Consider the following 144,179-nt stretch of genomic DNA (forward strand, 5'->3'; position numbering starts at 1 on the left):
TATACACACACATAAATTATTCTTAATAATAATAATAATTTAATTGAATATAATAATTTAATATGATATAATATATCCACCTGTCTATAAAATGTACTTTCATATATATTAGTATATTATTAAATATCTTCTTTGGAAATGATATGTATATTATATATATTCCTAACTTTTATTCCTAACTTTTAACAGCCCTCTTAGGGTCAGCAGCAAAAATTTTTAAAACAGGAGTAATATATATGTGGTCATTAAGGCCTTTCCCTCCACATGCATTCAAACGCAATTGCCACATCATTTCCCTGTATTCTAACTTTGTTTCCCAGTCCCCACCTCTTTCCAGGTGTCCAACTTCTTCTAATACCCAGAATTTGAAATTGGCCTCCTTGCAATTCATCAAATGCCTATATAATGCATTATTCACATTTTGCTTGTTGATATCCCTTATATGTTCATATATTCTGGCTCTAAAATGTATCTCAGTTTTACCCACATAGTATTTTGAACACACCTTATAAAAGGCCAAGTAAACCACACCCTGAGTATAGCAACTACTATAGTTCCTAGCTTTCAAAGTAATTCCTGCACTAGGTATTGTCAAGTCCTTTGTGTTCTGCAATGAAAGAGCACTGGGCACACCGTCCACATTTGAAAGTTCCCCGTTTTTTATTTGTACCTATAGTTGTATTGGTTTTATTAGTCTTGTAATATTCCAGTATGTTCTTTATATTCCTATTCCTCTTATAACTATATTTTATATTCTTATGAAATATATTAGTTTTGCCACACATTTCACCGAACATCCCCCATGTCTCATCTAAACATTTTCTTAACCACCCCATACCTTTGTGGTAAGTTAATGTAAGGAAGAGTAGACCATCATTTATATTACTATTCTTTCTATTTCCTTGTCTATTTTCTTGCATTTCATTAACTATAGGAGGACCATTTTCTTCCAATACATGCAATAGGCCCCTCTTTTTAATAGTAAGAAGTGGTACATATCTGTTTTCATTTCTACCTTTAAGAACATACTCTGCTATATTGTCAATAATTCTTGATGGATAATCTCTCTCCTGAAACATCTGTTCTACATTTTTAATTTCCATAATGAAATCACTGTCACTTGAAATCATTTTTGCCATTCTAATCATTTGCCCTTTGACAATATTCTTTTTTAAGAACTGGGGGTGATCACTACTATAATGTAGGTAGGCATTAGAAAAATGCTTTTTTCGATAAATATTAGATTTGTAACAACCATTATAATAATTTTTTTCTAGTTGAACATCTAAAAAATGGATAACATTCTTCCCAATTTCGAAAGTAAATTCTAAAAAGTTAGTAGTATGACTTATATATTTTATAAATTCATCAATTGTATTCTCTGATCCCTCCCATACAATAAAAGTGTCATCCAAAAACCTGAAATATTTTATAATATGGTTTTTGTGTATGGAAGAAAAAATGAAATTTAACTCCCAATACAACATCACAATATTGACATATATTGGTGCGCAAGCTGACCCCATGGCAACACCTTCCTTTTGGTGGTAGTACTCCCCCTGAAAATAAAGATAATTATATTTTAAAATAAGTTCCATATTTTCAAGAATCACTCTGTATTCATCGTTTGTAAGACCATCCGTTCCTGTTATAATCTCATCAAACCATTTTAACCCCTCATCTTAGGGAATAACTGAAAACAGGTCTTTAACATCAACTGTTAAGAATATATACTCATTATTATATGGACAATTCACAATTTTCTTTAAAAAATCCCATGAGTCAATAAGAATGTGCTCAAAATTATTAAGAATATGCTTGAGTTTATAATCAACATATATAGCTAAAGGTTGAGTTTTTGAACCATGGGAAGACACAATTGGCAGCATAGGGGATCTACAATTGATTTATGTACCTTTGGAATTCCAAAAATAATAGGTATTACTGGTTTAGGAACACTGAAAAAAATGTACACGTCTTTATCAATCAAAATTTGAAGGAGATTATCCTCCATTATAAGATCAATTTTCTTATACGAAATATTAATCTTATTCTTTGATACAATCACGTATTGGTTCTCCTTGTCTAAAATATCCAGCATTTTCCTATTATATTCCCATTTATCCATTAGTACCACCCCCCCCACCTTTGTCTGGCTTCATCACTCTAACCTTGTAATTTCTACCAAACTCATTTAATATATTAAATTCAGTGGATGTTAAATTACTTGTCATTCCCATATTAATATCCTTTCGATTTTTATTATATAAATACCTAATATTCTTCATAACACATTTTTCAAAATTGAATAATTCTTTCTGTAGCGGTGGATTATAGGTACTAGATATTTTTAATTTCATTATACTGCCACTGTTGTCTTTGTTGTTTTTATCCTTAAAATTATGAATAAAATTTAATTTCCTTGTATATCGCTTGATGTCTAATACAATATTATCCAAAAGTGGCATGTTACTAGGTACAAAACTAAAACCTTTTATAAATAAGTTAAAATAGTCTTCATTAATCTGAATGTCTGTATAATTAAATATATTAAAATTGTTAAAAGAATTGATAATATTATTACCATTAGTCTCTTGATTAGTACTCTCCTCTCCTATTTTATTTATCTTTTGTTTACTGGGTTTGTCTAACTGGGTTTAGTCAAACAACTTTTTTTGCAGAGACCCAGGGAGAGAAGCTCCAGCATATTACAAGCATTTTAAACAGAAATTCAGTAATACACATGCTTAAACATTAAATAAAGTACATTAACAATTGCAGATACATTTGCTAATTAGATTATGTTTATATGAAAGTAAAGGAAACTATCACAATAGTAAATGTTGAACACTGAACATTTGAAGAGATGTATTAGAGGGTTTGTCCAATAGATAGATAGTAGATCATGTGATCTGTGTTTAGAAATTCAAATCAATGGAGGAGAGGCAAGGCACATTCTAAGGATATCAACTATATAATTTTCAACTCCTTACTGCTTATATGATACTAGAGGGTTGCCTTCACAATTTGTACAATATGGATGAATTTAGGTGTGAATCTTTTCCAGTTGTTGAATACATATACTATGGATAACTATATGCCTTGATCTATGGGTGATTCTTGATCTTACTGCCTGCACCCTCCTACATATTTAATGTTGTATTAGGGATTCAAAATCATTGACATATGTATGCATTGTTTTCTCCCAATTTGCATTACATACTTTTGAATGAAGTTAGAATAGTGGGAGAAGATACCCGGTCAAGGGCAGAGAATCAAGGAATGCTGCATCCAGTTCTGCAGTATTTAGGCCAATAAGGTCCTGAATCTCATTCAACACCCTGAAAACTAGGACATAATCCTCAATCCAGTAGGCATGCATTAATACTCCTTTTTCTCAAAAAAGTTGGAAACAGCTTCATCACAGATGATTAAGTCATTTTATTTCTCCTTCAATTGGAAATATACATCTTTGTAAAGGTCTTAGTATACTGAGTTGAACATTTACCTCCTAAAGTTAATTCATTCCATGCAAAGGGATTTGCTCAAGTACTAATAAGGAGAAAGGATTCTGATCTAATAAGATTGTAGATAATTGCCTCACTGCAGCAATTATGTCCTCAGTAGTAGCCACATAGTTAGATTTTAACAAGGTCTTTAACTTAAATAAGTAGGGTAGGAGATGATTTGGAGAGTTGTTGAAAAATACAACTATGGAACCAGATTCATAAACAGGTGTTAGTTACTGTACAATGACAGAGTTATCCCAGCAACAGGTATGCACCAGTGCCCTAATTTCTCCCCTTGCACCCTGTTTTGAAACATCAGTATGAGTGCCCTCTATCCATAGTTTTATTTATCAGAAACTTATAGTCCTTACCTGCATATTTATGCTCCTGTTCTAAACATGAGTAATCTAGATAGCAAAGAATCATGCTTTTACTTTTATCTGGTTTGAAGATAATGACATACCGTGTACCTCTAACCTTCTCCAACATCTATCTATCCTGAATGGGACATGGAGAGATGAAAAGTCAGCAAACAAAGGAGAGAAGTAGTGCTTAAATTGAATTCATCCTTGAGTCTTGGTGAGTACCTTCATGAGGTGGACCCTGTTTTTCACAAAAATCTCACCAAGGAGACACTGATATATAGACTGTATTTATATAGCATATATCATGAACAGAAGTAGGTCAAAACTAAAAAAGATAGCTGGGTGCACAAGACCCAGGATAAAAAAGTGCCCTATCCTGGTAGGCACACTGATACCAGGACTGGAAAAAAATGACAGTGTAGAATCCTCAAAATATGGAAACATTCCTACAATTGGGCCAGGCCCAGGGGGAGTATGACCCCCTATTGTTGAAGGAAGTAGCTGTCTACAAAAAATCACAAAAACTGATAGGCAAAAGAAGAGACCTGAAGACAACAGAGTGGACTATTGAGGATAAGAAAGAAAGTATGTATTGTTACCATTATGCAAAAATCCTAGAATTTCTAGACACAGAATATACAAAAAGATTAAAAGTTAAATTAGAGGAATTAAAAATACTCCCACAGGAAAAACTGTCAGAAGCTTCAAATAAAAATTTGCATTCATTAATACAACAGATTTTTGAAAAACAGTATATAGATCAAGAAACTTTGATCTGTTTGGAAAAAGAAGTATCTGAGGAAGTGCAAAAATGTAAACAACAAAACCTAGATATTTTTGAAAAGTATAAAAAAGAAATATGCACATGGAAAAGAAAGAGAGATTTGAAATGGTGCAATATTTATGCAAAGGAGAAAGCCAAATTAATCAACATAAAGAAGGCAGCCCTAAAGATATTCGAAAAGAAGTACAGGCAAAGGGATCCAGATATGAAAAATTTCACAATAAGAAAAATAATATCACAAAGATGGAATGTAAAAAAGAAAATTAGTAAAGTAGAAGTTAAAAAATAGAATTTGAAGTTATGGAGTGCTTGCGAAGTGAAGGATTTAATGTAGAAGGTCTAACACAGATTACATCACAGCATGATGGAGTGGGAGCCCAAAGTAAGGAGAAGCAGGAAGACCAGGAGACATCTGAAGAAGAAATATGGACATGGGAAAGAAAAAAGGATTCAATATGGTGTAATATTTATGCAAAGGAGAAAGCAAGACTAACCAATACAAAAAGAACAGCATCAAAGATATTTGAAGAGAAATACAGGCAAAGGAATCCGGATATGGAAAACTTTACAATACAAAAAAGAAGAAGACAAAGAGGAAAAGTAGAAAAGGAGATTAGTAATGCAGAAGTCAAAGAAATAGAAATTGAGGTTATGGAGCACCTGCAAAGTGAAGGTTCAGTGTAGAAAATCTAATGCAGAAAGCGCCACAACAGGATAAAGCAATGGATATACAAATTAAGGGGAAACCAGTGGAACAGAAAGCAACTGGTCAGGTGCCATATCAAGATATTTTGGAGTCTTCCACAGGAAACCAGGATAAGCATTCACTTGAAGCTAGACAGCAAGGGAAGGAACACGAAACTGGAAACTCTGATGCAGTCCATGTTGAGGAGTGATAGGCTAGTGAGTTCCCATATGACAGAGCAATGGATGGCACAGGATGAAATTGAAGAGACAGTACCACAGGAGGGTGCTATAAAACTGTCTATAGAATGTCCACAGGAAATGGAAAATAAGGCATGTGCCCTCAGTTTGGAAGAAAATAAGGGAAGAGTTGCTTGATTTAATGGACATAGATATATTAAGATCAATGAGAAAAATAGACTGCAGAAGGTCAATAAAACCCCAAAAATCAGAAGTCTGCTAAAACAAATGAACACAGTAATTAGGACTGTCCATAGAGATCCAAGCAATATAACAGAAGTAAATAGAATATATTACTGTGCAGCTAAACTAATAACAGATAAAGTTCCACCAAAAGAACACAGGGTAGTGAAAGAACAGAAAGAGAAAAATTGAATACAATCATGGAAGCATCAAATAGAGAAAAATATAAAGCAATTAAGACAAGAAGTGTCACTGTTAAAAGACTATAGAAGAGGGAATAGATCAACAAAAATACTAAGAAAGATAGATGTGATAAAAACAATGCACACTATTAGAACAGACCAGGATCTATCATGCACTATTGCAAATAACAAACTAAAAATTTCAGTACAGGTGGAAAAACTTAGAAGATATGCAGATAAATATAAAGGAAAAGTACAAAATAGGCAATTTATTGATGACCCAAAAACTTTTTATAGAGAATTGTGAAACAAGGTAAAAGGATTGAAAGACCACCAAAAGAGAAGAAATAGATGCATTTTGGAGAAGCATTTATGAAGATCTTGTGGAACACAACAAAGATGTTAAATGGATAAAATAAGTAAAAGAAAGAATAAGAAGTCTAGAGGTACAGGATATGAAATGGGGTGAAGTAGCAGTCAGAGAGATTGAAACAAAGTTAAGAAAAGCCTCTAATTGGAAAACCCCAGGCCCAGATGCAGTACCTAACTTTTGGTTAAAAGTATTAACATCTTTGCATGAAGATTTAGCCATGAGTAAGAACTATTTATATGAGCACCCCAAACAGACACCAACCTGGCTAACAACAGGCAAAACAATGCTCTTACTTAAGAGTGAACCTGCAAGTTACCCCAAAAATTATAAACCAATAACTTGCCTTCCGATGACTTATAAACTATACACGGGAATTGATGCCGACAGAGTTTGTAGCCATTTAGAAGAAAACTCAATTATGGCAGAAGAACAAAAGGGCAGTAAAAGAAGGTCATATGGAACAAAAGATCATTTGTTGTTAAATAAAGTCATAGTGGAGAGCTGTAAAAAGGGGAAGAATCTAAGTATGTCATGGACTGATTACAAAAAAGCATTTGATAGTATTCCACGTTCGTGGATAAAAGAGTGCTTAAAAATATATAAGATACACCCTACACTGATCAACTACATTACACTGACCATGAAATAGTAGCAGACCACTATGCAATTAAGCCATGATAAAGGACAAATTATTATCCCAGGGATAACAATTCAAAGGGAGATATTACAGGGTGACTCTCTGTCATCTTTGCTATTCTACCTTCCCCTTAACCCATTAACCTGCCTACTTAACAGCTTAGGCCATGGCTATAATTTGGTTCCTAGAAAACAACAAAGTCTAAAGACTTTTCATATTCTCTTTGTTGATGATTTAAAACTATATAGCTCATCAGATGAAGAACTGAAAGCATTACTGCAGGTTGTTAAACCTTTTCAGATGATATTAGAATGTCATTTGGTCTTGATAAATGTGCAAAAGCAACCTTTTAAGCAGGAAAATTGCAGCACCAAGAAAACATCAGTTTGGGACAAGAATGTGATATAAAAGGACTTGAGCAAGAGGGACTGTATAAATACTTGGGAATTGATGAATGATCAGCAATAAAATGTGAACAAATGTGAATAAAACTTAGTAAGGAATACTTTAGAAGACTTAAATTAATTCTGAAAACAGCATTGATATCTAGGAACAAAACCAAGCTATAAACCAATTTGTTCTTCCTGTCCTAATTTATGGTTTTGGAGTGAATGATTGGCCACAAAATGTGTTGGATAGATTAGATATTAAAACAAGAAGGATGCTTCATCCTCACCAAATGATCTATAAAAATCAGTGCATGCCAAGATTATATATTCCCCCTTCCAAAGGAGGGGTGAGCCTCCTTGAAATTGATTACATGTATAGAGCTGCAATTGTGGGACTCCACACATATCTACTGACCTCACAAGATCCAAATGTAGTGAGTTTTGAAACATGAGGAGAATAAATCTAAGATGACTTCTCTGCTTAACCTAGCAGAAGCATATTGGTGCCAAGCAGGAATGGAAATCAAACCAGAAGTAGATAAAAGTCAGGTAGCAACTGAATGTGCCAAGAAACAAAAGAAAGAATATAAGGTGAAGGACCAGATGAAAAGGCAAGAAATGTGAAAAATGCATAAATATATTTGCAAGTATAGAAAACTTCTGGAAGAAACTCATGTTGATCAGGAACGAATGCAGGAATGGTTAAGCAGAAGTGAATTTAAACCAAGAGATGAAAGGTTAATATTGGCGGCCCAAGATAGTGGGCTATGTACACGCTGATTTACAAAGTCCATTGAACATGTGGGAGAAACAGACAAATGTAGGTTTTGTAAAACCAAATTGTGAACTGTCGCACACCTCATTGCTGGTTGTGACATACTAATGACAGAAGGACTGTATACTGAAAGGCATAATAATGTGGCAAAACTGTTGCAGTGGGGAAAGTGCAAACATTATGGTATGAAGTGGCTGAAAAACAATGTGCCACAAAGCATCATAGAAAATGATGGTCTACATCCCATGGGATTATCCATTACCAACAGTTCAAAAGAAAAGAAGACAAAAATAGAATTGATCATTCAAATCACCACACCCAATGACGGCAGTGTTTTACATAAAGAGAGACACAAAGTTTTAAAATATCAGAATTTGCAAGCAGAAATGAGAGCAATGTGGAAGAAAAAATACCCAGATAGCCCTAATAGTAGTAGGAGCAATGGGTCTTATAAAAAAGAGTCTAAAATCATATTTAGACATGCTACCAATACATGTAACTTCATATGAATTGCAGAAGAAGTCATTACTGGGCACACTGCGGGTGCTGCAAAGAGCACTTTTGGCTGATATCAAAGAATGAAACAATACTAATTTCATGAACTTTAATTGTACTTTGACTTAGGAATGGGGTCCATTCCTGTCATGGTATTAGAAACCCAGAAGACTTGGAGAAATTAAAAAAGGACATTACAGCATTTTGTTGATCTAGTCTTCTGACAGACCTGGATACAAATAAGTTACTACTATCTCAGCTCTTGCTTGTAGATATTAAAGGCTCATTTCACAAAATTTCCTCTCCAGAGCTCTAAAGCTGCACAATGTGTAAGCAGTCAGCTGTTTTTTGCTCTGCAACAGACACTTCAGGGAACTTAGACTTTGACTCTACTCTAGGAAATTCAGCAATGTCAAAGTCAGTGGTAGAAACACTTCTGTCCAAACTGTTGTTCTTTTTAATGTATCTTATAGAAATCGGACTAAATTACTGGGCAACCAAAATGTAAAACCTCTTGAGGGTTTTTTTTTTGTAACTTAGACTAGGTTATGCTAAACAACTGTTGCCAGAAGTATAAGATGGTAGGGGGCCTCCACAGCTTTAGAAAGTAAAAATAAAACTTAATTTATTTTACCCAGCTAAATGGAGTTATCTAAATGAATCCCCAGTAAGGATAATATCTGAAAAATCCATATACAGTCATCATTAGGGAGAATTTAACTCACTACAATTATACATTTAAGAATCCTACAGTAACCAAAAAGTTATATGGAGGATGGCTGCTTCTAGGAAGCAGAAAATACATTTGGAGTGAAAATGTTTGATAAAGTACTGGATTCATCTGAAAGTTGAAGTTCTGGTAGGTAACTCAAATGACAGTTTGAGCGGGTCTAATTTCTGATAAAACTCAAACTGCATATCTTTACATACCTTGAGGGCCTTCTACAAGTACACACATGCTAGAAGGTCTCAACGCACTTGCTTGCTGCCACTTGCTCTAAATATGAAGTGCCCTAACTTCTGCTATCCTGGTTGTTGTTAATTAACTAATTTTCTCACCATCCAACCTTAGCAAACTGCATAGCTCTACCAGAACCCTAACTCTAACCCTAGAACCTTCATCCAGTCTTCCCCTTAACCACAGTGCTGCCTTCCCTAACCCTAGCATCTCAGATTGCTTCCTAACCCTAAAAGTCCATTCCTGCTTCCTACACCCAAAACTCCCTTCCCACATCCTAAACCTAAAATTCCTGATCATTCCCTATTTTAAAACTCTCCTCCAACTAACTAAATTAAAAATTCCATTCACACTCTTTCAACCTAAAACTCCTTTTCTACTTTCTAAACCTAAAGTCACTGATCACTACATAACCCTAAACTCCCTCACCACTCCTTAAACCTAAAGTCTCTGATCACCACCTGACCCTAAACTCCCCTGTCACTCCTTAAACCTAAAGTTCATCCCTCCCTCTACCTAAATCCCACTCCTGATTGCTACCTTAAGGCATAGACTAAGCTCCCAGCCTCTCTCCCTCCCTCCCTGGGTGTTGCACTGACCTTGCCTGAATTCGGCTACTGTGTTGGGGTGTAGTACAGCAGCTCCACTCACTTCACATGGCTACCACTCCTCACCTCAACATACAGTGAAGTTTGAGCACAAGAGGGCAGCCATGAAATCTACAAGATGCCTAAGTCCCTGGTTGTGAGAAAGTGGTATCTAGGTGCCTGGGATAGGGGTGTTTGAAGGAGACCCACTTTCACATGATGTAGACCTACTGCAGAAGGGAAAAAGTTGTAAAGAAGCAGCAACTTCAACAAGTAGGAAAGTCAGTTCACCTTTGGTAGACACTGGATTTTAAATTATGCATTGGATTATTGCATGCTTTTTATATATTTTTTTTATTCTTATTGTTTATGCCATAATATTCAGACAGTGGAAATGTTATTTAAAGATATTTCTAAGTACTTGTATGGTTAGGAATACAAAATTTCTGTACTGGGATGGATATGGAGAACAACGGCCCTTGGATGACTGATTTGTTGTACTTACCTTAATTTGATTAAATAATGCTTTTAGATATGAGAATATGATACTGCAGTGACTTTTCTATCAGAAATCATTGTGCATTGTTGCTACTTTGTTTCTCAAATAAACTTAACTTTAACTTTAAAAACTTTTAAAACTAAAAATTTGTTTACAGAATTACATGAAAAATCAATTGTTTGGTCACAGCTAATACTATACTATAAGGGCAACCCTTTAAAAAATACAGAACTAAATTTTTTATGCTGGCTTATTACTGCCATGCAGTTACAGATATATGTACTGCTTGCAGTTTTGCATTTTACTTTATTGTGCATCGCTGCAAAAAAAATCATTATGCAGAAGGAAAAGTAATCTCCAGTTCCTGTTTTCTATACATGGATTAAACTGTGAACAAAAAACTCTTTTTCTTCTTCAAAATTGGATTAGCTGCTGCAGAGAACGTGACTGAAAATTTAAGTCATTGCCAAAGTCAGATTAGAAGAAACCCCCAAATGTGCCATGAGCTGTTGAGAAAACATTGCAGTACTGAAAGAATACACTGTAACAAACAAAATTTTTGTGATTTCAGAAGGAACAGCTGAGATTCTGAAAGTAATTCCACATGATTGCTGGTCGTTGTATTGGCTCACAGTATATCAACCAGGAGACCTGCAATTTTCTATGATTCTCCAAAGTTAGTGTCCACCAATAAAGTAATTGATAGTGTTGCTATTAAAGTCAAAAGTCAAGTCAATGTCAAAGTAAACTTTATTGTCATTCAGACTCCACAACAAGTGCAACTGAATGAAATGACATCACTCTATGTCCAAACATCTAACATATACAACAATTCACATTACTACATTTAGACATTCCTACTACATAATATTTTTTATTTTACATATCAACAGATATTTACCAAGCTAAAGAGACACAGTATTTATTGCACAGAATTCCACAGCTACTTTTTATTGCACAGGATTCTGTTGGCACTAGTCAAAAGAAACACGATATTTATTGCACAAAATGTCACAGCTGTTACTTATTGTACAGGATGCTGTTTTTGCAACAGTGGGTATTGCACAGAAATAAGATTATACTCTGTTAGAGTACTTGTGCAGTGAATTTAAAACCTTTTAAGGTTATTGCATGCAAATATGCTTCTCACTTGCCATATTACCTACTGTCCCTGATGTCAAGCGAGATTTAAGTTGCTATTAGAGTTCAGTAGCCTTATGGTGTGGGGATAGAAGCTTCTGCTAAATCTGTCCATTTTGCAACATATGCTACTATAACGCCTTCCAGATGTTAGGTGCAGGAACAGTCCATGTGTAGGGTGAGTGCAGTCCATGACATTTTTTCTGGCTTTCTTGAGACAACAAGACTGGTACAAGTCTTGAATAGATGGTAGTGTGGTCCTGGTAACCTTTTCCTGTTGCATTTACCACCCTTTGGAGGGACTTTCAGTCTGTGGTGGAGCAATTGCCATACCAAGCTGTAACACTGTTTGTCAGGATGCTCTCAATAGTGCCCCTGTAGAAGGTCATGAGAACAGGGGCTGGTAGCTTTGATGTTCTCAATCTTCGCAGAAAGTATAGGTGTTCCTGTACTTTCTTGATAATGGCATTTGTGTTCAAAGATCAAAACAGGGCTTCCAAGATGTGCACCCCAAGAAGCTTGATGCTTTTTACTGTCGCCACTGTTTCCCCATTGATTGTGAGAGGGGGATGTTTCTTATGGTTTCTTCTGAAATCCACATTTACCTCCCTGGTCTTATTCACACTGAGTGCCAGATTGTTGTTATCACACCAAGTTATAAGTTGTCTCACCTCCTCTCTATAGGCTGTTTCCTTCTCACTGCTGATGAGATTCTCAACTGTGGTATCATCTGCAAACTTGATTATTTGATTAGAGCTGTACTTAGCAGTGTAGTTGTACGTTAGCAGAGTGAATAGCAGAGGGCTCAGAACACAGCCATGAGGTACCCCAGTGCTCAAGGTGATACTATTTCAGATGTTCTTTCCTGCACATACTGCTTGTGACCTTTCAGTAAGAAAATACAGAATCCAATTGCACTTGTTTCTGTTCTGACACCTAGTTGAGTTACCTTCTCTGTTAATTGCTGAGGTATGACTGTGTTGAATTTTGAACTGAAATCAGTGAATAACATTCACACATAGTTGTTGTTGTTTTCCAGGGGGTCCAATGAAATACCCTCTACCATGGATCGATTTGGCTTGTATGCAAATTGGAGTGGGTCCAAGAATAACGGAAGTCTTGATATTAAGTGGTCTTTGCCCAGCCTTTCTAGGAACTTCATTACTATGGAGGTGAGAGGTACTGGGTGGTAGTCATTGAGGTCCTTTGGTGGAGACTTCTAAGGCAGAGGTATTATGGTGGTGTTCTTGAAAAACCTGGGAACAATGGCTTGTTTCAATGAGGTATTGAATATGTCTGTGAGTATATTTGTCAATTGCCCAGCACAGTCTCTTAGGACCCTTCCCAGAATGTTATCAGGATCAGCTGCTCCTCTAGGATTTTTCCTCCTTAAGGATTCTATGCTTTCTACTGTGTGATGCCTTGAAAGATATGCAAAAGACCCCATAAGGACATCAGGTGTTTCAACTATATGCCAATTCTGAATGTCCATGAGTTTTTCTTTTTAAGTCTGTTATGGACAATTTCAGGCCAATAAAGCCAAACCCCACTAGCTGTGGAAATGCATTGTCAGTACAGCATAAGTTATATTTGCATATATCCCATGTTACCTCTAATGCAAGAGCTTTCAAGGTATCACACAGTGAAATTGTCTAGCTGGGCAAGATTTTTCTTTTAGTTTTTTTTACTGATTAGTTGTTCTGTGTGACCTTGGTACTCATTGTTTTGGATCCTCAGCATTCTATGCATATCAGTTGGATTTAGGCTGAGCACTTCTTTGTTCTGGCTTGTTGGAACTTTCATTGGTTTTGTGCTGTTTGCTTCTTCAAACCTGCTGAAATATATGTTGAGCTTGTTCAGAAATTCAGTGTTGTCCTCACACTGAAATGAAGTGGGTGTGTAATCCATTATGGCCTGAATTCCTTGCCACAGTCACCTCACTTCCTTTTCATCAGAGAAGTGATTTTGGAGTTTCTGACCATATGCCCTTTATGCCTCTCTCACACCCTTTTTTAGGTTTGCCCTAGTGTGCCTGAGCTCATCCTTGTTTCTGTTCTTGAATGCAGCATCCTTACTTTCAGGAGCTCAGATACTCTACTTGTGAGCCAGGGTTTCTGCTTGGCCCATGTGATGATGCACTTGTTGACTGCTGCATCATCTACACATCTGGATATGTAACCCAACACAAACTCTTTGTACTCCTCCAGGTTGGTTTGCTGATTTACAGTGGCTGGCTCTCTGAGCATATTCCAGTCTGTGAATTCAAAGCAATTATGGAGCTGGAGTTCAGATACTGCTCCCTCTGGCCATACCCTTATTTGCTTTTTGGAGGGCTTTCCTCTGGTTAGTAATGATCTGTACACTGGAACTAACATGATGCAGATATGGTCTGAGTTGCGCAGGTGTGGATGAGGCAATGCCTTGAATGCTAGTTTTACATTGGTGTAGACTTTATCCAGTGTGTCCCCAACTCTGGTTGCGAAATCCACGTTAGTAATAGTAAGGAAGGAATGACTTCAGGATGCCATAGTTGAAGTCTCCTGCTACTATGTGTACATTTTCTGAATTCTGATTTTGCAAATCAGTGATCTGCTTGTATAGCCAGTGCCTCATCTGTATTAGAACTGGGAGGGATGTATACAGCTGTAATGCTTACACCATTAAATTCCCTTGGCAAGTAGAAGGGTCTGCAGTTTAATGACATAAATTCTGTACTTTCAGAGAAGTGGGTGGAGATTATCTGGCAGCTAGTTCACCATCTGTTGTTTACATAGATACACACCCCTCCCCCATATGATTTTCCACTGAGAGACTGTATCCTGTCTACTAGGAATAATGCCAGTCCTTCCAGATATACTGCATTGTCATTTATATTCAAGTTTAGCCAAGTTTCAATGATGATAATAACACAGCAGTCTCTCACCTTATTTTTAGTAGTTAGCTCCAATATTAAGTAACCCATTTGCTTATCTAATGAATAAATATTTGCTAGTAGCATGGATGGAAGTGCAGACCTGTATGGGTCTGCCTTCAGGCTGGCAGGCTGACAGTGATTCCAGCTCAAGACCTTGTCTTTCTTGATCTTTCACATCTCTTTCATCTCCTTCTTCCTCTGTTACTGATGGGTGTCATTATTGCTTGTGGGAGGCACTTTGAACCATGATTTAGTAGAATTCCCAGTTTTTGTAGTTCAAAGAGTGTTGTAGGCCCCACAGGCCCTGCAGACATCAGATCAACAAACCATGCGAGCTTCACTGTCAAATTTCCAGACATTTCTCACTACTGTGAGTTAGATTACATTCCATTTTCTGTCCCTGATTTAGTTTTTTCCTTAAAAGTTGACACAGAAGTAACAAATAATGCACATTTTCCTGCCAAGCCAGATCAGCCACTGCCTCACAGAGTACCAACATTTTTTTTACTGCTTATACAGGTTTACTTACTAAATGATTGCCACATTTAAAAACTTAATATGCTAGAGATTGTTTTTAGAAATCTATCACTGTGTATTTCATATATTTCTATCTATGATTTACATCACTCATGAACTGGCACACAGCTGGATTTTTAATTTAAGTTTAGAAAGAAAGGTAAGGAAAAGAAAAAAAATACTTTATTATATATTTTCTAATGTAAGAAATCTAAATTTGTGGTAAGATACATAGGTGCATAGGTTCATAGGTAGGTACTAGGCTATTGGCCCTAGGGCCTATATAAGCCTAGCCAAAAAGGTACCCTGGCTTTTGCCACCCAAGAAAATTATTTTCCTGTGCTCATGTCAAGCAGAGCCACAGAGATGATCCCCAGGGAGAATTTCCTATTTCCTATCCAATCATCAAGATTTTTCTTGAAGAGTGCTAATGAGGAGCTTTGTTTGATATAGATAGGTAGTTTATTCCAGAGTATGGGAAGTCTCTGGGACAAGAATCTATCCCTCCAGCATGTTCTGTTTATCGTAGTAACAAGGTTTATGTCCCTAGAGCGTGGAGCTCGAAGGGATTGGAATTTCTTTAAGTAGAGCATGTCCAACAACTCTGGGTTTGACATAGCTTTGTATGTTAGGCAGAGATCACCTCTGAGTAGGCGATGTACGATGGAGTAAAGCTGGAGTTTTTTGAGACGGTCTGTGTAGGGCATCTGTTTGAGGCCAGTAATCCTCTTTGTGAGGTATTTCTGCAGCCTTTCCAGTTGTAGATGTATTGTGAGGTACATGCCAAAAGAGGCGTTGTACTCTATAATGGGTCTAATGAGTGACGAGTAGAGGGGAGCAATGACCTCTTTTTTCCTGGATGAGAAACCTTTTGTGATGAGATGTGCCACGTAGAAGTATTTCCTGACTACCATGGCAATATGATTATCAAAGGAGATTTTTCAAGGATGTCTTAAAAATAATAATCAGAATTATATTAAGAAGACCAAAATAAACTACAGTAAATACTCTGCACAAAACATTTGTTTTTGACAAAACATTACTCTAATTATAAAGTGCAGGAGGTATGTTTTCTTTTCAATATTAGTGCCTCCACTGTTTTCACAAAGAAATACAAATGAAAATATTAGCTTTGTGCAAGGTGATTATCAAGTTATTTTCATCCTAGCAAAGCCTTTGCAGATCTGGTTACATCTTTCTTCTGATCTGAATCCAAAGAGTTATTAAAGATTCCAATTTTCAGAAGAAGTCTGTAAATAGTTACACACCACATGAGCTACATATGGAAACATTTCACAGCATTGTTATAATTATGCTCATCAGGGGAAGATTTCAATGTAAAAGTAAAAATAAATAAATACATAAAGCTATATGATATGTAGATGGATCTGTTTACTTTATTCTTCTTAAAAAGTAGAATAGTTGTAAAATGCAACACTGCTAATGACCAGACACCATGCAGAATTTTAAAGCGAAAATATTTTTAATGAAGCATGCCTGATCAGAACGCGTGCGCGCATGCACACACACACACACACGCACACGCACACACGCACGCACACACGCACGCACGCACGCGCACGCACACACGTTGTTGGGATTTTTATGTACTTGATTAGTGAAGTCTTAGGAAAAGGAATGAGTTACACAAATAAATGCTGGAATTAACTACTGCATCGATGAAATATCAAAACCACAGTTCTTACTTTATGAAACTCTGACTAAGCACTTATATATATATATATATATATATATATATATATATATATGGTTCTGAGATCATAAGCTCATTTGATATAGTCATTCTCTGATTACCCACTTTGTCCACTATAAGCTAACTTATTTGGAGGCTTAGTGCTTCAGGGAGAGCACAGATAAATCTAGTTTGTTAAGTTATATGTTCTGTTTTCTGATTAGGTAGTATAATGTTGCGGTTGTGACATAGCATGATTAATAAATAGACTATTATGAATGTACTAATGTGACAAGAGGGATGATGAAATGGAGAGAAGGATGTTAGATGAACGTTGTTAAGGTAGGTGTTGTAGTGCTACAGGCCAGTTTCACCGATTAAAATTTATACCTTATGGTTCAAGGGTTCAGTCCTGACCTACTGTTTGTCACTGTCTGTATGGAATTTCATGTGTTCTTAGTAATGTTTGAGAAGGGTTTCTTCAGGATTTCTAGGTTTCACCTATCTCATAAAAATATGTTGGTTGATGACCAACTTCAACTTATCTGTTTATATTTAATTTACTCTTGTCCTCCTGGTGGAGTCATTAATGAAAGGAATCTGAAAAGGAATAATTTACTTACCTGCTTAAAAGATATGTATGTTAAGATTGAACTGCAGCTTTGAAGAAAGTGAAGGCGGTTAGGTTTTTGTTTAATGGCACACTTCAAATGTGTAGATAAAAGGGAGCATGCTTAACAATTAATATGTACATTTGTACCTTTTTATTTATATTTTGTCTCTCAGACGTGTGTGTGTGTGTGTGTGTGTGTGTGTGTGTGTGTGTGTGTGTGTGTGTGTGTGTATTTATAGTGTGATTCATCTATGTATCGCAAAATCAAAAGCAAAAGATCCAGCATGATCTAGAGAAGAATCAGACTATTGAACACTAAAACTATAACATTCTAAAGATAGCAAAAGGAAAGTAATTTCCTTTTATTACCATTGCATTAGAAACCTTCACAACACTAGCTTCTAATTTGTCTAGGATTTGTAAGGAGGCAGTATTATGGAATTTTTTTTTCTTAAGGTAAGGTGTATGTTTAGGGTTAAGGGCATTGGCAGGTTAAGAGTTAGGGATAATACATACTACTAATTTGTAATGTGTACTAACCCTAGACCTAGTCCTAGCCCTTCAGCTGCTCCTAACCTTAACCATACAATTTACCTTAAAAAAACTTTTTGTAATAGTGCCACTTAAAAAGACAGGCTCACCCGCCACACTCCCCACACACATACCAATGCATACATACAACATTAAATCTATTCCCTTACCTTACACACACACACACACACACACACACACATGCACACACACACACACACACACACACACACACACACACACACACACACACACACACACACACACACACACACACGTACACATATGCACACACAATCGCATGGGCACTAAAAAAAAGAACATTCAAACAAATGATCCTGCAGTTCATTCTGTCAGACAAATGAATGTTCAACAGAATGAATGGAACTTATACACATATATACATATACATACCTATAAATATATATGTGTGTGTGTGTGTGTGTGTGTGTGTGTGTGTGTGTGTGTGTGTGTGTGTGCGTGTGTGTGTGCGCGTGCGTGTATGTTTTATTTTTCATCACTGTATGCATTTTGCCCCTCCAGAGATATCACCTTAATGTGGTGGGTACTTGTATGCACTCTTTCAGTTACAGGGTTATGCTGCCTAGACCCTAGTGGTCCTCAAAGGATTTCTTTTAGAGAACATATCTGTATTAAGGTTGGAAGTTAAAGAAAAGTCCAGGAAAAATACATGTGTTGGAGACAAAAGTTTAGAACAAGTTACCCTGACCTGATGTTATAGCCAGGCCTGGGAAGGCGTCTACTAGAAAGTCATTGATAGCTCAGTAAAGGTTTTATTTATTTATTTGTTTAATTATTAATTAATTAATGTATCCTTTTGTTGACAAGATTTGTCCCTATAGGCTAGTAGCCAGTTTTCAGTGGATACCAAGGTGGTATTTATGCTACTAGAGGAAATTTGCCAATGGCATCAGAGAACTTCCCCTACTTGTCATACAAGTGATCGTACAGGGACACAGTTCATTGTGGTGATTCTAGTCTTCTGTTCTAAGTGTGAAGGAGGTGGATCAGAGAAGCAGGAAGAATGGAGGAGAAGGAAAATGTGGTAGTTGCTCTGGAGAAGGAAAATGGTGTTAATCGAACAGCTGTTGAAGCTAACATGATAGAGAAGGAGTCAGAAGGGACCAGGAAGAAGGAGAACAACAGTGATAATGTAAACAAGGTAAAAGGAGAGGAAAAACAGACAGAGGATGGCACAGTGCTGGATTCCAATGACATCTTTTACCAAAATCTGTTTGCAATGGTTATGTCTGCAACAGAATGTGCTATCACAACCCTCCAATTGGGATGGTTGCAGGATGTCTACTTGAAAGAATTAATAGATCAAAGTGAGCTGGAAAGCAAAAAGGCAGCATCATGGGGGAGAGATAATGGAAAGAATTCAAGAGGATGGAAATGCAAAGAGAAGAAAGGAGAAAATACATCGTATGCACAAACAGTGAGAGAGAGAGTGAAAGGAAAGAAGGAAAAAAGGTAGAAATTAGAGGAAAATTTCATGTAAAGATAAGCAAAAAAAATGGAGAAGGAACTAGACCAGTATGAGGTATGGGACAGCATCATAGCACCACTGAGGATAGAACCCAGACAGGTAAGAGCCTTTATTTGTATTAATAAGTGTATATTCTGTGACATTTTCTTTGAAGAGTATCAACATATGGAAACTTTTATATAGCAATATAATAAAAGACATTAATCCATGGAACTCATATGTAATATAGGTTTTTACTAGAGAAGTCAAAAAAAGTGTTTGCGCAATTTAGAACTGAAATGGAAAGAAATGATTTGAAAGAGTATTTAATGACTATATGTAGAGACATTTTGCATATCACAAAAATATATAATAATAGAGGCTTATGGAATGGGGGTGGGAATGTGGTGTAATATTGAAAATGCAAGATAAAAAAATTGCGCACTTACCTAATGCAATTAACACTGAAGGTTAAAAGGTATGGTGAGATATTGGGGACAGCCTAAAACATGTTTTTATGTGGTAAGGATGATCATTTAATTAACAACTGTGATAAAAGAAAATTTTTTTTCATTCTATTTATTTTACATTACAGTACCAGGAAAGTCCAACTGGACACAAGTCCTTTTTCAGCAGTGGCCCTGGGAGAAAATCCCCAAATATAACACAGATTAATAAAGTATAATTACACACGTACAACTATTGCTTGTATTTCTGTGGAGCTTTTCTCCCTGGGCATCTATTAAAAATGGGCTTCTGGCTCAGTCGAACTTTCCCAGTCAACAAATGTAAATAAATAAATAAATACATTTTATATCAAATAAAGCTATGATAATTCTTTAAATTGTACATCAGTAAAAACATTCAGTATGATATAGTATCATAATGATATAAAGTATACACCAAGTGTCTATACTTAGAAGAAGGAGTAACTGATGAGAGGAACAGAGAGGTATGAGGAATGAGACTAGCAAGATTAAGAGAAGTCTACAGCCTGAAAATAAGGGAGGAGTGTTTGTCCTAGGGTGATCAAGAAGAAGAAGAAGATGGAGTTAGACTAGTCTGGGGATGTCAAAGTTACAGATCCAATTTGGTTGTAGGTGCATTTTTAGAGATTTTTTAGACTGAGCTACAGATGATGTGGCTGTTGTATTAGTGGGCAAAGTGTTCAATTTTTAGCTATAAAATTTGAATAGAGGGAGGCTCCTGCAGAGTTGTTGGTTTTAGCGACTTGAAGTAGAGGTTTGTTATTGGAGTATAAGAACCTAACGTAAGAATGTATTTGGTTTTGAAATGAAAGGGTTTTATCAGGGTAGTATAGAATCTTATGGGTTAGTATAAGCTGGTTGTAAAGGAGAAGATGGGGAGGTTCAAGCCAGTTGAGTTGTTTAAGGGCTGAGCAGTGGTTTGTTTGGTGTGAGCTATTGGTGGCAAACTTTGCAATTCTGTTATAGCAGGCATCAAATTTAGTTAAATCTGATTTTCTCAGATTGGCGAGGATGGGGGGGGGCACATAGAAATGTAGAGATGAGATGTGTATGTGCAATTTTACCCCAGGTGCTGTTTGTGAAAAATTGCTTATTTCTACATAGTCCCCCCAAATGTTTTATATGTGCAAAAATGGGACACAAAGCAAAGAAATGTGAACAGAAGTGCATAAAATGTGAAAAAATGTGCTGGTATAGTCATCCAGTATAAAGAATGAATAGATATTTTAGATTACACAATAGTACTCATTGGAAGAACAGTAATACTAGACATAAGGTATAAAAATCATGTTTACAGCGTAATTACACTTTATGGATATGCCTTACAGAAACAAAGAAAAATCATGTTTATAAAAATAATGGACCATGTACATTTAAACATGCAAGTAATCATAATGGTGGACTTTAACTGTGAGACATAAAGAAAGAACAGATTCTAAAGTAATTCTAGATATGATTAAATATAATAATATGCATTTATGAGAAAATAAGAATTGGACATACAAAATAAGCTATTTAAGAATCTAAATTGACTATTTTATAGTTTCAGACAGCTTGATTATATTATATCAAGGGTGTAAAATCACAGGAATTTCAAACCATTTAGCCATGTGGATAGAAACACAAGAAAGGAGACATTTTATAAAAAACAGACAAATGAATAATAAATGTATCAAACAGGCAGGCTAATATCCAGAAAATATTTAATGGCACAAAGAACACTGATAAAAATGATAAAATAACAAATGGTGAGCACTTTGATCCACTTAATAATCATTAATAAATAATTAATTATTAAGTGGATGAAAGTGCTCACCATTTGTTATTGTATCATTTTTATCAGTGTTCTTTGTGCCATTAATTTTTTTCTGGACATTAGCCTGCCTGTTTGCTTCATTTTAATTCCTTTGCCTGTCTTTTTATATCTAACTTTTAGTCAGTTGTGGTTTCTTGTGATAGGCAAATTAATAGAAAGAATTAATGAGTCAGAATTGAATGAACAGGCAAAGGACATGATACTATAATTATGGCAAGATCACATAAGTATTTTTTATAAAGACTGGATGAGCTGGTAGATCAATTGGAAAGAAAAATATAAAAAAGAAGTATTAAAATGGCAAATGTTAAAAAGACTACAGGATTTTGAAGTATATAAGGAAATTAGTAGCCAAATATTCAAAAACATAGCAAGTAATAGTGAAGATGTTATACAAAAAATAAAGAAAACTGAATGAATTGAATCAAGAAAAAAATAAAAGAAGATTATTTAAGCAAATATACTTTTTGCAAGGAAAGAAATAATAAGCAGTGCCATACTTAAGTAAAATGGTTAAAGAAAATACAAATATAATGAGAGAATTAAAAGATAGAAAAGGCAACATAAAAATGCGCAAGAAGAAATTATGAAAACTATCAAAGAATACATAGTAGAGGCATTCTCAATAAGTGACATTACATTAAAAGATAAATATGAATTAAACAGGTTAATTGAAGAAAACAATAAAAGGGTGGAGGAAAAGATTACAATAATGGAATTAGAAAATGTACTTAAGACAGTAAATATAGAATCAGCCACATGGATAGATAGAATTGAATACTTAATGTACAAAACATGCAAGAATGGCAAAAAGAATATTTCATTGAAGTAATGAATGAATGGTTTGCAAAAGGTATAAATGATAAAAATATATACTTAGGGATAATGAAAATCATGTGAAAAAATGAGAAAAAAACAGATATAAATAACAGGCGACCATTTGTACTAAATAATCTAGATTATAAGATTTTCATGAAAATAATAGAAAAAAGAATAGCAGACAAAGTTAAATTATTATCTGAAGCAATCTTTGGAACTAGAAGTAAAGGAAGTCAAGAACTGTTAATATTAATAAGAGAATTGGTAGAGGACATAAACAGAAAAACAGAATTAAAAATATTAATAGGATGCAAACAGAGCTTTTAAAAAAATTAAACACAAAGCATTCTAGAAAAGTGTAGTGGAATATAACATAAGTAATAAAATAATAAATGTTCTGAAGTCAGTTTAGATGGAAAATAAAGTAAGATTAGTAATCAATGGATGGATAAGGGAACTTGTAAAACTAAGAAGTGGTATCAAACAAGGATGTCCAACCAGTAGCATTTTATTTGCATTAATTATGAATGCAGTGGTCAATGAGATTAATTTGATATAGGAAAAAACTAAATATCAGACACCAGAAGGAATTATTATTCCAGTTATGTTTACATATGCACATGATTTAGTGTTAGCAGCTGAGAATACAGAATGGATGAAAACAGCCATATGAATGCTCAATAAAGAACTGAAGATGCTAGCTCTTAATAAAGAAAAAAGTAAAGGACTAGGCTTTTTTTTGTAGAAATACAAGATATTACATTTAATGAAGAAGAAAAAGAAATATTAGGAATAAAGTTTGGAAATGAACAATTAAGAGAACAATAATGGAGAGATATGATAGATGGTCTTGCATATTTTGAAGAACATTTAGGCTGTTGTACAGCAAAGGGGCATATTTAAGTAACTCTATAATATTAGGTAAAATTACACATTTAGCTAATGTTATGTACAATTCCATTAGCATCACAAAATGATTTAATGAATGTAATTTTTACATTCATTTGGGGGTCAAGACTAAACCTCATATAAAGAGGCATTCTTTATGTAAGTAACAAAGAAGGAAGGTTAAGCTTGTTATACCCCATTATATATGTTATTTCGTAGAACTTGTATAAGGGTAAATAGGAAGAAAAGTTACTAACAAAAGTCATAGAAGGGAAACAAAACAATTTGGGAAAAGCTGGAATATTTAAAAAGAAGTACAGAAGTTCATTGTATGGACATGAAATTATATCAAGAGAAAATACTGCTATGGAAAATTGATATAGGAAAGATAGAAACAAATAGAATTATATGGTACGAAAATATAATGGAAAAATTGTATTATGTTTATTCTTGAAAACATATAACTGGAGAGAAAATCAAAGCAGTAAAAATGAGAATTAATAAGTAGAAAAGAACATGTAGAATGTACAGATTTTTTGGAGGTTATCAATAAGTAAGTTACTGGTCAAGACAAACATGCCATATAAAACAAAGAAAGATAGAATTTGTTTACATTGTAATGAATTACAGACAACTGTGGAAGGAAATATATGACAAAGGATACTTAAAAGAATTGGAGAACATTGAATGTGTTAGTATGGACATGGTTGAATATGGACATTTTAGAAATGTAAAACAAAAGAACTTTAACACACTAGATGAAAACTTATTTTGTATAATATGGATAATATGGAATAAAATAATTAATGAAGTAAAATACAATGGAAAGTGGTTATTACCAGAAACTTTGAAGGAAGTAAGACTTTGGTTGTGGAGGAAAGAGTGAGGGGATTAAAAAAATGAAAGTTTAATTTAAATGTAAGAATCATGTTGTGAATATTGCAAATAATGTAAATATGTGTTGAAAAGTTGTACATAAGATGTCTATATTTGTAAATACAATAAAGAACCTCTACTTGTCATTGTTGTGAGTGGGAACCATTTAAGGGGAGCACTTCCTTTTTCTTATCCAGGCATAGAAGCAGCCTATAGAAACAAGGAGGAAGATGGAGGGACAAGGAGATGATGAAGTAGTGAAAGAAATGGAGAAAGCAAATATTGAGACTAGATAATGTGTGCAGGATTCTGAGGAAATGTTTCAAAGAAACCTGTTTAATGGAGATCAGTCAGCAAATGATGGTGCATAATTACAACCTTTCAGTCGGGGGTGGTTGCAGGATGATTTACTTAAAGAAATGGTGGTGCAGAGTGAGCAAGAAAATGAAGGAGATGTTTCCTGTGGGGGCACTATGGAGAAAATACAAATGGGAAATGCAGATAAAATCCTGAAGAATAGTGGTGAGATGGAAAAGAAAACATATGCAGAGAAAGTAAAAGAAGGCAAAAGAGGAGTAATAAAAAAGAAAGCAGTAGAAAACAAAAAACAGAAGCATGTGGTAAGAATAAAAAGTAAAGAAGACAAAGAAATGGACAGGTATGAAGAGTGGAATAATTTAATAACTCCTTTGGGGGTAAAACCAAACGAGATAAGAGCATTTATTTTTACTAACAATAAAATATTTTGTGACATAATATTTGAGACTATTTTTTTTCAATGGAAATTTTTCATGGAGAATATGAAAAAATACAGACTGTAACCCATGGAATTTTTATGTGATAAAAAGCATTTAACAGGGAAACAAAAAAAGAAAATTCATGTACAATTTTGAACAGAGTTAGAAAGAAAGACTTTGAAAGGACATTTGAAAGCTTTATATAAAGAAGTACTGGGCACTGCAAAAGTTTATGACTGGTAGAGGTAGTATTGTGTTAAAACTAGAAATGGGATATGATGCAAGAAATGTGAATTGAAATGTTATACATGTAACAAAATTTGACATCTGTGGATGGATTGCAAAAATGATAGTAATAGTGAGGAAAAAGTAAAAGAAAGAAGAAAATGAACAAAGAGAAGAAACCTTAGAAGCAGTAGAAACAAAAGAAAAATTAGATGAGTAAAAATAGTAAAGAAAAAAACAATAGAAGAAATAAAATAAGTATGTATTTTCTGGACAGCATATAAATTATCATTCAGAAAAAAGGTGTATTTGATAAATTTAGTACAGATGGGAAAAAGACCATACTTAGGAAGTATATCTGTTTTGCCAACAGTATTTGAAAATTAATTATTACATATATTTTTTCACTTATATGGGGTTCAAGATTAAACCCAGTAAAAATAGAGTTTTGTATGTAAATAAAGAAGAAGGAGGTTTATGGTTAGTAAATCCAGTGGTATACATTGCTTTGTTAAATGTGTGCAATATGTTAAAGTAGATAAATGAAAACGATGAGAGATTATTAGTAAAACTGTATAATTATAAGCATGATAAATTTTGGTGTATGGTAGACAAAGAGTAAAAGAGAAAAAAGAGTGTATAAATAAAGAAATAAAATGTTACTAAGAAAAAAATATTTTTCTGAAAAATAAAAACTGACAGTATAGAAAAAGATAGAAAAGTAAGATGAAAAATGTAATGATAAAATAGTACTATGCAAAACCATGGGGAAAATCTAACAGATAAAAAAAAATTAAAGCTACAAAAATAAGCATGAAATGGTGTAATCAGAAAGTAGAATATCAAGATTTGTTTTGTGGAGACTGATAATAGATAAATTGCCAGTAAAATGAAATATGCCATATAAAAAGAAATGTGATAGAATTTGTTTACATTGTCAAAAAGAAGAAACAAGAAGAAACTACGGAACATGCATTTTTGAAATGAAAAATAGCAAAAAGTTATAGGGAAAACTTTGTAAAGAATATGTTTTGAGGATATAAAAGAGGTGGATAAAATAAACATGGACATGATTAAATATAGATATAAAAATAGAAGTAAAGAATATATTAACGAAATAGATAAAAAGTTATTTATGTTATATGGGTTATATGGAATGAAAGAATCAAATTATGTTTAATGGTAAATAGATTTTAACAGCAATATTAAGTAAAACCAGATGGTGGTTATAGAAAAAGGATTGGGTGTCTAATAGAGATGAAAATTTAAAAGACTGTAAAGTAAATCATGAATATGTGTAAACAGTTTTGTATATGTATACGTTTGTCTTCTTCTTTCATCTTAGACTGCCAATTTTCATTCATTCCTCAATGGATGGGTTCAGATCTAACACTTGGATCTGACTCGGCCATTAATCTAGTTCATGGTGACCAACAAGCTCTCAAGTTTCTTTCCTACCCATAATGCACCATGCCCAACATCCCTCAGTTCTCATTTGCCACTTTTTGAATCTAGAAGTGGCCACCTTCACTCTTGAGGTTTTTGATAAAGTTAGGTGAAATTTTACAAGTTTTTTTGTTTCTACCAGTTATTTAGTGATAGCTACTGCTATCACAAGAAGGTTCACTGTGTTTTGTCCATTAGTCTCTCAACTTTATACACCTTTCTACTCCTTTTACATTTATTAGTGTAGTTTTTGCTACCACTGTTGGTAGGCCTTCCTATCCTGTTTCTTACCTTGATAATTAATCTTTATTAAAAAAAAAATATCTTCTAGCCTTTTTTCACAGTTTTTTTTCCGTTCAGGAGTAGTAGTATTTAGTCATTCACTGTCAAGATACTTTAGGTTAGAATTTTTGAGTATCCTTTTGATATCTGATATATTACGTGAAACAATTTCTGCTAAAGGATTCAAGAAATGTGAGAGATATGGGCACACAATGCCCATTTCAGATGCCCACTCTTTATGTATACACTGTTTAGCATCTCAACCAGGAATAGGTTCATAGGTTCATAGATTAGTACTAGGCTAACTGCCCTTCCGAGCCATTTTAAGCCTAGCCAATTATCCCTTGTGAGATTCAAAATCTGCACCTTGTGTTTGTAAGGCAAACACCTTAACCATTAGGCCACCCTCCCAACCCTGCGACATTTGTAGTGGGTTCACCCCAGGGCTTTAACAGAAAGACAAAATAAATTAATCTTAAAGGGGCAATTACCAACTCCTTTTTCTCAAGCCATTTCTGGAGTTCAATCTCCAAAGTCTAAGAATAAGGGCTCTTCAAAAAGGTCCAGATCTTCAGACTCAACTGCATCCTCTTCATCAGAGCCAAGAAAAAATAAGTCAAAATTGGATCAATGACCCTTGCGATCTAATGATCTTTAGATCCAATAAAATATGTGACTAGTCCTACCTCTGATCCAACAAAACTTGTTCCAGATCTGAAGACCCTGGATCCTAAACCATTGCCATGTACTGTATACTCACCCAGCATGGATCCGGTACCATCCAGGGTGCCCTCCCATTTTTTGCAGTGGCACTCTAAGTCTCCATTGGTGGTGTCCTCTAATTCCTCCAGAAATCTTACAGAGGCAGATGTGGAAAGGATGATGAGGAGATTCTTCATTAAGCAATTTCAGAAGAGAGTCCTCACAGTTCCTACCTCGTTGGATCAGGAACACAGTTATTTTCTACTCCACCAGTAAAAACTCCTTCTCTGACTCAGCCTGTGGTGATACAGTCCTCAAAACAGAGTGCTCCAGACCTTCTGGGTCAGATCTGGAAATATCATTGTCATAGGATTTGACTGATACTCTGAATGCACCAGTCCAGATATCTTTGGATCCAGATAACTCTCAGAGCTGAGGCTTCCAGGTTAGACCTGAGGGGATAGGATCAACTCCAAGGTTTCTGGACCCCTCTCTTCCTCTTAGAGCTTTGGCATTGGACAACTTGGCTCTGGCTTCCTCCTTGAGCAAATATCTCTCAGAGTTGAGGAAATTTGACGGGCCAGATTCTCACTTTCTCAGCTCTGCTTACTTCCTTCTCTCCTGAGCAGTCTGCTTTCGAGGTTGTGTAGAGGGTTTTCTCTGCTCTGGCAGGTCAGACAGGTATTTCCCCTCAGATCCACATTCAACATCTCAGCTAGCTTTGCATTGTGATCCACAGCATTCTACTCCATGGGGACAGCCAGCCCAAAGCATCCAGACCACCCAGCCAGGTGTTGTCATCTCTTTTGATACTTCTCCAGATCATCCCACTGAAGATGTCCCTGGGAAGAAGACATGCAAGAGGAAGGACTTGGACTCTCCCCACTAGACTGTCACTGAAGATTCTGACTTTGGTTAGTGAGAAGGGTCTCCTAAATCACCACCTGATGATGTATCATTTGGAAACATTGTTAAGATCTTTAAACAGAAGGCTCATTGGTCTGCCCAAAACCCAACTCCTGAGGAGTCAGTATTTCTGGAAGCTTTTGGGACTAGCCCATCTACCTTCTGGGTTACTCCACACACTGATGAACTTATTGATTTATTTTCTAAGTGGACATGGAAGGAACCTGATATGACTGAGCTAATACCCAGGAGAAACCAGACAGGATTCTGGCTCCACCAGTAGGAAGAGAACAATGGAGTAAAGGAGTACTAGTTGATGCAATGTTCGTGGTGGCAGCTACAAGGAAAGAACTCATAGAACAGAGTTGCACTGTCCATCCACCAGTAGAGAATCTAGGGCACTATACAGATTTGGGAAGTGAGTTATGCTTCAGTGACATTTGTTCTTTGATTGCTGAACTACTTGTCATACTTCATGAGACTGTAAAGGGACTTGATTTAGGAATCTTCAAACTTCCTTTCAGGGGCCACTATTGCAGAAGCTCAAACTTCTGTGGCCTCACAGATTGCTACCCTTCAATCTATTGAAAATTCATCCATGAGGTTCATTTTGCATGTTGCAGAAGGTGCCTCAAGGTCCGTGGTTCAGGTATTTCCATCAGGAGGCATGCCTGGATGTGGCTGCGTGATTTTGTGGAGCCCTTCAGTGATCTTTTGTCAATGCTCCCTTTGATGGTTCTTCTTTGTTTAGCCCCACAGTAAAAAATACACTCTCCAGGTGTGAGAAAGAAGGAAAGACCCTATTTGCAGTGGGTATATATTTTTGACCCCTCAACAGACCTTTCCCAGGAATCAACGGGGAGGTTGAAAGATGTGGTTTAGGAAGTCTGACGGTCCTTTCCAGGACACATGTGAAGGTAGTTCCCCCAGAGGCAGAGGGGGGAATGATAATGGCAGAAAACACCCCTGAGGCAGAGAAGGCCTGCAAAACTGAGAGTCTATAGACGCGTTTTATGACAGACCTTTTCAGTGCTCCTGAAAGGAAGCCCAATTACCTTCCTCTGGAGGCAGTCAGGGTCACTTATCTCTGCACCAGGAAGCCTGGCTAAATATAAAAAGGACACTTTGGTACAGAGAATCATTTCCAGAGGTTATATTATTTCCTATTCCCTACCAACTCCATTACCCAGGAAAATCGCCGATGTTCCACTCAGTCAGAGGGAAGTAGCAGCACTAGAAAATCAAAAGCTGCTAGAAAAAAAGAGTCATCCAAGAGGTCCCTCTAGACCATATAGAATTAGGAGCTTATTCAAGATTCTTTTTAGTGCCAAACGAAAACGGGGACTGGAGACCTATTTTATATCTCAATGCATTGAACAAATCAGTTAGACACACCATGTTCTGTATGGTCATCATTCAGTCCATTCTGTCCTTTCTGAGCAAAGATGACTGGATGTGTTCAACAGACCTTCAGGATGCATACTATCACATAAAAATGAACAGACAATCCAGAAGGTATTTATGCTTCCAGCTGGGAGCTAGTCAGTACTAGTTCAGAGCATTGCCCTTTGGCCTCACCACAGCACCCAGGGTATTCACCAAGTGCATGGCAGTAGTAGCAGCTCACTTGAGACTGCAGGGATTCTGGGTGTTTCCATACTTAGATGACTGTCTCATTACCGCTCCAACCAGGCATCAGCTGATACAAGCATGAGACCAACTGTTGCAAGCTTGTTCATATCTGAGAATAACCGTCAATTACAACAAGTTACAATTACAACTGACTTAGACATTCTGGAATTCATAGGAACAATGTTCATCACAGTATCTATGGTAGCATCTCTTCCCCTTTCAAGAGTATAAACAATAAAGAATCAGGTTATGAAAATAATTTGCAGTACCTGAATTTAAGCCCAGTTCATTCTGCAAGCCCTGGGATCCATGTCATCAGCAACAGTCTTAGTTCCTTTAGCAAGATATCACATGAGAATTCTGCAATGGATGCTACAAACACCATGGTCAGTTCTCTCTCAACCCACGTTGACAAAGATAGGAATAACTCAGGTATGTAAACGTATCTTTCCAGGTGGATGCAGTTACAACAACTGATTGGATAGGGGGACATTTTCTGGGGAAGACAGTCCAAGGTACTTGGTCCCCTAAAGAGGCCAACTTGCATATCAATGTTATGGAAATAAGAGCAGTGCTTTTGGCATTGCAAGCATTCCACAACTCTCTCCCTCTTGGAACAATTGTGATCTAAAATGGCAACATATCAGTAGTTTGGTACATCAACAAACAAGGGGGGGAACCATATCTTATCCCATGTGTCAAGAAGCTCTGAGGATGTGGCAATAGCAGATTTCTTCCAACCGCTTTCTAATTGCAATGCATATTCTGGGGAAGTCCAATGTGATAATAGACAAACTGAGCAGGTCCACCTTACTACCTCATGAGTGGTGTCTCAACAACAAAGTGTCGGATATAATTTTCCATCAGTGGGGCCAGCCTTGCTGCAGTCTTTTTGCATCTCCCTTAAACAAGTGCAGCAGCTATTTCTTCAACTGGAAACTTGTTTCCAGAGCAAACAAGTCTACAACAGGAGATTTCAATTTCTGCCTCTGGTTTTGAAAAAAGCTTTGAGATTCAGCTTTCATTGTTTATTAGACATAGATCTGTAAGGCTGTCCACCAGTACATTCAGGTCTAAGCGGATGTAAGAGGTCTGGAGGTGAAGGCCCAGCTAGGAAGCTATCTTCAAAGCTATCACTTTCTCACCGCTAGTCTGCATAGCTGGTATGACTAAATGACCCTACTCCCATGTTTGTATATATACCACATTAATGTGGTATTATGTTGTAATTACCTTCAATGTTCCTTCTCATCATATTCTCTTGAAAGGTCACATGTCTAGAAAAAAGGCCATACTCCTACAAATTTATATGCCACTTTACCATGGATGTGTTTCACACTTTCTGTGCATTCAGGTGAGTGGCAAGGGTCTCCAAACCTCCATTTGATCCACCTGTGTTTACAGTCTGTGTAGTGTCTGGGGTTTCAAAGAACATCCTCTAGTCCCTTAACACCTCTTGAGACCACCAGCTGAATTCCTTCCTGAGGAGGATATGAAGAGTAGTAACGTGCAGTGGAAGATTATGCTGTTCCCTCAAGTTTCTGAGTACCACTATATAGTTTTCATTTGCAGCCTAGCCAGGTGCACCTTCATAATGGAGACAGACATACAGCTTAGAGCTCTGAGGAATGTCTGATGTGGTATAAATGTGTCTTTTTGATCAGGCCAGAAAGGATCTGTCCTAAATGAATGGTCTTGTCCTCTGGTAGGAACAGACTGTGTAATTATATATTCAGCAATGCCATCAGGAAAATCTTTCTTCTCTGGTGTTAAGCTTGGCTTTCGCTAGAATCAGGGAGAATGTCAGGCTGTTTATTCAGTGTATAGTACACTTCAAAAAATCCTGCATTTCTTCCAGTGAAGTGACTTTGGTAAAAATGCATCCCTGGTGTTTTGGATAGAAAAAAAAAATTGGTTAAAAAGTTATTATGCATTCTGGGTGTTGTAGAAAGATCAAAAGATAATGAGGTAAGCTAAAAAATTTATTTATTTAACATTTGTTAACCGGGAAAGTACGACTTGGAACAAAGTCAATTTTCAGCAGAGGCTCGGGAGATATAATCCAGATGCATGTCTGTGTAACGTGAGAGGAAACTGGAGGTCCCTGAGGAAACCCACACAAATGCAGGGAGGACATGCAGACTCCACACAGAAGGCACTCCAGCCAAGAATTGAATGGGAGAACCTTTTGCCGTAAGGTGACAATGCTACCGATGCACCACTGCGCTGTCCATTGTGTCCACTTGCATAAAAAAATTATTATGCTCTACTAGAGGCATAACTAGGGTGAGGCAGATGGATCAGCCACCCTGATCATAAAGTGCTACGGGGAGAGATCAGAAGATCCCAATTGGTCTTCATTGTATCACCAACATTCAGATATTAATGCTACTATAGTGTTTTCATCAGGACATATATGCTGTAGCACTCCATATGTGGTATAAACTATAGCAACTACTTGCTAAATTGCTAAAGTTTAAAAAGAGACTTAAAGTTAAGAAGGGGTAACAAACTGGAGAGACAACACCTGGCGCAAGAATATATATCTGCATCTTTGTTCCCTATCACAAATTTCAGGCATTGTCTGTGGTCTTTGTGGAGAGGGATGCATAGATGCCCATCATGTAGATTCAGGGTGACTAAAAGTGCTTTTGACAGAAGGATTAGGACCAACATCTGTATTTGATTAACCTCATAAACTTGTTGGGCTAGATAAATCTAGTGTGAATGTCCAAGAGCTATCATTTTTGCTTCTAGGAGAAACCTGAAATAAACACTTCTACACCGTTTCTATAAATCCACACCATGAATGTAAGATCAAAACCATTTGCACCACTTCCTTTTTAGCTGAGATGGGAAAGAATGGACTCATTATTGATAATGAAAGAAAGGCTTTGATTTCATTTTAAAATCATCTCTCTTACCAACTTGTTCATGGGTAAGCTAAACAAATGTTCTTTGTCTCATGGACTCCAGGCCCAGTGAAGAAGCATTTTTCTTGTTAATGTAGTACAGAACTCAAAGAAAGAGACACCTCAAGGCAATAATTATACTGGTAGTTGTATACTTAGATGAAATATGTCTTTTCAAGCTGACTTGCTAATAATTTTTTTCTGAGGACACTCTGGACCTTGGGGAAAAAAAAAACAAATCTACACAAAATTTATTTAACAAATCAATATAAAAACTTAAAGTTAACAACTTTATTATAAATCTAAGTACAAGATCAGGGTACTTACTTTCCTCTAGAATTCTCTTGGAAAAAAACAGTGGAAAAAATAAAATATAAAAAATTGTGTGTTGTGGGAAAAAGAAAAGAAAACAATGTACTTCCCCTCTAAAGATGTGTCAAATCAAAGTTATTTTCTATGGCAAGAGTCTAACTGTACTCTGGGGACATTTGAAAAGCAATGGAAGGGTGGATGTCTCAGTTATCCACACAACAGACACCAATCAGTCCTGTTTAAACAAAAGTCCTCAGAAAGATCGCTCTCTCATCCTTCTGCAGTTGTCATTCCCATAACTAATTAGTCAGTCAACAACTGATGACAATACGTCAGTAGGCAGAACATTAACTGGTATTATTTGTAGGTGACGGTTTACAAAAGTATAATTTTTGCATGATTTAAGGTCATCTGAACAGATTTTTGCAGTTTTTTTTCAGAGAGCAAAATAACATAACTTTACTATTTCCGCTCAGAAGAGATTAGCATTTAGTATCTAGTTAAAAAGGATTTAAACAGTATTAAGCATTAAAAATACTTTGTTCACAATCTCCCAAATTATTAGAATCTGGTAGATAATGCATGTTACGTAAATGATTATACTTTTGAAAATTCTCTATCCAGTTCTAATTAATCTTTTACAGCTGTACTTTGCCTTATGTGACTTTCATGCTTGGTGCAAATAAAAAGTTGCATGTTTTGTCTGTTAGAAATAATGCTGATGTGTCCTGATGTATCAAAATAATTGATTTTTATAGCAATAAGTTACCAACACTCAAATATGTCATTGTTGTGATAGTATACTGTGGTTTAGTTATAATTAATTACATTTGCAGGCATGAATATAAAGGCAGAAAAGGAACTTCTGAATTCCCTCAGATGTTTCTTATGAGGATCAGGAACTTACAGCTGTTTATTGATGTTGTCAGTCCCAGTTTTCTGGATGCAGGCAATTAACATGACTATATTCAGCAGAGAAAATTTAAAAAAAGAAAGGCCTTATCAAACTAACAACTAACCTTTTTTGTTGCAGAGGGTCTTGCAGATTGCATACTTCATTTTATTTGACATTCAGTGATTTTGGAGTTGACAGTACTTATGATGCGAGGGGTAAGGGCACACTCGAGGGGTATGTGCTGCTGTTATCCCCCAATGAAATTTGTTTATATATGTTTGATTTATATTTGTTTATTGCATATTACTTTTTTGTTTTTTTTTTACAGTTTTGCTGACAAAAGTAATGTTGTGTTTTGTGTTAAAGGTGAGATATAGATTTATTAATATTGAACTGAGCTTTCTTAGTCATATTTCCAAGGTATCAATAACATGGCTGGGAACTTTTACTGCCTGTCCAGCTCCAAGACTCCAGTGCAATTAAAGCATTCTTGATGTCTGTATTGCTAAATAAATTCTCTTTGTCTAAACTTGGACTTAGTCAGATATGATCACTACACTATAATTCTGGCCTCAGACTTATTTTTTTATAATTTATTGTGTGTCCCATTTTTCCCTGCTCTTGACCATCAAGCCCCTTCTCCTAATAACCTATCACAGGATCCTGGGAGAGATTAGAGCCAGGGACTGAAGCCATCATCCAAAAGAAGCTTGGCCATTTTCTGAGAGCTCATCATTCCCCACATGGCTAGAAATCACTGTGCAATGTTTGCTTTACAAGGACTTAATGAATTAGTATTTTTGTACATCATGTCCCCAGTTAAAATGAATGCACTCTTTGGCAAACTTAGGGGAAGTTCCTAGTATGTGAGCTGCAGTCTCAGACTTTCCCATAAATAGAGTTGCTACAACCAGCCTCAGCCAGCACCATCCTGCTGTGATGAATGAAACAGCACTGTCAGCTTATATCCACTCCTCCATGCCTGGCTCCACCAGTGCTGGCCCCATTAATCAAACCTGAGTCATCCATGGACAGTCAGTGCCAAAACCTCTGCAACGCAGAGATGGATTCTGACCTCAGCAATTTTCAAAAAGCCCCCCCCCCCACACACACACACACATCAGAAATGGTGGCTGTGTCCTCACAACCCCCTGTGACCAAAGTGAACTTAGCATGAATTATGCTATATTCACCAATCCTTTAGCTGTTTATAGCTTAATTCGATGAATTTAACCACTGACTATTTGTACAGCATCTGCACTTGAGTAGAATGCTCATCAACCAATTAAAATATAGCTGTGTGCCTGTGTGTGTAAGTATCTATATATCCATAACTATATATGTATATATATATATATATATATATATATATATATATATATATATAAATACACACACACACACACACACACACATATATATATATATATATATATATATATATATATATATATATATATACACACACACACACACACACACACACACACACACACACACACACACACACACACATATACACACACAGATCTATTATTTCTGATGTCATGCTACAAGAGTTACCCTGGAACAGGCTAAACCAACAGTAAGTGCTTTTGCATGGGGACAAACCCTCCAGTGCCCCCAGATCTCCTGTTAATTATGAAAAAAAAAAGTCTTGGAAAGGAACAAAATAGCACAATTGTAATGACTTTGCAAAGCACTTTATTAACTGTGTCTGTGTATTATTTTTAAAGCACGTCTTTTAGAATACTAACACAAGGTTTTCAACTGTCCAATTGTGTTTTTAATGTAAATAAGTCAGTTTTTTATATATATATTAAATTTTAGAAGTTTTCATAACACTTTTTGTATGCGAAGTGTTGTAACAGTTGGTAAACGTTTAACTACATTCATTTACTTTAGTCATGTGTTACCTGGTTCTTTGTGTCCAATCAGAGTGATCCTTAAAGTATTTAAGCAGTGGATGTGCATTTTAACTTTTGTCTGATGAAGTTAACATTGTTTTAACAAAAGCACTCACCAATTTTATTGGATTTAATCAGCATTAAAGTTCTGCTTTTACTCAACATTTTGTGTCTGGTGCTCTTTGGGACCCTTCCTGCCAGTATTTTTCTTTGTTTATTTATTTTTTTTTATTTATTTTATATTTGTTGACCGGGTTTGTCCAACTGGGCTACACATGCCCATTTTCAGCAGAGGACCGAGGAGAAAAGCACCAACAGAAAATAGAAATTTTACATATTAAATACATACAGAAATACATTCATCAGTACCACAGATTACTGCATTACAGTGTCACACATTACATTCATCAGTACCACACATTATTGCATTACAGTATCATACATTAAACTGTGGCAAGTGAAATACATTCATCAGAGGGATACATTCATTACATATTATATACATAATAGTGCAATAGTTACATAGCTGAAATATTTTACTAGTTATGTTTGTACAGTGATGTACCAAGTGGAGAAGATAAAGTAGTAAGTTTGATTATTGAAGGGAAGGAGGAGAGAAGAGAAGTATAAGGTTATAGGGGAGTATTTATGGGGGATAATTACATTGGCAAGTCCATTTTTCATGAAGGTATTTTTTGTAGTGGTTTTGAATTGATTGGGATGTTCAAAGGATCTTATATCTAGTGGTAGGCTATTCCAGGCCTTGGAAGGGTTAAAGCTATAGACTAGGTGACCCATTTTGGTCCTTGGTTTTCAGATTTTTAGTAAGTCTTGTTCAGATATTGGGTAGGTAATGAGAGATTAGAGATGAGATAGTTGGACAGAAAGAGGGTTTGTAGAGAATGGAATGAATAATCTGAAACTGATTATACCGAAGCAGGTTAGGTAATTCTAGCCAATTTAGTTCTTCTAGTGAGGGACAGTGATGGGATTTGTAAGAATTGTGGGCAGAAAATCTGGCAATCCTGTTATAAGTTGTTTCTAACTTGTTTAGTAGTCCAGTGTTGAGGCTGGTGAGAATTTGGGAGCTATAAAGTAAAGTGGGTAAGAGGTAGGCATTTGAAAGGGTTAGTTTTGCTGTTTTGATAAGATATTTGGTTTGTTTGTTGCCTTCTTTTATTTTCTCCTGTTAATTATATTTACTGATGCTAAGATGGCACAGTCCCCTGGGAAGGGGTAATATTGCCCTATATGAGAATTGTCAAACTCTTGCACATGTCAGCCATCTGTTTCTGTCGATTAAATGGTATTGACTAAACAACTATCAATGCTGTGATCATTTGATTGGATTGGAAATAACACAACTATACCTATCTATTTATCTACCCATCTACCTTTCTGTCTACTGCATAAAATAGCTATGTCATCCAATATAAATTAATGATATTCATCAGCCTCAAGTTCTGGCTCACGACACATAAACAGTTTGAGCTTTTGAGATGGGACTTAACATCACACACATTATAACTCACAGCAACATAATATATAATAGTCAACCTATTGATAGGAAGCTACATAAGTAATGCAGACTAAGACTCCCTTCCTGATATAGATTTGTTACTCCATTTATCTTTACACTAAGTTGGACATGAAGACAATCTATGGTACTGTGGTACTCCTGTCAGTCCAGGGAAAGAATAAGTGGTGGCAGGTACCATGTGACATTATTTGATGTTAGTTCTTAACTTCATGACGTACTTAAATAAAGATCTGTAGTTATTCTTGATATTAGTGATTATTTTAAGTTCATGCTCAGCTTTGAGTTTATTAATGTTTTCCTAGTTTGCTTAAGTGTGCTCTTAAGGTAGGTATAATGATATCTGCTATAAGGGTTATACAATTTATTTATAATGTTATTTCACTGTAGGGATTTGTTTTTAAATTTATAATGATATCTGTTATAAGGGTTATATAATTTATTTATAATGTTATTTCACTGTAGGAATTTGTTTTTAAATTTATAATGATATCCGTTATAAGGGTTATATAATGTATTTATAATGTTATTTCATTGTAAGAATTTGTTGTTAAATTTATAATGATATCTGTTATAAGGGTTATATCCGCGGTGGTGGTGCTGCGGTAGCATTGTCGCTTCACAGCAAGACATTATCCCGTTCGATTCTCAGCCAGAGCGTCTTCTGTGGAGACATGCGTAAATGGGCGTACCTTCGTTGAAGGTTGTGCATTAGGGCCGGCAACTCAGCATGTAAAAATCAACTGCCAATTATTAGTGGACCGGAGTTCCGCTGTGGCGACCCCTAACCGGGAAAAGCCAAAAGACACAACAACAACAATCTGTTATAAGGGTTATACAATTTATTTATAATGTTATTTCACTGTAGGAATTTGTTTTTAAATTTATAATGACATCCATTATAAGGGTTATATAATTTATTTATAATGTTATTTCACTGTAGGTATTTGTTTTTAAATTTATAATGATATCCGTTAAGGGTTATACAATCTGCAGGATTCACGAAACCTCTGTGTAAGAGTTAACAAGTCTTACACGGAGGCTGCAGTTAAACTGTGTGACGTCAGCATGCCATGCATATTCATGAGGGCGTGCTGAATCACACCCTAGGCTAACACGGTCCATGTAGTAAAGTAGGGGGCATGTTCGCACGGCGAGTTCTGCAAAGGGACACGCCCCAGAAGAATCACAGTCCTGAAAGTCAACTCTCACGAGCGAGTCCGTGGAAATGTCAAGAAACACAACACCACACATGCCCCCACAGACTATAAACTCAACTGTAATGTAAAACGTAAAAATTAACAGTTTAATTTTTTTTTATAATTTCAAAAATGTTTGCCCATAGTTGCGCTCATTTGTGCGGGTGTGCCCTTCGCTCAGCCACAGTTAGCAGTCAGTAAAAAAGCATATAAGATCTAAATATGCAATAACGTAGCGGTAGAGATGTTGGCCAAAGAGGAGATAGTCACGGTTCGAGCCCGAACAACATCATTTATTATTTTTAGTGAAATAAGCACGAAACAATCCCTGACATATATGTGTATATATATATATATATATATATATATATATATATATATATATATATATATATATATATATACATATATATATAGATATAGATATATATATATATATATATATAAAACTATAATTTAAGTAAAATGTAATGAAATGGGCCATGTATTTTTGAAGAAATCTGACACAATAAAAAAAAAAAAAACATTTTATAAGTGCCCATAGCTGAACAGCGCTCTAACAAGCTGAGTATGACTGCCCGCAGGTGAGCAGTATTTTAACAGGTGTAATATGAGTGCCCAGAGTTGAGCAGCACTTTAACACGCTGAAACTGTGTTTCCGTAGCTGAGCAATGCTTCACACAGCGTAATATGCGTGCTCATAGCCAAATAACGCGTTAACCAGCGTAAGCCGTTTGCGCGGAGCTGCACACCGTGCCAACCAGCTTACTGGCTGGCAACGTAGGGCAAGCTGTATCAAAGCTGCCTTTACACAGACACACCTCCTAGCCTGTGTAGACAGTCATAAAATAAAAAAGCAATGCCCAGGCTCGAACCCAAGATACTGTGCACCATAGTCAAAGTACTGAACCACTAAGCCATGACAGTTGTACTGAGAAATGCAGTATTAGCATATATATAGGAATGAATGGAAATAGAAGCATGACAAGGCAGGTTTTTTTAAGCTGATACATTTCCAAAATGGCCAATCACAGATAAGTGTGGGAAAAACGGCATATATAAGCTCCATAGGCTGGAATACACAGCATAACTGATTGTGGAACCTATTTGCAGTCAGGATGGCAGGTGTAGGTGAGGGCAGTCGCTTCCGAGCACAGAGGTAAGGTGTTGAGGAGTCCAAATATATGGTTTGGCTCCTAGTCCATGATCATGAGGCTCAACTCATGCAGGGCCAGGTTCTGTGGGGTACGTACAAGGCAGAGGCGTGGAACCGGTTGGCACATGATCTCACCAGTACCACAGGCATACCAAGGACTGGTGAACAGGTCCATCACCACCATGCAGACCTGAAGAGATGAAAGCAGGGCCAAATGAACCGTTGGATCCAGGAGGCCCGGCAAATGCCCAACACCCCACTACTGAGTAAGTATCCATGTAATTACGTATGTAAGAAATTATCCTAGCTGATATTATGGAGATGTATGTTCCAATATTACTTCATTTATATTACAGCTGCAGGTGTGCGTTCCACGAATCGGCGAGCCTGTGGTGATAGGCTGGTGTGGTTGCGCCACCAGGCAGGTTAGTAATTATTTTTCTGTAATTGTTATACAATATAAGTGAGACAGCTTGTAAAAGAGTTCAGTGTTGTTACATATTAATAAAGTTCAAATAACAGTAGAAGAAAGATTATGCTAGCACTGTATGATTAGATAAGTGATGTAGCCTGTAATCCAGAAATAAAAATTAAACAAGTCTGAAATAGAGATTTTCCACCTGTATTGTAATATCAGATAACTTGCTGCAGCCTGAAAATTACTGGTAAAGAAGCTAAAGACGATAGACGTGTCAAATACATCCCCTTTTAAAATCTGCCATATGAAACAAGTGAGTCTGTTGGAAAGGATTGTTGTAACCAAGTAAGAAATGTTAATAATGCCTAGACTTAAGTACCATCTTGAATTGTAAAAATAAAACAAGTGAGAGTGTGAGAAAGAGGTATGAATCCACCAAGAAAGCTGTAATAAATCTTGATTAAAGTTATACTGCAGTCAGTACATAATGAAATGAATGAGACAGCCACAACCAAACAGTGAAATGTTTGTAATAAAGTACTGAAGCTGGAATGTGTCTGTCCCACAATTTGGATATGTCGCTGTACCCTTGCAATATGGAGATAGTATGCTTGTATGAAATACTAAACATCCACAGTTGTCTAGAGCCATATAAATCAAATGTAGCAGGATGCTGAACCTGAACACAGCCAGATATGAACGTGTATGAATAAAAATGCAATGTATATTAATGTAGCAGTAACATTCCCATCACCAACATTCCTAAGGTTACATATAGGAAATTGTACTAAGACCTGTAGGGTATATATATCTGCAGCTACTAGAAATGTACAGTATATGTATAGGTAGTTGAAGTTGTTAATGACATATTTCTTCACCCTACCCTATTTTTACAAATAATGCCATTCCACACCAAACTGGGTATGTGCATTCACAATTAATTCCTATGGACATTTGTCCTGTTGGTTCATACATATTTGCATGTACGTTGACACATGTGCCCTGTTCACATATCCAAACCTGATGGCCTGTTGCCATCAATCAACCCTGCATGCTGTTGGATTGTGTACTGTTGTTCAAAATATTCATGTGTTATGCTTGCTGTTCAATGTTTGGAATTCATGGGTGTTTGGTTAATGGGAATACTGATGCATACTGTTACAACTAATTTTGAATGGTATTGTTTGTTACTAACCCAAAATGTCATAAAATATTGCTAAACATAGGACAACAGGGAAGGCGGGTTCCAGCGGACCCACCTCTCCCACCTCAGCTGGCGAGTGCACCTGGCACTAGTGCCCAGGCTGGAACCTCCTCCGGTGGCCCTGTGCCACCTTCGGGTGGAAGCACTGCAGGGGATGGGGCTCATTCCCCCTCTGCAAGCATGGCCGGAAGAGAATGTCCACTCACCCTCCAAAGTGTCCAGACTGTGGTGCGTAGTGAGATCAGGCATTCTGTGCTTGAACCCCTACGCCAGCTTGAGGCATGGGTGGTGCAACTCATGGGTATGCCTGCCCGTCCTACACAGCCCCCAGCACAGCCCCATCCTGGGCAGTGAAGGCACAGTGGCAACTGTCCATGGGTGGGGATCTCAGTTCCACTGTTGCCATCTGTGGGCTCATGGGCTCGCGATATCCAAACACCCGTCCCCGTCAATTGTGTTCCCCCCCACATGTGTCATACTCCGCCCCTGTATGTGTCTTGTTTGTCTTGTCTGTTAACCTCTCCTACCTGCCTCCCCAAATATACCTACTTCCTGTACCTCACATTCCACTCTCACCTGAAAAAAAATAAAAAAGGGCACTCTGTTCCCACAAAAAAATTATGCCCCATACATAGCTGCCCATTTTGCAGACATGTCTGCTGGACATGTGAACTGGTAATTACAATTGGCTGTACAACATATTTTGTTGTCTTCACCCCTCTCTCGGAGGTGGAAGGTTTCAAATTTCACACCAAATTACACACATATGCACAGCTGTTGCTGATAAAGAAATGGGCAGCTATGGGCCTTTCCTACATCTTTCCTGCAAATCCCAAGCTTGTTTTCCTACTGTCCTACTCTCTTTGTGCCCCCTTTTTCACCACTTTCCTATCTCCCCATTTTCTTTTCTTTCAAAGAAATTAGCGCGGGTGTGCGCAAGAGTAAGCACCTTTAAGCAGTTGTAAGCGGGTGTGTGCTTCTGTGCGCTTAGCTAAGCGTGTGTGCGCAAAGCTAAGCGGCACTGCGTATGCTTATGCACACCGCAAACCAGCGCTAACCCGCTTACAACTGCTTAAAAGTGCCTTAGTCAATCTGAATGACAAGGCCTGTAGTCTGCTCAGCAGCAAAATAAAAATCCTCTGTCAGTCTTGAACCCAGGAAACACTAGTCTGCATGACTTACCACTAAGCCATGACTGATATACAAAAACTTTGTGCTGAAAGCAATATATCATGAAATAGTAGGACTGAATGTAAAGGGAATATAGGAAGGCTATTACACAAAGCTTTTCTTGTATCTTTACTGGCAATTCTTGTTGAATTGCATTACATTAGTGTGATAAGAGAAACAGCCATGCTAGTAGGTATTAATGTGACAGTAGCATCTTGCAAACCACACACACTATCAGAGCAGGATAAACACCGCCATATTTGAATAGGTAAGAGGCCAGACCTTGCAACTGTGACTGATTTTCAGGGATGTTCCTGATTTGCAAACAAATGTTAACTGTGCCCCACTGACTCCCTGTGAAATGTACTAACAGTAGGCAGAAAGGTGTGGAATCCCACGTAATGGTAACTGTCAATTAGTTAAAGTACGCACTACTTGCATATCAGAAATGGTGTAGTAATACATATGCTCAAAATACCCCACTGTCACAACTGCAGAATATCTAAAATATATCATGGCTGTATCCCACTGATATGTACCATTCCCTGAGGCTGCTAAAATATACACCTGAGAGGATCTGAGGCCTGCAAGTGTCAGAAACTCACAGGCATATCATTCTGTCTGCTGTCACACACTCTGTGAATAGCTGTAGAATTGCTTCCACAAGCACACCCTCATGTAGGAGTACAACCCAGAAATATCAAAGGATGTAGCCATCTAATAAAATGAGGACAGTATAGCAGTTTACAAGTGCTGCATGTGCCTGATATTCATAACTGTTAGTACAAAGTACAAGGCCCCACTACTGCTCAGCAGCAAAATAAGATACTCTTGTAGGTGTCAAACCCCACACCTTGGCCTTACCAGACTGCATGCAGTACCATGAAACCACACCAAACATATAATGAATTGCTGCTGAAAGAAATATATCATGCATTACAAGGAGTGAATGTAAATGGAAAATAGGAAAGCCATAGCAGCACATTCCAGTAAAGACACTTAGCAGTCCTTCAAGGAGTGATTGTAAAGGCTAAATAGTGAAGCCATAGAAACAAATTGCAAGAGCTACTGCTGTATACCAGTTAATCCACAAGTCCCACAGGAAAGCACATACTCCCATTTAAACAGTATTAGTATTATTAGGTGTCAGTTAACATACACACTGTGAAGAATGAACTGGAAGAAGCAACAGTCAGGTTTCAGTACAACATGCATTTCAGTGCCTACAACACAGCCTTAGATATGAGAGACATACCAACCTTTACACTCACAGAACAGTGTCCACAGCATACCAGCATGGTCACCACCTTGAAAAACTGAAAGGGCTATGCCTACCTAACCTAACATTTTATAGCACTGTCCTGAAATCACAGTGAGAACTGCAATTACCACACAGCAGGCTGCATGCAATTAGTAAATGCTGGCTAACAATTGGTGCAGAGGCCATCACATGCACATGTGCAGATACCTACAAAAGCAGCCTGTACTCCCAGTCCACACATGCAATAATTTCATTGCAGCAACTGGAGGGAGAGACAGAGAGAGAAAGAGAGAGAGAGAGAGAGAGAGAAAGAGAGAGACAGACAGACCAAAAAAAAAAATAAAATAATAAAAAGAATAAAACATCAAGACAGCAGCAGCAAGCCGACCATCAGCAAGCCAACCATCAGTAAGCCACCCATCAGCAAGCCAGCCAGCAGCAAGCCATCCAAAACAGCAGTCAGAAACAAAGGTAATGTAAACTACATAATCTAATAATCTACATACTGTGAACCCTCCATATGTGTTAGCAGTCTGTATATATATATATATATATATATATATATATATTATATATATATATATATATATATATATATATATATATATGAAGATGTGCATAGGGCAGGGGACATACTGCAACTGTTAGTGAAGGCTGGACATACATATGTAGTTGAAGGTTGCTATGTGCACATATCAATGTAGGTTGTAGTACAACGTACAATGTAGGTTGTACAGTAATGGATGTTTAGCAGTATGTTAGTGTGTGTATTCGTATGTGTTAATAAATATATATATATATATATATATATATATGTATATTTATATATATATATATGTATATGTATATTTATATATGTATATATATATATATATATATATATATATGTATATATATATATATATATATATATATATATTTATATATGTATATATGTGTACATAGATAGAGGTATGTATAAATAGATAGATATATATAGATAGAAAATGTATATACATATATATGTATAGATATATATATACATGCATACACATATACAGATAGATATGAATGTCTAGAGATATGTATGTATATGAATAGATATATATGTATATATATATATATATATATATATATATATATATATATATATATATATATATATATATATATATATATATATATATATATATATATATATATATATTCACCAACATCCCATTTCACTGAAACGTTGTAATATATATATATATATATATATATATATATATATATATATATATATATATATATATATATATATATATATATACATATATATATATATATATATATATATATATATATATATATATATATATACTGAAAGAGGCACATGTGTGCAGATGTATTGCAACAGGTGCCTGGTGACAAAGGCATGGACTGAACACCAGTGTGGATACTGGAGTACCATACCCCATTCCAAAACACTTTCACCACTAACCACCACATAGGTGGTTGCCTGCCTACTACTGGATGTGTCAGAAGGGAACATAGGAAACAAGTGTACAATAGCCTCCCCTTTGATATTCACAGTGGCACACTAGTCTTGTAATCCCTGTACATGGTACGTGTCAGCACAAATTGTGTGCCAGCTAGGGAAATGTAGGTCACTGTACCCCTCTACACCTCACAATGTCCTACACGGTATGTACCTCCCATGACAACTACAGCAAGGGAAAAGGACACAGACATACCTAACAAACAGTGCTAATGCCCTCAAACACATTACCTATGCAGAGTGACTGACAAAACCACAGATAGAGTGCTTTTCATACTACCTACACAGAGGTTACCACTGCTGGATATACATAGTTAAGTCACACCCATAACAGTTGTCCAACAACCATGGTAACACCTCACAATCTGTCCAGTCTAAATGACCTATGTCTGTCATCCTCAGCACATGCTGGAGGTACAGGTTCCTACCCACAAATAAGCCATGCCCTGGAGTAAACCACCCAGCATTAAGAAGCAAGGTTCCTTATTAGTAGATGTCAGACATACCCCTGTTGAATGTTATGCAGATAGGTAATATGCCATATGAGTCACCCTGTGTAACTGTTTGACAGGAGCAAGTACAATCATATTACATGTGTCCCAAGGGGCAGGGTAGCATAACAGTATGCTGCTGTAGGCCCAGGGCCAATAGCATACTACCTACCTATGACACAATGCACACACACATGTACTCATTGCAATACCAACTATGTGAGGTGGAATGAGTGTGCCACTGACTGTGTGAAAGGTCTGTAATGGTGTGATTGCTCAGCATGACTTTGTGTCTGTCATGGTAGTGTGTGTCCTTGGTGTGAGGCCAGAGAAAGATGTGTCAGGTATTGGGATACAAACATACTACATTGCCATATGTTGTGCTGTGGTTCCCTGCATATGACTGTGGTGTAGGTAGGGGTATGGCCGCAAAGACTAGGGTGCATTACCATTGAAATTGTAACTGTGTATTGCATGCATTGTATGGGATGACAATATTCCCCATCCATTACATTGGTACATACCCCCAGTGTGAGGTTGTGCATTGGAGCTCAAACAGTGTGCCGACTGCTGGTGTATACTAGTTTGTTGTATGGAGTGTGCCAGGCACTGTCACACATTTGTTGGCTGAACACTGATATGTGGTCATTTACATGTGTATCCCCTGATAGACAGACAAATGCTATATATGGCAGTTCAGTGATATCACTACAGTAGAGTATTATGTGTGCCATATTACTTGCTCACATATTTTTCTTTTCCTTCCAGGGCGATGGTGCATCAGCGCAACCCCTGTTATTCGGCTGCAGAGGATGAGGAGATACACCAGAGCCTGGTGTGGGTTTTTTCAACACTCTTTTCCCGGACGAGCCAGAACCAGCAGGAGATGGCTGCACTGTGGCAAGACCTTGTCCGCCGGGTAAATGACATAGGCATGCATAACCGGACATATGAGCAGGTACGCCATCACTGCAGTGATTTAATTAGAAATGTCCGTCAGCGTGCGTCTGATATCCACGGGAAACAGCTTGCCACAGGTGGTGGGGCACCTATACACCCCCCCCCTCACCAGACTGGAGGAGCTCCTCCTAAGTGTTGTGGCTCCAGCCCAACAACAACAACATCCACAGACGTGTGTAATGATGGAGGCTGGAGCCACCCAGCATGTGGACATGGAGTGTGCAGGTAACATGCCATATCTGTAGTTGACTGTTCTCTGCACTGGTAGTTTATGCATGTGTGAGATGTGTACTGTGTTTGTAGCTGTTATCCTGGAAATTATTGTGCAAGATTGATATTCTCAATATCAGCAGTACACCTGTGAAAGCCAACTGTTGTACTACTGTACTGTATCATACTCACAGTATCAATGGCACAGTTGTGCCCACTGACAATAAATGTCTTATTTGTGCAGGTCCCTTTGGAGTAACAGCAAGGCAGCCAATCCATGCTGGTGAGTGTGTAATAACAATACTTTTAATACTAATGATAATAATAGTAATAATACCCTCAAACAGTATTGCTATGTGTTGGATTGCAGGTGTGTTCGTGTCTGTGTGTTTGTATCTCATGTAATAGGTTCATAGGTTCATAGGTTCATAGGTTCATACTAGGCTATCTGCCCAAGGGCATTTATAAGCCTAGCCCATAGTTATGTGGCTTTCACCACCCCTTTAGTTTGAATAAAAACTATGCCTAGCATTTTGCTGTGCCTCTGTCAAGCAGTGACACTGAAGTAATCCCTGGGGTATATCTGCAATCTCCCATCCATTGGTCAAGATTCCTCTTGAACAAGGCCAGAGAGGTGCTCTGCCTCACATGTACCGGGATTTTGTTCCACAGCATAGGGAGTCTCTGGGTGATGAATCTGTCCCTCCAGCACGTTCTATTTATAACCGTGTCAAGGTTTAAGTCTCCGCCCTTGTGGTTCTGAGGGATCTAGATTTTTGAGGTGAAGCATATTCATCAAATCTGGGTTTGACATGGCCTTATATGTCAGGCACAGGTCACCTCTGAGCAAGCGATGCACGAGACTGAATAGAGCTGGAGTTCTTTCAGTCGGGCAGCATAAGACATATTTTGAGACCCTTTATCCTTTTGGTGAGGAACTTTTGGGGCCTTTCAAGCTGCAGCAGGTGTCTGGTCAGATACATTCGAACGGGCATTGTACTCAATCATAGGTCTAATGAGTGATGAGTACAGGGGACGATGACCTCCCTTGATCTAGATGTGAATCCCTTCATGATCAGGTGGGCGATATAGAAGGTTTTCCTAACTACTTTAGCAACATGAGTGTCAAGCGAAGGCTACTGTCAACCTGGGTCCCCAGATCCCTGATGACTTTTTCTGTGCTCAGTGGATTGCCATCTATATGGTAGCTAGGGGTAACCTTGTTTTTCCGAAGGGTATGACTATGCATATTTTGGCGTTTAACTTCAGGCCATGGCTCTGGCACCAGTTATCCGTTTCTGTGAGGCCCTTCTGAAGGATATCTGTGTCAGATGTGTTTTCGACTATGCTGCCCAGTTTGCAGTCATCTGCAAACTTTGTCAGCCATAACCCTCCTGTGTTTGCTTGTACTTCAGAAAAGTAGATGCCGAACAAGAGTGGACCCAGGACTGAGCCCTGTGGGACACCACTTGTGACAGGCTTTGAGTCTGACATGGCTCCAGCAACTCTGACCCTGTGGGTTCTGTCGCTTAGCCAGTTTGCAACCCATCTTGTGATGTATGGGTTTACATTCAAGCTGATGAGTTTTTCGATGATACCTGAGTGGGGTATTGTGTCAAGGCCTTTGCCAGGTCGAGGTAGGCTGTATGGACTGCCTTTCCTCATCAATGGCCTTGGTGACAGTCTCAAAAAGTCAACCAAGTTTAAGAGGCAGGATCTGCCTTTGACAAAGCCAAACTGGGTTGGATCCAAAGTCTGCAAGTTCCCTATGTCTTTATTTATGAGTTCCATTATGATCCTCTCCATGGCTTTGCAGATAAGGCTTGTCAAGCTAATGGGGTGGTAATTTCCAGGGTCTGTGGAGGCACCGCCCTTATGAAGTGGGACCACAGTCGCGTGCGCCACTCCTTGGGTAATATCCTGAGGTGAGGCTAAGATTAAACAGCTGTCCTAACTGTGGGTTTAACTCCTCATTGAGTTCGTGAAGCACACAGCCGGGACACCATCCGTCCCATGGATGCTGTGTTTTTGCCTTAGTGAGGGCAGTTCTCACCTGGGCGTTGGAGATGTTTGGGGGCTACAATCCTCTGGAATAGATATCTCTCCTTTGGGAGGGGAGAAGTTTGCACTGAACCTGTCAGCCAGTATGTTGGCAATGTGTGTAGGTTCAGTAATTTTCACATCATTTTGAACTAATTCTGAGCATATCTGGGAGTTTCCTCCTAGGTTTCTAACATAGCTAAAGAAGGCCTTATGATTCTCTTTAGAGTCCTTGGCGATTTTTCTCTCAAAATTTGCCTTGGATGATTTTATGAGAGCTCTTAGTTTTTACTTATAATGATCAAAGGTGTCTTACCTTTCAAGGATTTTGCTCTATCTTGTAGTAGCTTCCTCCTTTTGTTGTAGAGCTTGTTTATGGCTGGGGTCCACCACACTGGACGCTTGCCTTTGGTACAGAGAGTCTTAGTTTTGTTTGGGATTGCCTGATCCATGCAGTCCTGTAGGTGCTGGTAGAAGGCATTTGTAAGTGATTCAGCGGTTTGAGTAATGTTTACCACTGGCTCAGGGGCCTTAAAGGAGACCACACTAGTTTTTAGAAGTGTGAAATCGGCTTTTGAGAAGTTTTTCACTGTGGTCTTTTTTGTTTCAGGTGGGGGCGGGATGAGGACCTCCAGCGAGATTAGTTTATGATCTGATCTCACTAGTGAGGGGTATACTTCTGGTGTTGAACATTTTGATCCCATGTTCGTGATGATGAGATCAAGTATGTTTTCTCCTCTTGTGGGGATGGTGACTAGTTGTTCCATGGCATTTGAGTTTATGAACTCCAGGAATCTTTGGGTTAGAGAGTTTGGGCTTGAGTAGTGTTCCCAGTCTATATTAGGGTAGTTGAAGTCACCTAGTATGATGGTGTTTGGAGATACATTTATCCCCTCCAATGTTTTCAGGAAGGCCATGTGAGGTTCCTGAGTTTGAGAGGGTGGCCTGTAACATGCTACAAATTGCAGAGCAGTCTTGCCTATGGTTAATTGCACCTGGATGGTCTCCGATGCATCGTGCGTTGCCACCAACCTTGAGGTGTGGGTGTCCTTTATGAATATGGACACCCCTCCTTTCTTGGTGTTGTCCGGATTTTGGGGCCGAACGCATGATATGAGGTGAAACCTGTTAGTGCTGGGGTGCTCTCAGGAGCCTTGAACCAGGTTTCTGTCACAGCACAGACATCGATGTTCTCCATATTGAGAAGGGCCTCGAGTGCGTGCATCTTGAGATTGAGACTTCTGGCATTGAGCAGCATTACTCTTAGTTTTTTCCTTTTTGGTGTTCTAGGGTGGTAGGTTTAGAATTTGAGCCTTGCCTAAAAAAGGCACTATGGGGGTGGCAAGAGCCTTTGCCAATATCCGGAAGCCCAGGGGTGACAGGTGCGAGCCGTCCCTTGCGAAGCAGCGTGGCTTGTCCAGCATGTCATCCCAGGCAGACAGACATTGGATCCCCTTTGAATGACACCAGAATTTAAGCCAATTATTAAAGCTGATCATCTTATCACTGTATTGTGGCATCATTCTAGGTGAAGGTAGGATACTGCTCAAGGTCAGGGTCATACCTGCCTGGGCTACATAATCAGAGAGCTCCTCGATGTCCCTTTTCACATGTATCATGAGGAGTGTGCATGTGCCCATGTGTGCATGTGTGCATGTGCGCATGTGCCCATGTGTGCATGTGTGCATGTATGCACGTGCCCATGTGTGCATGTGCCCATGTGCACATGTGCGCATGTGTGCATGTGTGCATGTGCCCATGTGTGCATGTGCCCATGTGTGCAATGTGCACATGTGCCCATGTGTACATGTGTGCATGTGTGCATGTGCCCAAGTGTGCATGTGCCCATGTGTGCATGTGCGCATGTGCCCATGTGTGCATGTGTGCATGTGCCCATGTGTGCATGTGTCCATGTGTGCATGTGTGCATGTGCCCATGTGTGCATGTGCCCATGTGTGCATGTGTGCATGTGCGCATGTGTGCATGTGCCCGTGTGCATCTGTGGTAACATTGTGTACACATTGTAAACTGTGTTTCCTGTCTTCCTCTCTCAGGTTCTGTTGTTGCTCTGGTGGTGTGCAGCAGGGAACCTGAAGCCACTGCTGGGGATAATGATAATGATGATACATGTGTAATGGCACAGGGAGGTGTGACACGGTCTGTTGTTGGTCAGCCAGTCGACAGTACACAGCAGTCAACCCCATCAATGCGCACAGTCATCCTGCCAATACATCGATTGTCACCAACGTCCTTAGGTGAGGGACAGCATACAGTGGGCATTGACCAGGGTAATGTGGTATCAGTGGCACATGCATCCCCTCACAACAGCCATGGCCAGAGTCCTGACATGGTACCACGCAGGCAGATGTCCAGGGGTTCTCGTGGGAGCATCCATGGTCGTACTGCCCCTGTCAGACAAGCCCATAGAAGTCTTGTAACTTCAGCTATGTTCTGGGCTGTAATGCAGGCACAGGCATGTATGGAACGGTACACCAGACAGGGTCTGAGGGAGCTTAGAGCACATCGCACTGCTATGAATGACACTATGCGTGACGTTGCAGCTGCCATCCGTACTGTTGGCGAGGTCATTGACAGACGTTGGGGGGACACATTAGATCTGTTCCACAACTACATGTCCATGAGCCAGGGCAATGCAGGCAGTTGAGGCATCGACGTGGACGTATGCCAGCAACATCAGCAGCTGGCAGTCATCGCGGACGACAACAAACCCGCAGCCACTCCCATAGTGCCAGTACCAGCCCCAGCAATGCTGGGTCTGTGCTGTCATCAGACCGCCCTAGGAGACCACGTGCACATGGCTCTGGACAGTCCCAGCATGGACATGTGTCCAGTCATCAACCAACTGCTTCTGATGACAGTACCCAGTCTGGCTTAGTACCTGATACTGTCCGTAGCACCCCTGCCAGGCACAGGTACCATGTCCATGGCCAGAGACAGTGATCTGTATGACCTGGCAGGTACAGTCTGTGGCTGTCCACAAACACCCGTATATGGCAGCCACGAGGTGGAACTGTGTGCATGCATACACACATGCATAATGCTAACACCTAGGGCTAACACATACATGCACACACCGCATCAACATTGCCCCATCTTGTACTGTTGTCCCTCACTAACACACACACACATACATGTCGAGTGGATGTATCAGTGGCAGACTCAGGCATACCAAGTACACACCATGTGCATATGATGACACTGTGCCACCTCCTGCAATCTGTAACACTGATGCAGGAACAGGTTAACATGGTGCTGATGCACAGGGTGACTACATAGAACTGTAGTAATATTATCATGTTGTTAACAGTACAGTGTAATGATATCATTGTGGGTATATCCCAGCATGCCTGATGCATTAACAGTATGATTGTCATTGTATTGTTTTATACACCACTATTAATTACAAAAGTGTAATGTCTGCACATATTTTCATTCTGGTGGTAAGGCTGAAAACAGAAGGCCACCTACATAGGTAGCACAGGGGATAAGAAAAGGGAAGTAATGATACTCAATGACAGACATGTAAACCACAAGATGCATGCAGTCCAAACTCTACTCAGCATGGAGAATGTTGATATCTGTGCAGTAATAGAAAACAGGTTCAAGACTCCCAAGAGCACCCTAGCACTACCAGGTTACACCTCATACCATGCTTGACAGCCCCAAAACCAGGAACTAACTATGACAGGAGGGTGAGTCTTATTAAATGTCAAGGATACCCACACCCCCAGGTTGTTGCTACAGCATGAAGCATCACAGACTATCCACGTGCAACTAACAGTGGGTTAAACTGACTTCCAGTTCATAGCCTGCTACAGACCACCCTCCTAAACCCAGGTAACCCACTTGGCCTACTTAAGAACATATGAATATATGAACGTGTCTCCAAATAACATTATATTGGGTAGCTTCATCTACCCACACATATACTGGGAGCATTACTGTATCTCCAACACCCTAGGCGAAAGGTTCCTAGAATCCATACATTCAAATGCTATGGAACAACTTGTTACCACTCCCACAAGAGGGGAAAACATACTGCACCTGATCATCACCAACATGTGGACTCTATGCTCCAGACCAGAAGTGTATCCCTCACTGGTAAGATGACACCATAGAGTAATCTCACTATATATTCACATACCAACCGCAGCCCATGCACAGAAAACCACAGTGAAAAAGTTGTGTAATGCAAATTCCATGTATTCACATGAGGCAGGCTTCACACATAGGAACTATTTAAGGTCACAGGTACATATGTCTATGTGGCACACACATACCTCATGTGTGCATTGAAATTACTGCTATAATATATGTGATACAATAATAAAAGCAACACCCACCACACATTGACAAAAACACACATGGCATTTGTAGGATTCAAACCCCTACCTAACTATGTTATGATACTTGAAAGAAACATATTAGCAGATCATGCTATTTACATTACAGGGAGGTTTCCCTTCTCCTGCTATACTTATAGGGTGCTGACATCATCAGTCTTTAGAAAGAGGAATGTACATCATGTAGTGTGTTCTTCCAGTTGCCAAAAGGGACATTTCTTTCCAAGAAAATTGCACACACTAACCACCCCCCCAAACACACAAACTGAGCATTTACCGGATTCAAACCCCTACCTAACTATGTTATGACACTTGAGAGAAACACATTAGCAGAGTGCACTATTCGCATTACTGGAAGGTTTCTCTTCTCCTGCTATACTTATAGGGTGCTGACGTCATCAGTGTTTACAAAGAGGAATGTATATCATGTAGTGTGTTCTTCCAGTTGCCAAAAGGGACATTTCTTTCCAACAGAATTGCACACACACTAACCCCCCCAAACACACACACACTGCACATTTGCAGGATTCAAACCCCCTATCGAACTATGTTATGACACTTGAGAGAGAGATGCATTAGTGGAGGACGCTATTCAAATTACTGGGTGTCTTTTCTTCTCCTGCAGTATTTATAGAGTGCTGACATCATTATTTAGAAAGAGGTATGTACATCTATTACTATCCGTCAGTATGGGGGATAGCATATATATGCATTAACAGACACCTACTTCAGAGTCACATATGCACATCAGCACTGCCAGGTTATGTTTTATACCATGCTTTGTGACCACAGGACTTGTAACACACAACACAACCAGTTCAGACCACCCCTCCCATATCTAGGAACCACACTTTGCTTGGGAACAGTGTAGGATATGAAGGTGTTCACATACACCATTACAGTGGTTAACTTCAGGTACAGGAATATTGAGTGGGGGAACTACTCATGCCTCAACAACATCACCCTACAGCCACTACAATTTGTGAATCCATGTGCTATGGCAGGACCAATCACCACAGCCACAAGGGGGAATACATATTGGACCTGACCATCAGCAATATGGGGACTCTATGTTCCACGCCAGAGGTAGACCACCATTGTTAATATTTGACCATAACCAACATTCCCTGGACATCCATATCCCATCCCCACCCCCAGGCAAGGAAGTCACTGCAAACAAAGTATTTATCAAAAGCAGACTTTGCACTTGTGAAGACTGGGGCGGAATAATTCAAAGGACCCATGCGGGAGGATTATACAGGCCAATCTGCAGAATCCTTGACAAATGCATTCTATGAGCATCTGGAAGGTTTGCATTGATCATGCTATCCCAAATAAACCCAAGACTCCTCCACAACAGGAGACCTGTCTGGTTTACACCAGCCATATATAAGCTGTACAACAGAAGGAGGGAGCTAATACATTACAGAACAATATCCCACAGAGGGAGGACATCTCTGAACAGTATTGGCAAGACACTTCAATCCCTCAAAATCATCACTTCAAAGTGTTGACAGTGAAATTGTCCAGACACTGCAGATAAGGCTCCCCTCAGTCTGTCATTGAAGCCCAATTACTGTTATAACTCCTCGCCAACCCTCTTCCAGCAAACTCCAGCCACATGGATGTGACATTGCAAATTCAACCCCTGGGATCTCCACTGTGTCCCTGCTTGACGGAGGCACAGCACATTAGCCTTAAGTGGTGCCTTCTTTGACCTACTTTACAGAGGCACAGTAGCCTACTGTACTGGGGAGGCAGACGCCAAATGCACTCTGGCTAAGCTTATGTATTCCCTAGGGCAAACAGCCTAGTATTGACCTCTACACCCATATGTTTAATTTTCAGATGCACAATATTTGTTGCTGATAAACTGTTTGCAGGTCTTTATTGCCATAGCTTTCCCTGTTTCTATGAACAACTTGTGTATCTGTGGAAGATGTTTGAATATGAGAGGGATCCACAATTTTACTTATGTCTCTGTTGTCATTTAACTGTGCACTGGGCAGATTGCTGTATTGTGGGAGGTTCCTGGCTTAACACATACAAATGCCAGATATGTGTGGCCAACTTCTTAAATGAGACATGGCCTAAGTGTGTGAGCATGCCCAGTTGAGGCTTTCCATGGCTTGTTGCCTGACATATGTCTCATTTATCAAAGTGTGCGAGCATGCCCAGTGTGAGCTTTCCATATGTTGAGATCTGAGGTCCACCACATTTGTGGTTGTGTGTGAACTTCAACAATATTTCACATTTATAGTTGTGTGTTGGAAGTCATGTTGTGTTCTTACTGCCCAACTGCTTTGTGTCTGAACCCAACAGGGATTATGCTGTGCCTGCAGGGTTTCCATGGGATAGTTTGCATACAGTTGTCAACATTCTTTCATACTGACCAAACACTGTAATATCGTATAGTGTACTGGTTCAGTACTTTCACTGTAGTGGACAGTATCCTGGGTTTCAGTCCTATCACTGCTTTAAATATTCATAGTGAGCACACCAGACTGGTTAAGGGCCAGTTGTGCAAATATGACCATGTTGCATTTTGTTCAGCTATGGACTACTTAAACCAGGCTTGTCCAACATTAGTAGTGTATTCCGCAACTTGGGTGGACATTGACAAACACTAGCTAGGCCATTTCTAATGCTAGTCAGAGAGTGTGTTTGTCCTTCAACACACATTGCAACTGGAGTTTGCCATGACATTTTTCAAGGTTAGTATACTGTGCCTCTGTCTACCCGTGACATAAAAGTGATACCCAGGGTAAACCTGCCATCTCCCATCCACTCATCAAGATTCCACTTAAAGAGAGTCAATGAGGGACTCTCTGGCTAACGTGGACTGGGAGTTTACTCAAGAGTGGAGGGAGCTTCTGGATTATGGATCAATCACTACAGCATGTCCTATTTATGTCAGTGCTGAGGTTCAGGTCTCTCATGTGCATAGCTCACTGGCATTCAGATTTTACAAGGTGCAGCATGTTCATTGATTCCAGCTTGGACATGGCTTTATACATAGGCACAGATCGCCTCTGGGCAGGCAGTCTGGCACTGTGTGGAGCTGCAGTTTGTTTAATTAGGCAACAGATGGCATCTGTTAGAGCCCTTTGATCCTCCTGGTGAGGTACTTTTGGGTTCTTTCCAGTTGCTGGAGGTGTCTGCTAAGGTACATCCCACAAGGGCCATTGTACTCAATTGTGAGGCTGATGAAGGATGACTGAAGAGGCACGATGACCTCCCCTGATCTAGATGTGAATACCTTCATGATTAGGTGGGTATATGATATGTTTCTGTAACCACTATGGCCACATGGTTGTCAAATGCAAGATTTCTATCAACTTGTGCCCACAGGTCTCTTATTACTTCTAAAGTACTTAATGGGTTAACACCTATGTGGTAATTGGTGGGCACTTACTGTTTTTCCAAAGGGGATGACTATACACTTTTCTGCATTTAGCTTGATGACATGGCTCTGGCACCAGTTGTCTGGTTCTATGTGGCCCTTTTGTAGGATACTTGTGTCAGCTGGAGGGTCAGATATGGTGCCCAGTTTGTAGTCATCTGCAAACATGTTCAGACACAGTCCTTCCATGTTGGCCTGTACCTCTGGGAAATATATACTAAACAAGGGAGGTCCCAGGACCGAGCCTTGTGGGATGCCAGTTGTAGCTGGTTTGTAGTCTGACATGGCTGCAGCATTTCTGACCATGTCAATTCTGTCCTTGAGCTGGTTTGCAACCCATCTACTTGAATAGGGGGTTATATTTAAGCTGGTGAGCTTATCTATAATGAACTAGTGGGGTATTGTATGGAAGGCTTTCGCAAGGTCCAGATAGGCTGTGTGAACCACATTCCCCTCATCAATGGCCTTGTTGACTGTTTCAAATGAGTCAAACATGTTTAAGGGGCAGGATCTGCCCTTAAGAAAGCCACACTGGGTAGGGTCCAGTGTCTGTAGGTCCCCAATATCTTTATTTCTGAGGTCCATGATGATCCTTTCCATAGCTTTGCAGACCAAGCTAGTCAGGATTCTGGGATGATAGTTTGCAGTATCCATTCAGGCACCACCTTTGTGGAGAAGGACCACTGTTGCTGTACACTGCTCTTTGGGTACATATCCTGTGGTAAGGCTGAGATTGAGCAGTAGTTTTATTTGGTGTTCCATTCTTCTTGGAGTTCATGTTGGAAGCAGCCCAGGACACCATCTGGTACCATTGATGCTGTGTGTTTTGCTTTGAAGATGCTGGCTGTTACCTCAGCATCTGCAATGTCAGGGGGGCAGCACTCTGCTGGGATAGATATTTGGCATTTTAGTGGGGGGGGGTTGTACTGAACCTGTCAGTTTGGATGTTGGCAATGTGTGTGGGTTTGGTGTATTGTTTGTAATTTTTGAGTAATTCAGAGCATATCTGTGAATTCCCACCAAGGTTCCTACCATCAGTTAAGATGATTGTGATTATCCTTAGTGTCCTGTACAATTTGTATCTTCATAGGTTCATAGGTTCATTCTAGGCTATCTGCCCTAGGGCATTTATAAGCCTAGCCAGAGTGTGTGTGGCTTTCGCCACCCCTTGGAATGTGAATATTATGCCCATTTAGGGTTTAGTTTACTGTGCCTCTGTCTAGTAGTGACACAGAGATGACCCCCAGTGTAAACCTACGATCTCCCATCCACTCGTCAAGATTTCTTTTGAAGAGAGTCAGTGAGGGGCTCTGCCTAACATGGACTGGGATTCTGTTCCAGAGTGTAGGGAGCCTCTGGGTTATGAATCTGTCCCTCCAGCACATCCTATTTATTTCTGTGTTGAGGTTCAAATCTCTCGCTCTCTTGGCTCTGATGGATTTGGATTTTCTGAGGTGGAGCATGTCCATTAATTCCAGATTGGACATGGCCTTGTACGTCAGGCATACATCACCTCTGAGTAGGCAGTATGCGACTGAATAGAGCTGGGGTTTCTTCAGCCGGGCAGCATATGACAAATGTTTGAGACCCTTTATCCTCTTGGTGAGGTACTTTTGGGGTCTTTCTAACTGCTGCAGGTGTCGGGTAAGGTACATCCAAAATGGGGCATTGTACTCAATTATGGGCCTGATAAGAGAAGAGTATAGGGGCACAATGGCCTCTCTTGATCTAGATGTGAATCCTTTCATGATAAGGTGGCCAATATAGAAGGTCTTCCTAGCCACCTTGGCAATGTGAGTGTCAAATGAGAGGTTACTGTCCACTTGTCTCCCTAGGTCCCTGATTACTTCTTCCCTACTTAATGGATTACCACCTATGTGGTAATTTTTGGGTACCTTGTTTGGTATTTGGAGAGACATTCATACTCTCCAGTGTCTTCAAGAAGGCTGAGTGGGGTTCCTGAGTTTGAGAGGGTGTTCTGTAGCATGCTACAAACTGTACGGCAGTTTTGCCTACAGTTAGTTGCACATGGATGGTCTCCGATGCTTCGTGCATTGTCAGTAACCTGGAGGTGTGGGTATCTTTGATGAATATGGATACTCCCCCTCTTTTTGTGGTTTGGTCCAGGTTTTGGGGCCGAAAAGCATGATATGAGATATAACCTGGTAGTGCTGGGGTGCTCCCAGGAGCCTTGAACCAGGTTTCTGTCACTGCACAGACATCAATGTTCTCCATACTAAGGAGGGGCTCGAGAGTGTGCATCTTGAGGTTTAGACTTCTGGCGTTGAGCAGCATTACCCTTAGTTTTTTTCCACTTATGTTTTCTAGGGAGGTGGGTTTGTCTTTTGAGCCTTGCCTAAAAAAGGCACTATGGAGGTGGCAAGAGCCTTGGCCAATATCCGGATGCCCAGGGGTGACAGGTGCAAGCCATCCCTTGCAAAGCAGCGTGGCTTGTCAAGCATGTCATCCCGAGCAGACAGACATTGGATCCCCTTGGAATGACACCAGTAATTGAGCCGATTGTTAAAGCTGATCATTCTGTGTTTGTACTGTGGCATCATTTTTGGTGAGGCTAAGATGCTGCTCAGGGTCAGGGTCATACCAGCCTGGGCTACATAATCAGAGAGCTCCTCTATGTCTCTTTTCATGTAGTCCAGGGAGGTACATCTCAGGTCATTCACACCAGCATGGACAATGACTGAGTCATATTTGTACTTGCTTTGGAGTGACCTGAGTGCTTGTGTTATGTGGTGGATTCTAGCGCCCAACAGGCAGCTTACTGTAACCTTTTCCTTGTTCAGTCTGGTGAATGGGACATCAGTGTGTCTGACTATAGAGTCACCTATTACAAGTGTATCAGGCATGTTGTTTGGCCTTAAGGGTTGTGACTGTTTGGCACACTGACTTTGTGAACTATGTGTTGCATGTGCTATGTTTTGAGGTAGTGGTTGCTTGGGTGTCTGCTTTGGAGGCCTCTGTTGATTTGGTAGATTTTTAATTAGAGCCTCTGGGAATGTTTTTGTGTGTTTATGTGTTTGGTTTGCAGTTGTGATAGGTCTACGTGAGACTGGGTTTGTGGTGTGTGTGGTTACCTTCTCCTCCTGACTGGTTTTGCCAGTACTGAGTTGAGAGAGCTCAGCCTCCAGTTTGGATAAATAGTTGCATCTCTCACATATATTTGTATTTGTTGGGGGGAGGAGGGGGTTGTCTGTGTACATGAGGCAGGTGTAACATTGCCTCAAGATTCCCAGATTCAACATGTTGTAGCTGGCCTTAGAGGAATTTATGTGTGGCCATAGTGTTTTGCCATAATACTGATCAGAGATTACTTCCCTTTTTGGGTTTTGCTCTATCATGTAGTAGCTTCCTCCTTTTCTTGCATGGTTTGGTAATGGCTGGGGTCCACCAGGCCAGATGCCTGCGTGTATGGAATTGGGTCTTGGTTTTATTTGGGATTGCATAATCCATGCATTCCTGAATGTGTTCATAGAATGCATTTATAAAGGGTTCTGAGGTCTGGCCCATATTTTCCACAGACACAAGGCCTTTAATGGATTCCACATCAGTTTGGAGGAGTGCAACATTTGCTTTACACATGTTTTTCACTGTGGTTTTCTACCCAGGGACTGGGGTCAGGATGTGAATATCTAGTGAGATTACTCTATGGTCTGATCTTACCAGTGAGGGAAACACTTCTCATCTGGGCATAGAGTACCCATGTTGCTGATTATCACATCCAGTATGCTTACCCCTCTTGTGGGAGTGGTAAGTTGTTCCATAGCATTTTGGTTTATGAATTCTAGGAACCTTTGGCCTAGGGTGTTGGAGCTAGAATAATGCTCCCAGTCTATGTTTGAGTATTTTCAGTCGCCCAATATAATGTTGTTTGGAGAGACCTTGATATTTTCATGTGTTCTGAAGTAGGCCAAGTGCGGTTCCTGGCATTAGGAGGGTAGTCTGTAGCAGGCTACAAACTGGGAGGCAGTTCTAGCCGCTGTTATTTGCCCGTGGATAGTCCATGCTGCTTCTTGCTGTGGTACCAACCTGGGGGTGTGGTTATCCTTGACAATTATTGATAGTCACCCTCCTTTTGTAGTTTGTTCCATGTTTTGGGGCTGTAAAGCATGGTATGAGGTGTAACCTGGTAATGTTAGGGTGTTCTTGTGAGCCTTAACTCAGGTTTCTGTTACAGAACAGATATCAACATTCTCCATGCTGAGGAGAGTTTGGACAGCATGCATCTTGCAGTTTAGACTTCTGACATTGGGTAGCATTACTTCTAGGTTCTTATCCCTTGTGATACCAATGGAGGTGGGTTTGTGTTTTGAGCCTTACCTATTCAAGGCACGGTGGGGGTGACAACAGCCTTTGCCAGGATCCAAAAGGCCAGGAGTGATAGGTGCAAGCCATCCCTAGCAGGTGGAGCATCGTGTCTTGCTCAGCATGTCATCCCAGGCTGACAGGCATTGGATCCCCTTTGACTAACAGCAATACTTAAGCCAATTATTGTAATTCATCATCTTGTCTTCATATTGTGGCATCATGCTTGGTGAGGGTAGGATGTTTGTCAGGGTCATCAAGTTTGCATATACTACATGGTGTTACATTGCTTCACACATGGCAATCATGCCTCAGGTGGTGCTGCAGGGCTGCCTATGTCGGATGCACATACTACACTCCCTGTACATGTTTGAAAGCAGGTTGTGTCAACTTAGGCATCCCCTTTACTATATGTGTGAGTCAGAGAGAGGTATGATTTCCAGGGTTCCTACTGAGCCAGTGTGTGTGCTATGCGTTGCCTCTTTGCCAAGGCCAAGGCATACTGGGCACGCCTCCTTCTGCCTACTGGGGCAGGCTCAGGTTGTTCCTCCTCTGAGTCACACTCTGCCTGTGATGGCCTTGGCAATGGTGGGGGGCTGTTTGGGCTGGGCCTATGCTGGTCCTGCTGCAGCTGTTTTCGCAGAATCATATTATGTAGCATAGCACATACCATGACAATTTGGGTACATGTAGTTGGTGAATACAGCAAGGCTCCACCAGATGTGTCCAGGCACTGGAACCGTGACTTGAGCAACCCAAACACATGCTCGATTACATTTCGTGTTTGTGTGTGTGCCTCATTATGGTGTTCTTGTTCAGGTGTGTGTGCATTTCTGATGGGTGTCACCAGTCACGGCTCCAATTCGTAGCCAGCATCCCACACTAAGTGACCATGTGGGATGTCCCCACTGGCAAGTGTCTGGTACAGCTGCATCAAATGCCAGATATGGGAATCATGGTAGCTTCCAGGGCAGCCAGCACACACATTCATTATTATCCCCTGGGCATCACACATGACCTGGCAGTTGATGGAGGGGAAGCCCTTGTGGTTAATGTAGGCCCTACCCCACTCACCAGCTGGTGCTTTGATGCATGTATGCGTGCAGTTTATTACACCCACTACCTCAGGGTATTCCGCTATTTGCTGGAAGAGATGCATATTGCTGGCCAATACCTCACGGGAATTGGGGATATACATGATCACTGACATGTGCTGACATGGCATCCAGGAACTGGTGCAGTACCCTGGATGCTGATGCCTGTGATATCCCCATCATATCACCAGTTGGTCTCTGGAAGGTACCTGTTGCTAGTATTCTTAGGCCAACGCATACCTTGGTTTCCACTGGGATGGGTTCCCCTCTGTTGGTTCTGTGTGTGAGGTGTGGCCTGCACAGCTCAACAATTTGCTGTAGGTAGTCTCTGTCCACTCTATAGTGCTCCACTATCTCCAGCTCATGTAACCCCTGGTAGGTGACCCTGGGCCTGTACACTCTTTTCCGTCTCCTCACTGTGGATTGTCCGGCAGCATTTGCATTGTCACCACCCTCAGCATGTTGCATATGTCGCCTTATAACAGCTATGGCAGCCCCTAGCATTTTTGGTCTGAGTGAAGCTTTTTCAGTTTCACTTCTAATAGCTTACTCCTGTGTCTCTTGAGAGAAACGTACTGCACTGTTGTTTGCAGAGTTTTAAGTGCTGGGCTGGGCTACTGTTCTGCCTGTGTAATTGCCTGCTTCTGATTGTTTTCACGTGCTAGCTCTGCTAGTATTCCCCTGCTAGCTTCCTACAATTTCTTCTGCTTTCTTTTTCCTTTCTGTTTCCTGAGGGGGGGGCGACGTGCATACAAGCGCAAACATGCTCACAGTAGCTAACACGTGTGCACACATGCTTAGATGGACTAGAATCTGCTTATTCGGGTTAAAACGCGTGCACACCAGCGCAAACAAGTTTACAGGTCTTTAAACAGGCTCCTACATGCTTACTCTGGCTTAAACGTGCACACTCACGCTTACACGCGCGCAGTCCATCTTACTCGTGCCTCCCAGCATGCACATGCACGCATGCACGTCCAGCAAGAAACTTTGGTGTTATCCATAGTGTACACCTTCCATTTCTTGGCTTTCCCATGCCTACTTGTTGACACTCCTCTTTCCATGATGTGTGACTGACATCTTTCACATGCCACTGTGCTCCAATGAGCTTCATTTCTTTCATACATTCCCCCCTGTGATGTGACCTATTTCCTACTCTGTTACTCCCCCTTATCCTACTCCTACACTGCACGGAATGTGCTCATTTACTATGTGACAGTGCGATTCACTATCCTACCACTCATTTACATAGGATTGCCTACTAATGCTTAGTTACATGTCTTACACTCAGTTTCCCCCTTAGCAACCCCTACTCGGTGGCCATGTTGTTTTCAGCCTGCTATTCCCTTACATTGTAAATTCATGCTTTCTGTTTTTTATAGCGCAGCCCATTTGCGTGGCGCTGCGCTACATTTAAACAGCGGCGATCGCCGAAAAAAAAAACATTTTTATTTTATTTTTGCATCGGGGTACGTTGCCAGTGGCCACATATTTGGCCATTGGCATGCTGCCTGAAACATATGCAACCTTTATTTGAAGCTGACAAGGCTCCATTGTGTTATTTGCAGAACGGATAACACGACTCTTACACGGGCAGGTTTCTGCTTCCTGGATCGCAAAATTACCTCATTTGAATGCCTTTCGGCTGCAAGTGAGGTAATTAGCATATCCACACCCTGTGCGTGTAAGAGACATTTTAGGTGTTCTCTTACACGCAAATATGGGCTGTTCCTGGATCACTATGGCTGCATGGAGTCTTACACTACTTTTAGACTCCGTGCAAGCCATCGTGAATCCTGCCCAATATATTTATAATGTTATTTCATTGTAAGAATTTGTTGTTAAATTTATAATGATATCTGTTATAAGGGTTATACAATTTATTTATAATGTTATTTCACTGTAGGAAATTGTTTTTAAATTTATAATGACATCCATTATAAGGGTTATATAATTTATTTATAATGTTATTTCATTGTAGGAATTTGTTGTTAAATTTATAATGATATCTGCTATAAGGGTTATACAATTTATTTATAATGTTATTTCGCTGTAGGAATTTGTTGTTAAATTTATAATGATATCCATTATAAGCATTATACAATTTATTTATAATGTTATTTCACTGTAGGAATTTGTTGTTAAATTTATAATGATATCCACTATAAGAGTTATACAATTTATTTATAATGTTATTTCACTGTAGGAATTTGTTGTTAAATTTATAATGATATCAGTTATAAGGGTTATACAATTTATTTATAATGTTATTTCACTGTAGGAATTTGTTGTTAAATTTATAATGATATCCATTATAAGGGTTATATAATTTATTTATAATGTTATTTCACTGAAGGAATTTGTTTTAAAATGTATAATGATATCCGTTATGAGGGTTATACAATTTATTTATAATGTTATTTCACTGTAGGAATTTGTTTTTAAATGTATAATGATATCCGTTATAAGGCTTACACAATTTATTTATAATGTTATTTCACTGTTGGAATTTGTTTTTAAATTTCTCATTATAGTTAGTGCAGATACTGACTGCATTACCAGTAGAACTATTTAAGTGAAAGTAGAAGTTAGGGACATTATCAATACAACCTTTTGTTAAATGGGAGTAGTCGTTAGAGACATACATATCAGCTTTAGCAATGGGATCCATCAGTGGAGGATTACAGAATTTATTTAAGTCACCAAGTATCTAAAGAATGTGTCAAAATAGCTATTATGCTTAGGTGATGTAGAGAGAGTGCTATAACTAGCAATGAGGTGTGATTTAGTCTTATTATGGTGATTTGGACATCTAGAAGTTAACCTGTGGTATCGCAGGAAATCTGTCATGAGATGATGATATCACTGACAAATACTGATACTCCCCTACAATTATCAGTAAGTCTAAAGGCATGATAGGTAACAGACCCAGAAATGGAGGGCTTTCATTGCTGTAAAACCATGTCTCTGTAACTACACATGTATGATACATGTATGGCACATGTATGAATGTTTTTTACCTCAAGTTCTGGCATTTTTTGTTCAGACTCCTGACAAGGAACATAACCATATTAATTTGTTTCAAATTAGAATTTACTTGATTGAAATGTCCATTAGGAGCAGAAAAACACTTTAGCAAGAATGTGAAAGCTTTGGTGAGAGAGATGCAGGTCATCACTGGCAAAATAGTCAGCCATCTCATCCCAAGGCCGTGGTGCTGCAGCAATTTGTATTGTTGCCTCAGAGGAAGAGGTTCTCCTGTTTGATTCTCAGCTGGAGCTCTTTCTGTGTGGAGTCTGCACGTCCTCCCTGCAGTCAACATGAGTTCTAAAGACATGCAGTAGGTGTGTGTGTGTGTGTGTGTGTGTGTGTGTGTGTGTGTGTGTGTGTGTGTGTGTGTGTGCTTTCTGTGGAGGTTGGGAACCGGGCTGGCAACTCAACACCGTAAAAACTCCAGTGCCTATCAGTCTGCTGACCGGTGATCCACTATGGTGACCTCTAATGGGAGAGGCCGAAATACATTTTATCAGCCATGTCATCCCAATCTGACATATTGGATCTCCCTAGAATGACACTAATTACAAAGCCACTTATTAAAGCCAATTATCTTGTCTTTGAATCTCTGCATCATTCTCTGTGTGATAGCAAAACACCACTTAAGACCTGTGTAGTTTCAGGTCAGACACATGCATAGCAATCTCAGTCCTATCCTTCTGCATGCCCACTGGATAGAGCACCTAAGGTCATTCACCTACACATGGACTACTATCAAGTCATAATCGTATTTGTCAGGATGGGGGGGGGGATCTAATAGCCTTTTTTATTTCCTCTTTCATACTACATAAAGTACATGACAAACAGGAAAGACAGTAGAAGTTCTCCAGTGTAGAATTTACTGAAAAGCAAATACAATGGCCTGTACAGCCTATTACTTAAGATGCTATACTATAATCTTAGAAATCAAGTAATAGCTATCTCACTATCAAACACTAAAAATATACCCTATTGCTCTTATTCAAATTGTACATATAATAAAAGAAAGTTAAATATTTTTACAAACAGAAATATAATTTTAATGTAATTACAAAGACATCAAACAATGCTAAAGATTGCTTGTTAACACTTGGACCTATACAATTCCCATCTACAATTTTGTTGTCTCCCTCACTATAAAACACAGCCATAACATAAAAGGCATTCTAAATGCTACCCAAAGAGCACACTTTCTCTAACAACTACATCACACATTGCAAACAAATTATCCTCAGACAAAACTACCCCAAAGTAGTCTAAAGCCAATAATCTAAATCAAAGGTGCCACACACTCAATTATAACATCCAAACTAGCTACTCAGTCACTTCCAGCATAAGCAGAGTCTGCACTTAAAACATACTCTGAAGCAAATTACACTTTCCTCAGCAAGCCTCTGTAGCCTTACTGAAACACCCTACACATCCTCAAAACTGCCCACTTTGTTCATAATATCTGTAACAGGGTGCCACAAATACAGCCTTGGGCAAAGCACTACAACTGAGATATTCTTATTCCCTCTGAATTTTGGCTAAACTACGTTTAATGAACTCAGAATTTGATGTACCATAATACAGTATCTACGGTTGTAACCATTCTTAGAAAGGAAGAGTTGTAGCAGTTTTCAACAATCAGCACTTTCCTGTACATTACAGTACAAATAAATCACAACTACTTCACTAAGCTCAATGCTTATCTCACTCAAATTAAAAAAGGCAAAAAAATAATCACTGGGTGCTTTTACATTCCTCTAAAATTAGCCAAAGAAATTTCTGAAAATGCAGCAGCTACATTAAGTACTAACATTTCTGCTCAAATCTTCATTGTTTGTGATTTTTATTTTTCTCTTCTGCTTCATTATTTCCAGCTTACAGCAGCACTTCTATCCATTGCAGGGTCTGCCAGCCTCCCCTAATGCCCCTTGGACTGTCTCTGTTCTAAGGCTGGGGTCAGCATGGAACGTAAAAGCATCCTGGGGTTTGTGCCATTGACTGTTTCCACCGGAGGACATTTTTCATTTATAACCTATCCATTGATTTTTCTCTTTCCCCTGATTTTGCCTGTTATGCCCAAAGGCTACTCCCCTCTCTGTACCATAACTCCCTCCAGAGAATGTCAAGACCAAAGGCCTCTCTCTGAATGGGCAAGCTCATCCCTACTTGCCAGTACCTCAGAAGCCTGAGGTACTAATCAATTCCTGGTCACCTGGGTGATAGTTATCTCTCTATGCCACACCACCGGCTGCCATTCTTTGATATTTTAATGTAGACTTGCAAAATGCACATGATAAAACCTCTGATTCTCAAATGTAGCTTTTCAATCTGTGACAGTTAATAAACATACTTGTCGGAATTGAAAATGCCACAGGGAAATGCAGCATCCTTAATTAAATACACCCAAAATAACTTTAAAAAATGCTGGAATTTTGTCAGACTCATTCAGTGACTCATGACTCACATATCATTAGCTGTTGTAACAAAGTCCACACATCTACAAGTGTGTACAATGAAACAACGTACAACATGTAATGAACAGGTGTTCCTAGTGATGCTCAGAGCCATGATCTATTAGCGTCCTGGCATTGCTCAGATCCATGATCTGGTAGTGCTTTTGCATCTCCCCTAGATCGGGCAGCACAATTCTTCAGTAACACTTTCCTTAATCTTTTCAGTGAAATGACCCCCATCCTCACAAAAAGAATGAAAAATAAATCAGCATCATGGATAAAGTAATGCATATGCAATGTAATGAATAAATGTGATGGCATCATGGATAATTTAATGCATATGCAATGTAATGAATAAATGTGATTCATGGATGATGTAATGCATATGTAATGTAATGAAGAAATGTGATAGCATCATGGATAATGTAATGCATATGCAATGCAATTAATAAATGTGATAGCATCATGGATAATGTAATGCATATGCAATGTAATGAATAAATGTGAATACATCATGGATAATGTAATGCATATGCAATGTAATGAATAAATATGATAGCATCATGAATGATGTAATACATATGTAATGCAATAAATAAATGTGATAGTATCATGGATAATGTAATGCATATGCAATGTAATGAATAAATGTGATAGCATCATGGATAATGTAATCCATATGCAATGTAATGAATAAATGTAATAGCATTATGGATAATGTAATACATATGCAATGTAATGAATAAATGTGATAGCATTATTACTGATGTAATGAATATGCAATGTAATGAATAAATGTGATTCATGGATAATGTAATGCATATGCAATGTAATGAATAATTGTGATAACATCATGGATGAAGGAAGAAACTATCTTTTTAGGTGATTTCAATATTGACTGGCAATCCTGTTCTGGCAAACATCCAACCCATCATGTAAACCTTTATGGCTTCACCCAGCTAGTCCAGTCGCCAACCAGGATAAATAAAAACTCCAGCAAGCACACTACCCTGGATTGGATACTAGTCAGTAAGAGCCCCCAGTGATATATAACAGGCTGCTTATCAGATAGCCTCAGTGATCATTCCCCAACATTCCTACTCATAAAATACCTATACCAAGCTAAACCTGTCATCTACCATCAAATACATAAAAAACTAAACTTTAACCTACTCACATTCATCTCATCCCTCAAATAATGTAACTGGCATCCTCTAAAGTACCTCAGTCTTGATGACGCAGTTGAATTTTTTAATACTACCTTTCTGAGCATCCTTAATTACCATGCCCCCATAAGACTTTCCAGAATCAAAGCACAACCCTCTCCATGACTACAGAAAACCACTAAGTCAGAAATGAAAAACAGGGATAAAGCCTGGGAGCACTGGCACAAAACCAAAACCCCCTCAACTAGACAGAAATTCTGAGAACTACGCAATAGAGTCAAAAAGCTAATAAAACAGGACAAATTCCAATACTACCAGTCTACCCTTGACTCCTCCCAACACAGCCCCAAACAATTCTGGTCCTCTATAAACTCCATCCCCCCAAGGTAAAGTCAGTACACCTCCTCCTAACATCCCTCACTCCTTAGAAAATATTGCTACCTCATTCAACACACACTTCATACAAACCATACTATCACTAGCTAAACAACACAACCCCCTTCGCCTCCAACCCATACCTTCAACTAGTAATCTCCCCACTGCCTTCTCTTTTTCTCCTGTACCTACCTCCAACATAAAAAATCTCTTAGCTAAACTTAAGCCCACCAAATTAGGTTCATAGGTTCATACTAGACTATCTGCCCTAGGGCATTTATAAGCCTAGCCAGAATGTGTTTGGCTTTTGCCACCCATTTTAAATTTATTTTGCTATGCCCTTTTTCGAGGTTAGTATACTGTGCCTCTGTCTAACAGTGACACAGAAGTGATACCTGGGGTAAACCTACAATCTCCCATCCACTCATCAAGATTCCTCTTGAAGAGAGTCAATGAGGGACTCTACCTAACGTGGACTGGGATTTTATTCCAGAGTGAAGGGAGCCTCTGGGTTATGAATCTGTCCCTCCAGCATGTCCTATTTTTTGCAGTGCTGAGGTTCAAGTCTCTCGAGCGCGTAGCTCAATGGGATTTGGATTTTCTGAGGTGCAGCATGTCCATTAATTCCGGGTTGGACATGGCTTTATACGTCAGGCACAGATCACCTCTGAACAGGCGGTATGCCACTGAGTAGAGCTGGAGTTTCTTTAACCAGGCAGCATATGGCATCTGTTTGAGCCCTTTGATCCTCTTGGTGAGGTACTTTTGGAGTCTTTCCAGTTGCTGCAGGTGTCTGGTAAGGTACATCCCAAAAGGGGAATTGTACTCAATTATGGGCCTGATGAGGGATGAGTAAAGAGGCACGATGACGTCCTCTGATCTAGATGTGAATCCCTTCATGATTAGGTGGGCTATATAAAATGTTTTTCTAACCACTTTGGCCACGTGGTTGTCAAATGAGAGATTGCTATCAACTTGGGTCCCCAGGTCCCTAATTACTTCTTCTGTACTTAATGGATTACCACCTATGTGGTAATTTGTGGCACTTTGTTTTTGCCAAAGGGGATGACTATACACTTTTTGGCATTTAGCTTGAGGCCATGGCTCTGGCACCAGCTGTCTGTTTCTATGAGGCCCTTTTGGAGGATGCCTGTGTCGGCTGGAGAGTCGATTATGGCGCCCAGTTTGCAGTCATCTGCGAACTTGGTCAGCCACAGTCCTTCCGTGTTGGCCTGTACCTCCGAGAAATATATACCGAACAAGAGAGGTCCCAGGACTGAGCCTTGTGGGACACCACTTGTAACTGGTTTGGAGTCTGACATGGCTCCAGCAATTCTAACCATGTGGGTTCTGTCCTTGAGCCAGTTTGCAATCCATCTAGTGACATAGGGGTTTATATTTAAGCTGGTGAGCTTATCTATAATGCCCAAGTGGGGTATTGTATCGAAGGCTTTTGCGAGGTCCAGGTAGGCTGTGTGGACCACCTTCCCCTCGTCAATGGCCTTGGTGACTGTTTCAAAGAAATCAACCAGGTTTAAGAGACAGGATCAGCCCTTAACAAAGCCAAACTGGGTAGGATCCAGTGCTTCTAGGTCCCCAATATCTTTATTTATGAGGTCCATGATGATCCTTTCCATAGCTTTGCAGACCAAGCTAGTCAGGCTTATGGGGTGATAGTTTCCAGGATCCGTTGAGGCACCACTTTCATGGAGAGGGACCACTGCTGCTGTATGCCACTCTTTGGGCACATATCCTGTAGTAGGGATGAGATTGAACAGTAGTTTTATGTTTGGGTTTAACTCTTCTTGGAGTTCATGTAGGATGCAGCCTGGGACACCGTCTGGTCCCATTGATGCTGTGTTTTTTGCTTTGGAGAGGGCAGGTCTTACCTGAGCATCTGAGATGTCAGGGGGGCAGCACTCTGCTGGGATAGATATTTGCCCTTTTGGTGGGGGGGGGAGTTTGCGCTGAACCTGTCAGCTAGGATGTTGGCATTGTCTGTGGGTTCGGTATTTTTTGTCATTTTGGACTAATTCTGAGCATATCTGGGAATTACCACCCAGGTTCCTAACATAACTAAAGAAAGCCTTGTGATTATCCTTAGTGTCCTGTGCAAGTTTTCTCTCGAAGCTGGCCTTAGACAATTTTATGTGTGCCCGTAGTTTATTGCTAATACTGATCAGTGATGCCTTCCCTTTTTGGGATTTTGCTCTATCATTTAGTAGCTTCCTCCTTCTATTGTATAGTTTGTTTATGGCTGGGGTCCACCAGACAGGACGTCTGCCTTTGGAGGATTGGGTCTTGGTTTTATTTGGGATCGCATGATCCATGCATTCCTGAAGGTGTTCATAGAATGCGTTTATAAAGGATTCTGCGGTCTGGGCCATATTTTCCACAGGCCCGGGGGCTTTGAAGGGATCCACCTCAGTTTTGAGGAGTGTGAAATTTGCTTTAAAGAAGTTTTTCACTGTGGTTTTCTGGGCAGGGGGTGGGGTCGGGATGTGAATATCCAGTGAGATTAGTTTATGGTCTGATCTTACCAGTGAGGGATACACTTCTGGTCTGGAGCATAGAGTCCCCATGTTGGTGATGATCAGGTCCAGTATGTTTTCCCCTCTTGTGGGAGTGGTAACAAGTTGTTCCATAGCATTTGAGTTTATAAATTCTAGGAACCTCTGGGCTAGGGTGTTGGAGCTAGAGTAATGCTCCCAGTCTATGTTTGGGTAGTTGAAGTCGCCCAATATAATGGTGTTTGGAGAGATCTTCATATTTTCCAGTGTTCTCAGGAAGGCCGAGTGGGGTTCCTGGGTTTGGGAGGATGGTCTGTAGCAGGCTATAAACTGGAAGGCAGTTTTACCCACTGTTAGTTGCACATGAATAGTCTCTGATGCTTCGTGCTTTGCCACCAACCTGGAGGTGTGGGTATCTTTGATGAATATCGATACTCCCCCTCCTTTTGTGGTTCGGTCCAAATTTTGGGGCCGAAAAGCATGGTATGAGGTATAACCTGGTAGTGCTGGGGTGCTCTTGGGAGCCCTGAACCAGGTTTCTGTTACTGCACAGATATCGATGTTCTCCATGCTAAGGAGAGTTTCGAGTGTGTGCATCTTGAGGTTTAGACTTCTGGCGTTGAGTAGCATTACTCTTAGTTTCTTATCCCTTGTGATACCTATGGAGGTGGGTTTGTCTTTTGAGCCTTTCCTAAAAAAGGCACTATGGGGGTAGCAAGAGCCTTTGCCAATATCCGAAAGCCTAGGGGTGACAGGTGCAAGCCATCCCTAGTGAAGCATTGTGGCTTGTCGAGCATATCATCCCAAGCTGACAGGCATTGGATCCCCTTTGAATGACACCAGTAGTTAAGCCAGTTGTTGAAATTGATCATCTTGTCTTCATATTGTGGCATCATTCTTGTTGAGGGTAAGATGCTACTCAAGGTCAGGGTCATACCAGCCTGGGCTACATGCTCAGAGAGCTCCTTTATGTCTCTTTTCATGTAGTCCAGGGAGGTACGTTTCAGATCATTCACACCAGCATGGACAATGACTGAGTCATATTTGTACTTGCCTTGGAGTGACCTGAATGCTTGTGTTATGTGGCGGATCCTAGCGCCCAACAGGCTGCTCACCATGACCCTCTCCTTGTTCAGCCTAGTGAGCGGGACGTCAGTGTGCCTGACAATAGAGTCACCTATTACAAGTGTATCAGGTGTGTTTAGTCTTAAGGGCTGTGACTGTTCGGCACACTGGCTTTGTGAGATATGTGTTGCACGTGTTTTGTTTTGGGGTAGCGGCTGCTTGGGTGTCTGCTTTGGAGGTCTTTGCTGCTTCAGCAGATCTTTATTTAGAGCCTCCGAGTATGTTTTTGTGTGATTATGTGTTTGGTTTGCTGTCGTGGTAGGTCTTTGTGAGACTGGAATTGTAGTGAGTGTGGTTTCCTTCTCCTCCTGACTGGTTATGCCAGTACTTAGTTGAGAGAGCTTAGCCTCCAGTTTGGCTGTATGGTTGCATCTCTCACATGTGTTGGAATTTGTTAGGAGGAGGAGAGGGTTGTCTGTGTACATGAGGCAGTTGTAACATTGCCTCAAGATTCCCAGATTCACCAGCTGGACCGGAGAGGAGATTGACAACTGACCTTTGGACATGCTAGAATAATATTGGGGATTCCGTAATAATTAAAAACCAGGGTCAGTGGGGAGTGAGGGTGTAGTGCTTTTAATTTTTAGTGCTGACTTATATAATTGCTTTAGTGAGCAAGTGCCAGGTAACTTAAGTGCAATGTGTTACAGGTAACTTAAATGCAAAAACGACAAACAGTAACTTTCTTTCAAGTGAAACAAGGAAATAAGTACAGTAAGCAATGCAGATATCACTAGTGATCCACAGAAGTGCTGAGAAGCTGCGTATTAGGTGGAATTAGCGTTCCAGGGAAATAACAAGCAAACAAACAACAAGCATATAAACAAAGCTATATTCAGCAGGCCTGGATCTAGTCTATGCTACAGCAAACAAGGTGTACCAATTTCAGTAAGATACAGTTCAAATATTCAGGCACTATAAACCTTTAACCAGAAATTCCCAGCTCAGAAGGGCAGAGTCCAGCCTCTTCTCCCATAAGAGTGCAGACCACAAACCTTCTTAATGTAAAATAACTGGCCTGAAGCCCAAGTGCTTAAACCAGAACTAATACACTTTAAGAATAACAGACACTGGGCTCTCAATCAGCAGTTCCCAACTTAGAAGGATGAAAGCTACCTATCCTGCCACCACAGTGCATGCCACAAACCTTCCTAATGTAAAACAACTAGTCTGAAGCCCAAGTGCTTAATCCAAAAGACTTAGAATGATAGCTACACTTTAATCAAGTTACTACCAAGCAGTAATAAATACAATTGAATACTTTAGAGAATGCCTGGATTAGTGCTCAAGTTACACAAACAAAGCTAGATCCAGCAGGCCCGAATCCAGTCTATGCCACAGCAAACAAGGTGCACCAACTTCAGTAAGAATCAGTTCAGATATGCATGCACTATAAGCCTTTAACCAGAAATTACCAGCTCAGAAGGGCAGAGTCCAGCCTCTCCTCTCACAAGAGTGCAGACCACGAACCCTCTTAATGTAAAATAACTAGCCTGAAAGCCCAAGTGCTTAAACTAGAATTAATACACTTTTAGAATAACAGACACTGAGCCCTCAATCAGCAGTTCCCAACCTAGAAGGATGTAAGCTACCTGTTTTGCCACTAGAGTGCAGACCACAAACCCTCTCAGTGCAAAACAACTGGTCCAAAGCCCAAGTGTTTAAACCAAAAGGCTTAGAATGAGTTACACCAAGCAGTAATAAATACAATTGAGTACTTTTAAGATGATGCAAAAGTAAAAAAGTAGGTAGAAACACAAGTACAGTAAAAGCAGATGAATTTTTTTTTTTTTTTTCTGAACAAGTGCTGAGATCAAAGAAACAGATTTGAGTGCTGAAACTAGAAAACTGGCTAGTTATAAGAAAAAAACTAAGCTAGAAGGCTTCCCTCCAACACAGAAGGGCTTGGGGGCTCAGAAGCCTACAAATAGTCTATACCACTTAACAGGAAAGGCAGGAAACAAGCTTAAATTTTTTTTTCTGTTTCCCGGATGCTCTCTGTGTACACAGTAGGAGTGCCTGAAATCAGAATATGATCTCACTGCACTCAGTTGAGTGAGCAAATGAGATGGGCCCAGAAGGAGTATCCAAACACAAATTTACAAGAGGGGCGGGCAGTTGCAAGGCCACTAAGATTAACACCAAAACAATAACACCAAAACAAAAACAGGGAGGGTGGGTGGGACTAACGGAAGAGCAGAGTCAAAACTTCCAGTTCAGTTAATATTCCTTCCACACAGTTAAAATCAATTTAAATACTGTATTTTTTTGAAAAAAAAAGAGCAGATAAAGGTACTTAAATTCTCTTATACATCCAGTTGAATACAACAAGTTCTTAGCCTGCCAAAGCTGAGGATTTTAAGCAGAAAATATTTCACACTGTACCACTTAAATAGGCAAGGACAGGAAATCAAAGAATGTGACTACCCCCACACCTATAATTACTAGCAAATAACAAAATTCAGCAAACACTGACTAACTCCCAGTTCAGTTAATATTCCTTCCACACAGTTAAAATCAATTAAAATACTGTATTTTTTTGAAAAAAAAAGAGCAGATAAAGGTACTTAAATTCTCTTATACGTCCAGTTGAATACAGCAAGTTCTTAGCCAGCCAAAGCTGAGGTTTTTAAGCAGAAAATATTTCACACTGTACCACTTAAATAGGCAAGGACAGGAAATCAAAGAATGTGACTACCCCAACACCTGTAATTACTAGCAAATAACAAAATTCAGCAAACACTGACTAACTTCCAGTTCAGTTAATATTACTTCCACACAGTTAAAATCAATTTAAATACTGTATTTTTTTTTTAAAAAAAAGAGCAGATAAAGGTACTTAAATTCTCTTATATGTCCAGTTGAATACAGCAAGTTCTTAGCCGGCCAAAGCTGAGGTTTTTGAGCAGAAAATATTTCACACTGTACCACTTAAATAGGCAAGGACAGGAAATCAAAGAATGTGACTACCCCCATATCTGTAATTACTAGCAAATAATAAAATTCAGCAAACACTGACTAACTTCCAGTTCAGTTAATATTCCTTCCACACAGTTAAAATCAATTTAAATACTGTATTTTTTGAAAAAAAAAAAAAGAGAGAGCAGATAAAGGTACTTAAATTCTCTTATACGTCCAGTTGAATACAGCAAGTTTTTAGCCGGCCAAAGCTGAGGTTTTTAATTAAGTAAATTAGCAGCAGACAACTTCCCAAGTGAATACCTACAAATCACAGCTGATGCTCTGGCCTACCCAGTATCCATCTTGATTAACTGTTCTTTGTCAGAAAGTTACATTCCCACACTGTGGAAAGTATCGCATATAATTCCCCTCCAGAAAGGCGGACCCTCCACAGAACTAACCAATTACCGCCCCATAGCTATTCTCTCTCCACTCTCCAAAATACTAGAGAGATGCATACACTCTCAGGTCTCAGACTACCTCCTTACTAACAACCTCCTTTCCAATACTCAGCATGGTTTTAGACCAAATCATAGCACCACCACTGCCTTACTCTCCTTTACTAACACTATCCTTCAGCATAAAAACAATGGCTATCTCTCCTCTGTTACTTTCCTAGACCTATCTAAAGCATTTGACATGGTCCCACACAAACAACTTATCTCTGTCCTCAATAACCTATCCTTCTCACAATCAGTCACCAACTGGTTTCAGAGTTACCTGTCTGACCTCCAACAATCCGTTGTATGGCAGAATGACATATCTCCCCAACTACCTGTCTCCATAGGGGTTCCCAAAGGATCCATCCTTGGACCCCTAATCGTCTCTGTTTTCACCAATAATCTAGCTTCTGCCACTAAACATGGCATACTCATACAATACGCAGATGACTCAACCATCATCTGCACAGCCCAGTCCCTACCCAAACTGCAAAAAGTCACACAGGAAGCCTTTTCCTCTGTTGAAACTTGGTTATCCGATGCCCAATTAATACTCATCCCAAACAAAACTAAACTAGTCATCTTCCAACCCACCAAACATACTCAAAACAACTCTCACTTTAACATCACAGCAAAAGACAACACCACTATATACCCAACTGAACACAGCAAATTGCTAGGAGTGGAAATAGACAATAAACTAAAATTTGACATTCACATATCCATGTCCATAAAAAAAGTCCACAAAAAACTAGGAGCGTTATACAGAAATAAGCAACTTCTCACCAAAGCAGCAAAGATTTCAATAGCAAATTCCCACCTTATCTCCACCGTACTTTATGCCTCTCCAATATATACCAACCTAAGACAATGCGATCTAAACAAGCTACAGACCTGCTACAACAAAATTGCCAAATTCGCCACAGGGGCATCCTACCATAGTCACCACTGTCTCTCACTTGCTGAACTGGGCTGGCTTGAACTCCCTCACCTCCTTCAATGGTATCAACTCTCACTCGCTCACAAACTAGTAAACCATCCACTAAATGTCCCATTCTTCCAGAATCTACTCCAACCCTATCACACCACCAGACCACTAAGATCCAGCAACAAAAATCACTTGCAGATCACTAAAGCCAATAACTCTACTGGTGAAGCACTATTCTCTTGCACCATAGCCAAATTAAGGAACTCCCTCCAACCCCACAATTACCTCCATCCCATCATGCACCCACTTCAAAACTTTACTAAAAGCGCACCTAAAAACATGCTGGCTATGCCCTTGCAACTCCCACGCTAATATTGCCCACCCCATCCAACCACTACCTTTCTTTCCACTCCACTAACTACCTTGATTATAGCAAGCTCAGATGCTCATAAGCCTAGTACTTATTATACAGCAGGAACTTCTTATTGTAACATTTGTTAATGTCTGTTATGTACTTCACAGATACAGATTCTAGTTGTCTACTGATGTACTATGTTCTTCATCTGTAAATATGTTGTAAATAATTGCTATGTAAATTGTTAATCGCTATGTAATCCAATGTAACTACTGTCTGTTTATTTTAACTGTGGAGCTTTTCTCCCTGGACCTCTGCTGAAAATGGACCTACTTCCAGTCGGACACTCCCGGTCAACAAATATAAATAAATAAATAAATAAATAAATACATGTAATGCATATGCAATGTAATGAATAAATGTGATAGCATCATGGATGATGTAATGCATATGCAATGTAATGAATAAATATGATAGCATCATGGATGATGTAATACATATGGAATGTAATGAATAAATGTGATAGCATCACGGATGATGTAATGCATATGCAATGCAATGAATAAATATGATAGCATCATGGATGATGTAATACATATGTAATGTAATAAATAAATGAGATAGCATCATGGATAATGTAATGCATATGCAATGTAATGAATAAATGTGATAGCATCATGGATGATGTAATACATATGCAGTGTAATAAATAAATGCAATAGCATCATGGATACTGTAATGCATATGTAGGTTCATAGGTAGGTACTAGGCTATTGTCCCTAGGGCCTACATAAGCCTAGCTGACAAGGTATCCTGGATTTTGCCACCCAAGAAAATTATTTTCCTGTGACCCTGTCGAGCAGAGCCACAGAAGTGATCCCAGGGGTGAATGACCTATTTCCCATCCGATCATCAAGATTTTTCTTGAAGAGTGCTAATGAGGAGCTTTGTTTGATATAGATAGGTAGTTTGTTCCAGAGTATGGGAAGTCTCTGGGACAGGAATCTATCACTCCAGCATGTTCTATTTATTGTGGTGACAAGGTTTAGGTCCCTAGAGCATGTAGCTCAGAGGGATTGGGATTTCTTTAAGTGGAGCATGTCCAACAGCTCTGGGTTTGACATAGCTTTGTATGTTAGGCAGAGATCACCTCTGAGTAGGCGATATGCAATGGAGTAAAGCTGGAGTTTTTGGAGATGGTCTGTGTAGGGTATCGGTTTGAGGCCGGTAATCCTTTTTGTGATGTATTTCTGCGGCCTTTCCAGTTGTTGTAAATGTCTTGTGAGGTACATATCAAAAAGGGAGTTCTACTCTATAATGGGTCTAATGAGTGATGAGTAGAGGGAACAATGACCTCTTTTTTCCTGGATGAGAAAACTTTTGTGATGAGGTGTGTTATGCAGAAGGATTTCCTGACTACTGTGGTGATGTGATTATCAAAGGAGAGACTACTGTCCACCTGTGTCCCAAGGTCTCTTATCACACTTTCGGTGTTAAGTAGACTACAGTCTATATGGTAGTTCTTGGGTACAGAGCTTTACCAAAGGGGATGACAATACACTTTTTGACATTGAGCTTGAGGCCATGACTTTGACACCAGGCATCTGTCTCAGTGAGGCCCTTTTGTAGGATGTCCACATTGTTAGGAGTTTCGATTATGGCTCCTAGTTTGCAGTCATCTGTGAACTTCATTAGCCAAAGACCTTCTGTGTTAGTCTGTACTTCAGAGAAGTAGATACCAAACAGGAGAGGACCCAGGACTGAACCCTGTGATACTCCATTTGTCACTGGTCTGAAGTCAGATTTGGAGTCTGGTACTTTCACAGTATGGGTTCTGTCAGTAAGCCAGTTGGAAACCCATCTTGTGACATAGGGATTTATTCCTAGTTTAGTGAGTTTATCTATAATTCAAGAGTGAGGGATGGTGTTGAAAACCTTGGCAAGATCTAGATAAGCTGTGTGAACCACCTTACCCTCGTCTACGGCTTTGGTGACTGCTTCAAAGAAGTCTATCAGACATGATCTGCCTTTTACAAACCCAATCTGGGTGGGGTCCAGAGTTTGGAGATTACCAATGTCTTTATTTATAAGTTCCATGATGATATGTTCCATTGCTTTGCAGACCAGGCTCATCAGACTAATGGGGCAGAAGTTCCTGGGGTCTGTGGTGGCTCCCCCTTTGTGGAGTGGGATAACCATCACTGTCCACCATTCAGTGGGCACAAAGCCTGAGGTGAGGCTGTGATTGAACATGGTACTTAGGTGGGGTGCCAATTCATTCTGTAGTTCATGTAGAACGCAGCCTGGGATGTTGTCAGGTCTCATGGATGCTGTGTTCTTGGCTTTAGCAAGTGTGTTTTTTACCTGTGCAGCCATGATTACAGGAACTTTGTATTCTTCTGATATAGAGATGGGCCCTTTAGGGAGTGGCAGGGGGCTAAGGTTAGCACTGAACCTATCTGCCAGGATGTTGGCAATATCAGTTGGTTCTGTATATTTAGTGCCATTGTGCTGTAACTCAGAGCAGATCTGAGTATTGCCATTGAGATTCTTGACATAGGTATAGAATGTTTTGTGGCTGTGTTTAGAATCAGTGGTGATTTTTTTTTTTCGTAACTAGCTTTGGATGATTTTGTGATGGATCTCAGCTTCTTAATGAGGCTGACCAGGGAATTCCTCCAATCATGGAATTTTACTCTTTTTTGCAACAGTTTCTTTCTTCTGTTGTAGAGATTGTACATGGCAGGAGACCACCAGATTGGCTTCCTTTTTTTGGAGGATACCATCTTGGTTCTGTTAGGGCTAGCACGATCCATGCACTCGTGTAAGTGCTTATAAAGTACATTTGTGTAAGATTCAGCAGTCGTACCTCTATTGTCCATCTACATGGGTGTCATGTAATGTAATGAGTAAATGTGATAGCATCATGGATAATGTAATGCATATGTAATGTAATGAATAAATGTGATAGCATCTTGGATAATGTAATGCATATGCAATGTAATAAATAAATTTGATGATGCATGGAGGAAATAGAAACTTTCCGACTGTCTTAATGATGAAATTATATAGATACTATGTAATTCTAAGATACCAAATGATTCATTCAGGAAATAGATACTTCTTTACCAAACAAGTTCAACTTATAAATAATCCTAAACTATTCTAAATCTCACCAAGTATCCTACTAAGACCAGTAAAACCCTAAGAACCATTTGCATTTTACAATGAAACCCATTTCATAAACAGTTGGAAAAACTCAACAAACTATGCCATGACATCATCCAAAATTCCAACAGCCCCCCCCCTGTTGCAACAAATTTCACTTAACAGCCCATGCACACTTACCCTGACAACATTTTTACACATGAAATCATTAAATACCTAAAACAACACAAAATAACCCCCATCAGACCGAATTCCCACTATTTCAAAACTCCACATCCATGATCTGCCTACCAAGGAAAGCTGCTAACATCATCCCTATCCATAGATTCAGCCATTCTACTCATCTTAGTCCATATAGTCTAATTGCATTCTGCCCAGAAATATAAATATACTTAATCACAGAACAAAACCAATGCAGTAACACATTGGCTGAAGTAGAAACTTGTTTATTGCCTAACAAATAAAACTTGGTAAGCACTTTCATTACTGCTTCATCAGACCACAGACACAGAGAGAATGAGCCACTGCAATATATACATAGTACAAGTACCATTAAGGCAATCACATTAACAGCTAAAGAGCTTATAAAAAATAAAGAGATACAGTGTATAATTATATAAAATAGACATAAAACTGCAGTAAATACATATAAGAACTACATATGGAATAATAAGTACCTATCAAAATGAAAATAAAAATAAAACCATATATAGAATATATAAAAATGCAAAATTAAATAAGGTAAACTCCTAAGGCGATATCCCTTTAGTATAGGTCTAAGTAGAACTTTTTTCATTAAGTCCACTACCTTGGTCAGCTCTTAGTTTCATCATCCATTTCACCTCTCTGGTTTCAGTTAGGTTCCTGATGTCACCACCTCTGGCAGTGGGAAGGATTATATCAATAAACTTGTACCTATGCCCCTTATCAGGATAGTCAAAGATACCACTGCTGTCTAGGAAACTACAAAAATTACATTTGCAACAGGGTATCATGCTCCCTCTTAACCGATTGTCATCAAATCTATTGTTATCTGGATAGCACAGCATCCTCTTCAGATTCTTTTTATTCTTGTACAGGAACCTTGGTGTATTTCCTGTTAACCTCCTAATATCAGGATCAGTGTCAGCAAACCTCAGTGTCTCCTAATGATGTCCATTGTCATCCTAGTATCCTAGTATACCCAAGGGAGACAGAGATGTTCTTGGATCTAGTAGATGGGACATGTGAAACATTCACATCCCTGTGTTGTTCTGAAAAATACGGTTTCACTATACTGGACCTGAGAGGAGGAATAGTATCCAGCACCCTATCAACCTCCCCTTCCTCATATCCTCTGTCCCTCAGTCCATCCCTAAATTGATTAAGCTCTGAGGTAAAACTATCATCAGTCCCATTCAGTCTTGGGTCTCTCAGACTCTGTCCCTTTATTATATTCCTGAAGACATGCGGGGGATGCATGCTATGTCTATGTAATAGGCAATTCCTGTAGCATGGTTTACAGTAAATCCCTGTTAATCTGCTGCCACTTTGTGAGCAGTCCAGGGTATTGGTCACCATAAGTTGGCATTTGAAGAACTCTCAATCCTCTAGGAATGATTTTCTTCTCCAAACATGCTTCAAAATGCTGATGCTGAGTTTGTAAATGTTTAAGTTTCTAGATGTTATACTCCACATCATCAACAGCTTGAACAAACCCTTCTACATCGAGATTGAACCTGCTGCTCATTTCCATATCAGCATTCTCACTGGACAGCATCAGAGGGTTATCATTCCTAGTAAGACACTGAATTAGCCTGCCACTCCGCTCGTCTGATCCACGCAATGCATTCTGGGAATTGTAGTTAGAGTCCACATCAGAAGTAAGCCCTTCAGCCACGCTCACAGACTGTGCAAAATGAAAAGGAAATAAAAACTATGGAAATGCACAGACTTAGATAAATACATCATTCTACCATAGATTTGTGAATGACTTGTTTTTTATTTGGACAGCTGGGGCTGATGAATTGATTAACTTCCATCACGATTTGAACTCGACCACCATTTTCCTCAAATTTTCTTTAGTATATTTGATGACACAGATTGAATTCTTAGACATAATGTTGAACAGACAAGAGGATGGCTCATTAGGTACAGGGATTTACCATAAACCATGCTACAGGAATTCCCTGTTACATAGATGTAGCATGGATCCCCCACGTCTTCAGGAATATAATAAAAGGACAGGGTCTGTGAGGCTCAAGATTGAATGTAACTGATGATAGCTTTACCTCAGAGATTAATCAGCTTAGGGGTAGACTGAGGGACTGAGGATATGAGGAAGGGGAGGTCGATATGCTGCTGGATACCAATCCTCCTCTCAGGCCCAGTATAATGAAACCATATTTTTCAGAACAACACAAGGACGTCAATGCTTCACGTGTCCCATCTACTAGATCCAAGAACATCTCTGTCTCCCTTGAGTATACAGCAGGTACTAGAATGACAATGAGACATCATTAGGAGACACTGGGCTTTTCTGACCACTGACCTGATATTAGGAGGTTAATAAGAGATACACCAAGGTTCCTGTACAAGAATAAAAAGAATCTGAAGAGAATGCTGTGCTGTCCAGATAACAATAGATTTGATGACAATCGGTTAAGAGGGAGCATGATACCCTGTTGCAAATGTAATTTTTGTAGTTTCCTAGACAGCAGTGGTATCTTTGACTATCCTGATAAGGGGCATAGGTACAAGTTTAGTGCAAGTGCCAACTGCATGATGCTACATGCTGTTTACTTAGCCTACTGCAGGCATTGCAAAACATTCTATGTCAGGAAAACTGATAGAACTTTGAGAGACAGGATCAGGGAGCACCTTTACAACATACAATGTGACTCCATAAACAATGCATTGTCTAAGCATGTGATTAGCACTAACACAAGTCATACTTTTAGGTTTATGGTTATTGATAGAATCCTTCCAACTCCCAGAGGTGGTGACATCAGGAACCTAACTGAAACCAGACAGGTCAAATGGATGATGAAACTAAGGGCTGACCAAGGTAGTGGACTTAATGAAAAAAGTTCCACTTAGACCTATACTAAACGGATGTAGCCTCAGGAGCTGACCTTATTTCATTTCACATTTTTGAGTTGTGGTATTGTATGAGGAAGTCAGGAGTGTCAGAAAAGTATGTAAGAGTGGTACAGGATATGTACGAGGGTAGTGTGACAGCGGTGTGGTCTGCGGTGGGAGTGATGGATGCATTTAAGGTGGAGGTGGGGTTACATCAAGGATCAGCTCTGAGCCATTTCTTATTTGCAATGGTGATGGACAGGTTGACAGACGAGATCAGACAGGAGTCCCCATGGACTATGATGTTTGCAGATGACATTGTGATCTGTAGTGAGAGTAGGGAACAGGTGGAGGAGACCCTGGAGAGATGGAGATATGCTCTAGAGAGAAGAGGAATGAAGGTCAGCAGGACTAAGACAGAATATATATGTGTGAATGAGAGGGAGGATAGAAGAATGGTGAGGATGCAAGGAGTAGAGGTGGCGAAGGTGGACGAGTTTAAATACTTGGGGTCCATAGTTCAGAGTAACTGTGAGTGGGGAAGAGAGGTGAAGAAGAGAGTACAAGCAGGATGGAGTGGGTGGAGAAGAGTGTCAGGAGTGATTTGTGACAGACGAGTACCTGTAAGAGTAAAAGGGAAGGTCTACAAGAGGGTAGTGAGACCAGCTATGTTATATGGGTTGGAGACATTGGCATTGACAAAAAGGCAGGAGTTTGAGCTGGATGTGGCAGAATTAATGATGTTAAGATTTGCACTGGGTGTGACGAGGGTGGACAGGATTCGGAATAAGTATATTAGAGGGTCAGCCCAGGTTGGAAGGTTTGGAGACAAAGCCAGAGAGGCACGATTATGTTGGTTTGGACATGAGGAGGGATGCTGAGTATATTGGGAAAAAGATGCTAAGGATGAAGCTACCAGGTAACAGGAAAAGAGGAAGGCCTAAGATAAGGTTTATGGATGTGGTGAGAGAGGACATGCAGGTGGTTGGTGTGACAGAGCAAGATGCAGAGGACAGGAAGAAATGGAAACAGGTGATCCGCTGTGGCGACCCCTAACGGGAACAGCCGAAAGAGGATGATGATGATGATTTTTATATATTCTATATATATTTTTTATTTTTATTTTCATTATTGATATGTAATAATTATTCAATATGTATTTTTTATATGTATTTACTGCTGTTTTATGTCTATTTTATATAATTATATACTGTATCTCTTTATTTTTATAAGCTCTTTAGCTGTTAACATGATTGCCTTAATGGTACTTGAACTATGTATATATTGCAGTGGTTCATTCTCTCTGCGTCTATGGTCTGATGAAGCAGTAATGAATGTGCTTACCAAGTTTTATTTATTTGTCAGCTAAATTTTATTTGTTTGGTAATAAATGCATTTCTACTTCAGCCAGTGTGTTACTCCATTGGTTTTATTCTGTGATTATCTCATTTTTCCTCCCACGGTGTCTTTATCTAAGTCTGTGCATTTCCATAGTTTTTATAAAAATACTTAAGACTGCAGTATGCAAGCAAATAATTTTGTAACTCATTAGTATTAACCTCCCAATACCCACATAACACTGTTTTAGACTTCATCAAGCATATTCACTGTCTTTACTCTGATCATTGCTGTAGAGAAAAAACTGAACAGCAATAAAGTAAACAGATGTAGGACTTCAACATATTGTGTTAGATTACTCAGAATGAAAGCCTTAGTCAGATGTATTTATTCACCTTCATCCTAACTTGCCTCAGCCTTAGGGATTGGGGGCTGGTACAATAATTACAGTGTTTACCTCACAGACCAAGGTACATGGTTTGATTCTCACACTTGAAAAGAAAATTGTATATGCTTAAAATGGCCTACAAGGGCAGATAGGCTACTACTTACCTATGAACCAGCTAGCTGTCCAGCAAAGCCCAGGTTATAATTTGGGGCAACCATGTATATGAACCACTGTGAAACCAAGTAGATTTCTTACAAGGTTCTCTTCCCAACCCTTGTTATTCACAGTCTTCATGAAGAAATGCCACAGGTATGTTACCCTACAGAAGCGATATGCTATGCTAAAGACACCGTCCCATATCTTGTGTCACATTTAAACATGCACCATTGACGTATCTGTATAGATTTCTTTTAACAATGTTCAGCCATGACTATGAAGATGATATCTAAAACTAAATAAAAAGAAAATTAAAGTAATGTTATTTCAACTGGGACAAAACAAACAAGATGCAATCAACAGCCTATTAATACTAGACAAAAAAGGAACAGCAATGTTTTCTGCATTAAACTACTTGGAGGTTATTTTCAATTATATAAAAAGGGTTAATTACTCTTCAGAAACGAGCATGCTGAATGGGCAGCCCAGCCAGTATACTCATTGTAAACTGAATGTATACTAATAGAAGAAAGTACATCTGCTGAAGTACTGTTGAGCTTCCAGACTTTCTATCAGTATATGCTGAGGGGCAGAGCAAAATATGATGAAAAATCAGGTATGTTCTGCCAAACTAAGCAAACAGAAACCTTCCTGATTTTCCTGATCTTGTTGTGCTGTTCCTTGTAAAAACAGGTTTGTTTTTTTAAACTGTCAAAAAATAAATGGCAATGGAAATTCTGTTTTCTGCATTGGTTCTCCTGCACTAATGTACTGTTCAAGTGTAGGAACGTACGTCCCATATACATGAGCAGCACAGTAGTCCAGAGAAGAGAATGTGGAAGAATACAGAAGTGCTTTTATACAAATACATTATTTAAGAAAGGTAAACATTTTTCCTAAGTAATGTAATTGTATAATCGCAATAATCCATGACTTTTGTTGGGTATATCAGGCTTTACCTCCAGTTGGCTTTTTTAATCACTTGAGTTTCGCCTTTGTGTTCCGTAGAATAACCATGGTTAAATACTGATATACCTACACACAATTGTGGATTCTTGCTTAAACCTAATATAAAATTTTACATTTACATCAACAAGGCTATTAAACAACCTGCACATTTGGCTTCTTATACTGTGTCCATCATTTCCTGTACTAACAAGCCAAACAAGCAATTGCCGTACCTATTGTTATGTTCCCCTCCCCTTTTCTACTGATCTTCTCTTTTCATTAATCTGTCTCTGGCTCACTCATAAACAAGCATATCCTCGTGTCTCTTGCTTGACAATAGTTACTCTCAAAGAGAACACCATTGTATTTAGATCAAATAAGTGGATAGATTTCCCTAGCAAAGTAGATTTTTTGTATGCCCAAGATGGGCAGAACTACTGCCATAATACTCATGATCTCACATGGTGTTCTATTCCCCTTTTATTCCAAATTATAACAGAACTTGCTTCATGATAATGGCACTGCCCTCATTACTGGGACTGTGTGACATTATCAGTAGAAACACCTTCCTCCTAGATTGGGTAAAGCAGCAAAATGCCCATCCCTCCCACTCCTCGACCTGACTTCACCAACACCTGAGCTGTCAATGGAATCTGGGCTGCATGGGTTGCAGTCAGGGTTCTATTTCAGTGCCATGGAGATGAATACTGTAGCTGTATTCTTGAAGATGCACTTGAGTTATAATTTTCCAGCACCAACAAAAGACTACAAATGAAGTATATGTCTTCATTTATTAAAGATTAATTCTTTGCTTCAGGTGAGTTGACAGATTGTATGCTCTTTCGGGTGAAGCTGTCTACAATCTTTTCAAGCACAGTCATTAATGCTTTATGTCCTTAGCTTTAGTTCATATTCAGGTTCTGAAAGAGTATAATTTTTAGGTGATTATTGATAAATGGTTGAAAAGTCAAACATAATAGTCAATTCCCATAACACTCTCTTCATTCAAAATATTTTTTTCTGACATGAAAGGCATTAGCTGCATGCGTATTCTTGTTTAATCCTCTGATGTCATTCACTCTTCTATCAGATGCCTGCAGCAGTTTAGCTTCTGAAAACAGTACAGCGGCACCTGTCAGTATAAATATTTAACACTCACATGGCCTTTGAGCATTTGACTAAGGGGACATACCTTTGGTAAAAGTTTCCATGTTGTTCAGAGGAAAGATTACATAATCTCTGTGCTTTGCAGTTCTGCTTACAGAGTACATGCTATTAGCAGAATGAATGTATTAAAAGGTGTTTGTACGAATATGTACAATATCTGTTTGTCACTTGATTATGACATGCAATAAATATATTTACAGCAAATTTTATTAATATGACTGGTCACACCTATGTGTTTTTATTTCCTTGTTACTCCGCAATCATGTATCATTTTTCAGAGCCTAGTAACAAGTATATCAAAAAATAATTATATAATTTTGGGGGGAGCACTAATGTGTTGTCTTTTGACAGAACGTTAGCTCAAATTCACAAAGATTACATTGCAAGATTACTAAAAAATTTAAAACTGAACATTTTAGATTTAAACACTATATAATTTATATTTTCTTTTTTACCAGCTGGCAAGGTTTTGTTAGTCTGCTTTACATAATGCTGTCTATTTAGCTTATTTGCAGATGTGCTGTACATTGACAGAAGAAAAACTATATTGCTCAGAAACTTAACTCACTGTTGTGATCCCTGCAACATTAATGAAAACTGCAATGAATTTGCAAGCACAGTAGATTAATAGCTTAGACACTCAGTTATTTGAAACAGAAGAATGTATAAATGGTAGAAACAGCAAAAGTTGTTGTTACAGGACATGCCATTTCCTCTTAAATTGAGCTGTTATATAAGAAAATGTACCAGATACTCAGCATGTTTTTCTGCATGCAGAACGTTGCACTCGTACTGCACCATCTTTTCATTTTCTATATTTAAAAGACAGTAGGGTTCAGGCAAAATAAAGCTGAAATGTGAGGCTCCCAGTGAAATGACAGCACTTGGAAAAAAAAAAAGACTGAAAACAGAAGAGCAAATTTCAAAAATCACTCTTCCTCTTAAAACTTCTTTCTGCAGGTGGAGTGCTCATAAGCCTCACACCCCCTGAATTTATGTATACCACCTCTGAGATTGTTATACTTCAGAGAAAAGGGATTATTCTGAGAAATGGCATCTTGGATTTAATATAAATCCAATTTTTTGGCCATTCTGTTTCCATATTTCTGGACTCATCCTAGTGGGTTCCAATATTTCAAAAAATTACAGAAGTGGGGTGTGTGTGTGTGTGTGTGTGTGTGTGTGTGTGTGTGTGTGTGTGTGTGTGTGTGTGTGTGTGTGTGTGTGTGTGTGTGTATGCATATACATACACATATATATATATATATATATATATATATATATATATATAAATATATTTATGGATCACCTACACAAGAACGACAGCGCAAAACACCAACACCCACATAGCTGACACCACATGGTCGACAATCAAAACACCGACAATGTAATTACTGCACAAAAAAAAGAAAATAAAATTTCCCATTTTTGTGCTAGCAGGGGGGCTCCACCCCCCCATAACTTTAATATACCAGCTCCGAGATCGCACTACAGTGCAGGAATGGAAATCTTTCCATTCCGCACTACGTAGACATACCGTTTCCCCATTGTCAGCATTTTGATTGTCGACCATGTGGTGTCAGTTATGTGGGTTTCGGTCTTCTCAGCTGTCATTCTTCTGTAGAGAACCCATATATATATATATATATATATATATATATATATATCAAAGTGGGGTGTGTGTGTATATCTATATATATATATATATATATATATAGATAGATATATATATATATATATATATATATATATATATATATATATATATATATATATATATATATTATATATATTGGGTCTACTTCACTTTACCTAAATTTCATTTGACTGACACCAAATTGACCTAGATTTCATATGACTGAAAATTCAATTGGCTGAGTCCCATTTCACTGACAGCTTACAATGATGAATGTCAACATACTAAATCTTAAACCATAGACAAGCACACTTAGTACACCAATAACTAACCCTTTCCAGAACTTAAAAACTACTTACTAACTCTCTAACAGAAACTGGACAATGTACAACCAAACTAGGTAGGGGGCTACATCTCCCACACCCCAGATGTGGGGGACTGTGCCCCCACACACCCCTAATTATATATACTAACTCCAGGATTGCATTACAGTGGGTAAAGGGCATATACCTTTAACTTGCCTTAGAGTACTCTACACGCTGTCACTACTGCTGGGAACACACAAAACATTCGCCAAATTACTTTAGATATTTCCCATGAAAAAGTAAAGGGACAAACCCACATTTAGAAACACTACAACACTACTTTCTACATGACTATCAGAATTGTAACAGTCAGCACTTTAAGTTACAGTAATTATTTTTATCACAAGCAAGTCACAGGTGAAGAAAAACCCACAACAAGTCTATGTCTTAAATGTGAGTGAAATGGGAGTCAGTCAAATGACTTTTCAAGTGAAATGAAATTTAGATCAATTGGGTGTCAGTCAAATGAGATTTAGGTCAAATGAAGTAGACCCATATATATATATATATATATATATATATATATATATATATATATATATATATATTTATATATATGTATATATATATATATATTTTGGGGGGGTGGGGTTGGCAATTAAGAGAAAAGATGCATATGCATATCCAGATAATAAGTTTTATTTAGTTCATAGCTATTCAGAAAGCATTTTGCAGCTACAAGCCCATAACAAATTACAACAATTAATAGGGGTATGATGTGAGATGCTTGAGATATCTAGTAAAGTAGATTTAAGGGAAAGGTTATGCAAAGAGTGTCAAAGCTACTAGACACTAAGTTCCTCAAATGATTTGCTACATGGGAGATTTATTAGAGAAAGTGAAGCTGAATTGTGAAACAGAAACCAAAAAAATGGCTCTGTGAATATAATTCCTCCTTTAAGCCCTCACCAGAGAATTGTTCCTGTATGAGTGACAATAAGAATTTCTTGTTTAACAGGAAAAGCATAACACCCTTAAGCATTCACTCTTTTAGTGGTTGGCAGCCTACCAATTATAAGGCAAGTCAAGACATCTGTAAGTAAGTGCTTTCACTTAAAACCTGCAGTGAGGTTCTCAAAGATTCTTTCATCAAGACATCGAGCAAGACAAAGCAGAGCCTCAAACGTAGTCACCTGACCCCAAAATAGATATTACCAGTGTGCAAATCATCTTACAAGATCTGCAAACCCTTAACGTTACTATAGAGACATTCCTCAAATGGACAATACCCTTACTGGAAACTCAGTCATGCAAAGCAACTAAGCTGGACAAAGCACAAGTTAGAGTTAAGTGTTTACCCAAGGCCAAAATTAGGGATGTATCCAAGACACTAAAGAAATTACAAGGTACAGACTCTTTTTTTGGCATCAAGCTGTGAAGACATTCTCGGTCTGGATCCTAAAAGGAAAGCCCTTTAATAGTTGCAAAAATCATATTATTGCTATTTCCATTCCAGTTTTGGACATGAGTGTCAGGGTCATGGCTGACATATTACCAATTATAATCTGATTACAATTTCCATTCCAGTTTTGGACACGAGTGTTAGGGTCATGGCTGACATATTACCAATTTTAATCTGATTACAGATGCCGGATGCTGTGTTAAACTCTGTGGGTGGTCTCCCAGTCAGTTATAAAGAAAGCGTTATCTGTTACTCATATTATTTCCTTTATTTCCTACTAATCTTTGCCACTTGGACATAGATTTAATACTAAGAATGTCTGGAAGTGCTGGCAAAGCTAGATCCAGGTTGAAAAAGTTTTGGGACAGTGGAGGATCCAGTGTGGAGTCTGAAGTGGCTCATTGATTGCAGCAGCATTTTCACATAGGGAACAACAGCATATTCAAAGCCACCCCCCCAAAACAAACTGATATTTCCATGGAAACTTTATAGCAACACTTGCAACACCAAATTTAACAAATTAAGAGAACAGTCTCAGAAATAGCAGTTGGTAAAGAGGTTAAGGTTATGGGCTGTATGTAGTCCTTGTAGTACAAGGCTGGATTCCCTCAGCCCTTATTTACCTCTTGTGTAACCTTGAGCAATTCAGTTAAACAAAATTTACTCCACAGTATCCTGAAAAGGGACTAAGTGTCCAATGGTCTACCTCATTAAGAAATTGAATTTATTATTAAATAGCCATCAGAACTGTGAATTTAGACTCTGGCCTTTGTCTTCAGGAGTCTGAAACCAAATACAGTTCCTCATCGACTTCATCTAACACCTTCAGAAGCATTTTGGTGATCAGCAGGAGGGTTGGGAGTGACCCAGTTTAGTTTCCTCTCTTTATATCTGGCTGATAACTATTCTAAACCTTCTTGTCAAAAGTGGGTACATAGACAGATCACTGATTCCTCTGTCCTGACATGTTCCAAGCCTCTTACATTGACAATTAAACCGGTGCACTTCAGACAGAAAAAGTAGTATTACTTGCTGCTTGATCTTCCCCAGCCATTGCTTGCCTAGGTCAAAATGTCCGATGTTTTAATTACTATTCCAGGGATGTAATACAACAATTGAAAGTATGGTGTCCAGTGTTCTAATTGGTGAAACCGAAGAAAATGAAAACAATCATGTTGTATCCTGCTTGTCTTAAACTCATGCTTCAGGAAGTGATGAATATGTGTGCTAGACTATTTACAACAGGGGGCCCTGTTCCAAGACAAAGACAGAAGGGAGTGGGATATAGAAAAGGAAAAACAAAGCTGACAAGCCCTTTCAAAGACAGTATCTTCTTCATAACTGAAACTTCTGCGGAAAGAATACGACAAGACTAACTTGTCTGTATTTGCAGGGGACACTAACTTGTCTGTATTTGCAGGGGACCTCTTGATTATGCAAGATAAACATAGTGCCTGCTCTACTTAGTGGCTGTGTATTTTGGGCATTAAACCTGTAACCAGTCTTGTAATGGGAATTTGATGAACCCGATGCCATTTTGAATTAGTTGGGAGTAAATGTTGGAATGTTTTACTTAGCTAGAAATTACACAGTATCCCTTCATTTTTTTTTTTTTTATTTTTCTGCTCTCTTTGTTTTATATCCCCTTAGGGATGATTTCTTAATAGCAAAGTTAGCTTTAACATAACTGTGGTGTATCTTGTTAATGATAGTGTGGCCTTGGTCCTGTAATGGATCTTATGTGACTTACTGCCAAAGTGCCTAGGGAGGAATGTACTATGCTAATGTACAGAAGCTCCCAGTCTCAGGTAAAGGACCCAATTTTACTTGATTACCAAATTGGGTATGGGTGTACAATGGTAAATGATGTGTATGTAAATTGCTTGTGTACATTCAGGCTATATTTATACTTACTTGTATTATCCTCAGTCTGAGCAGTGTTGTGAAGAACGTATACTGATTGCACATTAAATTTGTCTGAAAATAATACTTTCTGTCTAGAGGAGAAATCAAATGGCAAGCAAGCAATTGCCTAGTATCCCAGACAGAAGACTGATTTTAAAGCATTTTTATAAGATTCATTACATCAGTTTCTAAAAACAAACAATAGAGAGGCCAGTTCAACTATAGTTATATAGGATGTATTTACATATTCCCTTCACGCCTGTATGAGATCCCATCTGGGAGGTATGCAATGCTTACAAGGACAGGAACTGCAGTTTCTTCAAATGCAATTGTGCAATGTGAGTAAGAGACGAGAGCTGGAAAAGCAAGAAATAGCTGGTGATCTTCAGAAGAAAAGTCAGTTAATGGAGAAGACCCAAATAATTTTAAGGTGACAAGCAGATTTATCCAAGGCTAGATTTAATCTCCAGTAGTATAATGTAGGTCCAAAGCTCTATAGTAGATTGACCAGAAGCTATAGGTTACAGGCTAGATATCGGGGGTTTATGCTACTATGAAACCTGGACATGTCAGCAGAAATGTCATGTGCCAGTGCTGTGAGGCAGAGTGTGGAAATTGTAAGAGTACATTTAAGAATAAAGTGTGTTTGATCCTGATCCTCCAACTACTAAACCAGATCTTTTGCCTACTGTGTAACTAGATTACATTTCTGAAGGTTGCCTGAAGAGGTGCTCGCTAGCATTCAGTGCCCTAATAGATCTATTCTAGCAAGTGTGCAGATATGTCATAAGATAACAGAGTATCTCCTCCTTTCTGGCATCAGACCATGATATCTCTTGTTCCAAAGCCATACCACTACCATGTACACCCAAGCAGTTTTCAATTTTGTTGTTAAACTTCAGCTATAAATTATTACAATGGTACAGTCAGCAAAGCTTAAACCATTTCTTCCTGCAGTTATTCCTGAAGCTCAGGCAGGATTTATTAGTGGTCTTCCTGTGTGGACTAAGGTTTTGACAACTGCATAATAATAATGGATCATGAGTCTGGTAAGGGTCCCTGGATAATTCTCTCAGCTAATACTGCAAGAGCTTTTTACTTGGTATAGCAGTGGTACCTGATTTATTATAGAAACTATGTTGTTCTTAATCTCTAGTAAATGCCTTGTGATCAGTTTAAGATGAATCCTTGTCAGTAGGCAAAACCAGTTCATACATTTCAAGACCCTTGTAGTCACAACAGGCTGTTAGGCAGGGAAGTTTTATAGCACCCATTGTGTTTATTTTATTGCTAGAATATTAAGCAGTGGTATTAATATGTTTTCTTAGTAGCAAAAAGCAAACCGAGGTGTGAAGTTAAGGGGAGTGTTCAATTTGCTGATATTCTGGGACATCATAAGTAGCAACACCAGGTTATCACAGAATTTTGGTTTCTTGACTTTATGGGGCATTAAGATCTGGACCATCCCTAAAACCTCATTTAAGGGTTAATCTCGCATTCCTCAAACAATAAGGTATAATGCTTTTCATTTCTTCAGACACTGCAGGGACTAGTGGGACTATGTCCACCATCATCTCTAACAGTTTTAATACATGATCACTCAACACAAATCATAAAAGATGGGTAAGAACACTTTCAAGCGTCAGTAACTTTATTGTGTAATTGGTTGTTAGTGCATCTGCTCTATCAGTCTCAAACAATTGAGGCATACCTTTTTGATTTCCACAAACTAGTAATTAAAGTAATACAGTCATTATGATTGACTTTAAGTACCCCACGTATGATTGGGACAATTACAATTCAATAACAGTAATATGCTCAACACTTATTGGTATTAAAGGAAAACTACACCCAGCAATATAGTTATTCTTATTCCTGAATTCTTTTTTCTTCCTATATCACCTACATGTATTTTAGGGCACAGAAAATCTTCATCCCCTTTCGCTTTCTTTATTTATAGGTTCATAGGTTCATACTAGGCCATCTGCCCTAGGGCATTTATAAGCCTAGCCAGAGTGTGTGTGGCTTTCACCACCCCTTAGGATGAGAATACTATACCCATTAGTTTGCTGTGCCTCTGTCCAGCAGTGATACAGAGATGATTCCCGGGGTAAACCTACGATCTCCCATCCACTCGTCAAGATTTCTCTTGAACAGAGTCAGTGAGGGGCTCTGCCTCACATGGACTGGGATTCTGTTCCATAGTGTAGGGAGTCTCTGGGTGATGAATCTGTCCCTCCAGCACGTCCTATTTATATCCGTGTTGAGGTTTAAGTCTCTTGCTCTCGTGGCTCTGGTGGATTTGGATTTTTTGAGGTGGAGCATGTCCATTAATTCCGGGTTGGACATGGACTTGTATGTCAGGCACAGATCACCTCTGAGCAGACGGTATGCGACTGAATAGAGCTGGAGTTTCTTCAGTCGGGCATCGTATGACATATGTTTGAGCCCCTTTATCCTTTTGGCGAGGAACTTTTGGGGTCTTTCCAACTGCTGCAGGTGTCGGGTAAGGTACATTCCGAATGGGGCTTTGTACTCAATCATTGGTCTGATAAGTGAAGAGTACAGGGGTACAATGACCTCTCCTGATCTGGATGTGAATCCCTTTATGATCAGGTGGGCAATGTAGAAGGTCTTCCTAACCACTTTGGCAATGTGAGTGTCAAAAGAGAGGTTACTGTTAACTTGGGTCCCCAGGTCCCTGATAACTTCTTCCGTGTTTAATGGATTACCACCTATGTGGTAATTAGGGGTTACCTTGTTTTTCCCAAATGGTATGACTATACATTTTTTGGCATTTAGCTTAAGGCCATGGCTCTGGCACCAGTTATCCATTTCTATGAGACCTCTCTGGAGGATGTCTGTGTCTGATGGAGTGTCAATTATGGTGCCCATTTTGCAGTCATCTGCAAATTTTGTCAGCCACAATCCCCCTATTTTTGCCTGCACTTCAGAAAAATAAATGCCGAACAAGAGGGGGCCCAGGACTGAGCCCTGTGGGACACCGCTTGTGACCCTTGCCATAGATAATGACGTTTCCCCCATTCTTTTGTTCAAATCTCAGAAAATAATTTGTTTCAGTCTGCATCTCATAGGCTGGACAGCAAACTTCTGCCTGTTTTCACTATTCGTAACTGCAAGCAATGTTATACCTTGAGACTGCAGTTTGCTGATGTCACTAAAATGCTGTACATATATTAGTAGCTAAAGTAAATATCTTTTCCAAAAAGTGTGTTGTTGGAATCTTCATATGAAGATCAAAGATGAGTTCCACTGCAACTGTACATGAAGAAGCTGGTAAGTCCTCTCATTTTTCCTCAGTAGAGTACAGCTTTTATCTGCATAAGTGTAGAAAATTAAGAACAAGCTGAACTACTGCCAGACGTTTCATCTGCCTCAGATCTTTCAAGTGACAGCTGTCAGTCATTGATGAGTGGGCAGAGTTGCTAGACTTGCCCACAACTTTAGCATCCAAGAAAAGAATGTGGTTTACAAAAATGTTGTTTGTCTTTCGGCTTTTCACGGTTAGGGGTCGCCAGCGCGGAACTCCGGTCAGCTAATGACTGGCAGTAGATTTTCACGAATGCCGAGGTGCCAGCTCGACGTCTGAACTTCAACGAAGGCACGCCCTTACGCATGTCTTTTGAATGCCACCCAACCATGGGGAGGACATGCAGACTCCACACAGAAGGCACTGCCCGCACTACATCTAAGAATCGAACGATAAATATATATATATATATATATATATATATATATATATATATAAACAAAGATATATATATATATATATATATATATATATATATATATATATATATATATATATATATATATGTATATATATATATATATATAAAATGCAGATAGAAATTATTTTTTATCGGAGGACAGAGGTGTACCATCCCTTTACATTTCATGATGTGGAGTCTCTGCCCTCACCCTCTAATCTATCTTCCTCTAGATCTGTTTGAATAATACACACACACACACACACACACACACACACACACACACACACACACACACACACACACACACAAATATAGGAGTTTCTATTGAGACACTGTTAAAAACACTATCAGGCTTATTAACTATTTGTTGAGAGATTCTTGGGACTTTCTGTATAAAATTAAAGGGACTGGTATAGTGATAAATGTTGCTTTGCTACTGTAGATGTGGTTGCTTTGTTTACATCTAGTCCACATCAGGAAGGGATGATATTATTTTTTAGGCTGTTAGAGAATTGACTATTTTCTCTAGTAAATTTTGTCATGAATGTCAGGAAAACCATTTTAAAAATAATTGCTTTACTTTTGAAGGGGAATATTTTAAGCAGACCAAAGGCATAGCTATGACAAGTTGCACACCCATCTATGCCAATTTGGTTGTGTATGCTTGGGAAGTAAAATATGTTTTTAATACTGTTAGAAAAATGTGTATTTAAATATATGAGAAATGCTAGTTTAAAAGCAAAGTAGTATATAATGCATTTTATTCTATTAATCATATAACCGTACAATTAATTCATGTGTAAATGTAAGTAGTTTTGAAACTGCAGTGTGGCTTGAAGCAAAGCTGATCTCTGACCCTGGCAGAATGCTAGCTTAGCAAGTTTTAATGTTTATGCTTTTCACAAGTGATTATCTGCTGGGTCAGGAAATTAAATGTGTGAAATAATGAAATCTTCTGCTCTTTCCTGTTGGAATGATTTGGCCATGTATATGTGTTACTAAGATAGCATGCAGCTGTGTGAGAAAGTGTAACAGAGAACAAAGACGTGCATTAAAAGACTGAAGCTGCTATTGTATTCGAACTTATATGAGACCTTGAACAAGTAACTTTACAGAAAGACATTATGACTGACCAGCTGGATAGCAAGGCCGTATTGTATCTAGAGGAAAAGTTTTTTAAAATATACAGCATCAGCAGATTTAATGAATAAAGAACTGTAAGCTAAAGTGATGTAGATGCCCTGTGACATATCACGTCAGTAAGGTGGGCATAGCTTAAATGTTAAACCTATATAAAATTGTGTGCTTCCTGTTTCATGTCAGACAAAATTCTGTACTTGTACGTTTTTTGCCTCCTGGTGTACACTAGTAAACTTTTGAATCTGAACCTCCTGTGTATTGAATTCTTAATTTTATTTAACAGTTTGGTCCTTCATAGATGGAATTCCATTGGTAAGCCGCAGATCAGAGCGTATCGGTGGTCGAATACTGCGCAGGAGAAGTTACCGAAATGGTTCTTCTTGAGTGAAAAGACCTCCGACTGAATTGTCGTGTGTAAAGAGGCTGGCCACTTTCTGATCTGTGGCCGAAAAGCGGAACTTGAACAGTTCAATACTGGAGGCTCAGGTAGGAAGAATTTGCCTTTTTTCTGTTTTAGATCAGGGACTAGGTTACAGTATATTGTTGTCAAGATTTGTTTTGCAGATCAGGGACAAAAGGAAGTACTGTATATTTGGTCATAGATCAGGGTAACAGAATAAACTAGGCAGTTATTCTAGATAAACTGTAAACAGGAACTGAGAACTTGATATCACGTAATAAAAAAAGGGTTACGTAACATTTTCTTTGATATGGGTAATCAGTGCACTAAAACCTCGCGAGATCTGCCTCTAACCGAAGACGCAAAATACATGCAATTACAACGTTCTGATAACGTTAGGTATTATATGAAATGGGTTAGTAAATATGAATTTGATGGCAAACTAGGTAAAACGTCACTAGTTAAACTCCTTAAACAGCTTAAATCTGATGCGGGAGGTCAGACAAAAAAGCAACGCCAACTAGGCATTCCTCAAGCACACAGGTGGATTGAGGAAGCAAATCGTAGAGAACAGAAGCTTAAAAATTTAAAAACATTATTTTTAGACAAAGAGGATAATAACTTGGTAATAGCAACAGCTCCTCCTCCTCCTCCCTTGCCCCCTCCCTTACCCTTTTCAGGATATGAAGCGAGTGGACAGGCTGGTCCGCCTCCGCATTATCCTGAAGTTTCAGCAAGACCACAACCATTTGTTAGAGATCCTATTGAGACTAGGTCCTGAACACGTAAAACACAGACACAGAGCCATACCGAATAGAGAGAAATCTACAGGATGAGAGTGAGGAAGAAATATGCCCACTTATAGAAGTCCCAAATCCTCAGGCAGGACAGGAAGGGCAAGACCCAACACTCTTAGTATATAGACCATGGACACCGGAGGACATCCGGAAGGCTACTGAAGGACTCCCCCACCCAAAAGTTAATTTTACGAAATTTTTAGAAGATTTACAAGGCATGAGGTTAAGTTACCACTTGAATGGGGAAGAAGCAGAAAAAGTAGTAAGACAAATTATAGGTCCAGATTGGAACATGATTTGTGGCACCTGGAATCCTCATAATGCAGAGCTTAGACCACTCTCGCATAGTGATGCAGAGTTAGACAACAGAGTGAAAGGTCCGACAGACCGAATCTCTGAAAAATGGAAACCCAGAGCAGACTGGACTTGCATTAATCAATGCATTCAATAAGAAAATGAGACAATAGCTGGATATTATGCTAGATTATTAGAATGTTTTAATAATCATAGCGGTATGTTGATTCCTGAGAACCAAACGAATGATTCCCCGTATGAACAACAATTAAAAAATGCATTTTTGAAAGGTTGCATTGCACCTATTAGTAGCTTCATCACAAAGCATATGATAGACCATTGAACAGGGAGGCTACAAGCCTTACTCGAATACGCTAGACATGCTGAAAGACATTTTAATAGTAAAAAGAAAAAGAAGGGCAAGTCTTCACTGCTGAAGACGGAGCTGAAGTATTTGTATTACAGTCAGGTAAAAAGGGCAAGAAGAATGCCCAGGGGAACAAACAGTCTGACAAACGATCAGAAGATTTTGAAGAAAGGAAAAAGAAAGGTGAATGCCTCAAGTGCGGGAAAAAGGGACACCTAGCAAGGGATTGTAGGCAAAACAAAAAAGTAATCATAGAAGATAAGGGAGATGAGGACTGACTATATGATAGTGAGGATACATCAAGTGAAAGTCAGAAATCATCAGGAAAAGTTAATAAAGAAAAAGCAAATGTAAATGTGATAGAGGGAGTTGAGGAAGTGCAAGTAGATATGGAGGATGAAGAAAGTGAAATTTTGGACTTAGCATTATTGAGCTTAGAGCTCTACTTAGCAGATACGAAACCGGAAGTTACACTCTGGTGGAGGGAAGGGAAGTCAAATTCTTGTGTGACTCAGGAGCATCACGAACTTTGATACACCCCTCCAAGTTACCAGAACATTCAGAATCACCTGATTACATACTAGTAAAAGCAGCAAATGGGCAGCTATACAGGGAACCGCTTTCCCATGATATAGCAATAACTGACCCTGTTTCAGGTATGACCCAGAGAAGTAAAATTGTTGTTTCTGCAAAGTGTCCAGTAAACCTATTGGGCAGGGACCTTATGCAGATATTTGGCATAGCAGTAGTTCCAACTGTACAAGGTATGGAGGCACAGAGACAAATGGATACCTTTCTAGTGCGACCGGAGGGTGAAACCTTTTACTGGTACAGCCAGGACCTAGTCACGACTGGTCCAGGGGCAGTAACCGAGGAACTGATGAATGTAGCCATCAGTAAAGCCCCCTCCCTTGACACTGATCGACAGCATTTGTTACACTGTACTCTATACTACTGTACTACACCAGGACCTGATAGAGAGTATGAGCAAGAATTGTTTAGAAATCGCGCAACTAGATTGGTTTTGCGTACTTTGTACTGGGATACTGAGGAGAACAGTGTAGTTAGCTGTTCATTACCTCAAGAATTCCTTGCATTGTATAGATCAAATTGGTTACCACATGTTAGCTTGACAAAGAACAAAAGTGTCAAATGGGCAGATTTAGGAGAAAAAGTAACAAGATGGGAGAAACAAACTGATTTAGAACTATCAGAACAAGGGATACAAAAACAAAAACTGAATTGGTTTACACAGACACATCCAGCTGTACATTTGCAATCTAGCGAGGACAGCTGATTAGCATTTTTATTAGAAGAAGAAGAAAAGGCCTTATGTGAAATTCCAACAACTCTCTGGTCAACAGGCAAGTCAGATGTAGGACTTATTCGAACAACAGGACCAGTTACAATTACCCCAAAGTCAGCTTTTAGACCACAGAAAAGACAATACCCTTTGAGAAAGGATGCAGAAATAGGAATTAAGCCTATAATAGCAGCATTACTCAAAGAAGGAGTACTGGTAGAATCTCCTGATTCACCATGTAATACACCCCTATTTCCTGTTAAAAAAGCAAATGGGGAATGGCGGATGGTACAAGATTTACAAGCTATAAATAATGCAGTAATACCTAGAGCACCTACGGTGCCAGACCCACATACCTTGTTAAACGATTTAGAACCACAACAGAAGTATTTCTCTGTGGTAGATATTAACAATGCTTTCTTTTCAATACCTATACATCCTGATAGTCAATATTGGTTTGCATTTACATTTCAGGGTAAAAGGTATACGTATACTTGACTACCACAGGGATATTGTGAGAGCCCAACAATATTTGCACAAGAAATGGCTAGCAACCTGGCAGGGTTTACCCCACTGGGAGGTAGTCAAATTCTACTTTACGTAGATGACATCTTGCTAGCAGCCCCCACCCAGCAACAGTGCAGGGAGGATACTGTAGCGTTATTGAAATTTTTAGCAACACAAGGACACAAAGTAAACAAAAGTAAGTTACAACTTTGGAGAAAACAAGTTAGATACCTAGGATATGTAATATCCAATGAAGGTAGAATACTAGATGAGGAAAGAAAAACAGCAATTTTGCAAGCACCCAAACCAACAACCAAGAAAGAAATGATGTCTTTCTTAGGTACAACTAATTTTTGTCGGAGCTGGATACCAAATTATGCTTTGGAATCTGCTCCACTGACTGACTTGATATATAAGACACCAATGGCAGCACAAGATATCTTGCAAAGAAAAAGGCAGGAAACCACTGGATAAACACTTTATATAAGTAAAGCTTTCGGATACAATCCTTTCTCAATACAAAACAATGCATAGAACCAGCTCTTTATATATAGGTCCAAATATATCACATGACATGCAGCCAAAATCACATGCTATGTCATCCAAATCACAAAAACATTTTAAAGAAACATTTTAAAAAAACTTTTTTAAAAAACTTAATACAAAAAACTTGGAATACTTTAATAAAACTTTAAAAAATATATATTTAGATAAAACTTCAGGCTAAAAGAGATTAGCTCTACTTAATTTAACTAAAATAGGTTTGAGACTGACTTGGCTATTCAAGCCTGGTTTTGAATCACTCATAAGTCTCAAAATCCATTCATATTCTTTAATTTCTAAGTGATTATTTAGGTCCCTCCCTAGGTGTAGGTGTAACCTGGTCAATAATTCTAAACCTAAAAAAATGCTGCTGACCAAATTCCTCTATATGTTTGAATAGTGCATTCCTGTCATAGCATCTCCTAATTTCTGACTTATGTTCAGTCATCCTGTCCTTAAGCCTGCGGGTAGTTTTGCCTACATAGAAAGCATTACATGCCTGGCAGGTAGCCAAGTAAACCACATGGGTAGTAATACATGTACCTGCTACTCTAAAACTAAATGTCCTACCATTGATAGGATGCACAACGTATCATTTTCTGTACTACAAATGTCATCACAACAAGAACAGTTGTGACATTTGTGAGTACCATATTTCACTATAGTAGATACAGGTGTAGTCCTCTCAAAGTCCTTGTAGCATAGTGAACTCTTAAGGGTCCTCATATTCTTATAAGAGAAATTGGGTTTAGGTCCCAATAAACTTCTTAGTTCATCTGATGCCATCAAGATGACCCAATTATCAGATATAATTTTTCTAACAGCGGGTGTCCTTAAATTATATGTAGCTACATATCTAATAGGTGCTACAGATGTTTGTTTGCACCTAGAGTCAATACTAACAACATCCTCATACAAAACTGGTTTAAATAAAGTCCGCCTATCTTCCCTAATCTTAATGACCTGTTCATAAAGTAGAGATCTATCATACCCACTAAGCAAGAAATCATTAACCATCTCATTTAATTGTACTTCAAAGCAGTCATCATCGGTATTAAGCCTACTGAGCCTGCAAAATTGAGATTTAACAGTACTTCTAAATATGTGAGGTGCATGCATGCTTGTGGCATAAGTATATCTACCTGAACAAACTTCTTTCCTAAAGATAATAGTTTGTAGTGTATCTCCAGCAAGATCTAACTTCAAATCCAAAAATGTAATAGAAGTTTCAGATACTGTCATCTTAAACTTTAGAAAAGTAGATACAGAGTTTAGATATTCCAGAAATTTTTCAAGATCCTCATGGCTACCTTTCCAAAGTAGGAGGCAGTCATCTACAAAGCGTTGAAAAAATGGGATATTACTTTTAAATGGGTTCCCATCACCAAACAAATGTGTTCTTTCCCACTGATAAAGTATCAGGTTGGCATAAGTATTGGCTACAGAGGTACCCATAGCCACCCCTGTAAGTTGTAAATATGTGGAGCCATTAAAAAGGAAGACGTTGTTTTTCAATGTAACATCCATAAGGCTGCAGATAATTTCAACTTTGTTGGGATTATCACATGTGTGTGTCCTCAACAATTCTCTTAAAAGCTCCAGGCTTATATCATTAGGAATAACGGTGAAGAGTGATACAATGTCCAAAGAAACTAAAAGATACTTAGTGTTAACTAAAGAAGCTTTTTCTTTATCCATACATCCCCTTAATTTCTGTAATAAATCAAAGCTATCTTTAATGATAGAATCACATTTAGCCAGGTATGGAAGCAGTTGCCCATGTAAATAAATCGAGATGGGTTCTGTAACCCAACCCGCACCAGAGACAATAGGTCTCATAGGTGGATCTAGCTTAGATTTATGAATTTTGGGGAGACCATAAAGATGTGGTATAACTGGACAAGTAACAGTGAGATAATTAAATAACTCAAGATCTATATCACCACTCAATTGCAAATCATACACAACCATGTTTACATATGCAACACTATTTTTCACATCCAAACTGGTAATGCATTTAAAAGCTTTAGTGTCTTGTAGTAACTTAAACATAGAATCCATATAATCAACTCGGTTCATAAGAACCACAGCACCTCCTTTATCAGCCTGTTTTATAATTATATCTTTACAGGACTGTAAGCTCTTCAAAGCCTTAAATTCACCATAATTTAAGTTAAATATTTTTTTCTTTCTGGTAGATGGATTAAATAACTGCCTGATATGAATTTCACAAATATCATGAAATGCTTTAACCACTGGAGTACTGGTGGGTACAAATGTACTACGTCGTTTGTTACCCCCCCCCCCCCAGTAGCTTCAGAACCACCAAATAGCAGTTTTAAATTTAAAAGTCTGGAGAAGATTTTTAAATCAGTTAATGCTGATACTAGATTTTCTTCATAGCAAGGGATGAAATTCAGGCCCTTTGAAAACAATGAATAATGAGTGTCATCTAACTCTATCGCTGATAGATTCAATGTGCCTCGGATAACTTGCTGCTCTGTTTCCCCAGTCCTAAAGGGCTCTCACTTTTTCTTTTATTAGACATACCTGACTGCAGCACCGGGGAACCTCTGTGCTGCAATATCGTTCCTTAACTGTCTCTGGGCTCTAACTGGAAGCGCTTATTAGAAAAGTTCGTAAAGTTAAGTGTTGACTGCTGTGTTTTCTTCATAGGCGTTCTGAACGCCATCAATCGATTGACGTGGCACTTCTTCCCTCAGTACTGGTTTCCATATTTACTTGACGTAATGACGTCTGGACCAAACTATTAGCTTCCAGGGACAGGGGGCGTTCTTCTACGAGTGAGACAGACGAGCCAGCTGCATTAGGTGCAATTTGATGAAAATCATCTAGAGTATCAAGGGTATTTTTATTCAGTGTCTTAGGTTGGACATTAGTTTTAATAACAACGTTCTCCTTAGGCCAAGAGAAGATATTACCCTTATTAAAATCGTTTATATCGCGCCACAGCTTTCGCTTCTTGGTCGCTTCCATCCTTCCATCAAGTGTGTGTATTCTTTCCATCATACGCTGATAGTCATCCGACATGGCAGTAAACACAGGCATGTTAAGTAGAGTACTTTCAAGGGTAAAAATCTCCTTTTTAAGGTCCTCTTCGACTTTGGTGAAAAAGTCATTCATCAAACACATATAATCAATACTGAGTTTGATATTCAGCTGCTGCCATCTCTTTAACAAATCAGGGTAAGCGTTCCCATATGAGGGCATTTTTAAATTCTGAGCCCCTGGGAACAATACCCTTGTCAATGTATGCTAAAAAGCTAAAGCGCTGCCACTGCAGACGCTTAAAAGTATGTAATTTTCTTTCTAGCATTTGCAAAGTCTTAGTATATTCCACAGTACCTTCCGTATTTGAGGTTGTAGAGTCCATATTTGCAGAATTAAAGGGCTCAATATAGCCCAATAAGGGATTCTTCTCTATGTTAATAAGAGACTTAAGAGAGCTTGTTGGAGCTGCCATGATAGCTAGTAGGCTGCAAAGTAGACCTTAACACAGTCTCCCAAAGGCAGGACAAGGAATTGAAGAAAATAAACGCCAGGAACCAAAATGCAAAGAACAAGGCAGGAAACCACTGGATAAACACTTTATATAAGTAAAGCTTTCGGATACAATCCTTTCTCAATACAAAACAATGCATAGAACCAGCACAATGCATAGAACCACAAGATATCTTACAATGGACACCCGAAGCAGAAACGGCTTTCTGCAGGTTTAAGCAGTTGATAGCTTCTTCATTAGTTTTAGGACTTCCAAATTATCACAAACGGTTCTTTCAGACCGTAGATTGTAAGCAAGGATATATGACGTCAGTATTGACACAACAACATGGGGACAAGCAACGCCCCATAGCCTATTATTCATCACAGTTAGACCCAGTGGCACGATCTTTGCCTCACTGTGTACAAGCAGTAGTTGCAGCCGCAATGGCAGTACAGGCTTCAGCCTCAGTGGTGTTATTCCACCCTCTCACATTGAGAGTGCCTCATGCAGTTGCAATAATTTTACTGCAAGAGAAAGTGGCATACCTTTCTCCTGCTAGACATCTTTCATGTATAACTATACTGCTGAGCCAACCTCATATGACAATTGAATGATGTACGACATTTAATCCATCAACATTACTTCCAACTCCTGCGGAGAGCACACCACACAGCTGCCTGCAGGAAATTGAACAGTTAGCTTTACCTTGACAAGATCTTAAAGATATGTTTTCTAAATGGGTAGAAGCTTTTCCATCTAAAAACCCAGATGCAGCAACAGTGGCAAAAGCCCTGATAAAAGAAGTAATCCCTAGATTTGGCATTCCAGAAAGGATTTATAGTGAAATGGCACACATTTTGTGAATCAGACGATTCACCAGCTTGGGAGATTTTTTGGTATCTCCTTAAAAAAACATTGTGCTTACCACCCACAGTCAGCAGGACTGGTGGAAAGGTACAATGGTACCCTAAAAAACAAACTTAGGAAGCTAGTAGAGGATACCCAAAAGAATTGGATATACTGTCTGCCTTTAGCACTGCTGAGTATGAGAACGGTTCCAAATGTAAAGGGTTTGACTCCCTTTGAAATGGTTTTCAGAAGAGCATATTATGTGCCTCAGTGGAAAGCTCTCATGCCTGCAGAGCAAGAGGCTGACAGTTCATTAGCTAGTTATATGAGGAAACTGTTTGTTAGATTTTATGAATATAAGGCTGAAATTAATTCTGTTGTAAATATGCTGAAAGAAAAAGCTTGCTTAAATGCAGAAACAGAGTTTAGTAATATGTGATCAGCAGTCATACTAAATGACCATGGCTTGGAAAATAAGGAACCTGCTGAATGGACATTTTTCCCTTACACACTTAAAAACAGGATGTATGCAAGAGCAAAAATGTAAAATCTGCTTTTAAAGAATGGACAATAACACCGTGACAATGTGTTTCCTCAAAAATATGTTTTTCTGCATGGAAAACAGGATATGCTTATCAGCATTGGCACAAGAACAGATGTTCTAATACAAAGATCCAAATAGAATACAGGACAATGTGTTTCCTCAAAAACATGCTTTTCTGCATGGACAACAGGACACTGTTACAGGATGTTCACACTGTCAGAAAAGATGGTCTCTTACAAGACATTGTTAAACAAGGAAGCTTAGTATTGTTTCTACAGGATGAGCAATTCTCCAAAATAGAATATCAAGAGGAAATGTATATGTTTATGCATGAGTAAAAGTGTATATAAAGAGCTGTATAAATCCAGTTATGTTAGAGGTATGGTAGGGACTCATTTGTCCTAAGGTAAATGTTATATCTCTCACATCATCTGTACTATATGAGAAGTAAAGTTGGAACAGTACTTTTAAGCTGCAACGTTGTTCCGTTTGGTTTATTATAAAAAGTTATTTGTTACTGCTCTCTAAAGTTGATGCTGCAAAGTATATTCTCTCATCAGTGTATATTCTGCAAGTTTCTGTATGCAACAGACTGTGAATGCAAATATAACCAGACTTTGAATTTTAGCAGAATCCAGCCAGCAAGACTGAGTGTCTTAAGAACACTTCAAATCCATCACACCAAGCAGTAAGCAGCGCCATGTAATTTTTTCAATGGCAAGCTAGCCTGCATTTGAACCTACAATCTGCAATTCAAACACAGGAGGAGTGATGGTAAGCCCTGCAGAGGGTCACTTCAGTTAAATTGCAGTAACTAACATTTGTACGTATGTGTAAATCCTAAACTGAAGTATTCCAGTTGATGCAGCTTGCAGTAGTAAAGTTTTTTAGACGTCTACAATCCAGAGTGAGACTAGTTCAAGAAATTCGCAGTGCCATAAATTCTTCAAGAAAAGGTGAATGTCCACTAGCACAGTAGTTCGCTGCCTGCTGTGCTTCACCAGCTTCTCAAGTGACTCTGAAAAATTTCTAGCCATCAGCAACAGCAGCCTGATCACCTGTTTTCTTGCTAACTGGTAAGACTTTTTTCTGTGTCACATATTTAGTGTGGATGATGTTAAACAGTTTGTATATTCTTAAGACAGTTTGTATATTCTTACATAGTTTGTATATTCTTAGACAGTTTGTATATTAGACAGTATGGATATTATTTATAATTCATGCAGGAGTAAACCAAACTTTAGTAAATTGTAATGTTGTTATACACAGCACATTAGTAAATGTAAAACCTTATTAGGGCAGGTTGATAGTAAGGCATTATGCAAATGTATTACAATATTGACTGGTATCTCAAAGAAAACCATCTGGAATATGACAAATGTTTATTGTGTGCTTCAACAAAAACTGCATTTTGTGTATTATGTCATAAAAAAGTATTGCAACATATTGCTAAAAAAATAGACTGTGAAGACAGATCTGTTCATGATAAAGAATTAACTAAGGGTAAAGTGTTTCCATTAAATTCTGATGTTGAACAGTTATGTCCTGTCACCACATGTGAGTCAAATCAGTTACTGATAGAGCCCCTAGTACATTTTGTTACAAAGGAATGTAGTAAACTTCTAAAAGACAGACATAATGAGTTCAGGAAGCTTAGACAAGTTATACATACATCTTTTCAAAAGTGCATAGGAGTTTGAAATTCAGCAGAACAGCTTACTAAAGAATATCAGAAAGACCATGCAACATTACAGGAAATTCAACAGCAGTTGCAGGATAAAGGAAATAAATTAGCTGAACTGACAGAGACTGGGAACTCCCTGCATACACAGTTAATCTGTGCAAAAGAAATATATTTTATAATATGTTTATGTTTTGAAAATGGTTAAGCATACATGCTAGGATGGTAGGGGGAAATCATTTTTAAATGTTTTACTTACATTCAGTTAAAGCAAGACATCTATCAGTACTACAGTAAAGTAAAGCATATGAATGCCATTCTTAGCACAGTCAAAAGGTAAACAAAACTGTTCTAGTGTATAAAAATTAAATGAAAATAGTTAATAAGAATAAAGATTTAAAGTCACAAGACTGACATGCTTGTATAAAGATATACATATACAAGACAGACATGCATGTATGTTCTTTTCATCTAGAGTACATTTGTTTACAATACACAAAAGCAAAAGGCAGACATCAGCAAATATAAATTAACATATGTTAGTTAAGCTAATATCTATTTGTTTTTTACATTTTTTTTATAATTGTATAGTAACACCAAACAGTTAAAGTTCTAAATTTTAAAAAGAAAATCACAGATGGTATTTGTCAAACAGTTTTTGTAAAATTAATGGCAGGACAGTTAAATAGATAAATAAATAAAAAAATACTGAAATCCATGTAAGCTAATTGTAATGTAGTATAAATGCATAGTTATGCAAATCACATTCACAATCACATTAAAGGAAAAATGCCAAAAGAATTAACTATAGTTTACAGAGTATGAAATGTGAGCTCAGACCTTCCTAGACTGAATGAATAGTTACAGGAAATGTTGGAAAGATAAGATAAACAACAAGACTGATTGCCAGGCAAGTAGCTTGAGTTTTTCTAAAACATCATTGTTATTAAAACATACTTGTTAAAATGTTTACATGCAACACTATTTGGTAATTGTAATAAAATGTCACAATTGTGCATAGATGTCACTGATAATCTGTTTGCAAGTAAATGTTAAAAGAAAAAAAAACTCAGTTGCATCAAGTACAGCCAGCAAACGGGCTATAGAGTTCAAATCAATTGTGTAGGAGGGTGTAAATACCTACTAATGATCAAATCAGATAAAAGTCCATAGTTTATTAGTAACCAAATAACGTAAATCTATGGCCAAAGTGTTGGGCTGACATACATTCTATTCTCACAGCATAAAGCAGGTAAATAGTATTACAGGGGGAGGGGCACTTTCTCAGTTTTACACTGACTGTATAAGCAGTACTGCACAAGGGTCTGAAATAAAGCTACAGAAAAAGTAAACAACAAGGGTCTGAAATAAAGCTACAGAAAAAAATAGCTCATTCCTTCTTGACAATACTGTTTTATGGGGGGAAAAACAGGTATTAGTGTATTAGAAATACTGGTAAACTGGATTAAACCTGACAGGATAAGATATTTTACAAGTTGTTAATAGCTATCATAATGGTTATTATTGTATTGTTTAGAATTAAATTGTATTTACAAACTGTTAAATTGTAAAGCTATACAAGAGATGGTTTAAAAAACAAGAGATGATTTAAAATTGCTTTATTAAAGCTATACAAAAGAGAATAAAGATACGCAAAATGCATAAATGTTTCTAATAGCAAGAATGGTCACTATTTCAATATGTTTTTGACAAAACAATGTTGGTATAAAAAAGCATGAATATTTTTAATTGCTGAGTATGTAGTTTAAAATAACATGACATATGCATTTGGTGCCAGTTCCACTAGATATTTCTAAAGAGACATAAACATTTTAGACTAAATGTACTTTACAGTCTTTGTATGTACAAATGTAGAAAATTTCAGTACAAAATGATAGTCTTTGTATGCACAAATGCAGAAGAATTCAGTACAAATGAGATTAATGTCTAGTAATAAATATGTGTTATAAAACATATTTAAATAAAAAATGGGTCAAGGATACCTACTAGATTGAAATGCATGAACAGCAAACAGTCTGTGTAAATACATACTGTACAGGATACATTGTAATAAGTTGAAAAGTAATTTGTCAAGTTGTAATATCACTGGTTTTACCCCAGTAAAATAGTTGCTTTCAAATATTAATTATCTAAGCCCAGTTCAGTATCTTACCAAGATGATAATGAGCAGTTCAGAGACATGAACACAATGTGATGGTTAAAATGACATTAAAACTGTATATTTTCAGCAGTGTATAAATGCTTGCAGTAGCACATAGTTATTGTCTCTTATAGTTATTTCAACAGTTGCAAAGAGTTAATGGAACAGTTCTAAGTCATAAATTAAATTCTGTGATTGCAAAAGAATAAATTGATCAAGTTAAAAAAAATAACATTAAAGCAGACACAGCTCATAATTGATAAAATATTTTCACAGAATGGTCTGCAAAAGAAAAAGTTTTAAATACATTCAGTTTTTGTAGTAATACTTAATATCATTGTATTAACTATGTAAAATTGCATTTTGACTTGCATCAAAAGAAGACTATAGGTTTGTTTCTTAATGTGTTTTCTATATAAAATGTTTTGAGTATGTTTAAAAACAGAGGGAATTGTTAGATTTTATGAATATAAGGCTGAAATTAATTCTGTTGTAAATATGCTGAAAGAAAAAGCTTGCTTAAATGCAGAAACAGAGTTTAGTAATATGTGATCAGCAGTCATACTAAATGACCATGGCTTGGAAAATAAGGAACCTGCTGAATGGACATTTTTCCCTTACACACTTAAAAACAGGATGTATGCAAGAGCAAAAATGTAAAATCTGCTTTTAAAGAAGGGACAATAACACTATGACAATGTGTTTCCTCAAAAATATGTTTTTCTGCATGGAAAACAGGATATGCTTATCAGCATTGGCACAAGAACAGATGTTCTTATACAAAGATCCAAATAGAATACAGGACAATGTGTTTCCTCAAAAACATGTTTTTCTGCATGGACAACAGGACACTGTTACAGGATGTTCACACTGTCAGAAAAGATGGTCTCTTACAAGACATTGTTAAACAAGGAAGCTTAGTATTGTTTCTACAGGATGAGCAATTCTCCAAAATAGAATATCAAGAGGAAATGTATATGTTTATGCATGAGTAAAAGTGTATATAAAGAGCTGTATAAATCCAGTTATGTTAGAGGTATGGTAGGGACTCATTTGTCCTAAGGTAAATGTTATATCTCTCACATCATCTGTACTATATGAGAAGTAAAGTTGGAACAGTACTTTTAAGCTGCAACGTTGTTCCATTTGGTTTATTATAAAAAGTTATTTGTTACTGCTCTCTAAAGTTGATGCTGCAAAGTATATTCTCTCATCAGTGTATATTCTGCAAGTTTCTGTATGCTACAGACTGTGAATGCAAATATAACCAGATTTTGAATTTTAGCAGAATCCAGCCAGCAAGACTGAGTGTCTTAAGAACACTTCAAATCCATCACACCAAGCAGTAAGCAGCGCCATGTAATTTTTTTCACTGTTAACAAATAAATATGTTTTGCAGTTTAACTCTTTTTCAGATAAGGAACAGACCAGACCGGTGGAAGCAGTCTTGGCCCCAGGGTCGTGGATCTGGCTGAAAGTGATGAAAAGGAAGAATTGGGTGAGTCCAAAGTGGGAGGGACCATACCAGGTTCTGTTGGCAATGCCTACTGCAGTTAGAGTGGCCGAGAGGACGTCCTGGGTTCATTTGACGCATTGTAAATCGGTAAAGAACTTTCAACTTGATAAAAACTTTGTGACTGATACACAACCAGACCGAGATGGCCATAAACAAAGCGAATAGAAGTTTAGATCAACCCCAGAGATGTTGCATAATCATTTTGTTGAGTGTACATTTATTGACTGTAATTGTGACAATTTTCCTCTTGTTGTGGTTTATCCTACACACTACCACACAAGTGAAAGTGGGAAGGCGTGATGAAACGTCTATAGACTGGCATCCAAATTTTAACACATATCTAGCCATGAAACGTGTATATGCAGAGACTATGAACATTTCAAATTGCTGGGTTTGTACTGCTATACCGACAGCATATGGAGGACTGATAATGTCCGCTGTCCTTTTGGGAATAAATGAGACTTGGGAGAATTTACTTTTCGATACAGGAACTGTGAGATCACAGGACAAAATAGCTTTATTTTTACCTGTCACACAAAAAGGAATCGTATGTTTTTTCAAAAATGATACCCTCCAGGTGGGCTGGAGCAATTGTAATATAACCATATCTTACCGATGTTATATTAAGAATAGTAATGGCAATACTTTTTGCAATACTAATTATGACTCGTATTTGAACTCATTGAAAACAACTATGAGTGACATTCAAAAAAATCCAGTTTTGTTTAAACAATTGTCAGTTATAGATCAGAAAATGTTTCATGCACGGCTGATGCGTATTAGTACTAAAGTAGAGAACTGTTATTTTATTTGTGGGAAAAAGGCATATAAATGGTTACCTGAGAATTGGTCCGGCAGTTGTTTTTTGGGTTACTTGGTTCCGGCAATAAGACATACTGCAGAATTACCTTTGGGTAAGATACGAAACGTAAGAGCAACAGCCCAAAAATCCGAGGGTCCAGTTAAAAAACCTGTGAATCCAGTTGGAAAGATCAAAGCTGGCTGGAAAGCGAATTGACTCATATGGACTTGAGTGACAGTGTTATATCCTGGGCAGGAATATTCCCAGCCTATGGAGCAGTCAAATCGATCTGGGAGCTGAGGAAGTTGTCGAAACTCCTCGAAGTAATGAGTAATGCAACTTTTTCCACCCTAGAACTGGTGACTGATGAACTGAATGCAATGAGAACTGTTGTGCTACAAAATCGGATGGCTCTTGACTTCACCCTAGCGGTGAGAGGTGGTACGTGCACGCTTATCAAAGAAGAATGCTGTGCTTATATTCCTGACAATCATCATGAGATTAATAACCACCTAGAGGTAATTCAGCAAGTATCAGCCATGATTGAACCAGGCCCAAACCCACTGATGGACTTTTTCCAGAATGTATTTGGGGGGGTGGGGTTCCATCCTAATGAATATTCTGATTGCCATTTGTGTAGGTATACTCCTAATAGGAGCATGTGTTTGCTGTGGAATTCCCTGCATGAAAAGATTAATTAAAGATTTTATTGATGTATCTGTTACTGAAACATTTTACCAAGATATTGAGATTGAAAGAATGATCTCAGATGACGCTTTTTCTGAAGTATAGATTGAATGACTCAACAAGCTGAAAATCCTAAGTGGAAAAGGCTAGGAGATGAAATGACACTATGCATACTTCAAAATAGAATAAAAAGTATTAATGGGGGAAAATGTTAGAAAAATGTGTATATAAATATATGAGAAATGCTAGTTTAAAAGCAAAGTAGTATATAATGCATTTTAGTCTATTAATCATATAAAAGTACAATTAATTCATGTGTAAATGTAAGTAGTTTTAAAACTGCAGTGTGGCTTGAAGCAAAGCTGATCTCTGACCCTGGCAGAATGCTAGCTTAGCAAGTTTTAATGTTTATGCTTTTACAAGTGATTATCTGCTGGGTCAGGAAATTAAATGTGTGAAATAATGAAATCTTCTGCTATTTCCTGTTGGAATGATTTGGCCTTGTATATGTGTTACTAAGATAGCATGCAGCTGTGTGAGAAAGTGTAACAGAGAACAAAGACGTGCATTAAAAGACTGAAGCTGCTATTGTATTTGAACTGATATGAAACCTTGAACAAGTAACTTTACAGAAAGACATTATGACTGACCAGCTGGATAGCAAGGCCGTATTGTATCTAGAGGAAAAGTTTTTTAAAATATACAGCATCAGCAGATTTAATGAATAAAGAACTGTAAGCTAAAGTGATGTAGATGCCCTGTGACATATCATATCAGTAAGGTGGGCATAGCTTAAATGTTAAACCTATATAAAATTGTGTGCTTCCTGTTTCATGTCAGACAAAATTCTGTACTTGTACGTTTTTTTCCTTCTGGTGTACACTAGTAAACTTTTGAATCTGAACCTCCTGTGTATTGAATTCTTAATTTTATTTAACAAATACAAAGTTTACAAATGAGTGGGATGTTTATTTATGATATTTAGATGATATATTTATTCTGTGGAAAAATAAACCACAGCAACCTGAAGAATTTTTAGACTTTAAATGATATTACCATAAACTTTAAATTTGCTTCCACCTTTTCAAAAATGAGCATTAATTATTTAGATGTAACCCCATACAAAGACAATGATAATGGCAGTTTTGCATCAGCAATTTATAAAAAAATACTGTCTCCAAGAGCTAGCTTGATTATCAAAGTAACCATCCTTGTAATTCTGAAAGGAATATATATATATATATATATATATATATATATATATATATATATATATATATATATATAAGAGGCAGTTTGTTCGAGCAGCTAGTATGTATTGAATCTTGAAATTTTTTAAATTGAAGTACGTAAAATTTTCCAAATGTTTTTAGAAAGAGGTATCCCCAAGATATGTTATTTAGAATTAGTGAAGAAGTAATGAAAGTTAGGGATCAAGGTACCAACCACTTTTAGGGGACACCATGATTTCATCTTATTTTACTAAGCTAGAAATTGATGTACAAAATTATAATAAAAGTATGGTGGTTACCTTTGGATCTTGTTCTATGGAGATAAAAGATATAATTTCCAAAAACTGAATTATTTTTAAGGGAAACCCATACATTTTTAAAGTTATAGGATATAGACCCCATTTTGTGTTTAAAACCAGTAGGAATGTAAACATTTTCTTTGAACATGTTAAATTACATTTACCCCCTTATTCCAAAGGAAATACTCATTGTAGAGCATCTAAACAATATTCCTACATTTTGGAAGGACTGACTTTCTCCTTACAGAATATACCTTCTGATGTTTTATTAAAAAAAGGGAATTGTGCTAGTAATGGCATTATTTATATTGCTATTTGTGATAAATGTGAATTTTTATGTAGGCAAAATGGAAAGACAATTGAGAAAATGAATTTATGAACATCTTTTCACTATCTCTAAAGGAAAACCTCAACAACGCCCTTCATAAGCATACCTTTAGTATGTCAAGGGTTCACAAAAATTAAATTTTGCCAGTCTGGATGCCATTCCAAGAACGCCAGAGGAGGATGGTGGGAATTAGAGATAAAAAAGAGAGAGTCACATTGGCAATTGAAGTTAAATGCTACTATGTCCACAGGTATAAATGAAAATTGGTCCATACTTCATATTATGAAGACAAAAGCCCTTGATTTATGAAGGGGGAGTTAGTTCTTTGTATTTCTTAAAAACTTATGGTGAATCGGTGAGAACCCTATACAAAGTTTGAAGGGTAGGCATTTGTTTTAGTGTTTTTGGATGTTTTTATTAGCTTTAAACTAAGCTCCAAATGTTATTATAATGTTTTTATTTCATATAGATGTATTTGTTATGCTTGTTTTTTAAATTATTTCCTTCTATGGTGAATAGGTGTTTAATGAGTAAATTGGTATTATATGATTTTTAGTGAGCATTTCTTCAGTTATATAAAGCTTGTCATTATTGTTGTTCATTGTTCTGAAGAAGTCCCACACCTTTAGGAACAAAAGTGCTTGACTTGTTTTAATAAATGTTTTTATGTGTTGTGGACTGGTACCTACATTGGGCAATTTGTAAATAGAGGTTTCATTCTACTGTTGTTGACCTGCGTGCCTTTTTGCTTCGGTTATTAACCCATAGTAGTTTTTTTCTGGATGGGTAATTAGCTCAGAGTCAGAACTCATACCATTAAGATTAAGGTATTTATTCTAGACAAAAAATGTCACTAGTGGTACCCCACAAGGATCTGTCCTGGGTCCTTTCCTCTTTGGTATATACTTCTGTGACGCAAAAGGGACCATGGCTAAGTCTGATGATGATTGCAGACTGTGTGGTTATCAAATCTCACTTTGATACTCAAATTCTCCAGCAAGGGCTACACTAAACAAATGCCTAGTGTATTGTCATTGGCTTGCATTCAACACCAAGACATGCAGCATAGCTACCTTTGGTAAATATAGCATCACTGCTGCTTACCATACAGAAACATTGCACTTAAAGATGACATGGTCATCAGATATTTGGATACATATGTTGATGACAGACTCTCTTTTGACCATCACATCTCTGTTCTGATTAGAAGTGCCTTCTATTTTGCACAGCTTATCCTTTGTGGTATCTCCTTGAGGTCCACAGAAGTTATAGTCCTACTATATTCATTCCTTATTATGCCTAGCATTGCATATAATGAATACTGGCAAGTACTTAAACCAACTTAAGAGACCTCAATGTTTCCTCACAAAACTTATCTCATGAATCAATACCTTTAGACACTCTGATAGACTAAAAGCTCTGTCTTCTACTCAGTGTTATATAGACTCCTGAGGTGATCTCTGTTTAGCTTTCTATGCTATGAATGATCCAACAGACTTTGATAAGTCTGGGGGAGTATGCATCCACCCCATGTGTACTGTAATATAATGCATGAACAGGGTGTGCGAATTTCTAGATTAAATTGTAGGGACTTAGATTTTAAGGAAGCTCTTGGCAGTGTTAACTCATTACATCTGAGTGACACCTCCAGGTGCATCTGATCAAGATTTAGATATGGTGATAGGCAAGGTAGAGCAAAGCCTTACTTTTCAGATCAATAGGGCACTTCAGCTTATTCATCAAAGTTTAGCGAAGTACATTCTGTAGGGATCTCTATTCCTTTTTCATCTGATGTGAAAGTTGTTTGTGATGTTTTTCTTAAGAATTGGCCCATTCTCACTTCTGATGAGAATATCAAGGGGATAGTAGGTTTTGAACCTAAGTTTTTTTTTAAACTAAATAATCCTTGAAATGTATGCTTTGTTACAAACAAGATAAGGCTACTGAGAATTTACCTGTTGGACCTGTAGGTAAATATAGTTGTGGCACATGCAATTTGTGTTCTTATATAGACAGCAGTGGCTGTTTTGTGCATCCAGGCACTGGTAGAGAATATGGATTCAATCTTTGTGGTAATTGCAACACTCATAAAATAGTTTACTTAGGCAAGTCTTTTTATAGGGTCTATGTCAATTCTTGGAATGTTTAAAATGTCGAATGTTACACGGTCAAGACCAAATGTTTGACATTTCAAGTATTTGAAGACTGACTTTTAATGGCGCCGTATGGTGCAGAATGGGAGAATTTCCCCTTTCTGCACTGAAGTGCGGTCTCAGAGTTGGTATATTTAAGTAGGGGTGGTGTGGGGGGTGCAGGGATGCTTGCTCCCCTGTTCGCACTGTTAAGGTGTGCTTTTCTTTTTTTTCTTTTTGTATTTTTTATTCGAACATCCAAATGTCGACCATATGGTCTTGACCATGTGGTATTCGACATTTTGGATGTTTGAGTATTAAACATAAACCCTTTTTATACAGGTATGACTGTTTGCTCATTTAGAGAGTATATGCATGAAGATTTATATAATATTTGAAGATGTGATAGCAGAAATTGCTTTATCCAGGCATATTCTAGCATCTGGAGTTGAATGCAATTCTGTTTTTATGGTAACACAAGTGCTAGTAAATAGTTTATGCATGGGTGATCTCAAGAATGAAACAGAAATGAGTCAGGTGAAATGGATAATTTCACTACAATCTGATAGGAAGTTTGGATTGAATGAAGCAGTATCACTGAAACCCCATTTGAGATCACGTGCACTCTTTAAGTGACGTGACTGGCTGTTTTAGACCTGCTTTCATGATTTCAAAAGATTTGATTTGTTGGTTTAAATTGTTCTGATATATTTAAAGGGATTTAAATAAAGCATATTTTAAATATTTTAATGATTTGAAGAAGCATTTATTGACATGAAAGCACTAATCTGAATAAAAGTTTATACTCCTTTGGTGGTGTCTGTGCTCTTTCGTTCACTGGATTTTGTGATTATTTGGTTTTGTGGTAAAAGCACTTTGTCCAGACTGGTTATATTTTTATTGTGAAAAGTTGGAAATAAGTTTTTTTTTTGTCAAAGAAATCTAGAATATAATCAGACCCTATAGACATATTATTTTTAATCTTTTGAATGAATTCTTAATGTATATTTTTGTTATAGCGGGACAGTTTTTACTTACTATCATACTGATCATTACGCTGTCTATATTTCCATAGTCTGCTCATTACTACTGCAGTAATTTTTAAATGCCTCAGTTATTATTTGTAGATCAGTAATAACATCATTATTCATTTCTAGTACAGAGATTGGGTTTCTGACCTTTCTAAATGAATTTATGTAACTGTAACAAGCCTCACTGTTGTTCATAGTATATAGTTTAGGGTCAAACTATATTGTTTCAGATTTTAACATACTTTATAATTACTTTATTTTATTTAATTTAGCTTGATTGTTGTTTAGTATCTTTTATACAGTTAATTGCAATACTTCTTTATTCTATATGTTTTCATTACCTTCCATTTCCAGCATTTAGTAATCTCAAATTTATAGAATTACTAATAGCTGATTCAACAACAGCATCTATGACTTATTTCTGTATTTAATGTAGAACAGTATACTAATAATCATTATTCTTCACTTTACTTGAAGTTTTCAACTCACTGTTAGAGATTTCATTATTGATTTTTAGTCTAGTAATCCAACATTGAATCTTGGTTGAAACATCCACTTCTTTCTCAAGGCAAAAAGTATGAAATCATGATCAGATTTACTATGGGTTCCCAAACCACAAATTCACTTGTTTTATTTGGAGCATTGGTAGCTACTAAGTCTAGGGTATTGTTTTCCCTTGTATTTTCATTTACACTTAGTTTAAATCACAAAAAAAAAAAAAAAAAAAAAAAATAGGCCAGCTTCATTAAGGTTACTCCAAAGTGTACACTGCATGCACAGTTTGTCAACATTTTTTTGAATTTGCAAACATCCCTACCACAATGCCTGTATTGTCTATTCACTCAGAAAAGTTAAACTAATTATGCACATAGTGTACACTTTGTGGTAACCTTTATGATTCAGGCGTATCATAGACGTACTTAGCAAAAACATTGTTTGTACTACATTCTTCCCAGTTTATACTTGGATAATTAGAATCTCTCATTAACACAGTATTCTTATGCTCAAATTTCATGTTTAACAAATCAAGGAATTCTTTATGAGAATTGCTATCCATTCATGCTATCAATTTTTGATAACTTCACAAATCTTATTGGTTCAGAAAACACTATTATAGCAACAGCTGGAATTTCTCTGATGGTATCTATGAAAACTAAAACTGATGGGATGGATTTATGAATCAAAAACAAGACTCCACCTCCCCTAGATTTTAGTTTGTTGCATGTGTAGCAATTATAAATTGGAAAACAAATAAGCAGTGATGGGCAGTATCTACTATAGCTACAATTGTGAGCTTCTCTTGGGATATTAATAAATTTAACTTGTTATATCTGCTACCCAAGCATTGTGCATTACAAAAAGAACATCTCAAAAAGTAATCAGATTTTTTCCTTTGTCTGCGTCTCATGATACCCTAAAAAGGGTGCGATGTAATCAATAATTTTACCTAATAAATAATCAAGTTGAATGCAACCCATCCAGACAATTTGTGTAATGCCAGAGTGAATGATTAGATTTAAAAAGGAAATGTGTAGAGTGTAGGGAAAATGTTTCTATCATTTTTCTTTTAAATTTATGTATGTATACTTGTGACACTGTTTTAGCTGTGATTTAATAAAAATGTTTATTAAAAAGGATCATATATAGCTTTAATGCAGATATTTTGGAAGCGGGAGGCTTGGGGAACTATGATGAGATTTCACAATACTGAAATGGCAAAGGGGTTTGAACAGTTTGGTCTAGTAGGGATGTAGAGTAAATGTGGGTATATAGATGGTAAAGATGCTGGATTATAAGAGGTGTTGTGCTTAGCACAAAATGTTATTGTAGTAAGGAGGAAAAAGTAGACAGTTGCATGTATGATGTACATGTGGATAGGGGAAATTTGGAATAGAATTTATGATAGAGACGTGGAGGAAATGTGTCTTTTGCTTGGTAGAAATAGAAGTAGGGGGCAGATAAAGCAAGGAGTTGATGGGTGAGTTAAAGGCTGGGGTAGGGTGTGTGTAAATTAATTTTAGGATAATGGAGGAAGAGATCACAGATGACTATGATGACAATGTTTTCATGAGATGAGCTAACAAGTCACTGAGTGAGAATCAGGAAACTAGATGGCTGATAAGATTAATAAGGAAATGGAGGATGACTGGTAGGGAGAGAGGAACAGTGGAGGGACAGGAGATGAAGGAAATGTGGTGGTTTCAGACTGAGGAAAGAAAAGTGAAGGGGAAGCCAACCACAGGGGAGAAAAGTAAATCTGGACTACTTCGAACAGTACTTGCTAACACAGGCCATAGAGAAATATATATTCCTTAATAAACAATAAATTCTAAACAATTGTTTTCATTTATTCTTCCAGCTATAACTGAAAACTTATCCTGAATTCAGTGGCTGAAAACATTAAAAAGATATTGTGAGAATTTAATAAAGCATACATGGTCTTTTTTACCATGTAGGCATTGTGCCATGCTGTTTACATGAAATTAAACAGGTTTTCAATTCAATAAGCACTGCTGGGTGGCACTCATGCAAGCACCAACACAGGAAGTTCCATGGTATGCAAATCACCTCATACGCTGGTGAATCTCATGCAAATAAGGCAGGTAGAGTGATCCAGCAAGCAGGTTGGCAGCTCTGCAGACCCCTTGTCAGTGTCCATAGTGTACACTGAAAAATTCCATGTACAGGAATGTAGACAGACAAAAGGGGCTATAAAAATGTAGAAAGATGGACAGAAATGGCATACCACACACATATATGAGTGAAACTATCATCTATGTATCTCAAAAGTTACAGAAAATATATTAAAATAGCATATTTTTTAATAGTCTTGGTATGTTTGTGAGGTATGCCGCAGTGCGCAAACTTGCCTTATAAAAATAAAAAAAAGTGGAAAAAAACAAAATTAATATTATATAACAGAAATGTACTACAGACCCTGCATAGAGTATCTACAGTGGTATATTGGTGCTATTGCTAACATAGCAGGGCTTTGAAATGTGTGGTTTCCAGGTTGTGAGCACTGATCCTTATGCAAATAAGGTGGAGTTACTGAATAGCATAATGGGGTAATCGTATCCGTATAACCCCTCTGTGTAGGCAGACGACCATGTTGGTGTCCACACAGGAGGTCACTGACATTAGGAGAGGGTGTGTCTAATAATTTCTAAGCTGATTCAAACTTAGCTGTACCTGTTTGTGCAGCACACCTCCATGCTGAGCATGGGTACCTGGGGGTGTGTGCACTGACTTCTAAGCTTAGTTTAGCTAAGGGGAGCATGTTTCCATGTGTTTGCATGGCACGCCACCATGCTGAATGTGGAAGTCTGGGGGGGGGGGGTGTCCACTAAGTGCTAAGCTTTGTTTACCTATGAGGCATGCATTTGCATGGCACACCATACTGTTGAGAGTATCTAAAAGGCAATGATATATTAATTAGTTTTGACCCTTGTTTAACTTAAACTAGGGCCATTAAATGATGTTAATGACATACTAGGCAGGTGGAATAAATCATAGGTAGCCAATCATGCAGTCAGCATCTACAATACAACACTATAAAGTAAGCATACACCCTACAATCTGATTTTTCTCCATTCTCTGGACCACTGGAGTATAGACTTGGGAATTTTAATTGAAAGAATGCTAGGGGCTGCTGCAGATCTGCTACATCTGTATGTGCTAGATGATGAAGTCAATGCTGCTGCTGGCAATAAACTTAGGCAGAGAAGCTGAAGAGTGTGCAGGCCCAGGGTAACCTTCCAGGAGCTACATGAGATGGAGATTGTAGAGCACTGCAGGGTGGACAGGGACATACTACAAGAACTCACTGAGCTCTGCCATCCTCCACTCAGACCCTTAGCCAACAGAGGGGAATCCATTCCAATTGAAACAAAGGTATGTGTAGCCCTTTAAATAATAGCCATAGGTACCTTCCAAAGACCAACTGAGAGTATGATGGGGGTCTCACAAGCATCAGCATCCAGGGTATTTCACCGGTTTCTGGATGCCATGCTACCACATGCCAGTGAGCACATTTATTTTCACTTCACCCCTGAGGTGAGGGCCAGCAATAGGCAACATTTCTACCATGTAGCACACTGTCCTGAGGTACTGGGTGCCATAGATTACACATAGTACACATCAAGGCACCATTCATTAAAGAGGGTAGAATCTAGGTCAACCACAAGGGGGTACCACTCCATCAACTGCCAGGTTGTGTGCAATCCCCAAGACATTATCATGAATGTGTGTGCTGGCAGCCCTGGCAGTTATCATGACTCCCATATCTGGTATGCATCACAGCTGTAACAGATGTTTGCTAGGGAGGTCATATCACATGGCCATTTACTGGGGGATGCTGGCTATGCACTGGAATCATGGATGATGACATCCATCAGAAATGCACACACATCCATGGAAGATTACCATAGTGAGACACATGCACAAACTAGGAACATCATAGAGCATGTATTTATCTTCAATGCAGTGTGGCTGTATGTACTCTGTACTAGTATTAATTACTGATATTTTACTCTATTGTAATTGTATTTTACTCTATATTGTGTATTGCTTTTCTTGTATGCTTTGGTAATATATGTGGAACTTTTCTCCCCAGGCCTCTACTGAAAATGGGCTCACCTAGGCCCAGTGGACCTTCCTGGTAAACAAATGCAATAACTAACTAACTAACTGACTAACTAACTAACTAACTAACTTACTTACTAACTAAATAAACAAATAAATGTGTTTGGCCTGCTAAAGTCACAGTTCCAGTTCTTCGTTATAGCGGGTGGAGCCCTGCAGTATTCTCCAGCCACATGTGCACATATATTCACAGTATGTGCCATACTACACAATATGATCCTGCAGAAGCAGCTGCAAAAGGATCAGCAAAGGGAAGGGATACACAGCCCTCCCACTAGTGCCTTGGTCACCACAGCCGTAGTCACAGGAGTACTCAGAGGAGGAGCACCCTGATGATGTACCTGTAGGCAGATGTAGGTGTGCCCAGTATGCCCTGGCATTGGCTAAGAGACAATGCATAGCACATTTACTGACAACCTAGGGCCCTAGGGACTGAACCCTTACTCCTACTCACATATTTATATTAAAATAGCTGATGTCAGGCAACCCACACAACCTGTACCTATACATGTATTTGCTGTGTACTGCTTGCATCACACAGAGTCAGCCCTGAACTATAGTTCATTAAACTGCTGCATTTGCAAAGTAAGTCTCTAACCTACACACTAATGTAAGGATTACTATAATATGGTATCACATATATGGATCTGCTGCTGTTATGTAAGGAAATATAGTGAGCTATTTGGACAGATGTAACATCCACATGGGACTACAGATACCCAGTCCAATAGTGTGTGTTCCTTAATATTCACTAGGCCTCATGATTGGAATATTCACAACATCAGGCAAGGGAGATGTTAAACAGTTGGCTCACATGATATTTGAACTAATGTCTACCCCAGCTGATCATGTACTGTTGTTCCCCCACCACCAACACAGCCATGTACCCATATAACTGCTTTAACAGAAAATCAGCTATAGTATATTAGTGGACTAGGCAATCTCAGGGCTGTAACATAGATATTGCTCACACATTGAATTTCTCTCCTTATGCAGGATAACAGTGTACATATTTATGCTGTTGATTGTGTGATGAATGACTCCTCTCTGTCTGGCTTCCTGTGTGGCCCAGTGGACTTGGGAAGCTAGCATGGGTGATGGTGTTGATGGCTCTAATCTGGAATTACTCACGTCTTTTTCATGTTGGTATTACTATGTTGGTGTTTTCATAGACTGTCATACCTCTCAACCTCTTAGAGCAAGAAATCTGGACAAAGCCAGAAAGATTGGCGAGGACAAAGGCCCAAACATAGGGACAAACTTTAAATATTGTTCCTATAAACCTATAAAGTGCCTGAAATATAAGGTGTTGCATTATTACATATTTTCTGAAGGATATGAAGTCTGAAATACATATGTTTGTCTTTATTTAGTATAATTTAGTGACATCAATATTCAATAATTCTCAGGAAAACCACAAATGTATGAGGTACAGACCAAATATATTAGGCAAAATTCTGGACATTCTGTGAAAATCAGGACAATTAAGAGGTAGGCAGATTGTCAGTCTGTGTGTTGTGTAACATTATCAACCTCAGTCACATATTAAGTACAGCAAACAGCTGGGGAATGGCGTAGACCTTTTGAGTGAAGTGCAGTACTTCAGAAACAGGGGCAGATGTTAATGTCTGTAATATGCAAAATCCCAGACTGGAGTACAAGTAGGTGTGGCCTGGAGTCACTGCCCGTACACATTTAAAATGAGCACAATTCTGTTGCCCCTTCATCAAGATGAACTATTACGTATAAATCAAAAACAAACAAAAAATATTTCCAACAACCAGGTACCTGTGTCCAAATACACACAAAGTCCAAGTAGCAAGAATAAGCAGACAGACCCAGGCAAGACTCTTCTCTCCAATGTAAAACTCAGGTTTATTCACAGTACAAGCTTCACAAGTGCTTTCACAATATGTTCACAGTATACACAATAAAACATGTTATTAAAAATAAAAGTATATACAACACTCTTTAAATTTACTTAAACAAAGGTCTTGACCTGGTGTACAGAACCAGTTTCTATATATATAGAAAAAGGTTTGAAATCAGTTTTGAGTAGTTAGTCACATTTTGAGAGGCACTGAGCATTTCTTAGAGGATTTATATGAGTTTAATCTGTTTGTAACAATGGATGTACTTTCTTTGTTTACTGTTATCCCTAACAGCCAAGGGATAGCGAATACTGAATATTTTTTGAAAAGGTTTTCTGAATATCGAAATGATAAGGTCTCTTTAGTATGTAGACTTTTGGATATTGCGCTTGAACATAATGTTTTTGTGTATGGTGAAACAGGATTTAGACAATGAAATGGCATAGCTATGGGCACATCATGTGCCAATAGCTATGCCAATGCTGTTATGGTGGCATGAGAAATGGACACCTTCTTGATGGACCTTATGGTACACAGGCCCTGTTTTTCAGGAGATTTGTAGATGATCTTTTTATAGCATGACATAAGGGTGATTTTGGCTTTTCTCAGTTTGAAAAGTACCTTAATGAAAGTACAGATTTCTTTAAGTTTACTTCAAAATGCTGTAATTTGGAAGTTAACTTTTTGGATGTAACAGTTAAGAAGGATGTAAATGGGAAAGTTTATATTACATTATATAGGAAGAGTTGTCATGTGAATCGTTTGTTACAAAAAAATAGTATGCATCCATCTTATATGTTTAGAAATGTAGTATGTAACCACGTTTTCAGAGCCTCTAGGTTAAATGCTAGGGAAGTTTACTTTCTACAACAAGTAGAGACAGTGACTAAAGAACTGAGAGAAAGGGGCTATAATGAAGGAATGATTTGAACTAATGTAGTAGATATTGTGAACATGAACGACACTAGAACTAAACCCTATTATACAAATGAAGAAAGACAGAAGTCCAAGGATGGAATGAGGCAGGGTAGGAATAAGTTGAAGGTACCCTTAAGTTATACCAGTGATGTTGATAAATATATGGATATTATTTGAAGGCACTGGAATATCTTGACTACTGTTAAAGAAATAGCTACAGTGATAGAAAATGTGCCTAAGTTCCTATTTAGGAACAAGAAATCCTTGAAAAGGAGATTGTGTTATCCTAAGGGCAGGCATTATTAACATGAGTCCACAGGGACTTTACCTTGTGGTAAATGCTCTTTTTGTAATGAGATAGATACTAGTTCAGAATTTGACCATCCTAATCAAAAGAAGTACAAGTTTAAATTTAGTGCCACATGGGAAACTAAACATATAGTTTATCTTGCTCATTGTTTAAGCTGTAGGAAATTTTATATTAGGAAGACTGATAGATGTTTCAAAGATAGGATTCGTGAACATCTGTACCATATTAGTAAAAGGAACAAAGTTAGTGCCTTAGCCAAACATGTTATTAGTACAGATCCATCGCATGTTTTAAGTTTATGGTAATAGGCAGGATTTACCCAAGTGTAAGAGCAGGTGATATACATAATCACACTGAGGAGTTAGAAGCAACTTGGAAAGTTAGATTCAGGGGGGATGCAGGACATTGCCTGAATGACTATGTCCCCCTAAGACCTAAACTTAACTCAAGACCTTTGTTTAGATAATTTAAAGAGTGTTTTATATATTTTTATTTTTAATAAAATGTTTTATTGTCTTGGAATTGTTCTGATGTAATGTCAGTGTCATGTGATGAATAATTAGTAAAGTCATGTGATTTGTAAATAGGTGTATAAAAGGAAGGGGTATTTTTATGTCATTTTAAGCACCTGATGAAGCTGATTGTGAAAGCGCTTGTGCAGTTTGTCCTGTGAATAAACCAAAGTTTTAAACTGGAGAGAAGAGCCTTGCCTGGGTCTGTCTGCTTATACTTGTTACATATAAATGTAGATACATACAGACATATACATATTCATATCCATCTGTCACTATCTCTCTCTCACATGCATAGTACATCTATTGCTGTGTAGTGTCAAATATATATATACTGATATATATAGCTATGTATATTAAAATGATACATAGACTCTCCCCATATATCTACATAACACTTATGCATAGCATACACACACACATACACACACACACACACACACACACACACACACACACACACACACACACACACACACACACACAGCTACATTTATATATACATCCCTGTTATATACAGAAATATGTGTGCATATATCTGTATTATTTTACATACCCTAATAACGGCAAGTAAATCAGCACACAGGAAGTAAATAGTGTGGAAATAAATAGCCAGGGACTTGTTATGGCTAGGCTTGTATAGGCCCTAGGGCCGATAGCCTAGTACCAACCTATGAACCTATGAACTGCAAGCAGCCACATATGCTCATACTTGTAACTGTACACACATAGCTAAGATAAAAACAGTCAATGCACTGCAGATAACTGTATGAAGCTATTTCACTCTGCAGGCCACAGATGCTGTTCAACACAAGCCTAGTTTGCGTAATGTACAGGTACTGTGCCTGCAATCACATATTCAACAATGTTAACCTGTGGCGCATGCGATAAGTACTATGATCTATAGTGTATAAGGCTAGATAAATAGGGGGTCTAATCTCACTCTAGACCACTTGGTGTGTGTGTGTGTGTGTGTGTGTGTGTGTGTGTGTGTGTGTGTGTGTGTGTGTGTGTGTGTGTGTGTGTGTGTGTGTGTGTGTGTGTGTGTGTGTGTGTGTGTGTGTGTGTATCCCCCTGCAAAATAATGGACATGTCTCGTCTCATGGGCTATCCACCTGCAATGGTTATGCACTTTTTGGACCTATAACTTGCTGCTGGCTTCCAAACTGCCCTCTTCTACAAGGCCTGATGATGTCAGCATCTTAAGACTACCAGTTGACAGTGTAGTATCAGACTTAAGCTGTGGTGCTCTGATCTATAGTGTATAAGACTAGATAGGTAGGGATTTTAATCTCACTGCAGATCACTTGGTGTGTGTGTATATATCCATATGGCATAAGTTTGGTAACTTAGACATAGTTAGGGTTTTGCAGTGTTTTATTTGTAGAGGATGATGTGGCCTCCCAAAGGACTGACCACAATAAGGCCTGCTTATGTCATCAAGCGTAATATGTCCTAAATTGATAGTACTAGCAGACATGAGGTGTGTTGCGTGCAACACATACTGTGATCTGTAGTATGTACCATTACATAGGTAAGTGTTCACATCTACATACATCAAACTTGCACTATGTGTGTGCGTTGGCATGTCTTGTACGCAGTGATTGGAAGTGGTGCTAGCCTCAATGTAGCCATGTTTGTTGTGAGCCTGTCAGAGATTTTTACATCATGTTATGGAACCATAGGACATTTAAACTGAGCTAGAATAATGGCCATACAGTACTCATGATCATAGACATCATCATACCCATAGTTACAGGATCAGCACATATTGCCCTAGTCCAAGAGAGATGCAGGCAGATGCCCTGTGTTGAGATGATGGTTACCCATCTAATCAGACAGATGGCATGTGCTGAGGTGCACTGACATGCTCTGTGTGCCATTAGGTAGGATTCTGTTCCAAGGGTATGTTTCAGTCTGCCAGACAAATCTCTCCCACAAGCATGTAGTACTAACATCACATACTAGGATAATGTCCTTACAGTGAGTCATCCATCTACTAATCTTCCTACAGGTAGGCAGCATATCCAATCAAGCAGGGTCACATATTTCCCTGTATGCAAAGCACAGATCACCTCTGGGTAGTCTATATGCCACAGGCAACAATGGCACTCATTACAGAGGATCCCCATTGAACACATACTGAAGATGTGAATTGTCTTTGTGAGGGACCATACTCTTGTGTGTAATTGCCAGTACTGCTTCAAAAGGTACAGCAACAAATGGCCATTGCACTCAGATATTGGAATGATGAGGAAAGTGTATGTGGAGTTTATGAGTATGTCACTTACTTGTGACTGTGGCCTCAGCTATGCCATATGTTCCCTGTCATACCACTGTAGAGACATGGTGATCTGAGGCACATTAGGTGTAAACCTATGTGGCCAGGTCTGTGTGCCCATTTATTTTATCTCTGAGTATGTACAGCACATGTTGTGATTGATGTGCTACTTATCAGGTACATATGTCTACCTGATGGAAATGATTCTACATATATATATATTTGCTTATGGTTTATGGCCATTAGTATGTCAACAGGCATCTGTTCACAATACCCTCTTGCAGGATAGTGACATACCACTGAGAATCTATGAGTGCTTACAATTTGCAAGCATCAGCTAACATTGTTAGCCACAGTCATTCAATAGTCATGTGTATTATGGTTACATGGATTCCAAGCAATAGAGGACCCAGAACTGTGTCCTGCTGATCACTGCTGCTGACAGATCAGCTTATGGAGGTGGATGTCCCTATGTTGAGTATGTGTGCCATCAATGGGCCACTTAGTAACCCCTACAATGACAGGATCATGGATGCCTAAGTAGGTGCTTTGTAAATGTTGCCTGAGCAGGAATATAGTCAGACAGCTTGGCTCAGTCTGGGGGTTGTACATCCTGATGTACCCTCACCCAGGCCCTTGGTGACTGCTTCAGAAATGTCCACCACATGTAACAGTCATGTTTCCCTTGTAACACATCCAAACTGTGTACAGTCAACTGTGTGTAGATCACACATATGTGTGCTGACCAGCTTCATGATGACTGCCCATATGGGCACACAGATATGTAGACAAAGAGGTCAATAGTTATGTTGGTCAGTGGATACACCACCTCTATGCAAATGTAGAATAGTTGCCATTGTCCACTCAGCTGGTGTGCAGCCAGTGGTGTCACTATGATTGCAGGGGTTTCCCAATGGTGTTAGTAATCCTTGTGATATCACATGTGGGATGTAGCCTGGAATGTTAGCAAGTGCAATACATGCTGTGTAAAGTCCATTGAGAGACCGGTTACAAACTACTCTGTAAACATAAGAGTTATGGGACTTGTTGTAGGGATGTCATGTCTCTCATGTGGTGGGGAAAAAGGAGTGTAGTTGATGCAGACAGTGTGGGAATACAGATTAGGTATGAGTACAGACCCATCATATGTAGCATCATAACGTCTGAGGTCAACAGCATTCTGGGCTTGTCCTTTGAAGTTACACACGTAACAACTCTGTGCATTGTCATTCTACTTTGTCTGGGTGGCTAATGTTGTCGCTTACTTTGTCTACACAACATCACAACAACACTATGTGCTTTGTTTAGCTGAGGAGGTTGTGCCTGCATGCTGGGGGGGCACCCTCACCCCAACTGTCACACAGCAATGTCCACCTGTTATTGCACAACCCGCTATTAGCAGGTGTCTACCAGTCAGGTTTAGTGAGCCATGAAGAGCCTGTGTCCCTCCTGTCCTGTACTGCTGAGTTCATGCAGTTGTAATACTGCTGACATAATTCATGGATGTAGAGCTTTGCATACCTGCTTGTCCCATCTGCAAGGGGATGTGCAGTCATGCTATGTCAACCATCCCACAGGAGATCGTAAATGGCTTTCTTGACACATATGTCTGTATTGCTTGCAAGGGGAGGCATGTGCTGGTAGCTCCAAAGAACATGATCTGTAGCCAGATCCCACCAGGTAGGACCTCAAATTGAGGGGGCTGCAGTGGTCACCCTTACTAGTAAATACATGATGCAATACATTGGTTCCCAGTGTGGGGATGTCTTGGGACTGCTCCAGGGCATTGTAGATAAGGACCTGGTCCATCCAGTGGGCAAGTGAGCCACAGCATGACTAAGCAACACAGTGTCCACATATTAAACTTCCCTAATGTTGTTTGTCTGTGCTCTGTATAGACACCTTGCATGACTGTCTTCTTGCAACATGCTGGCAGTAACTGCAATACTTACTTGCACAGAAGACAACTAGAATGCAGTGCAAAGCAGTGTCCCCATATCTCTGGGTCCTGTCACCTGAAATGCCATGACAGGGGTTAGCATGGATACAAGCACTGCCATTGTCATGTACCTATTGACACTGGACCAAACACTGTTACCCTTGCTGAAGGCCAGATCATGCATACTGACTGTAACTGGCAAAGCCCATTGACTGTTAACACTATGCAATGGATGTCAGACATAAGTAAGTCTCACTCCACCAACCATGGCCTGATAATGTGTATGACAATATTAGGCCAGCAGGCCATGCTGGAAACTGTGCACATCATGTACAGAGTGTTATGTCAGCTGGTGGATAGGCAAGTGTCTGACCGTCATACTCAGGGAGCATAGCATTGGGAAACTTAAGCTGCAATGATGCCAGTCACCAGTGCAGCTCATTATTAGTGTACTCTTTCTACCTATTCCCTCTCTGCAATCACAGCCACTGTCACTGACCTCTGACAGAGTACCTTATTAGGTGAGTGCATATTAGGAGCTGTCACAAAATCCCACACAGAACCAACAGTTATCCAAGATGGCCTAAGACACAGTCTGTTGTTGTCTGAGCCACTGACAAATACTAAATGCCAATGACTGCACTACACTATCCTGTGGGGATTAATCTACCCCTACAAAATATTGTAGTGTCCACACACCGCATACAGTTGAACCATTACACATGGAGTTATGGACACAGAGATTCATGTAGCCTTCAACTCTCACTGGTAGGAAAGATGTGGGGATGTAGTCACTGTTGTACAATTAATACCAACAGGCTTGGGATGTAAATCTCAGACTGTCACTGATGTACTGAATGTGTGGCAGTCATCACACTTATCATTGTGTGCAATGGCACCCTTGCCATGTCACTATACAGGCATATCATATAACCGTATCAGCCACACAGGTTCTATGGTACACCAATACACAATGTAGATAACATGCCTTGTGGAGTCCATGTCATGACCGTACATGTGTAGTCTGTCTCCTAAATGCTTTGGAAGCGATGTGTATGGCTCCATACAGGGAGGTATCAGTTCCCACTGTGTACTTCCCACATATCCATGACAGGATTAACACTTGCCTCACCTGTTCTACATACTGGCAACATCAGTGTGGTATGCATAGTACATGCTGGTGAGACAGGTTGTAACACAGGCAGTACACCCTACACGAAACAGGCTTCCCATGCATGTAAAACACACATCTGTTGTGACACACATCATGTGCAGGTTACACATTGGTATTCAGAACATGACTATCATAATGTGTTGGGCAGCTGTTGGTACTGGACACAAGATATATGTAGATGGGTCATCTCCATCACCAGAGTTGTAGATATGTTAGTTCCCAAAACCCTGGTGACACTTATCAAGGGTAGCAGACCTTCTCACAGATTAGGAATGCATGAGTATGCTGAATGCCACCATTGTCCTTGTTAGCCTGTTATACACATATGACCTATGGAGGCATACACTTATAGTGCTATACCTTGCTGAAGACATATTTCTGTTGTGCTGACATGCCATCCTGTGCTGCTTTGTTTCCACTGTGTATCCATAGATTATCCCAACACACTCCTGTAACAGAAACATATACAGGCCCATGAAAAACCTGTCATTGTGTAACTATACAGCTAATACAACATCATACAACATAAGGTACACAAACATATGTGGCATACTCATGACAAATGCCAGCATACAGTATCTGTCGGTAACCACTACAAGTGGCATGACAAACCAACATTGCATTACACAAGACTAATATAGTCACCCTGTGCATCAGACACATAGCTTCATTTCCCTGCATTGATAGCGAGTGTGACAGGGATGTGGCACAGGTATCATCACTTGCACATGGTGTTGTGCTGGGGGGTGCAGGTGGCCTAGGCTGGCCAAAAATGATTGAAAGCATGTGTGTGAGTCAGGAAGGGGAGCATGTAACACGGACTATGGAGACAGGCCATGTGTGCCTGTAGGTGACCTGCATTTGACAGTGGTGTGTGAGTGCATGCATGTACACAGTCAAGCTCATTGCTAGCCCTACACATGTGTATGTTGGACAGCTTTGGACCATGCTTGGTAGAGTTGACAGTTCACTGTCTCTGGCCCCAAACACGGGAACTGGCTCTGTCAGGAGTTGCACTTTCACCTCCGTACCCAAGGTCAGAAGTGGTGCTAGTACCTATCAGTGACTCCTGTCTGCTGGGACCATGTCCCCCACAGGAATGCCCAGGACCATGAGCCCATGGCCTGCCACATTGTGGAACACATTCTACTCTGTAGCACTGGATGTACTGCCACTATGGGACCATGAGTGTCCACAGCTACATGGACTCTCAGCAGATGGGGTTGCTGACCTACATCCATGGATCTGACACTCAATTCCAACCAAACGTTCTAGCACAGACAATATTCGGTCCAAGACAGACACTGTCTCAGCCCACCATCTGTCCACTATATCAGTGAACTGATCCAGGGTGTCCCCAATGCAGTGGAGGCAGTCATGGATGTCAGACTGTGCTGCATCCATGACCCTAAGCATATGTCTGATGTTCCATTTGGAATATGACTGTACCTCCATGACAGCCCAAAACATGTGCCTAGTGACCCGTGATGTAATAATTGGAATAGGTGGTAGATGGACAGCAGACCTCCTACAAGCACCCCTGTCAATCCACCTGTGTGGGGCCTTGCCAGTTCTCTGGCTATAGCCAGTGTCGACAACTCACTGGAGCTATAGTTGCCACACTTTCCTGTTCAATGTCCCCATCCTCTGACTGTCCAATATCTCTGGCCTCCTGGTACAGGGTATGTGTGGGCATACAGACTGTGTGCAGTGACAATGGGGGTAGAAGATGGATGTCTATCTCTGGGATAGATTCAGCCCCCATCACCCACACCTGTGCCTCACTCTGGCCACCATCATCATCAGAGTCCAAAGAGACACTGACATCAGGTTGTGTAGAGGAAAGACACCAACCTACACGGTCACCTGCAATAAGAAAGAAAAAAGCAGTATTGTGTAAGAAACGTCCTCCAAGACTCATGATAATGAAAACCCACAACTGGATTAGCGGTCAAACAACTTTCTTCTCCGCTTTCATCCAACAACACTTCTTTGGAACAAAATACAAATTTAACTTAAGACCTTTATAACAATCACTTGAAGTAAATCAAGTAAAACATGACCAGTAATATTTACCTTTTAATTAATCAGTATGACACTATACTTGAAGAAACAACACATAAAAACCCAGTACAACTATCTTAACAAATATATGGAAATACACATTTCAGAGCCTAATGTATTTACCTTCAACCTGTTGTTTTTTTAAAAGACATTTTAGATTCTTTGCCTCATTTAAACCAGGAGCCTTATCTGCTCTTAACTGTAACTGCCAAAGTCTATCTATTTGCTGAACTGCACTCCTATGACTACCCCCTCTAAGATCCTTAGGTACCTGTTCCAAAATGGAATTTAAAAACATCCTAAGCTGTTGACACACAAAATTATGTTTATATAGGGCATTATTCTGGCCCTTAACCATACTAGTATATAAATATTGCTTAACAATACAAGTGCCATGCTTGTCAGGAGCAGACCACAGCATTGGGCAATACCTGATAGACATGTGAAAAGTTGAGGGTGGGGTAATGTCAGTGCCACCACATGTTGCAGCACAAAAAGTGATATGTCCATTTATCACACATTTACAGTAGCTACTGTGTTACTTGTTGTATTGGTCACATTCTGAGTATGAGTGTAAAACTGACTTTAACTCCCCCCCCCCTCCAAGAACAAACACCTGACACCCACATAAAAGTATCTACAGCCTGATACACTGACTGCTACAATATTACAATGCTGATCACAGTAAGCTTACTTGCACGCTCCTCAGCTGTGGAAACTGTAGCACCACCTCCATGATATATGGTATGATGGATGTCTGGGAGCTGTTGTGTGTGCCTAGGTTCACCAGGAATTCCTCAGTGGCTGAGAGTGGTTGTTCCACTGCAGGCCCTTCACCAGTGACAGCACAATCTCTGGCTACATCTGCTGCCCTTTGTCATGCAGCATTTTTTATGTTGGTTTCCTGGTGTCAAACCTGCCCATATATCCTGCCCTGCTGGCTCATACCATTCACATCATGGACAAAGTCTGCCCACAATACAGCCCACGTACTCCCTTCTTTGCTTCTCCCTTGATAGTATGATGTGATGATGTTGCCTTAGTCCTTGCAATATAATTTCATTCTCCCCATCTGAGAAGGGTGCATGGCATCTATGGTCTATAATTCCTGAAAGACAACAAAAGGGAACACATTACAGGATCACATATGTTGATGTACATGATGTACAGATACAGCAAGGCAAAAATGGATGGCACTAAACACTGCTTGCTCACACATGTCATACTCTACAGTGTGCAAACAAAGTGTGTGGATACAACTAAGATAGTAGCATTAGTCAGGTATTCCTGTGTGTGCCATGTCAGCTACTGCTGTATTATCATACACCCAACACTCAGGTCTATTGTGTCCCTTATGGGCAACCCCTCAATAATATGTCATACAGACAACACTACACGAATAGCAGTGTGCTATTACAAACAGTATAAAGGGAAAGTCCAACAAGACCAGTGTACCACAATGACAAAAGACAATGCCACCTTAATCTCCTAGGTGCAAGACAGCAAGATATCACTGACATGTCATTATCATAAGTCTAAGACAGGTTTAATGCTGTAATCCCTATTCCCTGTAAGTCTATTCACCCATCTGCAACCTGTTGTACACAAAAACAGTTACATACCTGATGGAGTGCAGTACTTCTCTGTTGATATGTGGTGATAATATAGTTATCACAAAGGCATGCTCTGCTTGAGGAAAGTGTCATGCAGAATGGTTCCCCATAGCCAGCTGCTTGCCTTTTAAACATACTTCCCATCAGCAGGTGATTACATCTAAAACAATCTGTGGATCTGAAATGTTTATTGCAGCCAACACAGCTGATTTGCACTATCATCAGCCATTGATATGCAACCACTGTAGAATATATAAGGCCTTCATGTGGCTCAGGCCCCATTCTGATATGTTGAGCTGGACATTACTGGGCTGAGGAGACTACATCATCACAGAGGGTAGGTCTACAGCAGACACCTTTACATAGAGATGAGTGTGCTACAGGCTGCAGCTACTGCTGCAGGTAATAGGCAAGACAGAGAGTGTGAACACTTTGGAGGACAGCAAGCTGAAGGAGTAACTGTGTGAGCTGTGTCAGCCTTGTTGAAGAACCAGGCTCAGAGTCAGAGTGCCCTCTACATTCCAATGAAGGCAAGTGTTTAAGGTTAGTATGTTAGGCAACAGTATCAATACAGAGTTCTAGGCAACATGGTCGGTGTGTCTTTGAGCAAGATTGGATATATATGTATACACACGCACACACACACACACACACACACACATATATATATATATATATATATATATATATATATATATATATATATATATACATGGATATATAGATATATGTGAGTATGTCCACCATTTAGTCAAGTGCCAGGCCACATATTACAGTATTACAGTCTGGTAGTAATTTGCAGCATGTATGAAGGCAGTCCTTGTTACAAGCAGGGACTTCAAATGTGCATGTTCATTGTTCAGCTGTGGTAATATGCACTGTGACTCTGAAAGGACTGTGTGATGCACTCTGATATTAGAGGCCCTCTTTCACAGTATCTGAGTTGACATTCACTTTGATTGTATATTACTGCATGATGTGACAATTTAGGCATATATACATATGCTATAGGGGATACATGAAGTGTGACTTCAATCAGTTAAAAGCAGTTAATTCATTTGACATGCATTGTGTGGATAAAGAGTGCATGACACAGTCACTAATTGCTGGCTATACTGAAAATTCAGTGTTACACACCACTGGATTTGAACCCAGGACTGTGTGTGACAAAAATGTACTATTTATGAGGAATTTAAGATAGTGAGCTACTGAGTCACTGCTACAGCAGGTGTATTTGCAAGACATATGTGCACACCTACAGGCTGTGGCAATCATGTTCTACATCCATCAGTATGTGCAAGGTTTTATATGGATGTATTTCTGCACCAGGGACCAAGCTGCACATGTATTATGCCATTAATGCCTGAGCAGATGTCTTTCTACATGTTGCTGATAAAAAGGCATATTTACCTGCTATTAGAGACCTCACTTACATCCATCATTATGTATTTGGCTTTATAGTAGTGTACTATTGCACCAGAGTCTCAGGTACACTCCCATTTCTCCATTAAATTTTATTCAAGTTGGGGCAGCATGCAGCTCCACTGAAATGTGCTTAATGATTGTTACTGGCAATTACTATGTTTTTTAAAGCACCTGTTTTAAGTAAGAGTTGTATGGCATGTTAGGTTAATGAAATGGTCTGCAGATGCGATGGTCTTGGGTTTGAAAGCTGGGACAGGTGTTTATTTTGTAAATGTGTAATAGAACTTTAAGGATACATATAATGAATTTAGCTCTAGTTAGTTGAGCTTAGTGAAGTTGAGTGACGCTGCACTACTAGCAACATTGTGCTAAAAAATATAAAGAAAAGAAAAATGGGAGTTAGGAAAGTGGTGAAATGGGACACAAGCAGGGGGAAAAGCACAGTGGAAGGCAAGTAGAGGTATGCAGGAATGGTGTAGAGAACCATAGCTAGTAATTTCTTGTATAGCAAAAACTGTACACTTTGACAGAATTTGTACATGGATTTGAACTCTCACCCCCAGAGAGAGAGGTGAGGACAGCATAACAACTGCATTGTCAAGCCAATTGGACCAAATTACATGTGTTCAGTAGACACATGGGTAAAATGGAGAGCTATGTATGGGGCGATAATTTTTTTGGGACAGTTGCCCTTTTTTTATTAACGTGAGAGTGGAATGATGGAGAAGGGACATAAGTATGTGTGGGGAAGGTAAGTTGGGAGGGAAGGATGCATTTGCAGACAGACAAGACAGACAAGACAGCAGACAGGAGCAGTGTGTAACATATGAGGGTGAACACCTTGGATAGGGATGGTGTTGTGGAATCCAAGTCCCATGTGCCTCCACAAGGCAGCAGTGTGACTCACATCCCCACTCATGGGACTGTCCGTACTGCTCCTTCATTGCCCCAAGGTTGGCCGTGGTGTAGGCTGGGCACCAGAGTGAGGTTGCCCCACCAGGTCAGCCAGCATGCCCTCAATCCAGCGCAGGTGATGGACAAACCCACTGTAGACTATCCTGCACACCAAGACCAGAAGCTTAGTCTGAATGACAACTCCCCCTCTGCCACCTCTCCTATGTTAATATTAAATCATAATAATACATAACAATAACAAATAAATGAAGATAAGCAGTGAGGAGAGAGAGAGAGTGTGTGAAAACATTCCATTAGTGACATTGCACATTTTATCCCTGAAACCACTAATAATATACACTGTACAGGTATGTAGTGTCAGTTTTTGGTACAGTGACTACAATTCTTCTATTGCTGATGTAGCACGTACATACATTTCAAGTTGTTAGCATGGGTCAGTTTGGGCCAAGCAATGGCAAATGCAGGTACACAACTACATAGAACAGTTTTACATAATGTGGACTTATATGCTGTAACTATCAAAATGTTCTGTAAGTGGATTTGGTAGTATAATGCATTCCAGGTAGTCTTTCTTTGGTAATCCTGTGACAGACGGATTACACAGTTTTAATTACAGTATGAGGAATTGTGACACTTGAGAGGCATGTCTGTGTACAGTACATAAAGTAGACAGCCATCATGTTTTAGTTGCCGGGCATGGGAACAGAAACCAATAGCTGTGACTGCAGGGGACATCTGCAAATAATGTAGTAATTGACTGCAGCAACTTAGTACAGACATGCAAGGACTACATCCATACTGGAAGCAGACAGATTTATTTATGAATCAACAATGCTGGTGTACATTTTATTGGTACTGATTTTAAAATTCTGTGAAATCTAAACACAATATCTGATCATAACATGGGCTACCTCACTCATATACCTATTGTTCCCAGGGAGATTTGAAATGTGAGCATTATGTGACTGACACTGGGCTGGAGATAACCTTGAACCATACTATGGTTTGAGCAATACTAGTTACAGGACATTCTTTTTGCATTCTAAAACTATTACAGTGTTATAATTGACTGCAGTGACAGTAGAACACACATGCATGGACTACAACCATAATGCATATAGTAAAACAGCTTTATTTTACAATCAACAATGCTGGTCAACATTTTTTATTGGTATTGTTTTGAAATATCTGTGCAGTCTAAACACAATATCTGCCGATGGAATGAGTTACCTCACCCATATACCTTTATTACCTGGAGTAGGAGGAACAGAGAGCATTATGTGACCAATGTTAGCCTGGAGACAGCCTTGGACAGTACTATGAGTTAAGCAATACAGTTTGCAGGCCATTAGTTTTGCATTCTACAGCTATTACTTGTTACACTTGACTGCAGCAACCTTACCATAGAGAATCAATGCATACAGCTCAACTGCAATGGTTATGACAACACAATCCTGCTGTACATCATCTTGCTTACTGTTATTGGTATTGTTTATTGTTTATTGTTTATTGAACTACAGTTGTTATTGTTCATTTATTGCACTACAGCTCTAATTGCACATTTATTGCACTACAGTTGAACTTGCCCATTTGTGGCACTACAGTTTTTCTTGTATATACTTTATTGCAGTAAATGCTTTACTCTTTCTTGCTTATTGCACCACAGTTAGCATAATACATCTGTACTTGCCACAATCATGGTACAACCTGGCCAGGCACCCGGCATGGGACTCGACATTGCGAGCCCTCTCAGCCGCAGCTGTGGGGAAAAAATCACAACATTATGCATGCCAGTTTTGCAGACATTTAGCTTGCATTTTGGTAAGACAGTGGAAAGCATGCTTATATATTTGTGGAGCATTCCCATCTCTTGCTTCTTTGACCCAGGTGTCCAAGTTTCCCCCTATTTCTCCTTTTCAGGTCATTATAATGGTGGTGACACTGTTCATCTGTGCAGGGGATACCAGTTGCACTGGTGAGTTCCCTGGCCAACCAGCCCCAGTCCTCTACCTTATACTCCAAGCCCTGGAAACTACCCTGCATCGGCCTGGGTTCATGGTTCTTTACCAGGAGCCCAACCATGACCCTGGAATCCTGAATACCCCACTTCTGAGCCTGAAAGAGTCTGCACCTTCACCAGCACCATCTGCCATATGAACAGTCGATTGAACTCTAATGAATGGTGCAGAATGCCCACCTATTGCACTTAATATATACTGTTTTACCACAATTACACATCATTCAGCAACATCTAAAAAGCACTGCATCAGTTAACAGCAAGCAAACCAGCTAAGCAGAACTGAGCAGTGTGAAAACTCATAAAGCCATGTTTTTAGTGAAGCTTAGCACCACGCAAGCATTGGTAGCCATTAGCATGTTTATGCATGCAGTTCTTACCATGGTTGAGCAAAGCTTAGCAGAGAGCAGCAGTGCCAAATTTCACAATTTTGTTATTAAACTAAACAAAAATTGTACATTAAATTTAAATTACAGACATGTTCTGCCTGCTATGGATTCAAACCTAGGACCTACTAAACATAAGGGGGTAACTCTACCCATTTAACTACTTGGATATTATGAAAACCAGTATAACTTCACATATACTACTAGGCTAACTGTTAGCGTTGCTGAGCACTGTGCCACGCCACATAAACAAGCATAACCAAATATATAAATAAATAATTAATTGCATCCAGTTTCTATTTTTAGATGTCTTTCAGGTGTTGGCTATGTGTGTATAAGAGGTGCTCAGCTCTGCGGCGCTCCGCACCGTGCCATGCAAATGGCAATTACAAAAAAATTAAAACAGAAAAAAAAATAATTATGATATTTGATTACATCCAGTTTCTATTTTTAGATGTGCAGCTGTCTATATATGAGTGGCTTGGCATTGCTGTGATCCGTGCCGTGCCATGCAAACATGCAGGAAAAAAAAATATATAACTTAACACATTTAACACAATTCACAGCATTTCAACAGTGGAGGGGTGCATTGCAGGGAGCCTTATCCTATACATGGCATCCACAAACATGGGTAGCCTCTATACATCTCCCTACACTGATTTAATATCCCTGTTCCTATGCTCTCCCTTGTCACTGCACCATCATTAATATGCATGGCATGCTGCTGAGGGGGGACTGTGGCCACGTATATGGATACATTCCATGTAGGCTCTACATGGTTCATACATGGAATTTATTAAATCCTGGGGATTCTTTATTTAAATCAGAAAACAAAACATGTTATAAATAAACAACAAAATAAGCACCGAGCTGCAGAATACAATGAATGTACTTGCAGAAAAATAATTGTGCAACATTTCACAACAAGCAAAGCCACATATCAGGTTATTGTACATGTAAGAGAAGACCTCACTTATATATTTATAGATATAACTTTTGCAACAAATTTGACATTTGACATTTGCTGACCAGGTTAGTCCAACTGGGCAGTTGCCCTTTTTCAGCGTAGACCCAAGGAGAAAAGCTCCAATAGGTAGATAATAAAGTCTTACATATACAGTAAAACAGTGAAAACATACAGTTCCATAGAATACATAGTCAGAGAAACAATAATACCATACTTTGTAACAGTAAGGATAAACAGTATTCTAAAATACAAAGTCATGGTACAAATCCTTACAGGTGTAAGGCAATACTTTGTCAGAGAAACAATAATTCCATACCTTGTAACAGTCAGCATAAACAGTATTGTGAAATACACAGCCAAGGTACAATTTCTTACAATTGTAAGGCATCCGACATCAGGTATAAAGACAAAGTCAGACATATGGTTGCAGTGACAGCGAAGAGATACAATATAACAATACGCATGTGAAGTTGCATGCTGTACATAGATACATTAACGTATCTTACAGATGATACAGAAATAGAATGCAGCAACACTTTTGGCAAGAAGAGATTGAAGTAAATACTATTTTGTGGAACAAGTGGAGGAAGACAGAAAGGAGGGTTAGTTGAAATAAAGGGAAATGCTACAGAGGAGGGGTTAGTTGAGAATATAGAGGTAGATTAACTCGGATCAGTGCAGGAGCTAGTCCATGCATTTAGTAGATAGTCCTTTAATGTTTTTTTTTTTTTTTTTTGAAGCAGTATGCATTAGAAATTGATCTTATGTATAGGGCAGTTTATTCCAAGCAGTGGTGACTTAGTGGTTACAAAGAAGTTTACTAATGGATTTATTGGGTTTGTAGGTCTGCAGAAGGTGTTGGTTGGAGCTGAGTAGTTTAGAGTTAGGAACATAAGGAGTGATGAAAGCTGAGAGAGTGAGATAAGAGTTGGGTTGGTTTAAGACAGAATGAGTCAGGTGTACCTGATGCAGAAGGCATTGATGGCAAAATTCCTGAAAGTGAAGGTCTTTTAGAGAAAGGCAATAATGTGAGCAATAGGATAGATTGGTAGCTAATCTAACAACTTTATTATAGATAAGTTCTAGCTTGGTCAAAAGATTAGTTTGAAGGTTAGTGAGGATTGCGGCAGCACATAGTAGAGTGGGAAGCAGATAGGGCTATGCTAAAGAGAATTTATATTCATGTGTCAGGAAGTTTTTGTTTCTCTGGAGTAGGCCAAGTTTTTGGTGAGTCTTTTTAATGCAGTTATTGATGTGAAGGTCAAGTATGAGTTGATCGTCAATGATAATTCCTAATAGGTAAGTTTGGGTTCAACCTTGACAGATGTATTGTTTACTGAAGAGACTGTGAAGGTGGAGTTGAGGTATTGGAAAGACTTAGGAAGGAAGAGGAGGAGTTTAGTTTTATTTGGGTTGAGTAGGAGTTGGTTAAATGTTATCAATCTTTCAACAGAGTGGAGAGATTCCTGGGTAAGGTTGAGTAGGTGAGGTAGATTGTCAGAAGTGGAAATTATTGCATTAAAGAAGACTGTGGACAGGATTGATAGAGGCTGTTAGTGAAAATGTTGAATAATAGCCATCCAAAGAGGGAGCCTTGGGAAACCCCTGTTTGGACTGGGAGGAATAGGGAAGTTGCAGAGAGCCATTTGACAACTTGAAGTCTGTTTGAGAGGTAG

The sequence above is a fragment of the Protopterus annectens genome, chromosome 7.part1 (assembly GCF_019279795.1).
Source record: "Protopterus annectens isolate FY-2018-M chromosome 7.part1, PAN1.0, whole genome shotgun sequence".
Classification (NCBI taxonomy): Eukaryota; Metazoa; Chordata; order Ceratodontiformes; family Protopteridae; genus Protopterus; species Protopterus annectens.